Source organism: Hyperolius riggenbachi, chromosome 1, assembly GCF_040937935.1.
Source record: "Hyperolius riggenbachi isolate aHypRig1 chromosome 1, aHypRig1.pri, whole genome shotgun sequence".
Taxonomy (NCBI): domain Eukaryota; kingdom Metazoa; phylum Chordata; class Amphibia; order Anura; family Hyperoliidae; genus Hyperolius; species Hyperolius riggenbachi.
Genome location: NC_090646.1, coordinates 492,542,117 through 492,686,295, shown reverse-complemented (window position 1 = coordinate 492,686,295; position 144,179 = coordinate 492,542,117). Strand labels below are relative to the sequence as shown.

At 45.0% G+C, this 144,179-nt stretch overlaps 1 protein-coding gene across 1 annotated transcript; it reads right to left on the bottom strand.

Moving 5' to 3' along the window:
* Window positions 1-38,941: 38,941 nt before the first annotated feature.
* Window positions 38,942-98,766, bottom strand: PPM1F (protein phosphatase, Mg2+/Mn2+ dependent 1F). Its single transcript, XM_068271570.1, has 7 exons — window positions 98,585-98,766; window positions 75,285-75,421; window positions 71,870-72,069; window positions 62,670-62,858; window positions 51,519-51,662; window positions 47,460-47,553; window positions 38,942-41,718 (listed from the first exon to the last, which is right to left on the bottom strand). The coding sequence occupies exons 1-7, from the start codon at window positions 98,743-98,745 to the stop codon at window positions 41,351-41,353; spliced, it is 1,293 nt and encodes a 430-aa protein (XP_068127671.1). The 5' UTR covers window positions 98,746-98,766; the 3' UTR covers window positions 38,942-41,350.
* Between the last annotated feature and the right edge of the window lie 45,413 nt (window positions 98,767-144,179).

The following is a 144,179-nucleotide window of genomic DNA, read 5'->3' as shown; positions in this document are numbered from 1 at the left end:
CCTCACCACTAGTTGTGCCAGTATTTCTTTGTGTTCCTCTGGTAACTACTTTAAGTGTTTTAGATAGAATACCTGTAGCAGCGATGGCTAACCTTGGCACTCCAGCTGTGACAAAACTACAAATCTTATCATGCCTCTGCCTTCCGAGTTATGCTTAGAGCTGTCAGAGTATTGCAATGCCTCGTGGGACTTGTAGTTCCACCACAGCTGGAGTGCCAAGGTTAGCCATCACTGACCTATAGCAATATATAAACTTGACAGGGACCACTGCAGAAAACAAAATCTATGCATCACAAAGCAAAACAAATAAATAACTGGAGGTTTTCAGGATGATTACAGCATTCAAGTAAGCCGTAATATAATGGGTCGAGATATTAGTTATCTAATGGTAATAAAAGACCTGAATTTTGCAGATCTGCTGAGATTGACCCGAAGTTCCCAGTTTATAAGTGATTCTAATTGCATCACTCCAAAATAAGAACATTTTTTTTCTGTACTTATTTATACACAATAGAAAAGTCATTAATTACAGATCAAAACATCCCTTTTTCAGAAGCCTTATGAAGATGTGAGGAAATATACAAAGGACCATAGCATGCTGGGCACAGCAAATGCATAATTTAGGTCATCAGTATTTGACCTTTTCTACATTATAAAGAAGGCTGAGAGAGATTTTGTATTCAAGAATAAGTATTAAGATAAAGTATTTTTATCTCTAATGTTGCTCCTATCCTTTTTGACACCCCACAAGGCACCCCAATTCCCTGGGTACTTGCTATCACCTGACTGCACCCACAGTACTGCACACCTAGTGACAAGATATATATATATATATATATATATATATATATATATACACTGTACAGCGCTGCGTAATATGTCGGCGCTATATAAATACTAAATAATAATAATAATAATAGAGCTTACCGTAGCCAGGGCACTATTTATTTGACAGCTTTATTTAAAGTGAAACTTTAAGCCAATGGTTACCAATTTAAAAATAAAAAAGTCAGATACTCCCCTAAGGAGAGGGAAGGCTCGGTCCTAATGAGCCTTCCCTCTCTCCTCTCCCGATGCCCTCGGTGCTGCGCTGGCTCCCCCGTTCGCGTCCGCCGGCGCAGGGACTTCGGAGGTCTTCAGGAGCACTCGGGCTTCCGAAGACGGGCCGCTCCATACTACGTACGCGCGAGTGCGTCATAGAGGGCGCTCGCACATGCGTAGTATGGAGCGGCCCGTCTTCGGGAGCTCGAGTGCTCCCGAAGGCTTCCGAAAGCTCCCTTCGGCTGCGGAAGTGGCAGTATTTGACCGAACTGGTCGAATACTGCTACGGGGGATCCTGCGCGGGACCGGGCACCGGGAGAGGAGCGGGAAGGCTCATTAGGACCGAGCCTTCCCTCTCCTTAGGTGAGTATCTGACTTTATTCTTAAATTGGTAAACAGTCACTTTAAGTAAAAAAAAAAAAAGATTTTAAACTTACCTGGGGCTTTGCCCAGCCCCCTGGACTACTACTGTGCCCACAAATTCCTCCTGATCCCCTCCAGCGACGGCAACCCCCGCAAAGTTTCCTTTTAACCACCTGAAGACCAAAGGTTTATAATCCCCCCCCCCCCCCCCCCCCACACAGTAACCAGGCCATTTTTTACAATTCGGCACTTCAAATTTGATTTAACGGTTTATTGCTTGATCATACAACTTTGCACCCAAATCAATTTTACCTCCTTTTCTTCTCACAAATAGAGCTTTCTTTTGGTGGTATTTGATTGCTGCTGCTATTTGTAGTTTTGTTTTTTAATTAAAAAAGACTCAATAAAACAAACAAACACATACAGGTAAGTTAATTGACTTCCAACTAAATTGGCCCTAGACTAAGATACATACACTACACAATCCATACAGTACATACACATATGGTTATGGCAGGGATTAGATTGTAAGCCCCTCCGAGGGACAGTTAAGTGACAAGACTGTACTCTGCAGTGCTGCGTAAGATGTCAGTACTATATAAATGCTTTTTATGTTATACATAAAAAAACCCAGCCTGCCAGCGCCGACCGATGGCAGGCACTGTATAGGGCAAAAATAATGGCTATATAGGACCAAAATAATGGCTTTCAGGCCCCTTTTACTCCTAGACACTTTTTTTTTGCATTGCATTACCCTTTCTGCATGCAGCAAATAAAGTGAATGGAGCCCAGTACACTAATCACGTTGCGTTGCACCGGAAGCTTCCGATTCATCGCCGCCGCAAACTCAACAGCGTGTTATCGTGCGACTTCTGCTGTGGTGCCGGAAGCAATGGATGTCAATGGCTGACGCAAAAAAAAATGTTATTTGTTGGCAGGCGTGGAATGGTGCAAATATGGTGGGGAAGCCAGGAATCCCAGTGACGTAATCTTGTCCACCAGGAAGTATGTACATGAGTGAGGGCGGTGATGGGCAGCAAAGGGGGGGGAGGGGTTGGGGCGGCGCTATGCATATGACCCTGTTTGCACACTCTGCCACAGGGTCATATGAATCTTGTTTTTGGCTTTACAGTGTCATGTGTGGGGGGGGGGGGGGGGGGGGCGAAGCATCCCCAAATGTAAAACCGGCCTCAGATTCACTTCATCCATATTTTTTTGTAAAAAAAACTAAAAGCACAAACGTATCAGAGAAAATAATCACACAGGCAATCAGGGCTGGCCCGCCCATGAGGCGGGGTGAAACGTTTGCCTCAGGCGGCACTTCTGGGGGGGCGGCATCCGCCCGTCCGTGGGTGTGGGGGGCCGCCCGAGCTTGAGGGGATAGCGGGCGGGCAGGAAGGGGGTATTGGGCCTAGAGGCAACGGGCGGGGATCACTCACCTCTTCCTCGGTCTAGCGTGCGCTCCACTGACGTCACTTCCTGCGGCGTAGCAGGAAGTGATGTCAGTGGAGCGCAGGCTGGAACGAGGAAGAGGTGAGTGATCCCCGCCCATTGCCTCTTATAGCTGCAGCCAGCGACGTAACAAGCTGGAGGGGAGCGGAGGACGGGGGACCGAGGTGAGGGAGGGGGGGGGGGGTCTGACCCCCCTCCCCGCCGCTAGGCCCAATACCCCCTTCCTGCCCGCTATCCCCTCCAGCTCGGGCGGCCCCCCACACCCACGGCTTGGGGGGGGGGGCGCGGCGGTTTCTTTAAAGCTTGCCTCAGGTGGCAAAAAGTCTAGGGCCGGGCCTGCAGGCAATAATCAAAATAATAATCTCCATAGCAGTATCCACAATAGTGACAGTCAAGATTGCAAACCTAGGAACAAACACAGCTTGTAAATCTAATGCTGTAGATTGGAGTACTAGTAGTAATGTGGGCAGTACAGAATACCTAGATAGTTCAGGGTGACCCACAACCACTAGGTGTGTATAAGGGGCTAAAAGAGACTGAAAAGCCCTCCTACTATAAAGCAACGTTGAGTGTAATTTGCCTTCTTAAAAGCAGAAGATATTTTTCAGCTTTAAGTGAGCACCGGTGATTTCTCATGAGGCTTATGGGGATGGAGGAAGCCTCGGGTAAGTACCGTATCACATCTTTAATTTGTTTTATCTCTGGTTCACTTTAAAGCTGACTTATCGCAAATTCCTTCTGCTTTAAAAAGGCAAGTTACACTTATTATGGGCAGCGAGATCCAAGCACAACTATCTCACAGCAGCCCTCATACACTGAAAGGGATACAAAAAAGATTGAGATTCTCAGCCAAGGGCACACAATTCCAATTATAGATCAGTTGTTAGGAACATGGCCATTGAGTCTGCAATATCATTTTCAAACAAGTAGTTTGTCAAGATTGTCTAGATTGTAGCAATACACAACAACAATTAATTTGGGCAAATAGATGATAATTAAAAAAAAAAAAACCACCCGGTCTACCAGCACACAGTAATGGAAATCTCCAACACTCCTGTGACTTGATTGGGGTGATGATTAGAGACTCGGGGCACTATTTGAGAGGTCGCAGGTGCCCCAGGGTGATGGTACTCCCATGCAAACCATGTAAGACAAGCAGTGTTTGGTAGGCAACCCTCTCACAGAAGCCCACAGGAAACATGTCCTTATAAGGCATATCAGCACAATTCAATAGAGCATGGTAACTAGATAATAAATGGAAGATACAGTCTCACCATTGCCCATGTGCATGCCTGAGACCAACACATCCACCTGGCGGGGCTGGTACACAGCATCATGTGTAGTTGAACAAAAAAATAAACATTCCTAAATTTCACAGCAAACTGGGGGAGCACAATACTATAAATCTGACACGTTTCACTCCCAAATGTTCTTTATTTACTACCTCATCCTCCTGAACTGTAGATGGTATGCAATGCAGCCTCTCTATTGACATGAATAGAGTAAGTGTGTATTGTTCACCATACAGCTACCGTAAGTTTCATCACACCACCCAAGTGTGCAACCAGGATCTAAACACCACAGCGCATAGGACAAGCACCATCAAAACGTACACAAGGCTTGTAAGTGCCCAATAACAGTCAGTTGTGTGCAGAAAGGCCACTGAGTGCAGTAAACAACAACAAAGACAAAGGATGGCCCTATATAAACCGCACCACAACAATATATGAAAATATAAACAATCCTTTATTCAATCCATAGAAACATTAAAACCATAAAACAATTGCACAGATATGATGGCCCTGAATATATCATAATAAACAATCTCCCTGTAGGAGGTCTGTAATAATAAAACCGCACATCCTTCCGGACGCTTGGAGGAAGTACTAGGAGGCTGGATACGTTTTTTTTTTCACAATGATCGCACTGTTTAGCGGAAAAGCAGAGGATCATTGGGGGGCTTAGATCAACGAACGGGAATGGATTTTTCCGTTCATTGATCTCCGGGCGAGCGGCGTGTTTACCCGCGGGAGTGCGCGCTAGAGTGAGCGGGAGCGCGGGCAGCGGCGGGAGCGCGGAAAGTACGGATTTCTCCGTCCCTGGGAGTTAAAGGATGGAAAAAGGGACGGAGAAATTCGTACGGGCGGGGGTAAACTGGTTAAAGTCTGAAATTCCAGAAGTGAACCGGAGGCGGGGCCGGAGCATCTGTGAGCGGCTGCCTGGGCACAGGACGTCTGCGGGGGACAATTAGAAGCCCCGGATAAGTTCAATTCATTTTAGCCCGACCCCCTACAGTGTTCCTTTAATAAAGGACTGTATACGGAAGGACTTCTGGCCAAGCAAATCATTGAACACCTTTGTACGGTTAACTAGGAGACACACCTGACAATTCCCACATTTTACATGCCATACGAGATGGATTTCCCCAGCCAGGTGAGTGAGGAGCTCCTCCTAAATTCGCTCTGTACCGGCTGTTTTTTTTTTTCACAGTCAGATGTGAGCAATCACCCACAAGGGCCCTTATCTCTGACGAGGCATTAAGAACTGGCCAATGTCATGTTAGAATCTCCCTCAGGGGTTCCTAATGCTGGCCTTAGGGTGTGGGAATTCTCTGTATTTTTTCTTTTGGGGATTTCCCCAAAGGGGCAACTATGTCCTTTTTGTTGCTTATTAGTGCTGTCCACTCAAAGGGACCAAGCCCTTTTAATTGTTCTCCTCAGGATCCTATGGCCTCAATTCACTAAGCTTTATCAAACACTTTATCAAACGTTTGATAATTTACCTCATGGGTAAAATCTAATTTTTAATTCACTAAAGTGTTCTAGATTTATTGAAAGTTTTATCGATAAAACATTCAATAAATATATAACACCTTAGTGAAATCAAAATTAGATTTTACCCATGAGGTAAATTATCAAACGTTTGATAAAGTGTTTGAAAAACTTAGTGAATTGAGGCCTATGTGAGTATCCTCTCTCCCTAAAACGAGAATACATTTCTCTAGATTTCTTTAACCACTTGCCGACCGCCCACTACCTATGGGCGTTGGCAAAGTGGCATGCCCAGGACCATGTAACGCTGATGGGCGTCGGGTCCTGGGACTCGTGGCCGGGGATCGCGCGCTGTGATGCGCGTGCATCCGCCGGCAATAGGCTCCACCCACCCGCGACGTCAACCCGCAGTCTGATTGGAAGCGCCGGCGAGTTGTTAATCCTGCGATCGCTGCTACAAAGTGTATAATACACTTTGTAATGGATACAAAGTGTATTATACAGGCTGCCTCCTGCCCTGGTGGTCCCAGTGGTCGAAGGGACCACCAGGGCAGGCTGCAGCCCTCCCTGTCTGCACCCAAGCACACTGATCTGCCCCCCCTCAGACCCCCCCTGCCCATCCCCCATACCCCTGCTTGCACCCAATCACCCCCCTAATCACCCATCAATCACTCCCTGTCACTATCTGTCAACGCTATTTTTTAGATTAGGTCCTAAACTGTCCCCTGGGGGCTCCTGATTACCCCCCCACACCCTCAGATCCTCCCCAGACACCCCCCCCCCCCTGTGCAGGGTTGCCAACTCATCCCTTTAAATACTGACACATCTAAGTTATACAGGTTCTGGGGCTTCTCACAGAGAATCAGTGCCTAAACTGCATCTAACTAGCCACAAGACATGTATAATTCATAAGCATACGTATTTAAAGGGATGAGTTGGCAACACTGCCCCTGTGTACTGTATACATCTATTCTCCCCTGTAATCACCTGTCAATCACAAATCAATCACCCCCTGTCACTGCCACCCATCAGCTCAGACCCTAACCTGCCCCTTGTGGGCACCTGATCACCCGCCTACACCCTCAGATTGCCCGCAGACCCACCCTCAGATCACCTCCGAAAGTGCATTGTTTACATCTGCTCTTCCCTCTAATCACCCAGTGATCACCCATCAATCACCCATCAAACACCCCATCACCACTACCCATCAGATCAGACCCTAATCTGCCCCTTGCAGGCACTCAATCACCCGCCACACCCTCAAATAGCCCCCCAGACCCGCTCTGATCAACTCACCAGTGCATTGCTTGCATATATTCTCCCTTGTAATCACCTACTGATCACCTATCAATCACCCCGTCACCCCCTGTCACTGCTACCCATCAGATCAGACCCTAAGCTGCCCCTTGAAGGCAACCAATCACCCGCCCACACCCTCAGATAGCCCCCCAGACCCGCTCTGATCAACTCGCCAGTGCATTGCTTGCATATATTCTCCCTTGTAATCACCTACTGATCACCTATCAATCACTCCGTCACCCCGTCACTGCTACCCATCAGATCAGACCCTAATCTGCCCCTTGCGGGCACCCAACCACTTGTCCACACCCTCAGATAGCCCCCCAGACCCCCTCTGATCACCTCCCCAGTGCATTATTTACATCTGTTATCCCCTCTAATCACCCACTGATCACCCATCAATCACCCCCTGTCACTGCTACCCATCAGATTAGACCCTCATCTGCCCCTTGCGGGCACCCAATGACCGGCCCACACCCTTAGATTGCCCTCAGATACCCCCAATCACCTCCCCAGTGCATTGCTTGTATCTATTCCCCCCTCTATTCACACCCTGAGACACCCATTAATCATCTCCTGTCACCCCATAGCACACCTACCCATCAAATCAGGCCCTAATTTGCCCCGTGTGGGCTCCTGATCACTCGGCCAAACCCTCAGATCCCCCTCAGACCTCCTTCCGATCACCTCCCCAGAGCATTGATTGCATCTATTCTCCCCTCTAACCACCCACTGAGACACCAGTCAATCACCTCCTGTCACCCCCTAGCACTCCTATCCATCAGCTCAGGCCCTAATCTGCCCCCCTGGGGGCTTCTGATCACCTGGCCAAACCCTCACCCGCCCCACCGCAGTGACAGAATTTTTTTTTCTGATCACTGCTGGTACGACTTAATTGTGGCTGAGACCAACCGTTTTGCCACACAATACACAACCGCCAATCCAAGAAGCTACTATGCCCAGCCTTTTCGGTGAAAGCCACTCCAAGTTTCCAAATGTAACATTTTTTGGGGCCTTCTCCTTAACATGGGTCTAGTCAAAAAGAATGTATTGCGGTCTTATTGGTCTACGCACCCAATACATCACATGCCCATGTTCTCTGCTGCCATGTCCAGGTTACGATTTGAGAACATCCTGCGCTGCCTGCACTTCAGTGCCAATACAACCTGTCATCTAAGAGGCCACCCTGCTTAAGACTGGTTCCACAAAATTCTGCCCCTCATAGACCACCTGTCATCAAAATTTGCAGATGTTTATACCCCTGAACAGTCATTTGAGGCATTTGATTTCTAGACTACTCCTCACGGTTTTGGGCCCCTAAAATCCCAGGGCCGTATAGGAACCCCACAAGTGACCCCATTTTCGAAAGAAGACTCCCTAAGGTGTTCCGTTAGGTGTATGATGAGTTCATAGAAGATTTTATTTTTTGTCAAAAGTTAGCAGAAATTTATTTTATTTTATTTTTTTTCACATAGTGTCATTTTCCACTAACTTGTGACAAAAAATAAAATCTTCTATGAACCCACCATACACCTAACGGAATACCTTGGGGTGTCTTCTTTCTAAAATGGGGTCACTTGTGGGGTTCCTATACTGCCCTGGCATTTTAGGGCCCCTAAACCGTGAGGAGTAGTCTTGAAACCAAACGCCTCAAAATGACCTGTGAATAGGACGTTGGGCCCCTTAGCGCACCTAGGCTGCAAAAAAAGTGTCACACATGTGGTATTGCCGTACTCAGGAGTAGTAGTATAATGTGTTTTGGGGTGTATTTTTACACATACCCATGCTGGGTGGGAGAAATATCTCTGTAAATGACAATTTTGTTTTTTTTTTTTACACACAATTGTCCATTTACAGAGATATTTCTCCCACCCAGCATGGGTATGTGTAAAAATACACCCCGAAACACATTATACTACTTCTCCTGAGTACGGCGATGCCACATGTGCGACACTTTTTTGCAGCCTAGGTGCGCTAAGGGGCCCAACGTCCAATGAGTACCTTTAGGATTTCACAGGTCATTTTGAAACGTTCGGCTTCAAGACTACTCCTCACGGTTTTGGGCCCCTAAAATGCCAGGGCAGTATAGGAACACCACAAATGACCCCATTATAGAAAGAAGACACCCCAAGGTATTCCGTTAGGAGTATGGTGAGTTCATAGAAGATTTTATTTCTTGTCACAAGTTAGCGGAAATTGATTTTTATTGTTTTTTTTCACAAAGTGTCATTTTTCGCTAACTTGTGACAAAAAATTAATTCTTCTATGAACTCCCCATACTCCTAACTGAATACCTTGGGGTGTCTTTTCTAAAATGGGGTCACTTGTGGGGTTACTATACTGCCAAGTACTCATTGGACTTTGGACCCCTTAGCGCAGTTAGGGTGAAAAAAAGTGCCACATGTGGTATCGCTGTACTCGGGAGAAGTAGTATAATGTGTTTTGGGGTGTATTTTTACACATACCTATGCTGGGTGGGAGAAATATCTCTGTAAATGGACAATTGTGTGTAAAAAAAAAATCAAAAAAAACTTTTACAGAGATATTTCTCCCACCCAGCATGAGTATGTGTAAAAATACACCACAAAACACATTATACTATTTCTCCTGAGTACGGCGATACCACATGTGACACTTTTTTGTAGCCTAGGTGCGCTAAGGGGCCCAAAGTCCTATGAGCACCTTTAGGCTTTACAGGGGTGCTTACAATTTAGCACCCTCCAAAATGCCAGGACAGTGAACACACCTCACAAATGACCCCATTTTGGACATCCCAAAGTATTCAGAGAGGGGCATGGTGAGTCCATGGCAGATTTATTTTTTGTTTGTCACAAGTTAGCAGAAATGGAAACTTTTTTTAATTATTTTTTTTTGTCACAAAGTGTCATTTTCCGCTAATTTGTGATAAAAAATAAAACCTTCTATAAACTCACCATGCCTCTTAGTGAATACTTTGGGATGTCTTCTTTCCAAAATGGGGTCATTTGGGGGGTATTTATACTATCCTGGAATTCTAGCACCTCATGAAACCTGACAGGTGCTCAGAAAAGTCAGAGATGCTTTAAAATTCACTTTTTGCACCATAGTTTCTAAACGCTATAACTTTTACCCAAACCAATAAATATACACTGAATGGATTTTTTTAAAATCAAAAACATGTAGCACAATAAATTTGGACAAAAATGTATACAGAAATTTTTACTTTATTTGACAAATTTTATCACAGAAAGTTTAAAAAAATCATTTTTTTGATAAAATTCATGTATTTTTTGATGAATATAATAAAAACTAAAAATCGCAGCAGCAATCAAATAGCACCAAAAGAAAGCTGTATTAGGGACAAGAAAAGGAGGTAAAATTCATTTAGGTGGTAGGTTGTATGACCGAGCAATAAACTTTTAAAGCTGCAGTGGTCTGAATGGAAAAAAAGTGTCTGGTCCTTAAGGGGTTTTATGACTGCAGTCCTTAAGTGGTTAAGAAGGCTTCATCTAAACCAGGGGTCTCAAACTCAATTTACCTGGGGGGCCGCAGGAGGCAAAGTCAGGATGAGGCTAGGCCGCATAAGGAATTTCACAATCGCGGCGCATCGCTGCCTCTGCCCGCCCCTTTCACTCTTCCTTCACAGAGAGGGGCGGGGAGAGGCGGCGATCCGTGCGGCGATTGATGTCAGGAGGGGCAGAGCTGAAGCTGAAAGCTCTGCCCCTTCCTGGAAATGCCGGCGGATTGCCCCCGGGCGATTTGGGGGCTCTGCTGCCCTCGTTTAGTGGCGGATTACTTGGGAGCACTGAAGCGAACTATAAGGAAGCTTTTGCCGACGAGGGCCACAAAATATTGTATCGAGGGCTGCAAATGGCCTGCGGGCCGCGAGTTTGAGATCCTTGATCTAAACTACAGTTCCTCCTCAACCGCTGAAATTCTCCAATGGGAATCGCCTTTATCTGGCTCGGGATGACAACTGGTGGTGAGCAAGACAGTGTTAACAGACGTGGGTTTTCTATAACTGGAGGTTACTAATCTCCCCTCTATCATTTTTATCTTGGGATCCAAGAGATTTAGACTCGTATCACTCACTTCACTTCAAGTTAAATATTATCATTTAAATCCCCGAGAAAGAGGTGGAGTTCCTCCATAGTACCTGTTCACACCACCAAAATGTCATCTATGTTTCTAATTCACAGGGGGTTGTGCTCCTGCCATAATGAATGCTAATACACAACTCTGCATTCCCATAAACCTGGGTGCAGGTTAGCATAGGCAGAGCACATGCTGCCCCCATGGATGTACCCCATATTTACTGATAAAAATTCCCAAAGAAAAATCAGTTGAAACCAAGGATGAACTCGAGAAGTTCAGCCACGAAATCTATATGGCATTGATAGCCTGGAAAGACATCCTGAAAGGAAAGAAACAGGCTGCCCTGACCCCCTTCTCTTGTGGGATCGACGTGTATAAAGACTCCACATATACGTATATGAAGTGTGGGCAGGTATAAGGGCCCTTCAGGGGTTGTTAAAGAGGCACATAATGACATATAGTAGAATGCAGTAAATTATTCAGTATACCCACTTTTATGGTAATCTGGTTTTAGCTTCAAAGTAAAGTTCCTATATTTTTGTATATAGTATATAATTACACACCCACCCAGTGATGCTTAGCCTAGGCTGATTAGATATTTGATATTCCCACCACCAGTGCATTCTGATAGACTAGATATTCCACAGATATCCCCGGCCAGAATTAAAGATGTTGCCATCTGAGATCAATTTCAGAGTATAAATCAGGGAAAGAAAAGATTTTACACTGGAAAAGCACTCACTAATGTATAAAGTAATGATAGTAAATAAAAAAAAATCTTTTCTCTATAGTTCCTCTGTAATACTCCTTTTCTTCTCTTCATAAGCTTTTCCTACTGATAAAGTGATGATAAATAGAATAAGGTAGACAGTATTGTTCCTTTTTTATTATCACTTCTTGCTACAGATACTGCTTGCTCAGTGCACAGAAATTTATAAAAACATCACATGTCTTTTCAGTGAATTAACTTTACCAACCTGAATGTGGCAATGATGCAGTTGGTGATGCTTTTGATTAAGTTTTACAGAACTCTAATGGCTTTTCTTTTTGCTGTATTCTGATGCTTACTTTCCATTTATTGTCCCTTCATATATGGGATAAACAACAGTGATATGCTGTATAGCAGGGGTGCCCATTAGGTAGATCGCGATCTACCAGTAGTTTGCAAAGGACTTCTGGTAGATCCCGACCCCACTACATTTTCCATTCAGTATATACAAGTGTGCTCCGAAAATTGTACATAGGTAGATCATTTTGACTCGCTAATTTTTTTAAATAGCTCACAAGCCGAAAAAGTGTGGGCACCTCTGCTGTATAGTGATACGCAGAACAATATTGAGGCAGTGTTCACAGACCCAGCACAGATGCCCCTCCTTTTGATAAATGGAAATGCATCCACTGTCTGCTAAAAAAAAAATGGGTGTGGCAGTGTACAACTGAGGTGAGAATGGCCAAGTTTAAGGCTAGGTTTATAGTGGTACATTGTGGCAAAACGGCCGCTTTTTAATGCACCACCTATAGCAATGTTCACAGTGCAGCAGGTGTGTTGGGATATAACGGCATGCGGCATTGTAATGCACTGCATGAAGGGCAGTACCGTGAAACACACGTTAACAGTAAAAGTGAAACACTTTTCCTTGACTGTATGCTTCACTGTGACCAACGCAACATGCAGGAAACTTGTGTTGTCTTTCCCATTCCGTTGCATTCATGCTGTTAAAGACGCAATGACCACTGTGATTGCAGCCTAATGCTAGGGACACACGATACAATTTTCTGGCAGATTTACTTGCCAGATTGATTTTTTCCAACATGTCGTTCAGGAAATTGATCGAAGTTCAGATCGGACATGTTGGAAAAAATCGATATGGCAGGTAAATCTGCCAGAAAATGGTATCGTGTTTACCTAGCAGAAAATAATAATAAGTCTGTTCTGCTGTGGCTTCCATAGTAGTGGTGCTAAACATAGTGGGAAAAGAATATTTAATATTTCAACTATAGGGATAATATATAGTTTTCAGTCAATTGTATTGAACATATTCTTGAATCTTTACTAGTTTATATACTGGTTGGTATATATTTTTGAGTTATGCTAAATCCTTGCGTTAGAAATAACTGAAATAATTTAAATGGTGCAGCAACACTTCTCATTTTGCAAAGATACTTGGGATGTCCATACTATGATGCCAAAAAGACTTTCTTTCAGTTCCAGGAACTTCTGCTAATAGACTTTCCATGGAGTAATGAAAAGCAATGTTCCTTCCAACTACCGGGAAACCTACTGAAAAAACCCTATTCTGACCTGAAAAAAAAGTTCAAAAACACTGAATAAATGGTTCCATTGAACAGCAGTGAAATGTGTGAAGGTCAAAGATGTATTAGGTTGCAGGTATATACAGTATGTGCAATCATGACAAATTCATCCTGAGCAACAGAACAGAGTGGCAACCAGCAAGGGATGCTGGACAACTTGTGGGCAATGCACTCTGTGCTGCCAGTAGCCACCAGCCCCTGTCATTGCTCCACTGGAGACAAGGAGAACAGGTGACATTCTATCGTGAAAATGTCTTTGCAGGGAGCAGAGTCGATAGAGCTCCATTAACAGGTGTAGTTTACATACTGTTTTCCTCAGACAGCACCCCTCACTTGCTTTGGTAGTTCACAGTCTAGTTTGCATGGCTGTCACAGACTTGTAGAATCCAAAAATAGAAGCGACCAGAATAGGCTAATTCAAACTGTCGGTTTATTCACTTTCACAGTGTGAACATCATCAGCCCAGACATCCAGCCACAATTCAGGATATATTACAGCTCTTAGAAGTATGTATAGCTCTTGCTGCATGCCGTAGATAAAAGACATACTCCTTGGATGAAGCTATGTCGACACTGCAGCCAGGTCTGTTCACAACTGTCACAGCTTCGAGTGGTATAACTGCTCTTTGTCAAGTTATAGCATGTCAAACACTGTCCAAACCACCTCTTTACACTGTATATGCCACCTTTCCCCTCAAACAATCAATCGCCTGTAAGGCGGACATGGTGGAGAACTGCAGGCAAATCCACCCACCATACACACCTGTATAAGCAGCCTTAATATGAAAACCCTCAAACATAGTAGATGCCCACATGCTGTCAATCCGCCGCTTCTACGTCCCCCAAATCACTATTTCGCAAGCTTCCAGCGTCTTCCGCCTACAGGTGTACTTTATGTCACATGATGAGGTCAGGGCAGGCAGATGGTATGCAGTGTCAACATCCAAGGCCGACCTCAAGATTGGTGGATAACTGACAATATCAAGATCACAGGCTGAGGTCAGGGCTGACAGACAGTGGGACTATTTCAAGGTCACAAGCTGGGATGACAGCAGGAGTACGGGTAGTTGGACAATCCAAACTGGAAACAGGAGCAACATATCAAGAGTACATGGGTAAGCCAGATCACAACAGATGTGAGACAATTATGGCTCATACACACGGGGCACAACTGTCGCCACAAATACGTGGCACGTGCATGTTGCGGCGACAGTTGCCCCGTGTGTATGAGACGCGCACCCCGAACTATCGCCGGAGACAGCAGTTGCCGTGCGATTGATAAGTTCAATCGCCGGCAACTTCTGTCTCCACAACTGTCGCTAGTCCGCTACGCGTACTGCATGTTTATGTGCGGACTAGCGACAGCAACCCACAGCCAGAAGGAAGCTTCCGGCGGGGGAGGAAACTTTCGGCGACTTTCTGTCCCTCTGTGCAACGTGTGTACAGCTGCCGCACAGAGGGACCTGGCAACGAACTGTCCTTGCTTGCTTTTTTTTTCTTTTGTCTCTTGTCTCCAGCATTTGTGCCTCTTGTGAATGAGGCTTTAGGCACAGCAGACTGGAAACAAGGCAACAAGCACAAGTGTAATGAGTGCCACCAGGAGAGGGTTTACATAAGAAAAAGGAGGGTGTTTTGGCACACAGTATCCTGTGCTGTGCCTTTGTGCATGTCAAACTGATGTAGCAATGGGCAGGCATGTACAGGACCTAGCCAGAGGTTTATGTCCATGTACAATGGCATGGACATGTTAGGGATTATGCACACACCTGGGGATAGGAGTAGAATGAGTGTTAAAGGTTGCATCCTAAAGGTTCCCCTAAACCGTTTTTTCTGTTCAGATGAGACAGTTGCCCATTTGCTGTAAGAAAGATCTTATGTTACCAGACTGAAAAATCTATCTAGGTTGGAAACTTGATCCACTGGTTCACATATTTTTTCATCCAAGCATGGGGCGCTTCATGGCATGCAAGTTGTGTTGAGAATGTTATCAGGTTGAAGAGAGCTTTATATGTAAAAGTTGGATCCTGTAATTGATAGGCAACCAAGGGAGGGACTGGCAAGGAGGTGTAGCATTTGTGTAATTAGAATAGCCCAGTTGCTCTGGAGAGGTGCCACTGGTAGACCAAACAATGTGAGAATGTCAAGCTGAATTTCGCTGCACAGCAACAAGCTTATGGAATGGTAATTATTGGTAGGCTGTCAATGTTAATGTTTACGTCAGGCAGGGAAGCTGATTTGAAATGAGTGAAGATTATAAATATAATTGGAGCAGTTTTCTTAGGAAATCCCTTGTACTACTACATAGATGTGTTAAGACTGCACTCACAGGCATGAGAGCACACCAGCAAAAGGTGGTCTCATATTTGGACACCTTTATTGGAGTCAGCATTTGATTAAAGAAACACGCCAAGAAAGTTTGAGTGGCAAAATTTCAGAGACTGCCATCCTGTTCCATCAGTAAATTGCTGATACTAAGAGGACAGCTTCCAAATGGCTACTGTCAAAATGTTTATCCTATAAACCCACCACACAAAACATGCAGGATCAACATCTAATCTCTTTAGGCTGCATGTCAGATCCTCTGTGCTAATGTTATTATTAAAGGAGGGAGCTGGAAAAATGCCACTGAATCATAGCCGAAGGAAATGGGGAATGGTCAGATTCACTTTTAATGTAAATCACTTATTCAATAAAGCAGAGAGCAGTATGTAGAGTGCAATATCCCATATCAACAATAACTTTTCATTATTTTATACAGTGAACCAGTGAATCAAAAAACAGTGGATACAAAGGCACTTCTTATTCAATTCACTTTTTCTCCTGTTTTCTCTCCTAGGTGATATTTTCACATCTTACCAATAAAATGCCTTTAGAATAAATCAATACATTGCAAAGTGAGAAGAAAAAAAAATACAAGAGAGATCAAGAAATGATTGATATTCGCCATGTAATTTGTTCATATTGTTTGATCCACAATGAGCCTGCACATAATCATCTTTACTACTGGCAGACAAGACGACCAGACAGCACCAACTGCCATTATCTATAACCACAGCCACTAACATGGCTATAGGCTAAAAGGTTATTTTAATATACTGTAGACATACATATGCACAGATGAAGATACTGGTTGCTTGGCAGTTGGAAACAGCGGTTATTTCCCACAATGCAAAACATGGCTCACAGACAGGAAACTGTCAGGACCATGGTCCTGACATCACACTGTGGGAGGGGATTCACCATAATATCAGCCATACATACATTTCTCATAAGAGAAGGGGTATGAGCTACTGATTGGGATGAAGTTCAATCCTTGGTTACAGTTCCTCTTTAAAGAGACTCTGTAACATCAAAAAGATCCCCTGGGGAGTACTCATCTCGGGCGGGGGAAGCCTCCGGATCCTAATGAGGCTTCCCACGCCGTCCTCTGTCACACAGGGGTCTCGCTGCAGCCCTCCGAACAGCCGGCGACAGACCCGACTGTCAGTTCAATATTTACCTTTGCAGGCTCCAGCGGGGGCGCTGTGGCTGCTTTCGGCACGGAAATAGACGGAAATACCCGATCTTCGTCGGGTCCGCTCTACTGCGCAGGCGCCGGAGACTTGCGCCTGCGCAGTAGAGCAGACCCGACGACGATCGGGTATTTCCGCCTACTTCGGAGCCGACAGCCACCAGAGAGCCTGCGCAGGAGCCGGGAAGGTAAATATTTACGTCGCCGCTGTACGGAGGGCTGCAGCGAGACCCCCGAGGGACGGAGGACGGCGTGGGAAGCCTCATTAGGATCCTGAGGCTTCCCCCACCCGAGGTGAGTACCCCCCAGGGGACATTTTGATGTTGAAGTTCCTCTTTAAGCCACTAGCAAGCAAGAAAATACTAATCATTTTGACAAAACCTTTTTTACCAACTTTTTGGTACTTTTTCTAATATAGAGTGCTGAAAAGTTATTTTTAAGGGAAGATGAAAAATTATCTACTAGGAGTAAACATAGGCGAAAAGGTGAATTGGATCGGGCCCAAAGAGTGTAAACATCCCAAAAATAAAAAGTATACAGGTCCTATTACATTGCATCAGTTGCTGTGAGTTGTAAGTGAAAGGACAACTGATGTGCAGTCTAGTGTCCACGTTTCCCTTTGGCCTCTTTCACACTATATGCTGAGAAACTGAGGCATTTACAATCTACTGCCAAGGGGAAAAAAAAAACCCATTAAAACGCATTGCAATGCATTAAAACGCATTGTGTAAAAGGGACCTAAGGGTCCTTTTGCACTGATTTAATAAAGTTTCCTTCCATTTACACTACCGCGATTTTGGGGTGTGTTTGGATTTTCCAAAAGAAGCAAAAAACGTGCTGAGAAAATTGCCGAATTGTGGGGAAAATCACATAGCAGCGCGATTGCTATGTGATTTTCCAGCACTCTTATACAAAGTATAGGAGCGCAAACGCAATAAAAATTATCCAGGCTGGCGATTGCAATTTGGGTCAAAACAGATGCACGAAAAAACAGCACTGCGATTTACATGTTAATGTTTCAATTAACAAAACAGGCACAATCCGATTTTTGGATCCAGTCACCCCTAGTGGAAAAGGGTCCTAAGCTGGCTGCATAAGGCCCGGTTCACATTAGCGTTCCAGGTCCGGCTTCCCCGGACCCGGAACGCTCTGTACACAGCGGATAGTGAATGGATACATTGTTAATCAATGTATCCATTCACACTTGTGCGACCGTCCGGATCCGATCCGGGAACGCAGCTCCGGGACGATCCGGCTTTTTTCCAACTTGCTCCATTTTTGCCGTCCGTCCCCGTGCGGCTGCGGCCCCAGGCCGGATCCTGACCTGAACATGCGACCATGCTGTGCAATGAGAAACAGAGGTTTCTCATCACACTGGCAATAGGACCGGATGCTTCCAGCACCGATCCTATGCCACTTGGGGGGCCCGGACTACACGCCGGTATCCCCCATGCTTGCGGTGCCTTTCTGACACTGCAATGTATCTAGTTCCGGCTACTTTATTGTAGCTGGAACTGATACATTCCGGATCCACAACTTGTGGCCACCGCAGAGACCCGTACGGTCTCTTTGCGGCCCCCGGACCCCCGGACACTTGCGGACTCGAATCGCAAGTGTGAACGGGGCCTAAGTGTTCACACCCTTAAGGTGGCCACACACAATAAAATGATCCGATTTGACAGTAATTTGATAAAAACGATCGTATCTCGAAAAAATCTAAAGCTTTTTTTCATTCAACTGAAAAATCCGATCGAAATCGATCCGGAATGCCAGATATTTCTCTTCAATTTTTACTAAAGATTGTATGGTGTGTATTGGATTGTGAATTCAGCATGGCACATCTTGATTTATTTGTCCCCTCTTCCTTACAAATGCCCTCCAAATTTGTCAAGGGCATCTCTTGTGGACCTCTTCAGATCAGCCCACATCATTTCTACTGTATTTAGGTATGAGCTCTGGCTGGGCCATTCCAAAACTTTTACATTTTCTTCTGGTGAAGCCATCCTTTTGTTGGTTTGGATACTTCAGGCCATTATTATTTTCGAAGAAAGAGATGAAAGTCTGGCACTGCTTGCAAAATTTTATTCTGTGCTCAACAAGTCTGTGTGTCTAGTACCAGGTACAGTAATTGTAAAGTGTGCACATACCAGAGCGGTTGGACAGTGGGCAAGTGCTTACATACAGGAACCCTGATGGCTGTTTCACCACTTCATCATAGGCTTAGAGCGCTTACTTTGCATATGGTCAGGTGAGGAGGGCACTTGGATTAATAAGCAAGCATAAAAATGTGAGCAATTTTGATAAGGGACAGTGGCTAAATAACTGAGCCAAAGCATATCTAAAAGTGGTCCAAAGAAGGTCAACCGGTGACAAGGGATATGAGCATCCAGTGCTCAGTGTAGTGAAGGCTAGTTCATCTGCTCTGATTCCATGGAAGTGCTGCTGTAGCACACAATTGATGAATAAAGTAATGCTGGCCATGAGAGAAAGCTATGAGGTCACACAGTGTATTGCCGCTCTCTGCATGAGTATCTGAAGATCAGCCAGGGATCTCACACTAATATCCTGTACACCACCTGAAATTCATATGTGAGATGAGATCGACACTAGACCATGGAACAATGGAAGAAGGAGGCATGGTCTGATGAATCACACTTGCTTTTAGATCATGTGGGTGTTACTTTGACACACACCACCTACTTAAAGCTCATTGCATACCATATATACTGCTTCACAGCAATGATATTGCATGATACAGAGGACTGAATGGATCTGCTGCTGACATGCTGGTGCCAGATATCACAGGATGCCTCCAATGGTTTTGTGGAGTTCATACCTCAAAGGATCAGAGCTAATTTGTTGGCACCTATACAATATTAGGCAGGCTGCTTTCATTTTTTTTCCATGCTCATCCTGTTTGTATCACATACTAACTACTATCAATAATCTATTATGTACTGTACACATACATTATTGTTTACATGATTTACTAGTGATTGAATAAAAATATATATGCAGCTTTTAGATAAAGCATAAATCAATGAATCAAGAAAACAATATGGTACTGCATATTAATGTTTACTGAAGACAACTGCTGGTGGATGTTGTTGCTGTTTTGCAAGGCTGGCCTCACAAAGGGTGAATCACAGTATTGGTCACCAAGCACCACAATGGACAAGAACAAATCATGAAATGTGAATGCTGGTTGCTATGGAGCAGAGACAAGTATTAGGGAGGAGCAGCTGCTGAGTACAATCAATTCTACAGCATCTCTGAATGGTTTCCATCACTGAGCAGCAGGCGCACATATGCAATTATTTCATTTTCTGGTAACAATAGAGTTAAATTGAGAAACCAAGATCAAGAATTATGGGAGGAGCAGTCCTGTTCAGAAACACAAGCTTTAACAGCAGATGCTTGCTTGTTCTTCCCCTTTTTTGTTGGCACAAGACTGCACTTTAACATGTCTTTCAGTGCTTAATACTGACACACTGGGGCTTTCTGCTAGTGCTCTAGTGGAAGCGTTCTCCGTGCTTGCTGCCAAAGGCATTACACAGGCTGAACTCTGCAAGTCTCTGCTGTTTCTATGTGTCTGGACATGAGTCAGATCCCAGTCATATTTACAGGAAAGGCTGACTATTGTTCTAATACACATGAATTGCCACAGCCCCCTGCGTTTCATTGGAGGACACTCTGTCCTAATGTGTACCTAATACAAACTATTAGCTAGCAATGGCATTACTGAATTTCTAACGTGTGAAATTAAAACTGAAAGTAGATGGTGGGTTTTAGAGTATAGATTTTCGCTCATTTGTCCACAGAATAAGAAGAAATCTTAAATAAGGCTTTGCAACTGCTAATTGAACAATTGCTTATTTTGTTCCTCCCCTTCAAAAAAAATTAAATAAATATGGCAGCAGGCCTTTAATATTGATCCTTTGGTTCCTTCTGGTTCACAGATCCAGGAAAAGTTATGACTGTAAAGGCTAAGCTTGCGGTTTGTGTGCTCTTCCTTGGTCAGGAAAAGGGGGAGCTTGATAAAGATAACAAAGAACACAATTTTTAAGGTTAACAGTAAGCCTACAAATGCCTTGATAGCAGTCTCCACTTCGGACCTCAGTGTTGATTGGTGCTGTACTTCGCTTCAGAGTGTGCTATACTCTATTGATACATCACTGCTCCTAACAGCTTGTTCTTTCATCCCACACATGCTCTATGTGATTGAGAGCTCGCTACTCTCGGTTCCCAGAAAAGCATTGCGTAACAGAGTATCTCAGTGAAAAATCCTGCACAACCATGTGAACAATGCTGTCATTAAACATTAGACTGAGTTCCTCAGTTGCAGCTAAGCTAAAACAGAAGCTTGATGGACAAGTGTTTTGCACGTCTGCCCAATATCACAGGTGTTCTAGACAAATGTTGTGCTTCCTTCCACGGACAGAAATGAAAACATTGCAAGATAAAAACGAACCTGATAGATTATTTGTCCTAATCTAGTGGTGAAGGCAACTACTGAGTTACTCCCAGAAGCAACCCAATATCTATATCAAGTACACCTTTGTGCTTGATGCACACAACAGTTCTTCTTGAGAAGTAGCCTCATATTTAGTAATCATGAAATGGAAGCCACCAGCTTTGCAATTTCTGTCTTCCTTTAACCGTGTTTTTGGCCTCTGACCAGATTGGGAAACAGCCTTGTGTATGTGGGTGTCTGTAAACACCGCCAACAATGTTAATGGTCTACTGACAAGATGGTGCTGGCAGCATCTAGCTGCTCTAACCCCCTCCTCCACTGACACATGTTTTTGTGGCTGGCTAAGTTTGCAAGTTTATGGAGCACTCTTGATTTATTTTTGGTCTTTAGAATGAATCATACCAGCATTTCCAACCACCCTCTAGTCAGTAGGTAGCTTTACAGTTCATGTAAGTATGGTGGCTTTGGATGGTGTAGAGTAAAAGCTTTGTTGCCTAGTTACAGCAGAGAACATGATAGGAGGTTGTAGTTACAGGAACCCAAACTGTCTTGTTACAGATCTACATGATGGTACCTTTAGTATCGCCTTCAGGGGCATTGGTTCTGAAGCATCCCTGGGCATCAATAAAGGGGTGACTGTGTGGCACAGGATTAAGTGAATGTGGTCATGGTAGATTGTGGGTGAGGCCAAATAATGTACATGATCCCCCTCCTTACGAATATTTGGATGAAACTCCCTCCCTTGGAGTATACATAACCAACTACCTTACAAACAGTGGCTGTTTGATCAAGATCAGGTCCCTGCAAGTAGCATAATTGAGATCTGAGATATAACTATGAAGTGTCCCAACAATCAACATAATTAGGCAGTGTGTCCTCAAAACACATTATTAAGCAGCTTGTACAACAACATAGAAATATTATGCAGTTTCCCCTAAAATAATTAGGCACATTGCCACCCTACCCCCACCAACAGCATAATTAGCCAGAGAGCCCTAGCCAAATAATCACATAACATTCCTAAATGAAATAATGCCCATTGTAAATCATTGGTGTTCTATGGTTCCGGCAAAATAAGTCTGTGGCGATATATTGGGGTGCTGATGATGTTAAGGATAATACAGGAACATATTTCATTTTTCTGCCTATGTCATGTGTACGTCTGATCGAAGCCACCTGGCTTCAGGGTAATTGGTCACCTGGCCAGAGGAAACTGAATGCTAATGTGAGTCTGTATGTAGATGTAAATTAACTCTGCATTCATTGTCCAGCAGGGGGAAGCTACCATTGTCTGCTTCTAATTAGGAAACACTTAATCAGACAGTTGCTTTGAAGCCTATACAGGTGGTCGGACCCTTTCGTCTGAATACTGTCTCAGATGTGTCACCTAGACTGGCTGCAGACCACACCAGCCTGAGCCAGGAGTTTACATATGACAGCCTTACTCAAAAAGTCTTTGATGTGTGTGCGAAAATACACTTTTACATGTGAAAGTCAGATCTCTGGGAATTAAATTATGTCTGAAAAGTTAATTAAAACTAGTTCCTCTCCTTCCCAATGAAGTTGCAGCATCCAGGCATATATCTCAGTATAAAAAGCAGGGCCAGATGCCTACAAATTATCTTCCCTTGAGGGTAGCACATCGCCAGAGCTGATCCCGATCGAATCGGTAAATCCGTGTCCCTCCATGGTTGGACATTTGCGCTGGTAAAAGTTCACTTTACATTTATTTCCCTTTTATTTTTGCAACTTGTTTTGTGTGTATCCTTGTAACTTTTATTTTATAACTGTTACTTTGTTTTTGTAAATCTTTTGTATATATTATTTTCTGCATTGTTCCACTTTTTTTCCCTGGAATATTAAATCGTTATTTAATAAGTTTGACTTCTGCTGTACTAAACGAACACTCATAGCCTAGAAGAGACTGAAGTGTAACTGTGTATAAGTCCATGCCTGATTGTATGACTGAGCAACACTATCGTATAAGATTGTAATTGCATTGTGTGTATGGGGCACTTCTGCCATCGACAGCAGAGTGGAAAGTCTTGGAGTGGCTAACAGTATCGTTCGGAACGACTGTTAGTGGTTTTGCTTCACTACAGTGTAAGATTGCAACTGTGTGTGTGTGCGTGGCGTTCTCGTATTTGGCCTAAAGCGCAAAGCTGACCAGAGTACGAAAACGTGGATTGCATGCTGAGCACGCGACAGCAGAGTGGACGTGTCTAGCAATAGCTAGTTGTGGCAGTGAGAAGTGTTTGAGGGGTCCCAGCCTTGTTTTTAGCTTGAATAAGGCTGCTCTCCGCTTGATTTGGTCAAACCCGCAGTCGGGAACCGTATACGCATGCGTGTCGCGTGCCGGTTCCTGACAAAGTCCTTCACCTTCCAGCCTCCCTTTTTTGTAGCAGTGATCCTGTCACACACTGAGCCATTGCTCTACTCTGCAAAGGAAGAGGCATTGTGGGAATCTCTTTGGCTGTGCACTTTATGGAAGGAAGGGAATGGCAGCAGCAATTATTATGGGAAGTGGGGGAGAATGACTGGTGGTAGTCCTTAATATTGTGTAGTTGTGGGTGAGGCACAGAAGAATAGTGTGAGCTTTTTTTTTTTTTTTTTTGAGGGGAGGTTGTTAAACCATAGAAACAATAATCATGATGGGAATAATGGGCACACTTGTTAAAGGGGGGAAATAATGGTGGCTGCCCTTGTTGTATGATAGAGAGGATAGTGGATAGAATGGTGGTAACACTCCGTGTGCATGTGTGTGGGGTCTTTTTATAGGAGAAAAAAAAACAAGAGAGGGGCGCTTTAAGACTCTGAATTGGGGTATCGTAATCCCTGCTAGGGCTGGTCTCACCTGGTTGTGCTGCGGCTGTAAGGAAGTGCCAAGATCTCGCGTCCCTCTTGATGGAGCCCGGGACCGAGCTCTCCGGATCTCCGCTATGGGTCACGTGAGGCAGCCGGCATCACAGGGGGAAGACGTCACCAGCGTGCACGTACTGCTATGGAAACCAGGCCATTGACTTGTCTCAGAAGGAAACTGACACTCGAGCAGCGCCTGGACGTCACGCTGGATGGAAATACTAGAACACCACTGTTGGAAATTGCGGTGATATATAGAAAAGCACAGAGGGCTAGTGAAAGTTAATTTTTTTTTTTAAATAGATAATGCGTTTCACGGAGGTCCACCCTCCGTTTTATCAAATCTATAATAAAAAAAAAAACTTTGGAATTACATGGTTTATTAGAAGGTCTGTTGGTTTACACGGCATATGGAATTAGCCAATAGGCATTGCATAGGAGGGGTTGGTAGATTGTATTACCCCATACAGCAGGGTAAGGGCCGTACTACCCAATGTGATAGATTACAAAAATAGTAAGGAGAAAAAAAAAGGAGAGGAAAAGGATGAGTTATATGGGATAAGACAAAAGGAGAAAGAGGAAAGAAGACGAATTATCCCCCATATATCAGCACCATATAGTACATAGATCAGATCACACTCCAACCAGGTGCGGAGATCAGGAGTGACTAGAGCCAGAGTCACCTCCATCTAGATGGAAACCAGTAGTGGCCACAAAAACAAATTGCATAGTTTTTGGTTTAGCTAAAAAAAAAAAAAAAAGTAATCAAAATTTATATATTACAAATTTTTGTCTCAAATATTTTAGCAACAATGACGATAGACTTTAACAGGGCTGCAACAAACAAACATATGTCAATTATTGCAGATGGTACCTCACATATACATCATAACCTAGGCTGTCCTTGTAATGTAGGCTGTAGGTGACTCATCTCTTCGAGGCACCTGTTTAGTCCTCCTGGTTCCAGGGTTCCCAACTTAAAAGGAACCTTAACTGAGAAGGATATGGATTTTTCCTTTTAAAATAATACCAGTTGCCAGACTGTCCTGCTGATCTTGTGTCTCTAATACTTTTAGCCACAGCCCCTCAACAAGCATACAGATCAGGTGCTCTAACTGAAGTCAGACTGGATTAGCTGCATGCCTATTTCAGCTGTGTGATTCAGCCACTATTGCAGCCACAGAAATCAACAGGACAGACCAGCAACTGGTATCGCTTAAAAGGAAACATCCATCTCCCTCTCAGTTTAGGTTCCCTTTAAGAATCCAGAAGGATTCGCGCCTACATAAGACGCAGAATCTTTCATATTTGTTTGGATGTTGGACCTGCTCGATGATGATGGCCAAGGACATCAAAATTCCTTTTATAGACAGGGTGAAAATGATTTGAAACCCCATGTTTTAATTCCCCCTTACTGATATTCTATCTATGTTTATTTAGTCTACTTTGAAATTTTTGAGTAGTACGACCAACGTAAGCAAGATTACTTCTAAGATATCTACGAGTGAAATATCAGTTTTGAGCAAGGGCCTTTCATTTTGTGCAACAGATAAAGTTAATATCTACCAACTTTTGACAGATCTACATTCCTGTATATGCAAACTCTCCCGCCAGAGATATTTTGCTTTGAAAGCCCCAAAAAATTAAATTCTCAAAAAAAACCCAAGGCAGGGAAGATGTACCTTGGAGGTTGTTGGGACGGTTGAACTTGTGGATTCTACCCAGACTATGGTGGATAATCTTGCAGAAAGTCTTTTAATAAAACCTATAACCACTGATTTGAAAAGTAAATCTAAGTTCAACTCAACCCAATATAAGGGTCCGCAAGTTCAGACCTTTTGTAATATGGTCACAGCTGATATACCTCAAACTTCAAAACCAACCCATTATTAAAAATAATTTGACTAAAATGGAAAAAAGAGCAATAAAATTGCTGAAGACTAATGATTCCATCATCATACGGGATACAGATTAGGGGGGGGTGTTGTGGTACAGGACCATGACACTTATGTAGGAGAAGCTCTACATCTACTTGAGGATTCCCAGTACTATAGGAAACTCACCTATTCTTAAAACTATATCGTGACCATATTGGCCACCCATTACATAATAATGTGTTAAGTAAAGATGAATATAGCTACCTTAATATTGAGGCCCTAGAGTTCCGTTTTTCACCATGTCCATAAAAGGAATTTCGGATGTCCATAGGGCCGCCATCATCATCGAGCAGGTCCAACATCCAAACAAATATAAAAGATTCCACATCTTATGTAGGCACGAATCCTTCTGGATTCTTAAGTTGGGAACCCTGGAACCAGGAGGACTAAACAGGTGCTCGAAGAGATGAGTCACCTACAGCCTACATTACAAGGACAGCCTAGGTCATAATGTATATTTGTGCTACTATCTGCAATAATAATGGACATATATATGTTTGTTTGTTGCAGCCCTGTTAAAGTCTATCGGCATTGTTGCTAAAATAATTTGACACAAAAATTTGTAATACATTCATTTATTTTAGCTAAACCAAAACTATGCAATTTGTTTTTGTGGCCACTGCTGGTGACTCTGGCTCTATTTACTCCTGATCTCCACACCTGGTTGGAGTGTGATCTGAACTATGTACTATATGGTGCTGATAGATGGGGGATAATTCGTCTTCTTTCCTCTTTCTCCTTTTGTCTTATCCCATATAACTCATCCTTTTCCTCTCCTTTTTTTTTCCTCCTTACTATTTTTTCCTCCTTACTATTTATTTAATCTATCACATCAGGTAATATATTTAGTTTGCATAAGATTTGGCATTTTGGCTCCTTATATTTATATATGTACGGCCCTTACCCTGCTATATGGGGTAATGCGATCTACCAACCTCTCCCATGCAATGCCTATTGGCTAATTCCATATGAAGTGCAAACCAACAGACCTTATAATAAACCACGTAATGCCAAAGTTTTTATTATAGACTTGATAAAACGGAGGGCAGACTTCCGTGAAAAGCGTTGTCTGCTATTTTAAATATACATTTTTAACTTACAACAGCCCCCTGTGCTTTTCTATATATCACCGCAATTTCCAACTGTGGTGTTCTAGTATTGCCATCCAGCATGACGTCCAGGCGCTGCTTGAGTGTCAGTTTCCTTCTGAGACAAGTCAACGGCCTGGTTTCCATAGCAGTACGTACACGCTGGTGACGTCTTCCCCCTGTGATGCCGGCTGCCTCACGTGACCCATAGTGGACATCCAGAGAGCTCGGTCCCCGGCTCCATCAAGAGGGACGCAAGCAAGATCTCGGCTGGGCACTTCCTGACAGCCGCACCACTACCAGGTGAGACCAGTCCTGGCAGGGATTCCGATACCCTAATTCAGAGTCTTAGAGCACCCCTCTCCTTGTTTTTTTCTTCAATCCAGTGGATTATCGGGAGCAGCCTAAGTGTTGGTCGGGTGTGGCCAGATCACACCAAGTGGAGTACCCACATCTCCTGTTTTGCATGTATCTTTATAGGAGAGGCGGGCTGGTTGAAGCCGCACTTATTACTACTGGATGGTGATGCCACATGACTAGGGGCATGTAGAAGAGGTGGTCAGCTAGGAATGCTGGCCTTTATATGACCTGTGGTATTCACTCAGCAAAAAACATTAAAAAAGCATACAACCACATGCAAATAATAGGCCAGAGGATGAGGTGGTCGCTGTCTGACTGAAACTCTGAGGCAGGACAGCAGCAAAGATAGAATGGGGGAGAGAATATAAGAGACAGCAAGAAAAAAGACAGGAGAGCACCACAGAGAGTGCTGCACCTGGGCTGATAGCACCTTGAGGCGCACCATGAGTCTGCCTCTGTTATTGTGTCACTTCAGACTCATTTTGCAATGTGTCCAAATCATCCTGGTGACAAAAGGTAAACACAAATCACACATTTTTCTAAATAGATTAGATTTGATAAAATCAAATATAAGGCTATGGCCGCACTATAAATCGCCAGCGCTTTTTCAAGCGCTGAGCAATTTTTTTAGATTTTTAAAAATCGCCTTTACCTACGCTTTCTAAGCGATTTTCTAAGCACTTTTGCAGAGCCATTTTTTTCACTTTCTTCCTTCTTCACTTCCTGGAAATGAATAAATACAATGCACTTATTCATAGAAGCGCTCAGGAAATCGCTATACGAAGCGCTTTGCGATTTCCCTATACCTTTCATTATAGGCAAATCGGCCAAAAATGATGCAGGTAACGCTTTATGGAGCAGATCGCAAGTGAACCGCTCATATGTGAACACTCTCATAGGGAATCATTGCACAAGCGCTTTCAGGGCGATTTTCAAAATAGTTGATGTTTTAAAAAAAAAAGCCGAAAACGCTCTAACAGAGTTCTATAAAAAAAAACTAAAAAAAAAATAATATGAGGCCTTAAATGACCTTTCTGTCGTTCGAACATTGATCAGATAAGGCTGTGATGTGTGAGATCAAACAGGCAGACCGCATAGAGCTACAAACAGGAGCGGCACAACAACAAGGCTCCATAGCTTTGTACTGCACCCAGTGGTACAAAGATTGCAGCTGCAGTAAGGAGAGGACTATCGGATATCTAATAGGGAACTGTGGCAAGGTGGCCAATGATTAAGACCAGGTAGATATTGATCAGTTACAACGCCTTCTAGTGTATGCCCACCACAAGACTGCAACTTTACTTTGATTTACTCTATGTTTCAAGCTTTTTGAGCCAATTGGTCACATGTATCATTTGGACATGCAGAAAAATCTCAGGCCAACATTCTCAGTCGGGAACATAGCGTTAGTGGCGTGTGATAATCACGACTGCCAAACGCGCCCGAAATCCCTGGCTGCTGTCCCCCCTACTGTTTTATGTTGCCCCCCCCCCCCCCCCATGCAGTTGTACTTTAACTGTCCGCTGTCTGCGCTGAGCGTCTATGACCTATTTCCACATTCGGGCCCCCCATGACTACTGGACATATAGGCAGGTGAGCCGTGTGTGTGACATTAGGGGGACAGCGGCCAGGGGAGGAGACAAGGCCAATTCCCAAAAGATTTAATGTTGAAATCAATTGGGAACCAGCATGCGGTTTATGGCAGCCACCAGATCTTGCTCCGATCAGAGAGAGAGATCTGTCTCTTGGTCGATCGACTGACAAAAATCGCTAGATGTATGGCACCTAAAGGCTCGTACACACGCCTGACTGCAGCCAATGACGGGTCCGTCGGCACCTCCCGCTGGGCGGGTTTTCAGCAGACAGTACAGCGTATGTACAGTCTGTCGGCGGACTGATAAGGCTGTTTCTGAACGATCCGCCCGGCAGACTGCACACAGGCTGTACTGTCTGCCGAAAACCCGCCCAGCGGGAGGTGCCGACGGACCTGTCGTTGGCTGCAGTCAGGCGTCTGTACGAGCCTTTAAGACATTTCCAAATCATCTACATTCCACCCATAGGAAATATGAATAACCAGCGTAAAATTGCAATTTGGTGGCAAATGACAGAGAGGATGGGGAGACATTCCATGTCACTACCATGTTTTGTTGTACAGGGAAATGACATACCCATTAAATTCATCAAATTTTAACCTGACTTCATAACTTCATGGATGACTGGATCGCTGGTTGATAAGGGGGCAAATGAAAACAGCTTAGTATAGTATGATGAACATTTACAAAGCACAATAAAAGAACTCACATGTAAGGTTGGCTCAGTACAACTAAAGTGATCCTAAAAAGAGGAATCATATTGTTAGACTGACTGACTGAAGACCATACTTGGGTGTGTTCCAACAGGCACAAGCCGCCTGTTCAAACTTGTTCAGTGGTACTCAAAACAAGCCTAGGAGGGGATGGAAGGGCACAGTCAATAAGAGGTCTTAGTTTCTGTATTCTAGTCTAAATCCTTTATGCTAGGTACACACACACACGATACAATTTTTTAACAGATTTACCTGCCAGATCGATTTATTTCCAGCATGTCCGATCTGAATTTCAATCGATTTTCCGATGGATTTCCATAAAAGTGAACGGAAATCGATCAGAAAAACAATTGCAAAATCCATAAAAATTCAGATCGGACAAGTTGGAAAAAAAATCAGTCATACCTAGCATTAAATTCAGGAAATGCTTTTTGTTCATCCTACATTTACATAGGTGATTTACATTAAATTGACATTTTCTGCATACATGTGAAACCTGTAACTCTGTATGCCCTGAACCCACTAGGATTCCAAAATGAAACTTTGAGAAGGGTAAGAGTACAGTGCAAAGTCATTTTGTGATTTTTTTTCTAAATTTTAAAATTGCTGTTTTTTGAAAACTTTTTTTAGTGAAAATTTGATTCTAAATTTTGTCATGTCATATACCACATCAAAGCCCAAGAAAATAACATATTGCCGAGGTCGGTATCTTATCTGGTTACTAGAATACTTCTGGACACATCGATTTTGAATGAAGATTTAAAATAAATAGTACGTAATACCTTTTGAAGAAAAGGCAGAATGTATTTTTCCCACTTCTATTCCTCACTATGTAAGTGCACCAGATACAGTTTGATCAAAATCAAAGGACATTAGTCAGAATTAGCGTGTTGATGTGTAGGGGGAGGTTTGTTTAAAACGTTTCTCAAGTTGTATTGCTCAGGTCCCTTTTATAGCAGCCAATAGTGGTTGCAACAATTGAAAGAAAAACAAAGCACAAAAAACTGGCAGATTTCAACCAATGAATCACAGAATTCGGTGTAATGCCTATTACGTCAGGGTACTGACATTAGAAGTGGGGAAAGCACAGACAGGCAGGTTTATTTGCAATTTATTTCAACTTTATAAAGCATCCAAAACAGACTACAACTTGTCCACACTGGATGGCAAGCTATAAAATAAATGTAAACACTTTCTAGTTGCTTGTATATGGAGACATTTATTGTGTACAATACTCATGGGTATACAGAGGTTACATAACAGTCTGGATCCTCTTTGGGTTTATTCCCACAATACTGAACAGATTATGAAGCTTTAATAAACACTGACAACACAGTATATGCCTGGCACTGTGTTCCCTTCAACTCACATAAAGCTAGTGAAATCCTTGCACAGATGGCAATACAGAAATTAAGTATAGAAGTATTACAAAATAAAACTATAAAGTTATTACCGGTATAAAACATTAATACTGTAATGGAAGTTATAAAAATTTTAAATAGACACACAGGTAAGCATTATAAAACACAAACTATATAGTAGACAGTGGTATGAGGAGTACGCCACAAAATAAAATAACTAACCAGTGGTTCTTGCTAAAGTGACACATAAATGGTTATTAATACTGTAAAGAAACCGCAGGGGGGGAAATGGAGTTCTCCAAATCTAGCAGTATATGACTACATTTCCACTTCAACCACTACTGAACTGAGAGGCATATGGAGGCTGCCATATTCATTTCCTTTTAAGAAATAGCAATAGTCTTCCGGATCCCTATGCTTCTAATATTCTTAGCCATAGACCCTGAACAAGCATGCAGATCAGATGTTTCTGACTGTCTGACAATCTAATCAGCCTTCAGTAGCAAGCAAGGACAATGTAGATAAATGGAGGAGTGAAATAAAACATTCACAGAAGCTAACCGTATACCAGTCTCTACAGAGAGAATATAAAATGTCCCCATACCTGGAAAATCTCCCAAACTCTCAAGAGAGGCAAATCCTGAGCGTCTACAGACTGCGTGCTTACACAACATTGAGTCTGGGAGACACAGGCATACAAACCCAGGGAGGAGAGACTTATGCCAACACTGTGAGCGGAAGACCCCCAAGGATGAGAATCACTTCTTGCTGCAATGCCACAAATATACTACAACCAGGGAAATCTTCTTTAAAGGGAACCTTAGCTGAGAGGGATATGGATGTTTCCTTTTAAACAAGACAAGTTGCTTGGCAGTCCTGCTGATCTCTTTGGCTGCAGTAGAGGCTGAATCACACACCTGAAACAAGCATGCAGCTAATCCAGTCTGACTTCAGTCAGAGCACCTGATCTGCATGCTTGTTGAGGGGCTGTGGCTAAAAGTATTAGAGACACAGGAACAGCAGGAGAGTCAGGCAATTGGTATTAATTTAAAAGGAAAAATTCATATCCTTCTCGGTTTAGGTTCCTTGATGGAACTATTTCCAGACTTTCACACAGAGGATGAGAGAAACCTCTACATTCTACTAAAGAAGAGGAAACCATAGCGACACTCACGCATGTCACAGCATGCAGCAGAGAGAGGAGCATACATAAACTGTAAACCTAAAAATGTCCACCGACTGCCAAATTATACCCCTACCCCCTTCCATGTCCCCCATTTCCCCCTGCTTTGGCAATGCCTGTATGAATCTTGGTCATGCCAATAAAGCTATTTTTGATTTGATACTACTGCATCTAAAGAGATTAGCAGGGCTGCCAGGCAACTGGCTGTGTTTAAAAGGAAAGGAATATGGTAGCCTCTATATCACTCTCACTTCAGGTGTCCTTTAATATCACATTCGCATTGGCACACTTGTTTTCATGCTCAACGTACATGTGAAGATGCACATTTCTGCATCTGTAGTACAATGCATTTTCATAAAAAACATGCTGCAAGTTTTTCTTCTTTTTATATGTATGAAAAAAAAACAGATGTGAACCAGAGCCGTGATTAACACCAGCAGACAGGTATAATGCATTTCTGTATGTGGAAAAACGCAAAACAAAAACCCTTCACATGTAGTGGAAATAAGCCCTAAATGTTCTTTCTGTAAGGGACACACCAATAATGTGAGATGTGTGTTAAATTAAGGCTAGCGTTGAGAGTAGCTTATAAGGCCTGGAATAACTAACTATCCAGTATATGCAGGAAGAGTAGTTTCAGACTTCAGTGAATACAAGTCTACATGAAGCACTGCAGTTGCTCATCTCACCATTAATTAAATTGCTGCATATGCAACATTTTGGCAGTTGTGTGCCAAAAAGATGCTGAGAATTCCAGCTTGCATGCTAATGTAATGCACCTTGAAACTTGGTTCATTTAAATCAACAGGAAATCCATTAGATTGGCCCAATCCCACGCTTCGCCCAACTTGCATGCAAGCTGATATCGTTTGCACCTCAATGACCATCTCTCATCTACACTCACATTTGCAAAACCTTTAAATCAGCATCAAAGAACACATCTCTGGACTTGTTCTTGCGCCTGTTGAAATAAGACCATGGAAAGGCTATCTAAAAAGACAAAAGGTAATATTTTCAACTTATGTAAATGTGACAATGAAGCCCAATATTTGGATTTAAGGTCATGTTTTCCCAAACTTTCTTACTTAAGCATCCCCAAGACAATATATTATCTTAGCTTCAGTGTACTCCTGTGCCTGAGGGTTCTGTCACACTGATATGAATACAACTCAACACTTGCAAAAAGTCACACTGTGTGTTACACATGCGAAACGACCAAATGCACGCATTACCCAGATAACGCACAGCATGGTGTGCATTACTGGGTTGGAACGACAATCCATGTGAAAGCCCATTAGGAATGTCATTGCATTGCGTTGCTAGGATATGGGGCTATATTCACAAAACTTCTCATAAATGACTTATTTATCTCCTAATTTATAAATATAACCTTTCAGCACATTTACAAGCAACATAATCACTCAAAGCAAGTTGATCCTGATTAATTTCATTTCAATACTACTTTTCTTACCTTAATTATATTTTTGTTATTTAGGAGCTTAAAAATGTAACATCGATAAGGTGAAAACAGAGGAAATCAGGTGAAACGGCTTTGTGAATCATGCCCATTGTCAGTTGCAACGACAGTGTGAAAGGGGCCTAACTTTAACAGAGATCCCTTCCATTCCGCTTATATCCAACCTCTACCTCCAAAAGTTTAACCTCAACCTTTTCTGCCTGATACCTAATGCTATGAACACACAATGCAATTTCTAGTTCGACTGACGAGTAATCGGACAGGAAGTTGTAGCGTGTGTACATGTCCAAACTGCTCCCAATCGATAAAGCGATCGATTTTACAATGATTACTTTGCAAAATTAATCCCTTTTGCAATCAAACGTGTCTGAAAAATATTTGCCCGATTAACGTCAATTGGGTGGGAAATTGCAATGTGTGTTCCCAGCATTAGATTTCTTTTCTCCTATGCCTAATCTTAAATTCCAACCTTTGAGTGGATCCCAATCTAAATCCTGAACTAACTTTAACCCTATCCTAATAATTTACCTTAACCCACCAACCTAGTCTCCTGCTGAGACTATTATTAGAGAATGCTTGCAGTTTCCTGCAAAACATTCACTGTTGGTGGGTCTTGAGGACAGGGTTAGGGACTCGCTTTACTTGGAACAATCAATTCACACTACACTTCTGTCCACATTAAGTTCACAATCTAGTGGCCATTCCCAAATCTAAGGCGAGTTTTCAGAGAGAGGCCTATAAAACTACTAGAATTGTGATTTGTGGGAGAAACCCATGCAAACTGAGAACATGTCCTTCCTTAACAGCAGTGGAACATGACTACCACCAGAGGGAGCAGAAGACAATGCAGAGAATGCTGATTCTGCTAATTGTAAATATGGTTTTCTTCTAGTGGTGAAAATTGGAAAAAAGTAGTATGATGTTGCAGGCTATAAACTCAGAATCTGACAGGAAGAGTTTTCCACTGGCTTGTCCAGAGGTGCAGGGACAAGTGCAAAGAAGTGTACCCAGATAGCAGGAGCCTATCAGTGCAATTATGATACGATACCCACACAAATGAGATGATTATCTTGGCTAACTCACAAAGGTTGGATCAGGAAGCTACAGTGTGTCTATGGGTAGTATTCAGTGTCTCTAAATACTCCATGGCTGACTAAAGCTGGCCACTAACGGTCCAATTTCTAGCAAAAAATCGTTTGAGCGATCAGAAATTCTGATCGGACGAAAAATCGTTCACTACACCATCAACTAACCAATCATTGCTTCCTATCTATCACGACCACCAAGAAAATCCAAATTTTCGTTCGACGAAAATTCATTCAGGCGACATTTTTTTCACTCGTTCATAATCGATTGTGTCCACCAATGGAGATTATTTACAACCAATCCGATCAGAATTTCTGATCGCTCGAACAATTTTTCGCTAGAAATTGGAGCGTTAGTGGCCAGCTTAAGAAATAGATATTTATTCAGTTTCTATTTTAAGGCAACAATGTTTCACAGAAGAACTGTGCAGTGGATGATCTGCTAATCACTGCCTAATGCATGCGCAGAATAACACCACAGCTCCCTGAACAGACAATATGCATTGTTGTCTTAATGCCACAGGAAAGATGAGAGCAGCTGTATGCCAAAAAGCGTTGTTAGTGTACACTACACACATCAATTATTTGTATGCACATAACTACACTTCTCTCTTGAGTTAGTGATCCCGAGCCGAAGCTTAGAATCAAAATCAGAGCCATACCTTAAAAGAGGAAAGCCTCAGGATCCTATTGAGGCCTCCCTCGTTGATTTGTAACCCCCTGTTGCTGAGCACAGACCCCCTCCACATTGGGGCTGAGCAGCTCTTCCTTCTGAAGCGTGGCCGCGCACTAGCCATGCGTGCCTGCAATGCACAGTAGCACGGAGCCCTTAGCTCCAGCTTACTACGCATGCTCGGACGGGCTGGGTCAGCTATTCCGCGGCCACGCTGGAGGAAGAAGAGCTGCGCGGCTTGATATGATTAGCGACAATGCATTATCGCTAATCTTCGGGGGGGGGTCAGGGGTCTGTGCTCAGTGACGGGGGACATCAGAACAGGGAGGAAGAGCCCTCAATAGGATCCTGAGGCTTCCCTCTCTTAAGGCATGTATCTCATTTTGTACCTGAGCTTTCGGCTCAGGTACTCTTTAATCATTTGAATATCTTCATCGAACTGCATCTGCCCTTTTTCATTTGTCTGTGTGAAAATATTCCATGAAGGAATGTATATTGCTATTACTGAAGGCACCTAGAATTTAATGCAATTATTGAAACCATTTCAGTTTAAGTGGAAAATTTGATACACTTCTTTCCCAAAGAGAAGTTTTAAACCACTTTTAAACTAGAGATGGTCAATGAGATGCTAATGATTGCAAGTTTATGCAAATTATATGCACCTCAAAATTGCAGAGCTAGTGCTAAGCTGTTTAGCACTGCCAGCATATATGCTACAGTACTGCCCTTGTAGGAGACAGAGGGTGAAGCTCCCTGTTTTCTGCACTAGCTGCTTTCCCCACCCATGGTGCTCTCAATGGCACAACCTGTTCAGTTTCCTCTTCCAGCAGACCTGACTGCCAGAGACTGTTCTGCACATCGAGCCCAACAATAGTCTATGACAATAAGATGCTGGAAGCTGCATCAAGAGATGGGAAGAGTTGTCAGGTGCTGGGGATCTGAGCTTCACTAACAACCGAAAGGAAATGTTTAAGGTACGAGGCATACCAATTCTAAACAGCTTAACACTGCTTATTTACAGGTTTAGTTGTACTTTAAAATGAACCTGAAGTGAAAACAAAACTGATGAGATGAAAAATATAGGTCTATAGAACTAATTCTAAGTAACACTTTCCTGGAATTCCATATTCTAATCTTGGCTTTAAGGATTTACACCTAGATTTGAAGATTTAACTGCTTCTCTGGCATTTGCTGCTGTTCTGTATGATTACTTAGCTCTCATATAGAGTAAAGATAAACTACTGAACATCCTGTCTCTTGTCTACTCTCAAAAATGCCTGTAGCAGCCAATCAAACGTTTTATAACCCTCTATTAGGTAGGATTGCAATACAGTCAGGCTTCACCAAACGGCAGAGGCCAATATATAGCACTTACATATTGACCCCTACACAATGGGGGGAGGGGGGGGGGGACTAGTTCTAAATAAGACTAGTACTGGATATAGACATTTATGTTATCATGCTGTGAGTCACTTCATGTACATTTTACATTTCTTTAGAATGTATACATCTACATTTCTATCTACCACACATAACAGGAAAACCATGTAGCACCTCTAGAAACTTGTCCTTAGTGAAAAAACCGTACAATTCATATGTACAGAAAGAGGTACAAAGAGCTGTAACCAGGCCTGTGGGATCATGTGGTATTAAACCAGGCACTATATTGGAGAAAACCATAATCCAATAAAATGCTACACTAGTCACCAGCTACAGGAGGAAATCTCCTCCCCCCTCACTACATAACCTGCAGCTTGCAGATGAACTGAATACATTTTATTGCAGGTTTGACACTACTAACAAAAGCCAAACACAACAAGTCAATTTGCATCTCTGCCACAGGCAAACTGAACACTCTTCCTGCCAGCCAATGTCTCCACCCCCTGCGGTGCCTCAGCAACTACACAACACAGGAGGCCAGACACAATCTGCTAACCTGTCCCCAGATGTGCATGCTCTAACAATATGCCAATCAGATGTAAATAGACTCTTTAAAAAACAAAACACCAGGAAAGCAATGGGACCAGACGCTGTGTCTGCGAAATGCTTGAATCTCTGTGCCGACCAATTAGCGCCTGTATTTACAGACATATTCAAAGCATCTCTAGAACTCTCAATTGTTCCTGCCTGTTTTAAATGCGCAACTATTGTACCAATTCAAAAAAAAAAAAAACCTACATGTTTAAATGATTACAGGCCTGTTGCCCTGACATCACTGGTCATGAAAGCATTTGAAAAACTGATAATGACTTATCTGAAATCCATCACAGATCCCCTGCTGGACTCTTTGCAATTTGCCTACAGACCTAACAGATCCGCAGACGATGCCGTGAACATGTGTATGCATTATGTACTACAGCATTTAGATAACCCAGGAACCTACACCAGGATTTTATTTATAGATTTCAGCTCTGCATTTAATACCATAATTCCATCACTGCTGCACAGCAAGCTCTCCCAGCTACACATACCTGAATCCCTCTGCAAATGGATAACCGACTTCTTAACCGACAGAAGACAGCGTGTTAGACTTGGTAAACTCACATCAAGCTCTCTGACAGTCAGTACTGGTGCACCCCAGGGCTGTGTACTTTCCCCACTGCTGTACTCACTTTACACCAATGACTGCATCTCCACAGATCCATTTGTTAAGGTTCTGAAGTTTGCAGACGACACAACAGTTGTTGGTCTCATTCAAAACGGGGATGAGTCTGCATACAGGCATGTGGTGGGACAGCTTTCCTCCTGGTGCAGCAGCAACAACTTAGAACTAAATGCTCTCAAAACCATGGAGATGATAATAGACTTTAGGAGATCTCCCCCCCAGCACCTCCCCTTAACCATAAATGGATCCACAATAACCCAAGTAGAGTCATTCAAGTTTCTTGGGTCCACGATCTCAAACGACTTAAAATGGGACAACAACACTGCCACTATTGTCAAGAAAGCACAACAGAGAATGTACCATCTGCGGCAGCTGAAAAAGTTTGGCCTACCTCAAAAGCTAATGGTGCAGTTCTACACTGCAATCATCGAATCCACCATAACATCATCCATGACTGTATGGTTCAGCTCCTGCTCAGCATTAGAAAAGGGGAGGCTGCAGCGCATCATCCGATCAGCGGAAAGGATAATTGGCTGTAGCTTACCTTCCCTGCAGGATCTTTACACTAGCAGGTGCAGAAAGAGAGCAACCAAAATTGCCTCTGACCCCTCTCACCCAGCTCACTCCATCTTCCAGCGCATGCCTTCAGGAGTAAGATTCCGGTCAATCGCTACCAAAACCTCTAGACACAGGAACAGTTTTTTTCCTCAAGCGGTAGCCATACTTAATGCTGAACCACGTTAGAGCTGCTAGGACTGAAAGTAATCAGCACAGAACTAAACATGAACAATTCTCACATTGCTTACTGCCACTATACTTATAATGTCCTTAACTTGTAATATTCACACTGTCTGTCCTTGTATTGTTTTTTGTTTGTGTTTGTTAAGCAACTGCCAAGACAAATTCCTTGTAGGTGCAAACTTACTTGGCGAAAATAAATTGATTCTGATTCTGATTCCGATTCTGAACTACCCGCTTGCAGGGAAAGAAGAGGAATATGAGCAGTGGTTATCAGGTGTTGTGGTCGAAATAAGTCTGTCTGTATTGCCTAACAGCAATTTATATTCACATCTTCATTCGCAGTGATTGGCTCACAGTGATCACAGGGTCAGGAACCGATGAAATGGGTTCCTGACTGGCTCACAGAGCTCTGCTGTCATAGCGACAGCAGGGCGAGTAGGGTGCAGCGACGGCAGAGCGGTGCGGAGACTGAAATCTACACACCCTGGCAGGGAAAACAGGTCCCAAACAGGGTGTAGATTTCAATCAGCCTGGTCTGGAGATGGTTAAGCTATGGACACACAGACTTCTCACTCAAAACAATGTGTGAGATTGTTTTGGGGGTACCGGCTAGCGCTGATGTTGGCCACCTCCCCTTTGGAGGTCTGCTAAGTTGGATAATCTTCAGCAAGTACAAAAACAAGAGCCTAGATATAATCTTGTATATACTTGTGTATGTTCTCAATTATTATGAGTTTTTGATGATACATATATGCAGACTGTAGAATATACTATTTGCAGTTGCAGTTTTTGCCAAGTCCAGCAGAAGGTAAGTGGTGCCACACCTTCCTTTCTTTCTACTGGATAATAATTGGCTGACTGCTAGTAGTTTCCATTGTGAGCTCCAAGAGTATGCCTTCTGGCTCGTCTACCCATCCCCAAATGTATAGAATGTTCTGCTCAGCAGAGAACCAAGCAGAACATCTGTACACTGATAAAGGGTAAACGGGCACGCCAAACTATCAAATGATCAAAGGCATCATAACAGGTAACAAATGTGGAAAACAATCATCTGAGCAGGAGTTGAGGTTGGAGACTGTAAAATCTCGTTACAACAGACAGAATTAACACATAAAATGGACCAAAACAAGAGAAACAAGGTGAGAAACATCAGCTAAAACATGCTTGATTTCCATGCAAACTTGCACTGGTGGGCTATCAAGGCAGTTACAAGAACGACAACAACAAAAAAACATGAACATTTGTGAAGTTGCCCAGACAGAGCAGTTATGATAATGATAATGAATCAACCCAGATTACTTCCTCTATTACGTAACACAGGAGAATGATCAGCCCCAGATGTTCACCTGATCTTTTCAGAAGAGATGATTGATGATGCTGTCTCCGTACTAGTAATGGTGGATGAGGTGTACATATTCTGGGTTTGCATGCAAACTACGCTGCAGCTTCTGCAATTTTCAAGCCAACCTAGAGTATATTCATCTTGTCCACCATCCCTACTCCTCATTTAAAGGACCACGATCACAAAAAGTAAAAAAAAAAAAGTAAACTTCTCCCAGATTGAAATGCACTTTAAATGATGTTCCTCATATGTTGGTATCACTCACAGTAGGCAGTCATGGGTGATTTTCAGAATCTTCTTTATTCTTTACATAAGTTCTCTCTGGAAAAGATCTATACAAAGATGTTAGCAAGCCTGCTTACACCGCTTGCATGCTGTTTTTGCTGTTGGACTGAGCAACTGCTGTTCAATTAAACGCATTTTAAAAGAAATAAAAATCGGAGCATCCCCTATGAGGAGATGGACTAGTCCAAAACCTGCCATTTCTGTCTGATTTTACTGCATGCCGTGACAGGAACATAAGAAAAAATTAATTTATATTGCATTTCAATCTGGTACAAACGTACGTCTCATAAATGTGTACACACACAGGGACGGATCTGGGGGGGTGGGGGGTATCTTGCCCTAGGCGCAGTTTGTTGAATTCTTAAAAAGGCGGCAAAATTTGAATGGGGAATGGCAGTTTAGGCGCCAAAACCTGACCTTGCCCCAGGCGCAACTTGGTCTAGATCTGTCCCTGTATAACACACACATTTTAAATGTTATATTGTTTGCAATAGTGGCCCTTTAATAAGTCCACCGCCCCTTATAACATTCATTAGCATCTTGAGAAAAGAATCATCCATTTTTGTTTTATACAAGAAAATTGATAAACTTGTCTTAGCTGAGGATACTAAAATTTGGATGACTGCCTGAGGGTCTGTTTGAGATACAATTTACCACATGGTGATCCAGTAAATAACTATTTTCCCTTGCAAAATATCCTGAGAGTTTCACTTCTATATGGCCAATAGAATATGATCTTCAGAAAGACAAAATCAACCTGCATGGTCTGATAAAGCCTCTGCCCCTCCACCTCCAAAATCAAACAATGGTTCCGCCTCCACACTTCCATGTGCCAGAAAATCTTCTAGGACTTTAGCTGGATCTCGTAAGAAGACCACAAGTACTGTGATGTTGTCACTAGAGCCGGCCTCTTTAGCTGCAGACACCAGCCTCTCAGCTACATGCTGTCCATTTCCACCGGTCTCCTGGAGGTGACCTAGAACAAGGCCAGGCACTTCAGAAGATGTCACAGCATCATAAAAACCATCACAAGCCAGAACGAGGAAGTCCTCTGTACCACTGAGGATGTGAGTTGTAACATCACCTTCACCAGAGACATATGGTTTCTGGTCAATGTCACCTAAAAAAACAAAAAACAAGAAAAAAAACATTTACTTAAGAGCACTCAAAAAAAGCACTCAAAAACAAATGTATCTACCAAAATACATTAGAAGAACTTTACTTTACTGAACTACTTCTTGAATTAATCAAATTGCTTATTTTTTACAATATTAATTTACAAATAATTTAGTCAGTGTTTGCCCATTTTAACATCATGATTTACATTCTCACATTTATCACAGTTGGCGACATCTTTACTGCTGGAAGGTGCATCACTGCAGAATGTGTGTTTACTGTGTGTTCCAAAGCCGGCAGACATAGCACCTGGTCTCCCAGAATACTCTGGGAGGGGAGTTCTGCATAATAAACAGCCTAGGCTAAACATCACTGGAAGAGTCAGGCTACAAACCATTATATAGATATAGGAAGTGTGTTTGATGCTGAAACCAAGTTAACTGATATAAAATTGGGTATCCTAAATAATTTACCATATTCTATTATAGGTCACTGGAGTTTATCCTAAGTGTATAGCATCACAATAATGGAACACCATCAACTGTCCACTTAAATATTGTCAGTTCTCCGATAGGGCACTTTTACAGCAGCCGTGTTTCTGGACTGCTCATGATTTGCCCATTGCAACAGCACGGCAATAACAGAATTGTGGTACCCTTTTTCCACCTCGTGGTTTGATTTTTAGCCAATAGCAAATGCGCTGCATTTTTTCAGCAATTGTGATTGGCCTTTAATATGTTTTCAAACTCCTACAGAAAAGAGCAATAGCAAACATGTGCTTGCAATGCTGATCACGATTTTTAGTGGAAAGGTGCTCATAATGAAAGTCTCCCTACTCATATGTCAAATGATAGATTGTAATGTTAATAATCTTTGAATAGATTGTAAAAGTAATAATGTTTGAATACAACCTATACTATGAAATACTACGATGCATGCCACCCAATTGCTAGGATAGCATCCAGCTCTCCAAAATGTACACTGGTACATGTAATAGCATATTCGCTGTAGTATCTGCCACTGGTAGCCAAAGTTGAAGGGTTTAATTTTTTCTTCAATGCTTTTCGGCCCCAAACATCACTGAATATGGCTTTCTTCTACTTCACTAGACATTTTTAGAAGCACAACTGTAGAGGATCTTAGGATTCTGATTACAGCATTTTTTTGTGTTTTCAGAGACATAAAATAGACCATTAAAAATAGTTCAACAATTCTCCCTGAAAGTAAAAAAACTTCTGCAAAATGAAAATCGCAATGCAGCCACCTCCACCCCCTGTTCCTCATGGTAAAAATAGTGACAAATTAAGAAAAAAAAGTGTTTTACTTTTACTGTTCAAACCGTGGACATGTGCTTGGTACTCTGTGTTCACACATGGCTGCCTTGCAGTACCGGAGGTGCAGAGCCATCTCACAATGACGACACAGTATTCTTCACCTACCCACTGTCCCTTAAGGGAGACAGTGGGCATATTCGTGACTACCAGAAGTCTGGACCTGACTTGGTACTGATTGGTACCGTAATTCAGGACTCAGCGGATAAGGAACACATACCAGTAAATCTCATGGCAGGGATTTCAACATTAGAGATGGCCCAGCCTTGGAAAACTCATGGAGAAGCACATGATCAGTTTGATCAGCTGATAGATTTGTAAGCCTCTGATTTGCTGTGATGACTTCCTGGTTTAACACATGATCATGACCAGCAAATCAGAGCCTTACAAATCTATCAGCTGATCAAACTGATCATGTGCTTCTCCAGGAGATCTCCAAGGCTGGGCCATCCCTATTCAACATAAGCATGCTGTCAGCTGTTTTAATGTGCATGCAAAGATACATTACCTGTAGATCAGCTTACTGATTAACATGGATCTCACAATCTCATCCCTACCATAGTGATAGTTTGTGCTGACATTTTTTGAAACATTACAGAAATATAGAGTGAAGTCATTGCTATCCTCAGAAAAACTCCCGATTTAATACCTACCATATTAATGGTCTAATTCCTCCTACCATATGAAATATTTATATATCTTCTGCAACCTTCAAAGAGTACTGTATATATAGTCTTGTCACTAACTGTTCCTCAGAGAAGCTCACAATCTAATCCCTACCCCAGTCATAGTCCACTGCCCACTACCACACTATTATCATATTTATAAAGCATCATTTCTTCTGCAGCACTTTACAGAGTAGAATATAAGTAAAAACTACAGTCAGAATTCAGCTGTGAGCTCATCTGAGAAAGTAAAGTTACAGAACCATGTAGTCTATAAAGTGCTGCAGAAAATGTCAGTGCTATATAAATAACATATAATAATGTTTTAGGGGGACAATGGACTACGACAATGGTAGGTAGCTAACACTCTTATAATTTTTTTATTCTCCATTTAAAAAAAAAAAAAATTGCCCCTTTGTAATTGTGTCATTTATAAATATAGTGTCCTGCTACTCCGCTCACCTAATTTTAGCTTAGTTACCTCCTATGAACAAACACCATTCACTTGAATAGAGTACCTGATTAGAAGTTGTGATCATTACTTCACATCTGAAAAAGCAACAGTATCTCAAGAAAAAGCCCAGTATCTGAAGATCACTACTTAAAGTGCTTAAAGGAATCCTAAAGTCAATGAAAAAAATCCAGTTTACCTTATCTGGGGCTTCTACCACCCCCTTGAAGCAACCCTGTGCCCGTGCAGTGACATATTGATCCTCTGGTCCCCCCAACAGCGACCCAGTTTTGTTTTTCGGCGTCTCAGCCAGTCGATGGCCACTGTGTCTGTGTGGCCCTGCATGTCCTCAATCATGATCCGGTCGCTGGGAGTGTTCTGTGCATGTTGCCGGGGGCGTCCTGGCGACGGGAGCGCAATCCACTGCCCAGGTGCAGTGGCCATTGACTAGCTAAGTCGCCAAAAACTAAACTGGGTCCCTGCAGGGGAATGGAGGATCGGTAGGTCATGGCAAGGGCACAGGGCGGCTGCGGGGGTACGGTAGGAGGCCCACGTAAGGTAAACTGGATTTTTTTTTATTGACTTTAGGTTTCCTTTAAAAAAGAAAGTGTTATGGATGGGTGTTTGACCCAAACTCCACAGAACTCCATTATAGCCCATAGCATTTTCCACTTGTAAAGTAAAGAGGCGACCAGGCTGATTGACTTATTAATAAAGACTCAACTAGCAGAAATGAGCCAATCGTTAATAATTTGCACAAATGTGACAAGTGCTAATCCCTTATGTGACAATCTCTTCAAGTAATCGCAACTTTTATAAATATGAGGATGTGAAACGTGATGTGGTTTCTGCCAAAGGGCACTTCTGCAGCTTTTATAAAGTATAGTAAAAATTAACTTAGTGTGGGGGTGGTAGCAGCTCTGAAATGTTTCCTTCAGCTGCAATACTGCTTTAGATGAGACACAGCTATTCACTATCCTTTACTTACCTGGAGCTTCTTCCAGCCCCTAGAACTCTGTGTGGTGCCTCGCCACAGTTCCACTGACATACAGCGCGCCATTAGCCCCTCTGTAATGAATGCCAACCTGGCCGGGTCAGCGGCTTCTACCTGTGCCTCTCACACTCCCATGACTGTTCTGCACATGCACGGAACACTCCCATCCGCAGGAGCGCTATCACAAGAGGAGCGCCCACACATGCACAGAAGCCGCTGATCATTACTGAGGAGCTGGTGCACCGCTGGATGTCAGTGGAACTGCAGCGAAGAACCACACAGTTTTAGGGGCAAATAGAGGCCCCAGGTAAGTAAAGCATAACAGCTGTGCCTCACCTTGGACTTCCTCTAATCTCAGCCAGTTTTCCCTCCTCACTGACATGAACACCTGGGTCTATGACACAGAGAAAGGAGAACCTGCCCATAGAACAATACAAATAATAATCAATGATAATGATGTAATTCCAAACTGCTCAAATGTCCCAAAATTCTTCTGGTTAGCAGATTCTGCCTGTGTCCACAGGCATTAAAGGACAACTGAAGTGAGAGGGATATGCAGGCTGACATATTTATTTCCCTTTAAGCAATACCAGTTGCCGGGCAGCCCTGCTGATCTATTTGGCTGCAGTAGTGTCTGAATCACACCAGAAAGTACCATGCATCTGATCGTGTCAGATCTGACAATAATGTCAGAAACACCTGAGCTTCTGCATGCTTGTTAAGGGTCTATGGCTAAAAGTATTAGAGGCAGAGGATCAGCAGGATAGCCATGCAACTGGTATTACTTAAAAGGAAATAAATATGGTAGCCTCCATATACCTCTCACTTTAGTTGTCCTTTAAGGGTGTGTAAACAGTCACAGTGAACTACGATATCTGGGTACTGGGGTACATATTAATAGGAAGCAAGATGAATTACACTTTAGGGTTGCCGCAGTATACACCGGTATGATGGTATACCGCGGTTTGATTGTGCATGGTAATCATACCATGCACAATCATGTTTTACCGGTTTTCAGGTGTGGGGCGACGTAGCGGCGGGCTAAATACTCACTTGCTGTCGGGTCCTGCATGCGTGTACTTGCTTCTTCCTTCTTTCCTGTTCTTGCGTACCATTTCCCTGAAACAGCACCCCTGGGTGCTGTTACAAGGAGATGGAGCGCATGAGCAGGAAGAAGAATAAAGCCAGTACACGTGTGCAGGACCTGCCAGCAAATGAGTATTTGTACACCCCCCCGCTGTGCCCGCCCTCCCCCGGCTCTCTACATTGCGGGCACCTATCCTGGCTACACCTATCCCTGGCTACCTATTCTGCGGCCAACTACTACTGGCTACACCTATCCCTGGCTACCTATGCTGCGGCCACCTATTACTGGCTACACCTATCCCTGGCTACCTATGCTGCGGCCACCTATTACTGGCTACACCTATCCCTGGCTACCTATGCTGCGGCCACCGATTACTGGCTACACCTATCCCTGGCTACCTATGCTTCGCCTACCTACTACTGACTAAACACATCCCTGGCTACCTATGCTGCGGCCACCGATTACTGGCTACACCTATCCCTGGCTACCTATTCTGCAGCCAACTACTACTGGCTACACCTATCCCTGGCTACCTATGCTGCGGCCACCTATTACTGGCTACACCTATCCCTGGCTACCTATGCTGCGGCCACCTACTACTGGCTACACCTATCCCTGGCTACCTATGCTGCGGCCACCGATTACTGGCTACACCTATCCCTGGCTACCTATGCTGCGCCTACCTACTACTGACTACATATATCCCTGGCTACCTATGCTGCGGCCACCGATTTCTGGATACACCTATCCCTGGCTACCTATGCTGCGGCCACCTATTACTGACTACACCTATCCCTGGCTACCTATGCTGCGGCCACCGATTACTGGCTACACCTATCCCTGGCTACCAATGCTGCACCCACCTACTACTGACTACACATATCCCTTGCTACCTATGCTGCGGCCACCTATTACTGGCTACACCTATCCCTTGCTACCTATGCTGCGGCCACCTATTACTGGCTACACCTACCTCTACAGCCACCACCAGGACAATTGCAGGAGCAGGGTGAGCCTTTTTACAGTTTTACCCGGTGCCCCAAAACTCCCGGCGGCTTAATCATATGTATACTGATGGAGTGCGCCACATTATTTAATGAGGGGGTTCCAAATAATTGTATAATACCGTATACCGCTGCATTTTTATTTATTTATTTATTTTTCTTTAGACAGTTATACCGTGGAATTTCATACCGTTGCAACCCTATTACACTCACCAATAGCTCTGGACACTGCAAGAGTTCCATTTACTCGCCAGCACCCCATGTAGGTGACACAGCCACCGAGGACTTCAATTCTTTCACGTTCATCCTGTTGAAAAAGTATGCAAATCTGATCATCCTGTCACATAAAATATACGCAATACAAAATATATGTGGCCAAGCATTGTAAGCAATTATTCATTACTGTACAAGAAAATATTCTTGAGAGCAGCTGAGATTTTTAGGACATCACAGAGGGATAAATATAACAATTACTTCAGAACAGAACTGCATTAGTGATAACACCTTCTGAGAAAAGCTCAAAGCTAAAACCATTTACTCAGAGTAGATTTCAGTGGACATGCAGAATGGAGCCATGCTTTCCTATGGGCCCATTTACACTTAAAATCGCTAAATGCTAGCGATTTGCATTTTCCGCGGGTGATTTTTCCGGGATTTAACGTGGAAAAAAAATAAATAATAAAAAAAAAAATCACTGGACAAATTCGCATTTTTGGAGCAATCGCGATTAGCAGTTCTATACATGCTAATTGCGATCGCTCCAGAATTGCAAAACGCTGCAGGTAACGCGTTTGCTATTAGCAATAATCGCAAAACACCCGCAATCAAGGCAGTGAGAAAACTGCCATAGGTTACAATAGCACAAGCATTTTAAAAAAAAAACAATAGCGTTTTGCTATTAGCAGGAATCGTGCGATTCCCGCTTAAGTGTGAATTGGCCCTTAATCTGTTTTAATTCTGCAATGAACAATCCCAACCTACCCAGTTTTTTTTTTTTAGAAAGCATATAATTTGCCGTACATCTAATAGGATACTGGACACGGAAGAATGAAAATGTGCTCGTTTATTGAAACTACATCTGCTACCATAAGGCTAATTTACAGTTTACTTTTTCACCTCTTTATAGGATCACTTTAAAGAGACACTGAAGCGGAAAAAAAATGATGATATTATGATTTGTATGTGTAGTACAGCTAAGAAATAAAACATTAAGATCAGATACATCAGTCTAATTGTTTCCAGTACAGGAAGAGTTAAGAAACTCCAGTTGTTATCTCTATGCAAAAAAGCCATTAAGCTGTACGACTTTCAAAGTCGTGAAGAGGGCTGTCTTCTGACGTTTATTATCTCAACTGTTAGTGAACTATTTACTTTTACTCTGCCAGAGGAGAGGTCATTAGTTTACAGACTGCTCTGAAAGAATCATTTTGAATGCTGAGTGTTGTGTAATCTGCACATATTATAGAATGATGCAATGTTAGAAAAAACACTATATCCCTAAAAATAAAAATATGAGAATATTTTCTTTGGTGCTAATCTTCTAGTAATTATTCATAGTACACAACCAATTCATTATGTCATATATTTTTTTTCGCTTCAGTGTCTCTTTAAAGAGAATCTGTACTCTAATATTCTTACACTAAAAAGCACACCATTCTATTCCTTATTTTCTCCTGTGCCCCTCTGTGCTGTTTCTGCCACTCTCTGCTGCAATCCTGGCTTGTAATTAACAGTTTTAGGCAGTGTTTACAAACAAACTAACCAGCTTGTAATAGGATCACATATACAGAGTGTGTGAGTCATTCAGAGCCTGTAGGGGGCCTGCAGAGGGTGTGTATCGCTTCTATCCAATGACAAGCAGCCCTGCACATTCCACACATTCAAAGCCTTAGCCCGACAGACACGACAGGGGAAAGATACATTGATTTATTACAGAGACAGTGTAATTAGGAAAGGCTGCAGTAAGCCCCAGCACATTAGAACAGGCATAGGAACTTATAGAATAGAAGAACTAAGGCTGAAAAAATTGTTACAGAGTCTCTTTAAGTACAGTATAGTTTTTTTTCTTTTTCTGGAAATGTTCTTTCCACACACAAAACATGTATTAATACACTTTTTAGTTTCATTTTAAACATTTGAACCACTAAAGTGTTACGCTTCTACCAACTGGGCAGAAGCAGAGGGGTTACCTTATTAGAAACGCACAATAGTCAGCCCTTCCGTGCGCATACCGATTACTCAGCAACTGGGAGGTTTGGGCGCAGGATGAAGCCGATAAACGGTTTACCCTGCTGCTGCACAAGTCCCAGTGGTGTTAATCACTATTCCCACTCCAGGCCTCCATGGATAGTGGGGAATTATGTAATTCAGCTTCCAGCTATTGCTGGCGGCCAAATTACAGTGTTTTTAGAGTAATTTGTGCTCAGTCTTACCAGCACCCAAATTACGATACTCATTGAGCGTCGCTGTAGCCGCAATTCCTATTACAGCCTATGGTGGCGCCACCTGCACCCAAATCTCCTGCCCCGTTTTTACAGCGTTCGAATATTCCACCCTCCTGTGCTTGTTGATCAGAGGAAAACGTCACCTATGCCATCACTGGATGAGACTAAATAGAGCAGGATCAGGACTGTCCACTTTCAGCAAAGCTACTAATCCTCTACAAGACAAACCAGCAGAATTTCTGCAAAATGAACACAACTCACTTCAGGCTAACTTGACAGTGATAGTTTTAGAGGTAAACGCAGCATTTTACATACCTCTAAAACACCCAATGGGTTGTGCTGGTACACATGCATGTACTTAGGGAGTTACATGGTTGGGCAGTTAGGAATAATAATAATAATAAAAATGCAACTTGCAGCATTCAGGTTTTCGCAACTTGGTCCACTTCACAGGCAGAGGTGTAAGTATAGGGGACAAACTTCTGCAACTGCCAAGGAGCCAACAGCTAGATATGGAGAGGGAAGGGGGGGCGGGGGGAGCAACTAGTTTATCATTCTCCTTCTGACAGAGGGGTGCATTCTCCAGACAGCGTGTTATTTTAAGCAACACTTATGGGTGGGGTTATCATGATGACCGCACTTGTTACATGACCCTTGACCGATGAGGCTTATCAGTTGCGAGATGGAGAGTAGTGTGTGTGCTGAGGGGGCACATGTCTTATAGGTACGCCCTTCTTTTAGTGTGTGTAGACCTGGGTGGGATTTTCTGCAGTGTAGTTATGAAAGCAGCTAAACATCTGAAAACAAAAAGCTTCATTACTTATGAAGCCCCTAAATCAGATGTTTAGCTGCTTTCATAACTACTACCTTGCCACTTTTTTTTTTACTGGGTTTGTGGAGAACTGCTATAAAAAAAAAAAAAAAAAAAGTAGCAAGGTGTCCTGAAAAAAAGGGTTTTGAAGGTTTACACACACACCCAAAAGGGGTGCTAGCACTTTCCACTTGTATACTCGGCTAACCAGTGGAAAGGCCCACAGGAGGAGAGCGACCACGCTGTTCCAGACGGTTCCGGGACACCGAGCGGGAACAGTTATTTTCCACAGGTTTATACGGTGGTTGCAGGACTGCAACCCATTCTTTTGAGTATAACTTACCCACAATTCCCCATTTATTACCTGTCTTACGATACTGCACCATTGGGCTCCCGGTCTCCCCCTCTCTACAGGCCTAAGAATCTCCACTCCCATTGTGAAGGGACCTCCAGAGACCTGGACCAATACCATGGAAAAAGAGGGCACTGCCATTCGCAGCAATGTTAAAAGCTGCGATCAGCAGCAAAGAACAAACATTTGGACGCCCGAAGGTAGCGGATAAAATAGAAGTCACTGGGATCCCATCAATTAAGGGCCACCACAGGGGTTATTGATTAGGAATCAGTGGAGGGTAGGGCATAGGTAGAGGGAAGGGTTAAGCATTAGGCATCAGTTGAGTGAGGGTTCTGCGTGAAAATGGGGTTAGGTTAAGCCATAGTAAAATATCAGTAAATATTTATGATATTTTACTATGGTAATTCAGTAGAAGAATATCACTAATTCTACTGTCAGTGTGAAGTTAGCACAGGACCTGAACTTATCAATTTCTGTACTAAGAGCTGGGATGCAAGATGTGACAGGCAGCATGGTGTGGTCAATGTTGTAACTCAATGGGACTCTTCCTGTAGAGTACTTGTGTAACAGAGTGTGTAAAGTGGTTAAAACATTGCGATAATCCAAGTAACAGAAGGAAAAAAAATACATGCTCTAATTAAAACACATGCTCAAAGTGTTACCTCTCGCTCAGGCTTATGTGGCTCCATCAGAGTGACTGGAGCACCTTGCTGTACAAGAAGAGCCTGAGAATCTCCTAACCAAGCCACATGTAACCGCTCCCCTTCCAGCAACGCACACACACCAGTGGTGCCACTGCGTAGTCTCTGAAAATAATAAACAGAGTCAAAGGCGCACAATTCTGTGTACCCGATGGCAATTTACAAAAGTCATTCTTCTCTGGTCACTTCTTTTTGCCTAAAAAGAGAGTTCATGGATTTACAATACACAATACTGTGAAAAAGTTTAAATGAAGACTGTTTGCAGAAAAAGAAGTGCTAATAGTTTATTGTTTAACAATGCTAAGTAAATGAACAGAAAATAAAAACAAAGATTTGGTGTGATGATCCTTTGCCTGCAAAACAGCATTCGTTCTGCAAGGTACATCTGCACACAGTTTTAGGAGAAACTCGGCAGGTAAGTTGTTTTAAATATCCTAGATAACTACAGAGTGTGGATATAGTATGCCTCATATCCTTTTGCCTCCTAATGTAATCCAGACACCCTATGTTCACATCAGTGCTCTGTGTAAGATACATGTGTGTTCACTGACCTGCTGTAGGATAAATCTGGGGGGGGGGGGGGGGCGGTGCGTGTAGTAACCAAACACTAGACCAGCAGGTGGAATTTCAAACAAAAGTTTCAGGTTTTCATTTGGCAAAACACTTTTCTTGTTAAAAATTAAAATGTTGTGTTCTGTACTTAAAATAAAGCAGAAACCTTTCCTCCAGGTATGGAAATGGCTTTATACAACCACAAGACAAGCAGGAAGATCACACAAGACAGGACTGAGCAACTACAGTTGCTAGTAAAGTTAGCCAATCCAACCTAGTCACAGTAAATGTGGCCACACATGATACAATGAAATGATCCGATTTTACAGCAATTTGATAAAAAATCTTTTTACTTATTTGAGTGAAAATTGCAATCGGATTTCCAGTTTTTTCTCGATCTGAAGTGGCCGAAATTTCTGAACATTTTTTTTGCAAGATTTCATGGTGTGTGTGGTAGATTGACAGTTTCATAATGTAGAGATGCAAGCAATTTTTTCAGTTTCCAATCTTTTTTTTCATAATTGGGGTAAAAATTGAATACAAATGTCTGGTACATTGGTCAGATTTTTTAAATGTTACGAACAATCAGAAAAATGTATTGTATATCTTGAATTGAAAAGAAATGTAAAAAAAATTGTATGGTGTGTGGCCACCGTAAGAGTAATGTCTAACTGCCTAGACTTGCATTGTTTCTGCTACAGGGTATAGTTGACTGCAAAACAAGTCTGAACCACTACCTGTTGCCGCTAGTGTGATGTAGCGGATGGCAATTTTGATTAACACCACCTATTTGTGACGGCGGTTAAAAGAAAAATCATTTATAGTGCATTACAATTTGAGAAAATGCATAGCTACATGTGAGTGCATTTTTTTGTCATAGTGGTCCTCTCAGTAGGCTAAAACATACACAACTTTGACTAGTATTGAATCTATGTAAATTCCTAGGTGAACAGTTCTGGGCTTGTTGAGCAGCAGATCGATGATGCCCAATCAACCAAATGACAGGACAGCTGTCCAGGCTCTCTGTACAAGGACAGGGGCAGGGAAGGTATATTTTTAGATAATTTAAAGAAATATTAAAAGCAAAACAAATTCCACTTTTAGAGCTGAATTGTGCATCATGCACGAAGCTGATTTCCATGCTATTGAAATGACAGCCAATGAGTCATCTGTATTACGGTAGCTGGATTTGCGAGCAATGTTGCTCAGACATTAGTTGATACCGAGTCAGTGTAGCAAGGAACACCATTCTTATCACAAGTGAGCCCCACTCTGCTTTAATACAAATGCTTGAAGTTTCCACTAGAGCAGCAACCGCCAATATGCCATAGCTCTTAAATAAGGAGAAGTATAAAGATTCCTGCAGTGAGGTGCTTCTCCTGTTACTGCTGCGGAACCACTGAGGATTTATTAATGACTACATTAGTCAGGGTAAGGTATCCCTTGCTCTTTCATTATAAAGGGGAGCATTGCTAGAACAATGAAAAAAGAACAGAGATTGCATTGTAAATGTAAGGGTATGCAGGAGAGGTAACATTTTATCCATGGCAGTGAATGGATTGGATGATTAAAAATAATATGTTGTCAATGTAATATTGCAGGTTTAATCACATTATTTTACAGTGGGATGCGAAAGTTTGGGCAACCTTGTTAATCATGATTTTCTTGTATAAATCGTTGGTTGTTACTGTCAGGAACCGACCCGCGGCACGCCTGCGTATACGGTTCCCGACTGTGGGTTTGACCAGATCAAGCGGGGAGCAAGGCTGTGACCCCTCAGAACACTTCTCACTGCCACCACTAGCAGTTTGCTAGACACGTCCACTCTGCTGTCGAGTGCTCAGCGCAATCCGCGTTTTCATATTCAGGTCAGCTTTGCACTTTAGGCCAAACACGGGAACGCCACGCACACACACACACAGTTGCAATCTTACACTGTAGTGAAGCAAAACCACTAACAGTTGTTCCGAAGGATACTGTTAGCCACTCTGCTGTCGCTACTCGCACTGGCGTTTTCGTACGTTGGGTCAGCTGCGCGCTTTAGGCCAACGTATGACAAACGCCCCACACACAATGCAATTAAAATCTTATACGGTAGTGTCGCTCAATCATACAATCAGGCATGAACTTAGTTACACTTCAGTCTCTTCTAGGCTATGAGTGTTAGTTTAGTACAGCAGAAGTCAAGCTTATTAAATAACAGTTTATTATTTCAGGAAAAAAGTGGACCAATGCAGAAAAAAATATATACAAAAGATTACAAAAAAAAACAAAATAAAAAGTTACAAAATTAAGAGTTTACAAAGATACACACAAAGCGATTTGCTTACCAAAATAACAGGGATCCGGATAGAAGAACCTTGGACTTTTGTGGACGGACACAGTTCTGGTTGGACCAGGAGCCCACTTAGCTTGGGCCGGGAGTCCAGCTGCAGCTACCGTCAGGAGGGGACTGATTTTAGGTATCTGTCCCCTGCTCTTTATAATGGAATATTTGCCTTGAGGCTGCAAGCCTGTTTGGAGGGGGGGGGGGAACTAGTTTTAATTACGTCCTCAGACATAATTTGATTCCCAGAGATCTAACATCCACATCCAAAGTGTATTATGGCAGATCAAAGGCAAGGATACGGCTGCCATTGGCCTGATTAGCCATCTCCTAATTAGGGGCTAGGTAGACAGTCCCTAACTGCAGAGATTTCCCATCTCCCAATAGATGTAATTTACAGGATATAGTTTGCACCTCCACCAATAATTCAATTTCCTCACAATGAAATAGTGTTTAACACACATGTTAAACGTTTGGTGAGGAGGCTCTTCCTGGCTAGTCTAGAGTTCTTCACAATGCTTTAACAGCCTTCATCAACAGAAGGGTAAATGTTTCAATTGTCAATGACTTCAAAGCTTCAGCTCCAGATAAGGTGGAACAAAACCCTTCACTTCTGTCATTGTCTGATTAAGGGTTTCCTAATTAGAAGTAGACAATGATAGCTAATTTACATTATATAAGGATCTCCAGGAAGCTACTGCCAAACCTTCAAAGACAGACTGGCTGACATAACTACACCTCTGACATACTATACAGCAGATAGAAAAATGGAAATCTACTCCTGTATTATCCCAACATCACCAGCACCCCAATATATCACCACAGTTACAATAAAAAATGTCAGTTAAATATATCATATAGGAGACACACACAGTGATATTTGAGAACTGAAATGAAGTTTATTGGATTTACAGAAAGTGCACAATAATTGCTTAAATAAAATTAGGCAGGTGCATAAATTTGAATATATAAAGTCAGCGCAGGTCTATAGTAATACAGCTTTCATCATTTTTTGGTATACAGGATCTTCGAACAAAAGGGTAAAGAAGCAAGGCTTACCAGATTCCAACAACCCACATTATAAGGTTGTAAACGAGTTTGATAGGTGGTCCGCAGAACTTTCAAATGGTGTCGTTTCACCAGCGATGTTGCACACTACAGATTCCTCCGGAATATAGTAGATATCCTGAGATCGCAGAGACTCACCAAAGGGGAGTCCAGTAGGATAGTGACATGAAAGAGATGTACGGCACATCTAAGTGTAAACCGTCTTTATTACATAACAAGTAAAACAATTAAAAACAAGGATAAAAGAAAACTCACATACGGGGCCCGTGCACTGGGAACCCCGAAAAAGTAGCGCGCATAAAATGGTCAATAGAAGACCTCAAATAAAATGGTGCCGCCTGTCGCCTTCTCGACCAGTTTCGCAATCTTGCGTCAGGTCTCTACCACTTCAGCCAATAGGGAAGCTCCCATAAATGTAAACATAGCCGCATGTCTTGCGAACTCGCATGGCATGCGAACCCAAGTTGTGGCCATAACTGTAAGGTTCACCTTGGAGGGGCAAACAGGGGAGATAAACAAGAGGAGAAAGATGTCACATTATGGCTACTAATAATACTCGTAATAGCAGAGCTGGCATATGGGGAAAGAGGGGAAAACAAACAGCCTAGAGAATCTAGTACCCATATAGTACAGCCAATTGCTGTCACTCAGAGAGGCATGATGGACGCACAGAGATAAACTAAATAAAAGGCAATAAATCAAGCTCTCGATTTAAACCTCGAGGCTCCATAGTGTCAAGTTTTTTAATCCAAAATGCCTCTCTGTATAGCAGCCTCTTAACCCTATCACCTCCTCTACTCAGAGGTGCAACATGTTCAATAATCATATATCTCAACTGACTAACCTGATGGTTAGCCTGTTTAAAATGAAAGGCCACAGCCTGGTCAGTCAACAATTCTCTAATCGCATGTTTATGCGATGATAACCTTTTCTTAATTTTTTGTGTGGTCTGCCCTATGTATAAAAGGCCACATGGGCACTTCAATGCATACACGACAAAAGAAGAATCGCATGTGAAACAATCACGTATTTTAAACTTCACACCAGAGTGTGGATGCTGAACATATTGACCCTTAATGACCGAACTACAATGGACGCAATTCATACATGGAAATGTGCCCATGCGATTAGATTTTGACTGACCTTTCCCTTTGTGACCCACATCAGCGCGGACCAATTGGTCTCGCAAATTTGGCGCTCTTTTGTAGGAAACAATGGGAGGGTGGCGGAATTGCTGAATATCGGGAAAACTATCTGAAAGTAGGTACCAGTGACGTTTAATGATCTTGGCTATATTTTCACTTTGCGTATTGTATTTAGTCACAAAAGGTAATCTCTGACTTTCCCCACCGTGTCTAACCCTGCCTTCTCCACCCCTCACTGCTCTATTACGTGCAGTCTGCACAATGTCTTCGGGGTAGCCTCTCTGTATAAATTTAGTCTGCATCTCATCAAGTCTCTGCGTCCTGACCCCATCCTCCTCAACTATCCTACACACTCTTGTAAATTGACCAACCGGGACAGACCTCCGAGTAGCCCACGGATGAAAACTCCCAAAATGCAATAGGGAGTTCACATCCGTGGGCTTAGTATAGAGGTCTGTAACCAGCTTCCCATCCCTGACACTAACTAAAGTGTCAAGGAAATTCACATGTTCCTTTGAAGTATGTAACGTAAGTTTGATGTCTCTACACTTAGACATCAATTCCTCAGTAAACTCGATAAGGGTCGAATGTGGCCCCGCCCACACGCAGAAAATGTCGTCTATATAGCGAAACCACTGTAGCGCATACTGTCTAAATAAAGAACTGGAGTAAACAAACATCTCTTCATACACTGCCATATAGATATTTGCGTAGGACGGGGCCACATTCGACCCCATAGCCGTGCCCCTAATTTGCATATAAAATTGGTCTTCGAACCTGAAATAATTACATTTCAATACTATCTCCAACAATCTACCAATAAAACCAATCTGTTGTCTAGACATATCTGAAGCTGTCTCTAAGGTATACTGCACCGCCTCCATCCCACCATCATGTGGGATGGAGGTGTACAGACTCTCCACATCCATTGTTACCAAGATACATTCACTATTGATAGTAGGCATGCTCTTAAGGATGGATAGAAACATTTGAGTGTCCCTCAGGTATGATTTCATGGACACCACATAAGGTCTAAGGACTTGATCTAAATATTTTGCAAGTGGGGCCAGTACCGAGTCCACCCCTGCCACTATGGGCCGACCCGGTGGATTGTCCAATCTCTTATGGATTTTGGGGCACACATAGATGACAGGGGTCATAGGGTACGACTGTATCAAATACTGGACAAGTTTATAAACTGGCCCCACTTGCAAAATATTTAGATCAAGTCCTTAGACCTTATGTGGTGTCCATGAAATCATACCTGAGGGACACTCAAATGTTTCTATCCATCCTTAAGAGCATGCCTACTATCAATAGTGAATGTATCTTGGTAACAATGGATGTGGAGAGTCTGTACACCTCCATCCCACATGATGGTGGGATGGAGGCGGTGCAGTATACCTTAGAGACAGCTTCAGATATGTCTAGACAACAGATTGGTTTTATTGGTAGATTGTTGGAGATAGTATTGAAATGTAATTATTTCAGGTTCGAAGACCAATTTTATATGCAAATTAGGGGCACGGCTATGGGGTCGAATGTGGCCCCGTCCTACGCAAATATCTATATGGCAGTGTATGAAGAGATGTTTGTTTACTCCAGTTCTTTATTTAGACAGTATGCGCTACAGTGGTTTCGCTATATAGACGACATTTTCTGCGTGTGGGCGGGGCCACATTCGACCCTTATCGAGTTTACTGAGGAATTGATGTCTAAGTGTAGAGACATCAAACTTACGTTACATACTTCAAAGGAACATGTGAATTTCCTTGACACTTTAGTTAGTGTCAGGGATGGGAAGCTGGTTACAGACCTCTATACTAAGCCCACGGATGTGAACTCCCTATTGCATTTTGGGAGTTTTCATCCGTGGGCTACTCGGAGGTCTGTCCCGGTTGGTCAATTTACAAGAGTGTGTAGGATAGTTGAGGAGGATGGGGTCAGGACGCAGAGACTTGATGAGATGCAGACTAAATTTATACAGAGAGGCTACCCCGAAGACATTGTGCAGACTGCACGTAATAGAGCAGTGAGGGGTGGAGAAGGCAGGGTTAGACACGGTGGGGAAAGTCAGAGATTACCTTTTGTGACTAAATACAATACGCAAAGTGAAAATATAGCCAAGATCATTAAACGTCACTGGTACCTACTTTCAGATAGTTTTCCCGATATTCAGCAATTCCGCCACCCTCCCATTGTTTCCTACAAAAGAGCGCCAAATTTGCGAGACCAATTGGTCCGCGCTGATGTGGGTCACAAAGGGAAAGGTCAGTCAAAATCTAATCGCATGGGCACATTTCCATGTATGAATTGCGTCCATTGTAGTTCGGTCATTAAGGGTCAATATGTTCAGCATCCACACTCTGGTGTGAAGTTTAAAATACGTGATTGTTTCACATGCGATTCTTCTTTTGTCGTGTATGCATTGAAGTGCCCATGTGGCCTTTTATACATAGGGCAGACCACACAAAAAATTAAGAAAAGGTTATCATCGCATAAACATGCGATTAGAGAATCGTTGACTGACCAGGCTGTGGCCTTTCATTGTGGCCCATCAGGTTAGTCAGTTGAGATATATGATTATTGAACATGTTGCACCTCTGAGTAGAGGAGGTGATAGGGTTAAGAGGCTGCTATACAGAGAGGCATTTTGGATTAAAAAACTTGACACTATGGAGCCTCGAGGTTTAAATCGAGAGCTTGATTTATTGCCTTTTATTTAGTTTATCTCTGTGCGTCCATCATGCCTCTCTGAGTGACAGCAATTGGCTGTACTATATGGGTACTAGATTCTCTAGGCTGTTTGTTTTCCCCTCTTTCCCCATATGCCAGCTCTGCTATTACGAGTATTATTAGTAGCCATAATGTGACATCTTTCTCCTCTTGTTTATCTCCCCTGTTTGCCCCTCCAAGGTGAACCTTACAGTTATGGCCACAACTTGGGTTCGCATGCCATGCGAGTTCGCAAGACATGCGGCTATGTTTACATTTATGGGAGCTTCCCTATTGGCTGAAGTGGTAGAGACCTGCCCCCCTTTCCATCCGCAGTGGTGAACGGCGGGCTCCCGCCGCTCCCACTAGCGTAGTCAGGGCAACGTGGGAGGCGGCGCGATTGCTCCGCCTACCCAACGTCACGCAGGCGAGTTCCCCATCAGGTCCGCCAGGACGGCGGCCGGCTGGGTGTAACGGCCAGGCGTGCCCTGACCATGAGGCATGTCTCTGCCCTGCTGCAATGGGTGAGTGTGGGAGGCGGGGAGGGAACATGTTTTAAATGTACCTATGAATGGTGACCAGGATAGTTCCCCATTAGGTCCGCTCTGAGGACGGACTGCAGGATTGGTTGTAGCAATAGGGATATTGTGATTGGTTACCTGCTTGCCATGCTCTGTATATAAGATGGTTTGTATGTCATTTTGAATTTGATGGCTCACAGCTTAGCTTGACAAAGGGGCGGTTGCCCTGAAACGTTGCTATGACAGCTGTTTTTTGCCAATAAAAGAGCATATACTTTATTGATGGTGCCGGATATATCCTTACTACTGGAATAAGGTGCTGTGGAATGATGAAAATAAAATTGAGTTCTTTGGGTTAAACAAGGGGCATTTTGCATGGAGGAAAAACACCACAGCATTCCAGGACAAACACCTACCTACAGTAAAATGTGGTGGTTCCATCATGCTGTGGGGCTGTGTGGCCAGTGCAGGGACTGGGAATCTTGTCAAAGTTGAGGGATGTATGGATTCCACTCAGTATCAGCAGATTCTGGAAACCAATGTCCAGGAATCGGTGACAAAGCTGAAGCTGCGCCAGAGCTGGATCTTTCAACAAGACAACAACCCTAAACACTGCTCAAAATCCACTAAGGCATTCATGCAGAGTAACAAGTACAACGTTCTGGAATGGCCATCTCAGTCCCCAGACCTGAATATAATTGAAAATCTGTGGTAAGTTAAAGAGAGCTGTCCATGTTTGGAAACCATCAAATCTGAATGAACTAGAGAAGTTTTGTAAAGAGGAATGGTCCAAAATACCTTCAACCAGAATCCAGACTCTCATTGGAACCTACGGGAAGCGTTAAGAGGCTGTAATTTCTGCAAAAGGAGGAACTACTAAATATTGATTTCATTTCTTTTTTGTCATGCTCAAATTTATGCACCTGCCTAATTTTGTTTAATCAATTATTGCACACTTTCTGTAAATCCAGTAAACTTCATTTCTCTTCTCAAATATCACGGTGTGTATCTCCTATATGATATATTTAAAGAGAAACTCCAACCTAGAATTGAACTTTATCCCAATCAGTAGCTGATACCCCCTTTTACATGAGAAATATGATTTTCACAAACAGACCATCAGGGGGCGCTATATGACTGATTTTGTGCTGAAACCCCTCCCACGAGAAGCTCTGAGTACCGCGGTACTCTGGGCAAACTGCCACAATGTAACAATGTTCACAGACAGGAATTAGCTGTTTACAGCTGTCTCTAACAACCAAAACAGCTAGGAGCAGCTACATAACCTGCCCACAGTAAAAATGTCACCATGTAATAAATGTCAGAATGTAAATCGGGGAGAGGAAAGATTTTACAATGAGCAAACACTGACTAAATCATTTATACATAATTATGGTAAAAAATGAAGAACTTTTTTTTACTACATTATTTTCACTGGAGTTCCTCTTTAACTGACATTTTTTATTGTAACAACCAACAGCAAAATCATGACGATTAACAAAGTTGCCCAAACTTTCGCTTTCCCACTGTGTATCTGCAGCTTTATTTGGCTTTTCATATACGGTTACTGAGGATGACTCTGGAGCTGTGAATCCACCAAGTCAGATAGATAGCTGCAGCCCTGTCAAATGGCTGACCTCAAGTTGATAATACACAAGGAGTGGATTTTATCAAGATGGGTTTAAAGTAATCAAGTGTTCAATTACAATTCTTCTTATTAGCTGAGCCAAGTGTTCTTTACATGTCTTGATAAACCTGCCTCAGCGCCCCCTGGTTCATAAGCATGTTCAATAGTGCTCTCACAAGAAAATCTGACATTAAATTGTCCAGTAAATGTGATAATTTGACTGAAAATTTAAAGCTTCAGTTTAATCTTTTCTGTTTGAAACTGCCTGACAAAACAGACAACATCAAGGAGACCATGACAGCATTAAATAAAGCTCCACATGTAAGAGGAACATTCACGGTGCTTCGTTATTAAAGGGATCCTGAGGTGAGAGGGATATGGAGGCTGCCATATTTATTTCCTTGTAAACAATGCCAGTTGCCTGGCAGTCCTGTTGATCTTCTGGCATAAGTAGTGTCTGATTCAAAAGTATATGGCTAATCCAGTAAAACCTAAAGCTCAACACACACCATACAATCTTGGTTGTACAGAATTACCAAATCTATGTAGTATAAGGGCCAACAGATTGAAAATACCTGGAATGATTGAATGGATAAGCTCTTATACTACATGAAAGTGGTAAGATTGAACAATCAAGATTGTATGGTGTGTGTTGAGCCTAAGTCATAGTACCTGATCTGCTGCATGCTTGTTCAGGGTCTTTAGCTAAAAGTATTAGAGACACAGAAACTGGAGGACTGCCAGGCATCTGGTATGGTTTAAAAGAAATTAAAAATGGTAGCCTCCATATCCCTCTCACTTTGGGTTCCCTTTAAATACTGTTAAAATACTGTATAAAGTAGTATGGTGAACGTGGAGGCCATAAGGTTGGACTGAAGATGCATTCATACAAAGACCAGACTGGCACTGATGTGCAACAGACAATGTCAGTTTTTCTCCAAACTTATATGTGAGTTTGACACCAGTGCATTACAGTGATTGAGGGATTTGTTTGGCAGATGGAGATTCCTGCAGTCGCAGTGCATGGACAGATAGCCTGATCTGTCCAGATATGTAACCATATCAGAAACGAAAACCAAAAGGCAGGACAATAAGAATGCTTGCTAACTGATGCAAAGAACTTAGAATATGATGATAAATAGTGATGCCATTATTTACCTCTCTCTTTGCTTTCTTCAGAAACATGACATCTGTACGCTGGAAGGCTTCTTTCAGGGCTCGAGCCGGATCTAGCACCAATGCCTCATGATGAGCCACCACAGAATGGACATGGCTGGCTGCATAATTGGCAGCATCCACCCCACCATGCCCATCAAACACGGCAAAGTATGATCGCTGAATGCCATCCTAAAGGTAGAGAAAGTTGGTAATACAATTCATTTTCTTTATAGGATTCAATTTTTTTTTAAATAAAGTTCTACATCAGGTTGAACAGTGCAATTATAAAACAAAAATGACATTGCAAAAACATTTTAAAAATATATATATAAACTTACTGCTACAATCGCTCGTGAGCAGGTCCTGACCATAAACAGCCTACGGTCCTTCCCCCAATCTCCTCTGCTCCATCCCTGGCAGACCAACCCGGCCCATATCATGAGCAGCAGGGCCTCAGGTGTCTCCCTCTTACCACGCCTCCATAGTGACCAATAGCCAATCCATGGCGGTGTGGCAGAAGTTGCTATCAGTCCTCCCTCCTTCCCATGACGTTACTATGAGAACATGTGACTACGGGGACTGTGTGGAAGCTGTAGGACCTGGCAACCACTAACAGCTTGCAGGAGCAACTTTCCAGTGACAAAATGAAAGCTTTTTTTCTTTTTTGCAGTAGAATTTTAAATTGCATTGTGCTTGATTTTTTAGTACTATTTTTTTTTACAATTACAATACAATTATAAAATAAGAACTTGTGCTAAAGTTTTAACCACTTGAGGATCGTGGGCTTTACCCCCCTTAAGGACCGGCCACTTTTTTTCCATTCAGACCACTGCAGCTTTCACGGTTTATTGCTCGCTCATACAACCTACCACCTAAATGAATTTTGGCTCCTTTTCTTGTCACTAATAAAGCTTTCTTTTGGTGCTATTTGATTGCTCCTGCGATTTTTACTTTTTATTATATTCATCAAAAAAGACATGAATTTTGGCAAAAAAATGATTTTAACTTTCTGTGCTGACATTTTTCAAATAAAGTAAAATTTCTGTATACATGCAGCGCGAAAAATGTTGACAAACATGTTTTTGATTAAAAAAAACCCATTCAGTGTATATTTATTGGTTTGGGTAAAAGTTATAGCGTTTACAAACTATGGTGCAAAAAGTGAATTTTCCCATTTTCAAGCATCTATGACTTTTCTGACCACCTGACATGTTTCATGAGGGGCTAGAATTCCAGGATAGTATAAATACCCCCCAAATGACCCCATTTTGGAAAGAAGACATCCCAAAGTATTCACTGAGAGGCATAGTGAGTTCATAGAAGATATTAATTTTTGTCACAAGTAAGCGGAAAATGACACTGTGACAAAAAAAAAAAGTTTCCATTTCTTCTAACTTGCGACAAAAAAAAATTAAATCTGCCACGGACTCACCATGCCCCTCTCTGAATACCTTGAAGTGTCTACTTTCCAAAATGGGGTCATTTGTGGGGTGTGTTTACTGTCCTCGCATTTTGGGGGGTGCTAATTTGTAAGCACCCCTGTAAAGCCTAAAGGTGCTCATTGGACTTTGGGCCCCTTAGCGCAGTTAGGCCGCAAAAAAGTGCCACACATGTGGTATTGCCGTACTCAGGAGAAGTAGTATAATGTGTTTTGGGGTGTATTTTTACACATACCGATGCTGGGTGGGAGAAATATCTCTGTAAATGAAAATTTTTTAATTTTTTTTACACACAATTGTCCATTTACAGAGAGATTTCTCACACTCAGCATGGGTATGTGTAAAAATACACCCCAAAACACATTATACTACTTCTCCTGAGTACGGCGATACCACATGTGTGGCACTTTTTTGCACCCTAACTGCGCTAAGGGGCCCAAAGTCCAATGAGTACCTTTAGGATTTCACAGGTCATTTTGAGAAATTTTGTTTCAAGACTACTCCTCACGGTTTAGGGCCCCTAAAATGCCAGGACAGTATAGGAACCCCACAAATGACTCCATTTTAGAAAGAAGACACCCCAAGGTATTCTGTTAGTAGTACGGTGAGTTCATAGAAGATTTTATTTTTTGTCACAAGTTAGCGGAAAATGACACTTTGTGAAAAAAAAACAATAAAAATCAATTTCCGCTAACTTGTGACAAAAAATAAAATCTTCTATGAACTCACCGTACTACTAACAGAATACCTTGGGGTGTCTTCTTTCTAAAATGGAGTCATTTGTGGGGTTCCTATACTGTCCTGGCATTTTAGGGGCCCTAAACCGTGAGGAGTAGTCTTGAAACAAAATTTCTCAAAATGACCTGTGAAATCCTAAAGGTACTCATTGGACTTTGGGCCCCTTAGCGCAGCTAGGGTGCAAAAAAGTGCCACACATGTGGTATCGCCGTACTCGGGAGAAGTAGTACAATGTGTTTTGGGGTGTATTTTTACACATACCCATGCTGGGTGGGAGAAATAACTCTGTAAATGGACAATTGTGTGTAAAAAAAAATCAAAAGATTGTCATTTACAGAGGTATTTCTCCCACCCAGCATGGGTATGTGTAAAAATACACCCCAAAACACATTATACTACTTCTCCCGAGTACGGCGATACCACATGTGTGGCACTTTTTTGCAGCCTAACTGCGCTAAGGGGCCCAAAGTCCAATGAGTACCTTTAGGATTTCACAGGTCATTTTGCGACATTGTTGGTTTTCAGACTACTCCTCACGGTTTAGGGCCCCTAAAATGCCAGGGCAGTATAGGAACCCCACTAATGACCCCATTTTAGAAAGAAGACACCCCAAGGTATTCCGTTAGGAGTATGGTGAGTTCATAGAAGTTTTTATTTTTTTGTCACAAGTTAGCGGAAATTGATTTTAATTGTTTTTTTTTCACAAAGTGTCATTTTCCGCTAACTTGTGACACAAAATAAAATCTTCTATGAACTCACCATACTCCTAACGGAATACCTTTGGGTGTCTTCTTTCTAGAATGGGGTCATTTGTGGGGTTCCTATACTGCCCTGGCATTTTAGGGGCCCTAAACCGTGAGGAGTAGTCTTGAAACCAACAATGTCGCAAAATGACCTGTGAAATCCTAAAGGTACTCACTGGACTTTGGGCCCCTTAGCGTACTTAGGGTGTAAAAAAGTGCCACATATGTGGTACCGCCGTACTCAGGAGAAGTAGTATAATGTGTTTTGGGGTGTATTTTTACACATACCCATGCTGGGTGGGAGAAATATCTCTGTAAATGACAATTGTTTGATTTTTTTTACACACAATTGTCCATTTAGAGAGATTTCTCTCACCCAGCATGGGTATGTGTAAAAATACACCCCAAAACACATTATACTACTTCTCCTGAGTACGGCGATACCACATGTGTGACACTTTTTAGCAGCCTAGGTGCGCTAAGGGGCCCAACGTCCTAATCACAGGTCATTTTGAGGCATTTGTTTTCTAGACCACTCCTCACGGTTTAGGGCCCCTAAAATGCCAGGGCAGTATAGGAACCCCACAAGTGACCCCATTTTAGAAAGGAGACACCCCAAGGTATTCCGTTCGGTGTATGGTGAGTTCATAGAAGATTTTATTTTTTGTCACAAGTTAGTGAAAAATGACACTTTGTGAAAAAAAAACCCAATAAAAATCAATTTCCGCTAACTTTTGACAAAAAATAAAATCTTCTATGAACTCGTCATACACCTAACAGAATACATTGGGGTGTCTTTTTTCTAAAATGGGGTCAGTTTGTGGGGTTCCTATACCGCTCTGGCATTTTACGGGCCCAAAACCGTGAGTAGTCTGGAAACCAAATGTCTCAAAATGACTGTTCAGGGGTATAAGCATCTGAAAATTTTGATGACAGGTGGTCTATGAGGGGGCGAATTTTGTGGAACCGGTCATAAGCAGGGTGGTCTTTTAGATGACAGGTTGTATTGGGCCTGATCTGATGGATAGGAGTGCTAGGGGGTGACAGGAGGTGATTGATGGGTGTCTCAAGGTGTGATTAGAGGGGGGAATAGATGCAAGCAATGCACTGGCGAGGTGATCAGGGCTGGGGTCTGAGGGCGTTCTGAGGGTATGGGCGGGTGATTGAGTGCCCTAGGGGCAGATAGGGGTCTAATCTGATGGGTAGCAGTGACAGGGGGTGATTGATGGGTAATTAGTGGGTGTTTGGAGGAGAGAACAGATGTAAACACTGCACTTGGGAGGTGATCTGATGTCGGATCTGCGGGCGATCTATTGGTGTGGGTGGGTGATCAGATTGCCCGCAAGGGGCAGGTTAGGGGCTGATTGATGGGTGGCAGTGACAGGGGGTGATTGATGGGTGGCAGTGACAGGGGGTGATTGATGGGTGATTGACAGGTGATTGACAGGTGATCAGTGGGTTATTACAGGGAAGCACAGATGTAAATATTGCACTGGCGAATTGAAAGGGGGGGGGGTCTGAGGGCAATCTGAGCGTGTAGGCGGGTGATTGGGTGCCCGCAAGGGGCAGATTAGGGTCTGATCTGATGGGTAACAGTGACAGGTGGTGATAGGGGGTGATTGATGGGTAATTAGTGGGTGTTTAGAGGAGACAATAGATGTAAACAATGCGCTTGGGTGGTGATCTGATGTCGGATTTGCGGGCGATCTATTGGTGTGGGTGGGTGATCAGATTGCCCGCAAGGGGCAGGTTAGGGGCTGATTGATGGGTGGCAGTGACAGGGGGTGATTGACGGGTGATTGACAGGTGATCAGGGGGGATAGATGCATACAGTACACAGGGGGGGGGGGGGGTCTGGGGAGAATCTGAGGGGTGGGGGGGGTGATCAGGAGGGGGCAGGGGGGGGGGGGGTAAAAAAAAATAGCGTTGACAGATAGTGACTGATGGGTGATTAGGGGGGTGATTGGGTGCAAACAGGGGTCTGGGGGGTGGGCAGGGGGGGTGGGTCTGAGGGGTGCTGTGGGCGATCTGGGGCAGGGGGGGGGGGAGAAATCAGTGTGCTTGGGTGTGACATAGGGTGGCTGCAGCCTGCCCTGGTGGTCCCTCGGACCACCAGGGCAGGAGGCAGCCTGTATAATACACTTTGTAAACATTACAAAGTGTATTATACACTTTGTATGCAGCGATCGTCGGGTTAACATCCCGCCGGCGCTTCCGTATGGCCGGCGGGATGTTGCGGCGGGTGAGCGGAGACAGGCGCCGGCGGAGGTTCGCGTCACGGATGACGCGATCGCTCCGCCCATGCCCCTACAAGGACCGCCGCCATTTGTCTATACGGTGGTCCCTGCGGGGTCCACTTCCCGGCCGCCAATTGTCAATACGGCGGTCGGGAAGTGGTTAAGACACACAGCAGGCTTCTTAATTAAACCGGTATCATTGTAATAAGTTGTAGGATCTAGGACTACTCCAGATGTAAGCAATTCAGTTAGTATTGAATGAACACTGCACCTCCCCACTCATGCAAATATGGTCAACTTTGGAAGTCAGATAAATGAACAGTTTAGTATATAGGACTAATTGACAATCAGTAATAAATAGCCAGGTATATAGCATAGTGCTCCTTCAGACTCTGTATCCAGCAGTGTCTTGCCACTGTCTATTTATTCTTATGTACACATTAGGGAATGATACGCAGAAACTATTGTAGATAGGATGGGTCATATTGTATTTGTAGGTGCAAGTGTATTCTATTTGAGGAGGAGTACATATTTGAGTGTATGTAATATGCAGCAGAGCACTAAGACTAATAGAGGAGTGAATAACAGAATAATGAGTGAATAACAGAATAATGAGTGTACTGTGTTATATTGAGACATATAATGTGGGGTTTAGAAGATTTGAGGTTTATAGGTCTGGGATGTGCAATATTAGGAATGCCCAGGTCACAGATCGGGGGTTAGATTTAATATGTGGGGGTGTATTATAGGGCAATAGGTGTACTAATAACTGTATCGGGGTTATGCTATATGTAAAACTATGACACAGTACTTAATAATATTGCAGTTGCTTGTAATATGGGACAACTGAAGCTGTGTGCGGGACATATCTTAGCCGGAGACAGGCAGGGACCCCTGCTAGTATTTAGAATATTGATGCACACTGAGATTACATTCGCTGGAAACCATGAAGTAAGGATGGATGATGCATCAAATAAGACTGTTGGAGTGCTTGCTAAGAAATTCACAAAATTGACATTTATTACATTTTTTTATTATGGTTCATCTATAGTCTGATGGCAATGTATCGGGGATCAAATGTAAAATGTTTTAAAGTGTAACAGCATAAAATAACAAATCAATTCTTTATTTTATCTAGTGAACAAATAATAAGGATGCTAACCAGGCAATCCAAGAGTTAAAAAACACTCTTACTTTTCTTGTCAATAAAGCATCATTCCTTAGTTTCCCTGCCTCTTATTTGGTACATCCGTGGCACAAAGACATGCTGGGTTTTCTCTTTTATTCTTCCTTACTTTCCTCCCATTTTCCCCTCAGACATAACCAATGCAGCCTGATTGGCTGATGCCCCTTTCCCTCCTATTTTCCCCTCCCACACCTCTGTTCCTCTCTGATTGGCCAATATTTCTCCTGCTGAGAAGCTGAGAAAATCACTCAGAGCTGGGTGGGAATTCCTGAAGACTGGGAGGAGGGTGGGCAATGCTTACAAAGTCAGGCAGAGGAGAGTAAGGGAGGAAATGACATCAGGATTGGCTTCAAAATAGACACAGTTAAAAAGTAAGATCCAAAGAAGGATTTTTTTTTACTATAGAAAAATCACTAAAATCAAAATGTAGACAGTACAATGCATATGTTATGTGAGTAGAGCAAGTATTTATGTTGTTTTTTTCGGAGATAGTATGGCTGACAGCTCCTCTAAGTAATTTATTCCGAAGAAGGATTTTTTTTTACTATAGAAAAATCACTAAAATCAAAATGTGGACAGTACAATGCATATGTTATGTGAGTAGAGCAAGTATTTATGTTGTTTTTTTTGGAGATAGTATGGCTGACAGCTCCTCTAAGTAATTTATTGTTGATGTTGTTGGGAGGATTAATGTAGGGGGTGGGGAAGGAGGGGATAATGTTTGAGATGGGAAACTATAAAACAATGCTTTAGGTGTGCTCTCCAGCCCCTCATGAGTCCTTGGAGGAAATGCTTGGGCGGAGCAAGAGACTGGTCAGAGTCAGTGTGAGGGCTGCTGACAGCATCCTGTCATGGGGGTGAGGATGTAGCAAAGGAGAGCCGGCTGAAGGCAGAAACGGCGCAGCAGAATTAATGCATGCTGAAGAGTCCTAGAACAGACAGTATAGCCATAAGGTGATAGGCTGGAGAGAACTAGCGCTGACATGCTGGACAGATGTGTGGTGAGCGGAAAGAGGACACATGGGCATTGGAGAGAGTTAATAAATCTTGTGTTGCTGTCTCACTGTGGAAGCAGATTTGTGGTCACAGAGTGCAGTGTGGGGACGGTCAAATTGTTAATACAGAGAGGCACATCAAGTTTTTTTTCCCCCCATGGCTATTTTGAGGAAACCTTGTTTTGGAGGAGAAGTGGAAAGTGGAAGACACTGTACTGAGCTGAGAAATGGGGCCGTACACTACCTGTGCCTGTGGGAGCACAGCATTTATCAGATACAGAATTGGAACATTGCGGTTTTGTGTTTAACCTCTTCAGTGCTCGGAGGATCCAAAACAAGATGGTATAATGGGACCAAGCCATATATAGTAGATCAATATTATGATTGGTGACAAGGTGGTGATTAATGGTGACAGGAGTGCAGTTTAATTCCATTTATTAGTTTAGAATATTCAAAGCTCTCTTTGCCTAAAACAGCTCAAAAACCATACAACAAACAAAAAAGCACAAGAAAAGTGCACACCAAAGACTTAACCTTTTTTTTTTTTTTTTTTTTTTATCTGGCACTTTGCATGTAGACTAATGGCCACATTACTTCACTGAAATTTCTCAAACTTACAACTACAGTACAAAACAAATGTTAACATCTATCTTGTACTTTGAGGACCCTTTTACACTTAATGCGTTGGTACGGTTAGTATGCATTTTTTCCATAGCAGTGCATTGTGAAAAGGCTTTCAGTTAAAATGCGTATAGTGTGAACTGAGCCATAGGAAAACATGGACATTTTTTGAAAATCAGTTTGTTTGTTTTTTCCGTTATAACAGAGCAGGTCTCTTACACAAACAGCTGCTCTCAGTTAAAACTCAAAGAAAACGATTTTCAAAGTAATGTCAGTCTTGCTATGGCTCAGTTCCCACTATACGCGTTTAACTGAAAGCTTCTTCACAATGCACTGCTATGGAAAAACGCATACCAACGAGTACTAATGCATACCAACGCATTAAGTGTAAAAGGACCCTTATCCTGTAGCACTTGAAACCTGCGACTAATGAAGGCAAATCCAGTAGGTCACCTTGGAGTGTTATGGAGTCTTGCCCAGGAGACTCCTTACTGGATAGGTACTGGTTCCAGCCAAAATTTAAACCCTGGTCTCCTGTGTCAAAGGTGGTGCTTTTCCCCCATTTCTCACAATGCCAATTTGATTGTCAAACCTTTCACATAAAAGGGAAATTACACATAACTAGTATTTGAAGCAAATCTTTAGCAAGGAGGGGGAGGTTTGCTACTTACCTCAGCAGTTGAAACCCTCTGGATAATCCAGACTTCCTGGACCCTCAGAGCCCATCGTTCTAGCACTGGGTCCGTCTATCTTCTGGCCATGGATGAGGGCATCCAAACTGGTCATGCATGAATGAGTAAGGTCCGCCACTCACACAAGGTTTTTTTCTACATGCATGAACATGTTCTACTGGGCATGATTGGACCTTGCTGGCACATGTCCAGCCTGGATGTGCTCATTCATGTTAAAGGTGCAACAGAGAAACCCATTCGACAAGATCTTGCATTTACATTAATTTTCTCTTTAATCCTTAACATAGACTTACTAAAAACCAACAGTGATGAAAAGCACGTTCGATGTTTGTAGGTTCCAATTATAGTTCTGGTTTAATATTCACACGTTCCAGTTTTGTAAGCTATACCTGACCAGTCATCTTTCTCATGAATATCAACCCATGTAGAGGGCACCAGAAATCCCTCTCTAAAAGCAGTGTTTGATGGTCAACAGAATTATTATTGAGGATGAAAAGGTGCCCTGAACACAAACACACCTTACAAAGAAGTCAGCCAGTACAGATTTACCGTAAAGCCAAAAAGCTGATTGAAATCTAAGATTGTCACATGACGATCCTCCATTTTCCTCCTTGTATTGCGGATTGCATGGGCAAAGACATATAATGGGGTCCCAGAAGCTGGTGGAGAAGGCAACTGCTTTTGCCACTGATTGCAGACATCTTGCAGGCAGGTAAGGCAATGTTTGAATAAGGCATCAGAGTTGAGAACTACAAAGATAGAACAAGCCAAACAATAACTTTAAGCAAGGCATTTTGCAATATGAATGCACAAAAATGTGATAATTAGCCATGAACTTTAAAAAGTATATACTCTAGGTAGAACCTTTATTTAACATTTCACTAAAAAGGATTAATGCATCGGCTCCTGCTGCCCATCTCTGCAAAGAGGGGTGGGGCACTACACTACCAGGGAATACATAAGCCAGGGATGTCAAACAGGTCCTTCGAGGGCCATGATCCTCAGATTTTAGGTACAGCTCAAATCAATTGATGGGTCTGAATCAGGAAAGGTGTGGTCCATCAGGTAGACCACATTCCTCTCTTCCTCAGTCCATCCTAAACACTGGCATGGGTCTGGCCCTCTAGGCCTGGAGTTCGGATACCTGTGCCATAAGCAAAGAAGGGGGGAGATCACAAGGCTATTAGGGAAAGTGATGGGGCGGGGCACTAGGCTACAAGGGAAAGCTATAAGGGGGTGGGAGGACTATCAACACTGAGCATTGCATGAATATTCATTAATAATGACCCAACAGTCAATAGATAGCTTAAAAACAGAAAAAGGTTAAATCATAACTAAAAATCCAGTCCAAACTTTATTTTATAATTTTTATTTGTTTTCTGGTTAGACTTGATGGACGGATGTCTTTTTTCAACTAAACTATGTAACTGATGATTGCTGAAACGCCTAAAAGCCATTTTGACATTAATCACTCACTTCCTCTTCGCCTTATTAGACTGGTGAAAATGTTGAAAAATAAACCATTTCACCACAATATTCACAAAGACTACTAAAAACTTTGAAGATCTGAGCCCACTGACGCTGTTGTGTCCATTTTTCAGTTACACATCAATGTTACAGATGCTGAAAAGCTGACAACTGCGTCAGTGGGCTCAAGCCCTTACTGAACATAGATAAAACATATCCCAAAAAAACAAACACCAAAAATACAAGCCAATTCTAATCCCTTGCCATTAAAACATTTTTTCTCGGTCTGCAATAATCTCCCATTCATAGCAGATCAAAAATATGCTCCCTTGCAACCAACAAACTGGTTAACTTTGGACCAAATTTATTTGTATGAAGACACTTAACATGCACAGGAGGTGATTTTAAATTGACTGATACATATACATTTCATTGACCTAAAAATAACAGCAACTCTGGCAAAATAAACTCAATGCTGGTATTGTTACCATAAACTGAAACAGAGAATATATGCTGTAAACAATGTAAAATCTCAAACTTGCTGTACTTCAAGGAATGTGACCAATGTCAGAGACGCAGCATGCACAAGTGTCCCACGCTTCAGGGACTGCACGCTCCAGCTGTTTAAAGAGACTAACAAAATTTTCAGCCTTAGTTCTTCTATCCTGTAAGTTCCTTTGCCTGTTCTAATGTGCTCTGGCTTACTGCAGCCTTTCCTAATTGCACAGTGGCTGTGTTATCTCTGTTATATGATCTAATCTGTTTTCTTCAGTCGGCACAGTCAGGCTAAAGGCCCATACACACGTCTGATTTTTGCGAACGATGGGTCGTTTGAACGTCCCGTCGTTCAGTCGTTCGCACGCCAAATCTGGCGTGTGTACAGACTATCGTTCGGGTGATCAGACTGGTTTTGAGCGATCCGCCCGGCGCATCGCTCAGGACCAGTCTTATCACACGAACGACAGTCTGTACACACGCCAGATTTGGCATGCGAACGTCTGGACGTTCAAACGACCAGTCGTTCGCAAAAATCAGACGTGTGTATGGGCCTTAAGGCTGGAATGTGTGGAATGTGCAGGGCTGCTTGTGGTTGGTAGAAGCTATACACACCCCCTCCAGGCCCCCTGCAGGCTCTGTATGACTCACACACTCTGCTTATGTGAGCCTATCACAAGCTGGTTAGTTTGTTTGTAAACACTGCCTAAAACTGGAAATTACAAGCCAGGTTTGCAGCAGAGAGTGGCAGAAACAGCACAGAGGTGCCCAGGAGAACATAATGAATAGAATGGTATGCTTTTTGCTGTAAAAATTTTAGAGTACAGATTCTCTTTAACAAGTCTCTGAATTTACAAAACAATCTTATAGAGCGATCTCTCTGTGTGTGCTGCTTTAAAAGAAATGATATTCTTACTAGCGGACCTAAGGCCGTTTAAAAATGGGCTCTAGGTCTGTTTCTGGGCACCACTCGCCCAAGCATGCACCCGCCGCACACCTGGCTGCCCGCTGACCTGCCACACACCCGGCCGCCCGCACAAACACCACACACCCGGCCGCCCGCTCGGCTCCCTGGCCCCGTCCTCCTGTCTCTGTGAGGCTGGGTCCGTGCTGCGCACATGCGCAGTAGCAAAAAGCACGGACAACACTACACAGACAGCATGACGCTGGGACACAGGGGTTTTATTATAGAGGATGACAGTATTCAGTGCCATATCAACGTCTTTTCCATTAGAAAAAGTTTTTGATGCATTTACCAGTTTGTGTTTGGAGTCTGATGAATGTGTGCTCATGCAGTCACTGAACACGCCAGTGCTGCGCCAGGCGAGAAGGGATCTCACAGGTAAGAGGAGGAGAACCAGGGACAAGACAGCCTCCCTGGGCAGGAGATTATTGGGTTTCCTTTACACCATTTTTTAAAAATAACTCTCTGGAGAGGACACCAGGGGCGTAACTAGGGGAGAGCAGCACCTGAAACTAAAATGCCTTATGCTAGGTACATGTTTTTTTCTGGAAAATAGACGGTTTGATAGATAAATTCCGTCATGTCCGATATTTCCGATCGTTTTTCTGGTCGATTTCTCATAGAAGTGAATGGAAATAGATAAGAAAACCTAAGAGAATTGAACGAAAAATCGAAGTGTGTACCTAGCAGTATACTCACCCAAATCTGTTTCCAAAATTTGACAGTAATGTGGCTGCTAATTAGAACAGCCCCCCCCCCACACACACACACACACACAGAAGTGGTCAGCTTTCTTCCCTTGCTGCTCTAGAGTCCAAGGTTCAAATCCCACCTAGAACTTTTTAGTGCAAAATGTGTACACCCCACTTACGTATGTTTCTTCCTGGTGCTCCACCAAAATCCGTACTGGTAAGTTAACTGCTCCATTCCACATCTTAGTAATAATTTTAATGAAAACTAGAAATATCAACTGCTGTATAAACGTGTAAAGCAAATCAATGCGGTGCCATGTTTTGTGTGTAAATAAGCTATACTCACGATCTTCAGTTTTGCTGTCTTCTTGCGATTCCTCCACATCATCTCCTTTCCTTTCTACAAATGCAGTCAAGTCACTCTGCAGCACCTGGTCAACAGCTGCCCTTGTCAGGCTGGCAACAAGCCACGATGGACCACCCCTGTGAAAAAAATATTTAAAAAAATATAACAATGGTAAGACAGACGGGAGTCATTTATGCACCATTTATTATTGCAACAAAATTATACGCTAAACAAAGAGGGTCCTTCAGAGACCTGTAGCTTAACAGGCAAAACAAAAAGTTTAAATCGTAACAATGTCTTAACAGCTTCCAGGCCGGGCATAAATACAATAGAACTAAGGTGAAAAGGAGAGAAGAGGGGGCATTTAACTTTTTGTCTTAAGGCCGGTGCACGCTAGATAAAGTTGTGCCAAGGTGGCCCATAACGACCACCTGTTCCGAAAATCCAGTGTGTGTACAGCAGCCCCTAACGGCCAGCAATCCACCTAGCAGATTGTTTCAGCCAGGAGATGGCCAAGAGCTCTGTCCTCCCCACACACTCCTCTCCCTTCATCGAGTATGGTCACAACCACGCCGCTCTGTTGGCCCACCCTCCCGTATTGCAACAGATCATGTCACTAGCCTTCAGGCTACTTATGTGTTTGTACCAGTGTCAGCCCTGCAATGACGCCTGAGGGACAGAGTCCTGATACCTGCTGGAGCATATGTATGGGCCTTTTAGGCGGTTTCTCTTCAGAGGAAAGAGACCGTTAACTCTTAGTGAATGATTAGAGAAATGTTAATCACTCCCCTGGCATGGGTATGACACATAGGAGTGCCAAAATGCCTGATCTGCATTTATTCCTGATCAGTGACTCAGAATGTATTATCACCAGATGATCATCGTTAAAGGAGCACTGCAGCAAAAATGTATCTTCTGCTGCCCTCCCCCAACAGAAGCTGCACTGTAACCAGGGCTGTAGAGTTGGGACTCGGAACAATTTTTAGGTACCTGGAGTAGGCGTCGTACAAAAATGCACTGACTTCGGTGAACAGGTTTACTATAAACAGAAGTTTAATTATATTCAGGTTTACTATACCAGGCGATGCTCCCATAGACTTATAATGGAGATTGGCCAGGACCTGGAAAGGTAGTTTACTATACTTAAATGTTTACGATATCAGTTTACTATAACGAGAGACTGTATACATCTGATTGTGACTGTATAACTGATGTGTACTTGCACTCAGGAATCTTTTATATATAATTACAGCTCTACTGTAAGAATAAAGCCCAGTGAGTAGTTGTGTCCCTGGTAGGGATGGTCAATGAGATGCAAATAATTCTGTGTTGATGCAGGTTTATAATTCCACCATTGCAGGAGTGGATTGGTCCATTTTCAAGGTGGATACGTTTTCATACAAAATGTGTATAATCCTGTATCAACTATGAATTATTTGTATATCATTGGCCTTCCCTAGTCATACTGTGACATCCAGCTGAGCTGTTTTGCAAACAGACATTCGTTTATCATTTCATTATTGATTGTATTACATTAGAAAAAAGTAACTTTTATATGAGCTGTAATTTGATTAACCGGTACTTGATCCTTGCCACAAATAGCTACACCCTTGAAAGCTTCACTTGCGGACCAGGACCAGTGTAGATATGTGTGACTGTTGTGCTCCCCACACACGCCCTCCCCCCCCCTCCCCACCAGTCCGTGATGGATGAATGGGAACATGTGCTCTTAACTACTTAAGGACCGAGGTGATTGAACTCTATGCCGTTTTGGTGGTTACCTGGCTGGCAGGGTGTAGATTTTAATCACTGCCGCAGCGCGCATCCACCGTTTTTGTCGCTGAATCCCCACCGTGTCCAGTCGCAGCTCACTTGCTCTGCCTGTTTCTATGACGTCAAGGCCCTGTGAGCCGGTCAGGAGCCGATTTCATTGGCTCCTGGCCGTGTCCATCAGTGTAAGCAACTCCCATTGGCTTACATTGATAGACACAGTCAGGAGCTAATGAAAGCGGCTCCTGACCGGCTCACATGACTCTGCCGTCATAGAGACGGCAGAGTGGATGTGAGGAGGATCCCGGCATGCGGCGGTTGTGGTGGGTATTTGCGGCGATTCGTCGAGATTCCGCCGGTATTGTACCAGCAGTCTCTGGTCCGGGAGCAGAGACCGCTGGTACTTAAGTGGATAAAGTCGATCAAAGTTCCTGTACTGAATGATCAACACCAGCAAGATGCCTGTGGCATTCACAAAATGAAGGTCTAAACATACACATTACTTCCAGCGTACTATTCAGTGCACAGTATACAGCATGAGGACATCTAGCAGCCAAAAATTAAAACAGCATGTAAAATACATTAAAATAAAAAAAAATATTAACCCTACCACCATAGTTAGTAAAACACAGCATAGTATTAAAAATAACAAAAAAAACGAATAACTAATAAAAAAAGCTAAAACAAAGTGACAGCAGGAATTTTAAATGGATGGCTCAATTGTATAGTTGGTCAATGTCACTTGATTGAATGTTTCCAAAGACCTCAGATTTGTGTTGGCACTGCTAGTTAGCCAGTCTTTTAAACTAGGTTAGAAAAAAAAGGGAAAATAGATCTTTAATAATCGATAACTGGGGGGGGGGGGGGATACTTTTCTTTAATGGATACTAAAGTTTTCACTACTTCCATCCATTAAACCAGGATGCAGAACTAGAATGTTAAATCATTCTTGATGAGTATTCACCCTGCAGGATTTATGCCAGGAAATGCCATTGGTAGAAGGAAGTTTGGAAGGAAATGTCATGGCAGGAAGCCCACTGACACAGATGTACCGTAATTGTACTGTAGCAGAAACCTGCCAGTAACGAAGCAGTGCCTAAGATAATTCATTTCAACTGTATCTATTTAGATGGATCAGTTTTTGATCCTGCAGTGTGAACAGGCTCCTAGAGGTAAAAATTAATTTTGCATGTTTAAGTGCAGAAACTGCAACTTCCCGAGATGTGACAAGACACTTTGATAGCTACAAATCACATTTCTTCTATAGAGTACCTTCACTTTTTCAATGGGGGCTTCAAGGGAGCATGCGCTACTCTCCCACTGTGGTCTGATCATTGCTGGACCCTGGCCCTGAAACACAGGTTCTATATTCAGAGGGAATATTCTCCTGCTCTCATTGGTGATTTATACAGATATACAACCTACTGGGATCAGTTAGGCCTAGTGCACACCAGAGCGGTTCTGCTGCGGTTTGCGATCCGCTTGCGGGTGCAGATCCGCTTAAATAATGTATTTCAATGGGCTGGTGCACACCAGAGCGGAAGGCGTTTTGCAGAAACGCATACTCCCGGGCTGCTGCAGATTTTGGATTGCGGATGCGTTTCTGCCTCAATGTTAAGTATAGGAAAAACGTAAACCGCTCTGAAAAACGGCACTTCAAAGCGGTTTGCCAGCCGTTTTTTGTTACAGTAGCTGTTCAGTAACAGCTTTAAGGTGGCCATACACTGGTCGATTTGCCATTAGATCGACCAGCTGACAGATCCCTATCTGATCGAATCTGATCAGAGAGGGATCGTATGGCTGCCTTTACTGCAAACAGATTGTGAATCGATTTCAGCCTGAAACCGATCACAATCTGTGGAGCCGCCGCTGCCGCCTGTCCCCCCCCCCCCCCCCATACATTACCTGACGCTGGCTCCCGGGCATCGTCTCCGCATCTTCTCCACGCTGCACCCGCTCCATCCCGGAGCTTCCTGTGTCACTCCGTGACCAGGAAGTTCAAATAGAGCGCCCTCTATTTGAACTTCCTGGTCACTGCAGTGACAGGAAGCGCCGGCATGGAGCAGGTGCAGCGCGGAGAAGACGCCCGGGAGCCAGCGTCAGGTAATGTATACCTGATCGGATCGGCCGCCGCTAGCGACGCGCTCCCTACCTGCGGGCGATCGAGGGTAATTTCCTGCACGGCGCGATCAACGGACCGATCCGATTTCGGGAGGAAATCGGATCGGCGGGTGCGTTTAGCGCGAACGATTGGCAGCAGATTCGATCCCAGGATCGAATCTGCTGTCGAAACGGATGCGAATCGGGCCAGTGTATGGCCACCTTTACTGTAACAATACATGAAATCTACTACACCAAAAACGCTTCACAAAACGGCAAAACGCTAGCTGAAACGCTACAGAAAAATAAGAAAAAGCGTTTCAAAATCTGCTAGCATTTTGCGGATCTGCTAGCGGTTTTTGGTGTGCACCAGGCCTAACAGAAGAAAGACAATTGTTTGCATGCTCATCACAGAAACCTTGGCCGAAGATTGGAAAATACAAGGACCAGTACGGTTTTCTCCTGAAAAAGCAGATACTCCACACGATTAAGAACCAGAAATATGAACATATTCTGGCATGTGAACAAAAGTAGAGATGGCACGAATCTCCAATTTTCGGTTCTCGATCCTCGAACACTGTTTCTGGCCACAAAAATGATGGAGAAGAGGTTTCAAGGGGTATAACACCTGGAGGGGGGCATGGCAGAATGGGATACATGCCAAAAGTCCCGGGGAAAATTACAGATTTGACGCACAGCAGGGTTATAATCCCTAAAGGGCAGAAATCACATTGCATTCCTAAATTGCAAGCCTAAAGTGCTTTAAAACATCTTGTGTGTATATACATGGATCAGCAGTTAGTGTAAGTAGTATATTGCTTCACAATGACAGACCAAACTCACTGTGTAACGCACCGTAAACAGCTGTTTGTGTAGTGATGGTCGTGCTGGACTGGTGTGCACAATGGCGAGAGTGCAAGCGATGGCGGTTTTCAAGCCCATATGGTCAGGCTGAGGTTGCTCAATGACAGAACTGTCCACAATGAAGCAATGACCTTATTATCTTGGGTCAGGTGTGCCCCCCAACACACTCATATAGCCGGTCATTGCTTCATTGTGATTTGCAAGCCCCTTCACCGCGTCAAGGTAACGATCACGAAGGGGAATTGACACTTGTACATGCCTTTTGTTTTGTTGTTGCAGCCAGAAAAATTAGGCATGTACACGCACCAGAAAAATTATTATTATGTTTGGTAGCACCCGCTGCGGCCATAAAAATTCAGGAAACCACCTGGAGTCCTGGACCCTGTTGGTGGTGGTGGAGAAGGCAGTCAAGTGGCCTGCAGGCAGAGATGCTGTGTGTGGACTGATTTAGTCTTGGGGCAGGCAGCAGCGGCTGCTGGTGGTATAATACAATTGTGCAGTCACACAGGTGCAGGGAAAAGATATGCACTGACTGCTGCTATAATACAATTGTGCAGTCACACAGGTGCAGGGAAAAGGTAGGCACTGACTGGTGGTGGTATTGTATAATACAAAGTGCAGTCACACAGAGGCAGTGAAAGTTATGCACTGAATGTGCTGGGCCTGGCACAGTACAGTCAATTAGCAAGGGCCAGCTGCAACAGACAGGGCTGTATATGCAGTGTTAGTGGCACACACACATCAGAAGAACATTAGCTCTCAAAAGAGCTGTTTTGGGGGGGCTTTTCATAAACAAATATCAGCAAAGAGCAAGCTAACAGTCCTCCTAACTATCGCTTTCCCTATCTCTCCAATGTCTCTCCCTTCTCTCACTAATACAGCAGCACACAGAGAGAACATGGCCGGCGCTGCTGCCATTTATAAGGGGGGCTCCAGGAGGGAGAGCAGCCCGATTAACTGCCATGTGTCTGCTACCTGTGATGTAGAGGGTCAAAGTTTAGCCCAATGATAGTATAGGGGGCGGGTCGATCTCGCTAAGTGTTCACGGTTCACCGCGAACTCGAACCAGCTAAGTTCACACGAACAAGTTCTCCGGGCTCCGGCGAACCGTTTGGACCATCTCTAAACAAAAGTCCCAACCATGTCCTCAAGTACCAACAACAGTGCATGTTTTGTGGAAATCCACAGAGGTAATTATCAGTCAGCTCTGCTGAGACACTAATTTCCTCACCTGTGAAAGTTTGTGGTTTTCCGCAAATCATGCACTGTTGGAGATACTTGCTGACAGGGATGGGAAGCCCTGGTGTAGAAGAATGGGACCCACATCCTCAAGCCCACCAAACCTCTTGTTCTTCTGGCCATGGTCCCAGCCTTATACCAATGTGTTCTTATTGGACATTCACAGGTACAGTCCGCGAATGCCCAGTACAGCAAAGCCACTTGTGTAGAGGAAAACAGCCACAAGAAACATAATTTAACAAGCTCTAGACAAAATATGTTAAGAGGGAGCCAGCACTGGAACCATGGGCTGTAAAAGGACTGGAGAAGCCTCTGGACTATCCAGAGGCATCCTATTATTGAGGTAAGCTTCTAATTTTATCCTTAAAATTTGCTTCAGGTATGTTTTAAGCCTGGACAGCAGCTTTAGCGCTGACAAACTGAAGATTACATTGTATATATTCAAGCTGACATTCATCTCAAGCATAGGCTGACCACCTAACCTCTGACCATTTCAGCTTTGAAAATAAGTTCTCAAGTACATTGAAAATCAACCTATAACTATTGCTATGCTCCCAGCAACAAATATTTCCATTCTCCCACAAGTATTTCCAGTCTTAACAAGTGGGTTCTGCATACCGTATGTAAGGTGGCCTAAAGAGACAGGTGCTCTTAGTCAGCAGGTGAACAGCGCCACCCACTTTAGTGATACACAAAGTTAATGTTCAGGCAAGCATACCAACACAACATGGCAGTTTGGAATTCTAAAGGTGCCCATACACTCGTCAGATTGGCAGCAGATAGATAAGAAATGCATCTGATGATCTATCTGATGCGTTTTTAGAACATTTTTTACCAGGATAGAATTCCAATAGATTTCAGTTTAAAATCTATTGAAATTCGATCTGATGGCATTTTTTTGCCATCAGATTTCCATTAAGGCCAATGCAAACTGATAAGCAATCTCATCAGATCGACCTAAATTTTCCACCCTGCCAGTTCGATGGAAATCCATCGAAATCGATCGAAATCGGCCATCGATCGGCGATTGGCCGACCGATTTGCAAACGATCAATCGATCGATCGATCGGGATCGATCGGTCGGCCAGAAAATCGGCTGAGTGTATGGGCCCCTTTAATATTTATTGTAGATGCCAAATGAAGTCGTATCCTCTGTAAAGGTATAAAAGCAAGCAAACTTCTGGCACAAAATGAAGCCAGGAATGCTTACCAAATGGTCACAAATACCTCCAAGCTACTCACAGTAGGGGAAGGTAAACCCTCTGTTATGTTATTGCTGTAGCTCACTTTTTTCCTTGCTGCCATTTTGGACTCCTATTGGAGCATTTGGTGTCATATAAATAGGAAGGGAGTTGGTTTCCTATGTATTGTTGCTGCAGACAGCAGTACTAAGCTTGCCCTTTATCCAAAATTTAAAAATAGACAAAATTTGGCTTGCCAATTCTGAAGACATGCATCTCAGTATTAGATTACAGCCTTGAGCCATAAACGAGTTATGTTTCAGGTCATTGTCAGATCTGACTACCTTCCTCAAGTCACCTGGTAATAAAGAAAGGTAAGAATAATGCATATTGTGCAACTTTACCTCATCAAAACTACTCAACTATCACCTCTTCTCAAATTACAGCTGCCTGGTTGCTGAGGCCTAGCTTGGTCAGGCCCTGTTCACACTGCACGCGTTTCCAGCCGCGTTTTGGAAACGCGTGCAGGTGGCCGACACGCACGACATCAGACATTGCATAGAGTGCAATGTCTGATGTTCACACTGCATGCGTTCCGGACCTGTGCGGTCCGGGAACGCATGCTGCACGCATTTTTTGCAAAAACGCATGGCTGTCCCATTCACTTTTCAGTGATGGGATCAGCCACGCAACGCACACAAACGCGGATGGCGTGCGTTCGCATGCGTTGCGTTCCGCATGCGTGGCCATCCGCGTTTGAGATGTGAACGGGGCCTCAGGAGAGAAGGGCACAGCTAGGGGCAAGTAGAGGCGTGGCTGGACTTCTAAACCAGAAAGTCCAGCAAAATTCCAAAAGCAGGTAGAGCTCTGTACAACACCATTCATGATTGCAGACAGCACTGAGGTGTTAGGTAAGGCTGTATAGCATGCAGTCTTATCTCTAGTTCCCTGCCACGCTCCTGGAAGATTCTGCGTCTGCACAGTATTACTGCATGCACTGAAGAGTGCGGCCTGCCTGATTACGGGGCCAGATAGCGGCAGAGCAAAGCGGCTGAGGAGTATGGCGAGGGACTCCACTGACCACATGGGGCTGGAGGAAGCCCCAGGTGAGTATAAACACAGGCTATTAGTACATCTTAGGTTCCCAGTTGCCTGGCAGCCCTGCTGATATATTTGGCTGCAGTAGTGTCTAAATAACACCAGAAACAAGCATGCAGCTAATCCAGTCAGATCTGAAAATGTAAAAAAAAAAAAAACACCTGATCTGCTGCATGCTTGTTCAGGGGCTATGACTAAAAGTATTAGAGGCAGAGGATCAGCATGGAAGCCAGGCAACCGGTGTAACTTAAAATGAAATAAATATGGCAGCCTCCATAGCCCTCTTGCTACAGTTGTCCTTTAAGAATTCTCTAGCACAGTGATGAATTCATGGTTCCTGTAACAATGACAAGCTCTACACATCCTGAGGAAGCGGAGCACCATCACACTGCCAGCTTTATGTGTGGCTGCTGGTATGCGGTTCTTACTCTGTAATGCTGTGTTTCCTTTCCACAAGACATAATGGAATCTATGTTTTCATCACAGTGCCACTATTGAGTCATCTGTCCATAGTACATCTTCTCAAAAATAAAGCATGTTATTGCCAGTTTAAAATGCATCTATTTTCTTCTTTCAAATGTGCCATTTCTGATTAGCCTGGAGTTGTGCTTTAAGCAAACAGTGCATGTTTGGTATGTGAGGAATGAAGGCTGGGCCTGCTGGGACATCTCCTGACTGCTCACTCAACAGAGTTATATAAAGTATGTCTCCCCAGCTGACTGCTCTACCTCCATGATTTATTGTCTCTATGCAGGCTTCCAAAACCAATAACAAAAGGTTGGCTTACCTACATTTACAGTATCTAGTTATTTGTTGAATACAATCATGAACATAAATAAATCTATAAAAGAGTTTGGAAAAATAATTCATACATTTGTTTTTAGCACAAAACAAAAAACATCACAGAAACACACACAGTAAGGTACAATGCACAAATCTGTGGCAGCCTTGCATGCTTATTATATGAGAGGTTTTTCATCACAGTTGTGCTTAAAGGGAAGGTCCAAGCAAAATAAAAAAATGAGTTTCACTTACCTGGTGCTTCTACCAGCCCCCTGCAGCCATCCTGTGCCCTCGCAGTCACTCACTGCTGCTCCAGTCCCCCGCTGGCAGCTTGCCGACCTCGGAGGTCGGCAGGCCGCATTGCGTACATTTTTACGCATTCCCGCTAGTGCAGCAACATTAACACATACATTTTTACGCATTACTGGTTCAATGAGTAAAAATGTACGCATTGAACCAGTAATGCGTAAAAATGTATGTGTTAACGTTTCTGCACTAGCGGGAATGCGTAAAAATGTACGCAATGCGGCCCGCCGACCTCCGAGGTCGGCAAGCTGCCAGCGGGGGACTGGAGCAGCAGTGAATGAGTACGAGGGCACAGGATGGCTGCATGGGGCTGGTAGAAGCCCCAAGTAAGTGAAACTCATTTTTTTATTTTGCTTGAACCTTCCCTTTAAAGAGAACCCAGGCGGAGATGCTAAGAGGCTGACTGACAGCCTTACATAAATAAAGCCAGCTAGCGACAAGCAGATGGTCGCTAGCCTGGCGATCTTTTAAGGGGGTGCAGTGCGGCACAAAGGGGGAGGGGGGACTGGCAGCGACGGTACAATGACCCAGAGGCATGTCATTGTGCACATGACATGCCTCTGGGTCCTATTAGGATTGTCATATGCCACCTCGAGTTCTCTTTAAAGATTACTTTCAGTGTAAAATAGAGAACCTGCAATGAAAGGCTCTCCATCATTGCTGCAAGGATCAGCGGGTGGAAGGGTTAATTACTCACCTGCAATTCTTTAATGACAGTAACTCTACCACCCCCATTAATCTGTAAGGCAGTTCGTGGCCATGTTTCCTGAAGTCTTCCAAACCTCTGTGGCCGACGCCACCTCCTTGCCGCGGCCCACTCCCAAATGAGCAGATACCACTCACGCTGCAGTTGCGGAGCTAGAGCAGCAAGCAGGTGGGGGTGGCCACAGAGCTTCGGAAGACTTTAGACCACCACGGCGGCTTTGCCAAGGAGGGTGGTGGAGTTTCTGTCATTAATTACGGGCCAGCAGGTGAGCATTTAATTAACCATACCACCAGCTGATCCTTGCAGCAATAATAAGAGAACCTTACATTGCAGGCTCTCTATTTTCCGCTGGATGTACTCTTTAACCTGTTGCGAAGGCAGCCTGTTGAAATGTACGTTCTGTTTATAGCCTCTTTTTGTTGCCAGGATGCAAAATTTCAGCAGACTGGCTGCGTGTGCTCCCACCTCTCACGTCAGTTGTCTAGTGACAGCTGCGTTCCATGCACCCATCCCTGAGAGCCACATTGATCACAGAACAACAACTAAGGCTGCACCTGAAATGACCACCAGCTCAGTGTGTAGCACCTGAATAGATTTTCTGCACACTTTGCATTCAACTCAGATGCAAATCATATGCAAATCTGCTACTACTTATTATGCAAACAGGAAACTCAGGAGGAGGGGCTAGGAGCAGCTAACCTGAGTTACAAAGTTAAGAAAAGGTGGGGGGAGGGGCTGAGCATCCCTAAACACATGTTGCAATTGAATGGTTAATCGCACAGGCCTCTGCCAGTGCATACCGTTCTCTTCGCTGTTCAACAAAATGTAAGTTACACTTTTTCTTTTTGCTTAGCTTCTCCCAAGGTTTTAAATTTAGGTTAGGTCACTTGCCCGGAGGTTTGCCTCACCGTGGCGCAAGTGTCTAGTATAATATACTTTGCATGCAAACCATATTGGAAGCTAAAGTTCCTCCTAGTTTAATAAATGTTAGCACTTGTCTTGGATGCAGGGCATGCATTTTTCAGTGTGGCAGAGGCGGTGTATGCCTGTGCGATTAACCATTCAATTGCAACATGTGTTTAGGGATGCGCAGCCTCTCCCCCCACAGAATAACAACTGTATAAAGAGGCAATGGTCCAGAACAGAACAGGAGCCAGAACTGTGCCATCCACAAGGCAGATGGAGGAGAAAAAGATACTTGCCTAGGAGAAGAGAGGCCTCTGGACCCTGCAGAGGCTTCCCATATCCTCCTCACCTCCACCATTGCTGGACACGGAACCCTGTAACATATCAGATAAGAGCTTGGCAGAAGTTATTGTGGCCATGCTCCCCGCATGTATGTGCCTGACCAGATAGAGCACAGGTGCGGGAGTACTCACATGAGTGCAGGATGGCCGAGTTTGTGCAGAAAGAGGAGCATGGCCACAAACATTTAGGGTGCAAGTGGTAGCGGGGGGGGGGCGGGGGGAGGGGGCAAGAATAACACGGAGGAACTAGAGGCTTCCCTCTTCCTAGGCAGGCAGGTATCTTGTGTTGTTCCATTAGACCTTGGGTTCTCTTTAAGCATCAACCTTATTAATGTACCTCTGTGTTCTTTATGAACACCAGAGCTGCGTAATAAATGATGTAATATGTTCTGTGTTGTGCATTTACGGTTGCTTTGGCCTAATTTTAAGACCGGCTGCTTATGTCCAATGCTTCCTTCTTTCAGCTGTAAATAAGGAAGTATTAGAGAGCTGAACTTGATGTTTAGCACAGCGGCTAGAGGCGGTGACAAGGGTGAGTTAACAGCCCCTGCCACGGTGTGCATGTGTAAAGATTCAGGTTCAGATCAGAAGAATTCAAACAAAAGAGACTATTGTCTGTAGTCTTCCTGGGAAATTATGTTACTGTATTTCCAACAGGCATCTATTCTTTAGCAATGCCCAGAGTTCTGTGTTATTAATGCAACTTCAGCACCCTGCATTCAAAACACATAATATTATATCATAGGTTTCACACTTTTTTTTGTTTGAAGACAACATGGCACGTTTGAATGCAATTAACACACAACAACAGTTTACCAATATTATCATTAGTGGAAGCTGAAAACTGGGGGTGAAGGTTTCTGAATGAACAGTCAGTCCTGTGTATTCCACAGACTTAGGGCCGGTTCACACTTGTTTTATAAACGTATCAGTGTTAAAAAAATAGGACCCACTTCCACTCGTGCAGAAACACTGATTGCACACGGATCCGTGTTGCACGGAAAGAAAACGTAACGGAGAGTCCAGATTTGACACTGGATGAGAAAATGTGGCTGGATAGTGTAATGGCTAAGGGCTTTGCCTCTGACACAGTAGACCTGGGTTCGAATCTTGGCTCTGCCTGTTCAGTAAACCTGCACCTATTCAGTAGGAGACCTTAGGCAAGTCTCCCTAACACTGCTACTGCCTATAGAGCGTGTCCTAGTGGCTGCAGCTCTGGCGCTTTGAGTCCGCCAGGAGAAAAGCGCGATATAAATGTTTTGTGTGAAAATGTGTCCAACACAAGCCTATGAGAACGGACGCTGTCCGCTCTCACTAGGCTATTCGCCGCATCTGCGTCACCCGTTCGTCAGCAACATCGTACTCGAGCGCCCCACTGTCCATCACTGCTGCTCGTTCCATTCTGAAGAGCCCAGAGGCCGAGAGAAGCATGGAGATTCTCCATTGGGCTGCAATAGACCAATAAGAATCTTTAGCAAAAGCGAGAATTCTCATTGATTTATATTAAACCAATGAAAATTCTTCCTGTTGCTAGGCAGAATTGGCCTGTTGCAGCCTATGGAGAGCCATGCTTCTGCTGGCCTCCAGGCTGCGGAAGGGACAGAGCGGCAGGAAAAGTGAAACAGGTGAGCAGCCGATGTGTACGTACCAATGCGATCGACGTGCGGACACGGAACGTGCCCTATATCCAGATCAGATCTGTGTCAAACGGATGAGTTTTTCAGAAAAACAGATCCGTTTGACACAGATCCAATCTGGAACCGGACAAGTGTGGACCGAGCCTACAACGGATTATAACTAAAATGGATCTGCCACAATAGACCATTCTACATGGATGATAATCATGGTCTACTGGTGTCTTTTGAGGTTGACCAGTGCTTGCTATCTGAACTATTTATCAGGGCTGAGGAGTCCAGGTACCCAAACATTGCTCCAATTCCTGGACTAATGCCTCAGCTCTGCTATTTCTCATTCCTTGCTTGTTTCAAACTATCTTTACCTATCATGTTACGTAGCTTAAAGAGAAGCTGAGGCATCAAAAAGATATTACGTAAGGAGAGGAGGTAATATCCTAAGGATATTACCAAAGGAGAGAGATCCTCCAGAGGCTTTCCACACTGTCCTCCTCCTCTGCCTGGGACCTTCCATATCAGAGGCTGCACTCCTCTTCTGGCACAAGCAGCTCTAGCTTACTGCACAGATGTGGCCGTATTTGTGCAGGCGCATTACAGCCATACTAGTGCCTGAAGAGGAGCATGGGCCCAATGTTCCTACCAACAAGGCTTTGTCCCTAATCTTCAGAGAGTCTGCACTCAGCAATGAGGGACCAGAGGAAGGCGTAGGAAGCCTCTACAGGATCCACAGGCTTACCTCTTCTTAAAGGACCTCTGTAACAAAAAGGATATGGAGGCTGTCCTATTTAGCTTACTGATCCTCTGCCTCGAATACCTTTAGCCATAGACCCTGAACAAGCGTGCCGCAGATCAGGTGACATTGTCAGATCTGACCAGATTAGCTGCATGCTTGTTTCTGGTGTGATTCAGACACTACTGCAGTAAAATAGATCAGCAGGACTGCCAGGCAAGTGGTATTGTTTAAAAAAAAATACATATGGCAGCCTCTATATTCTTTGTATTTATGTAGATTAGGAGACCAGAAGAAAACGTATCCTTGTCTGACTGTAAAGTGTCAGCTTCCTGGCCAGGAGATTTGTGTTCCCAAAGCAGATGCCATCTTAATGTAGCTTTAAAGAGTAACTGTTAGCCCCAAAACTGAAAATTAAATCTCTCTTGCAATGTTTTATTTACTATTTAAATGAGCCAAAAAGGAATTGTAGAAGTTAAAAATCAATATAATTTTTTTACTATGTATCCTTTTACCCAAGATGCACGTGCATCTCTCACATGTGACTCGGCGGCGGCTGCTCTGCGGTGGCGGCGCTGGAAGTGCTCCCGCTCTCTCTCCGTGTCAGAGCGGCCAGCTGTTTGGGGTGAGCATATATCGGCACCTGGTCCTGGGGGGGAGAGGGGGGTCGGGCAGAGCTAGGCATGCAATGCATGCTCAGCAGTATCTGATATGCGGCTTTGCGTCCGGAGCTTGGGTAAAAGGATACATAGTAAAAAAAAATTATATTGATTTTTAACTTCTACAATGCCTTTTTGGCTCATTTAAATAGTAAATAAAACATTGCAAGAGAGATTTAATTTTCAGTTTTGGGGCTAACAGTTACTCTTTAAAGGACAACTCAGGTGAGAATAATATGGAGGCTGCCATATTTATTTCCCTTTAAACAATACCAGTTACCTGGCAGCCCTGCTGATCATCTGCCTCTTATACTTTCAGCCATAGACCCTGAACAAGCATATGCAGATCAGGTGTTTGATATTATTGCCAGATCTGACAAGATTAGCTGCATGCTTGTTTCTATTGTGATTCAGACACTACCACAGCCAAATAGATTAGCAGGGCTGCCAGGCAACTGGTATTGTTTAACCACCCTGGCGTTCTATTAAGATCGCCAGGGCGGCTGCGGGAGGTTTTTTTTTAAATAAAAAAAAAACTATTTCATGCAGCCAACTGAAAGTTGGCTGCATGAAAGCCCACTAGAGGGCGCTCCGGAGGCGTTCTTCCGATCGCCTCCGGCGCCCAGAATAAACAAGGAAGGCCGCAATGAGCGGCCTTCCTTGTTTTGCTTAGATCGTCGCCATAGCGACGAGCGGAGTGACGTCCTGGACGTCAGCCGACGTCCTGACGTCAGCCGCCTCCGATCCAGCCCTTAGCGCTGGCCGGAACTTTTTGTTCCGGCTACGCTGGGCTCAGGCGGCTGGGGGGACCCTCTTTCGCCGCTGCTTGCGGCGGATCGCCGCAGAGCGGCGGCGATCGGGCAGCACACGCGGCTGGCAAAGTGCCGGCTGCGTGTGCTGCTCTTTATTTGAACAAAATCGGCCCAGCAGGGCCTGAGCGGCAGCCATCGGCGGTGATGGACGAGCTGAGCTCGTCCATACCGCTAAGATGGTTAAAAGAAAATAAATATTGCAGCCTCCATATTCTTCTCACCTGAGTTGTCCTTTAATGCTATATTAAGATAGCATCTGTTTTGGAAATTCAAGCATACTTAAATTCTAACAGCCCCCCTGAAAAGGCTTGATCTACAGATCCCTTCTTCTGGTTCAGACAGTACCCATGATTCTTTCCTTTATGTTTCACTTTTCGATGCTCGTGCTCACACACTTTCTCTGCTCTAGGTGGTTATCCCTGGGAGAGAGAGCAAGACCTCTTGGCCTCCTTTTAACCAGGCTCTCTTGGGATGCCCTATTTCTAAGGTCCCTATTGACCAAACTCAACATTTGCGTCACATGCGTATCCCTTACAAACTTGCATGTTCATGGAAAAGTGAAACTTGTTTGTCTGTTAGGCAACGGAACAGTGCCAGGTGTCTTCTAAAAAAAAAAAAAAAACACCTTTAAACAATCAGCTCCATCATCATAGGTACTGCTGAAAGCTATACACCTTATCTTGTATGTTGCTTAGCTTGGAAATATTGGCTTATGAAATTGTTTATCTGACACCAATCTCTTAACCATGTTGATTTGTTTGCGTAATTTCACACACAAACTCACCTGTGTAATGATGCCCAAGATTGTAATCCCCATCATTACGACCAGTGGGTGTAGAAAGAAGTTTTGAACTGAAGAGGCCCAGTCCGAGTGTCCCTGGAACATTGACAGAAACCTTTTCCACCAGGTCAGACTGGAACTCACCTGATTATATTTGTGTTCAACCTCTTTAAGATCCCCTTGATCATAGTGAAATATCACCTCTAGTTTAGTGTTTTGTTTGTTTAACCGTTGTAACAAAGTGTGGTCTTGTGTCAAAACCTGTACCCATTTGTCACATGGCGTGTTATCCCTCAGGATGGGCACTTCCTGTGGAGCTTTGAACTTTAGAGTTCTCTTAACAATTTGAGAAATAACGTAGTCAAACCTTGATGACTGGATCCATATGGGATCTCCGCTCACACAATAAGTTCCTCTTGGGAGATCAACCTTGTCGGAACAATTATGAAAATGTACACTGAATGTGTCCGTAGACATGTTTTAAAAAAAACTTTTCTTTCAACCACCGGAGATATTGGTTTGGCTTTAGGATGGATATTTTGAATGGCAGCTGCACATTCTGTGTTATTGAGCCAGCATGCTTCCTCACTCCATCTGACTTGCCCCGGCAAACACAGGTACTTCTCTGAGAATTGCCGGCATGACGACAAGTCTACTTGTTTCACCTCTCCGTCTAGCACCAAAAAATGTTGACCTCTCAGGTCATGGTGTAAGACATGTGTGGAGGAAACAGGTGTCCCCAGTGATACTACTGGAAATACAACCTGGGTTTTTCCATCGGTAGGAACTAAGGAAGTAGCGGTGCATAAATAATTGTTGCACCCTTTCCACCTGTTTACCCAGACATCTCGGTGCCTCCATGCAAAAGATCCTTCCCCAAGAAAATCGATAAATCTCTCCTTGTCAAGTCTCAGTTGTAAAGGAGTTTTACCTTCTGATAAGGCTTGAGCCATTATCTTAAAGAGACACTGAAGCGAAAAAAAAAATGATATTAAGGTAGCCATACACTGGTCGATTTGCCATTAGATCGACCAGCTGACAGATCCCTATCTGATCGAATCTGATCAGAGAGGGATTGTATGGCTGCCTTTACTGCAAACAGATTGTGAATCGATTTCAGCCTGAAACCGATCACAATCTGTTGAGCTGCTCCTGCCGCCTGTGCCCCCTCCCCTATACATTACCTGACGCTGGCTCCCGGGCGTCTTCTCCGCGCTGCACCGCACCGCTCTGTTCTTGCTCCATCCCGGCGCTTCCTGTGTCACTCCGTGACCAGGAAGTTCAAATAGAGCGCCCTCTATTTGAACTTCCTGGTCACTGCAGTGACACAGGAAGCGCCGGGATGGAGCCGTAACAGAGCAGTGCAGCGCTGAGAAGACGCCCGGGAGCCAGCGTCAGGTAATGTATACCTGATCGGATGCCGCTAGCGACGCGCACCCTACCCGCGGGCGATCGAGGGTAATTTCCCGCACGGCGCGATCGACGGACCGATCCGATTTCGGGAGGAAATCGGATCGGCGGGTGCGTTTAGTGCGAACGATTGGCAGCAGATTCGATCCCGGGATCGAATCTGCTGTCGAAACGGCCGCGAATCGGGCCAGTGTATGGCCACCTTTATGATTTGTATGTGTAGCACAGCTAAGAAATAAAACATTAAGATCAGATACATCAGTCTAATTGTTTCCAGTACAGGAAGAGTTGAGAAACTCCAGTTGTTATCTCTATGCAAACAAGCCATTAAGCTCTCCAACTAAGTTAGTCGTGGAGAGGGCTGTTATCTGACTTTTATTATCTCAACTGTTCCTGGACTATTTACTTTTCCTCTGCTAGAGGAGAGGTCATTACTTCACAGACTGCTCTGAAAGACTCATTTTGAATGTTGAGTGTTGTGTAATCTGCACATATTATAGAATGATGCAATGTTAGAAAAAACACTATATACCTGAAAATAAAAGTATGAGAATATTTTCTTTGCTGCTAATCTTCTAGTAATTATTCATAGTACACAACCAATTCACTATATCATATTTTTTTTCGCTTCAGTGTCTCTTTAAAATCCACTGTTAACTCGGTCTGCATAGACAGGCATGCTGTCTCCCATGCAGTATCCTTATCATGTGCAACCATCTTCTGAAGAATTATTTGAATGTGCCTTTGAGTGTACCCCTGAACTTTACATGTGTTGTGCGTTAACTGTTCCAAAACCAAGTTCAGATGATGTTGGGTACTACCCACATTCTGTTGTCCCAATGTGCCTTAATTGTTGAATGACCTCTGTCATCCCTTCTATGTCTACACTGTTTGCTACCCCCATTCCAGCGCCCATGCCTCCCAAGATTGTATCTGCTAAATCCTGGGATCTTCTTCTGGCTACACTATTCCCTGTGGAATGTGCCCATGACATAAAAGCCTGTACCAGGGTGGCAGTGCCAGTGCTGCAGTTAGGGTAGATATTACCAACTCTTCTAAGTTAATCTGCCAAGTGATCAATTGAACCTGGGCCTCCATAACTGGAGTCGCCTCAGTTGATTTAGCTGAAAAGGGCCACTTTTTACAACTTGATGTGTCCCACATGATGGTAGGTTGGGTTCCTGGGTAGTCACTGGCAGGGTGACTACCTGAGCTTTAGGAGTCGTAGGAACCCCCACTTTTACCATCACGGTTTACCTTCTTATTATACAAGATATATTTGAACCTTTAAACTCTAGGGACTATGGGATGCAAAAACCGTGTGTCCATGGTCCTTCATCCTCCCGGACTAAGGGCGCTATTTTTAAACTCCCTTGTTTTAGTCCCATCACCCTTCCATCATAGAGAGTCCCCGGGGTGCTACCTGATGTATCCCATGATTCTACCTCTCTACTCCAAAAAGTCCCCTGATCCATTAAACTCACGTCCCATGCTAACCCTTCTGGCCCTCCCCAGAAGAATACTGTTGGTACTCTTCTGGGAAATTGATTAGCATCTCAATGACAAAAGATGTTCCCAACTGTCCTGATTGGACCTTTGCCCCCCTTATGTCCTGAGGCAAAATGCGTACTTTAGGTCGGGAAGAATGTACTCTCTGCAATCTTTCAATTAAGAGTCCCTCCTCACTTACCTATCTAGAATGAGGATAAGTGGCTCAATATGGATTGTGTGAGATTGTCTCATATTGTGACCCGTGTAGTGAGGATGATGTTACCTGTGTTGGCTCACCCTTTACTGGGACTCTCCCCACCCTCTTTGTCACCTGAAAATGTGGCTGGAAAGCAGAAGGGTTTTGATTCTCGAAATGAGAAGTAAAAAATCGAGATCCGGACACATTTTCAGGTGACAAAAAGGGTGGGGAGAGCGATCCCAGTAAAGGGTGAGCCAACACAGGTAACATCATTCTCACTACACGGGTCACAATATTAGACAATCTCACACAATCCATATTCAGCCACTTATCCTCATTCTAGATGGGTAAGTGAGGAGAGACTCTTAATTGAAAGATTGCAGAGAGTACATTCTTCCCGACCTAAAGTACTCATTTTGCCTTAGGACATAGAGGGGGGGGGGGGGGGCAAATGTCCAATCAGGACAGTTGGGAACATCTTTTGTCATTGAGATGCTAATCAATTTCCCAGAAGAAAGAGTACCAACAGTATTCTTCTGGGGAGGGCCACAAGGGTTAGCATGGGAGGTGAGTTTAATGGATCAGGGGACTTTTTAGAGCTGTTAAAATTTAAGTATGCTTTAATTCCTAGGCCTCAGTTACTTTAACTGAGGTTAGTTAAAAGACTTGATTTGCAGAGTCTCCCTTTTAGAAGCATTTCTAGGAGCACTGAAGAACAGTGTGATTCGGACTGCACAAGGCCAGAGAGCTTTATCAACTACGATGTACAGACATCAAGGCAGTCTTTTTTGTAAACATCGAGTGTTTTCATATTCCCTAAAGGTAAACAATAGCCAAGTACATTAAACAAATGTTCTTCTCAGAAGAAGGGACAGGTCAACGGAAAATGGAATTTTCCAGGGCATGCGCAGTAAAGACTGTGCTTGTCATGATATCACGGATTGTTATCAGCCAATAACAGGCGATGAGTTATTGATCCATCTCTGCTCAGATGATGTCACATTTAACTCTTCAGAGGTCAGTATAAGAGCCAACATGGGCTCCTGGTGGGTACTTCTGACTGATGACTTTATTCACTCCTGTTTCTACTTTCATACTACATTATTTGTATGCTGTGTATAGGCTAAGTGCAATTAGCATAGATGTAACAAAGAGAAGCCTGGGAGCTAGCTATTAGGGATAGATCAAGTATGCAAGGAACGCATAAGAGTCTACAGATCATTTTGCTTTGCCAAGGTTAACCTGTATCGAAGATATTGCTACTGAACACATCTGTATATTTGTTTTACAAATAAACTCTTGAAGCTTTGACAACGTCTAAGAAGTTCTATCGCCTATGCTGTTTGCTGTGATGAGTGTCAAGTTATCAAACTTCCTGTGATATGGTGCCGAACAAAGGTTTAGTGTTGTTGCCAATAGCAACCAACAAACATTTATTACAGACGCACTGCACATAATGTGCGGTTTACATGGTAACATGAAAATCCACAGACTTCCATTTTATCATACAAACTACAACAGTGAGTTGCTGAGCAGTGCATTTCAACTCAATGGGAGTGATTAAATCTCATAGAAATGCATGGAAATGCACAAAAACCCACTGACCCATTCATGAGTTTTATTCATGCATTTTGATACATTTTTAAACACTTACTAGTGTGAATAAGCCCTAATACTTGACAGTAAACAATTTCTTTACATGCGGACAGACAGAAATTGAATAGCATGTTATTAGAAACTGATTTCATTATATCATTAATTAAATGCACAGATTAATGTACAGGTGCCCTTTTCTCCTTCTTCGTACTCTAGTAAGTCACATGAAGTACTATAAAGTCCGCTAACTCCCTCTCCCTCATACAGAAGCACCTGGCCCTGAGCATTACCTGCCTCTCTATTTGCAATGTCCTCCTCATCCCCCTGCACAGAGCAGGATATCTGTGAGCCTTACCCAACAACCATGTCTTTATGCCCACTGTACAGACAGCAGGGCTGTGGAGTCTGTACAAAAATCACCTGACCACTCAGTTTAAAAAAACACAGACTCCAATTACCTAAAATTGTTCCGACTCCAACTCCACTTGCCTGGTACAGAGGAATCTCTCTTGTATGCAAATATAATGTGAATTGGATACAGCTTGGAACTGGGCAGGTCATATGCACTTCCTGCTGCATTTGATTGACAATTCCAAGCTCTGCACCCAATTGGTTTTAAATTTGCATGCAAACTGGGATTCTTTGCATCTTAGGCTACGTTCACACCAAATCCGTGATGTGCTACAGCCGCATTTCAAAATGAGTGTCTTCTGGGAAAATGTTGCCAGTCATTTGTGATGCGGGTGTAATGTGCACAATGTCCATTAGTGCGCAGCTCGGCTCATGTTCTTACAACAGAATCCATACCCAGGGCCTGCCGCTGGGCCCTTCTGCGGGGCACAGGCATCGGCAGCACAGTGCACCAACGTGGTCCACTCTGCGGACCGGTGCTCTTCCACCAGTCCACTCAGTTCACCTCCAACAGAGCTAGGGTTTATCCAACAGACCACAGTATTTTTGGCTCCCAGGAGCACCAGGGCCCCCTCTTTCTGCAACCACCATCTAACGGATTTGGGGCCTCCTGACCAATCACGGTCTGGGTAGCAAGTCGGGCTATAGCCCCCCTCAGGAAGCCACACACGTGGAATGGCCATTACAGCAAACGGACTAACAAACTGTACGCAGGGGTGCTTCGACCTGTAGCCCCAGGGGAACTCATTTTTTCTTTCTCTGCCTATCCTCTCTCTTCTTCTCTCTATCTATTCTCTTCCGGGACAACTGCGGGCATCTGGAATTAGCTGCAGAGCTGTTGAGCGCCACAGGTAGATGTGGTCGCTCCACTCACATAGCACTCCAGACTTCCCCACGAGTCCTCCATTATAGTTATGTGATATATATATATATATATATATATATATTCTATAATTTCGGGTACAACCCCTGTTGTACTTGGCGAAATAAATGATTCTGATTCTGATACACGTATGAACGCACCCATTGTCTGATCATCGCAGCATGTCTCTGAAATTTCGTGTGAACTTTTTGCCCTGCCCTCCCAAATATGGAAGGCGCTGCTCCTCGGCCTCACCTACTCTGCAATAATTGCAAGTTGTATACAACCTGCATTACATATGCTTGCAAGACAAAATTATTTGTATCTTATTGACCATCTCTACTCCTGATCCAACCCATACAGAAGGAACTGCCCCTCATCATCAACTACTTCCCAGTGCAATGTCCTCATCCACCCTGTACAGGACCCGCTGCTCCCAGTACAATGTCCCCCACATCCCCCTGTACAGGAACAGCTGCCTCCCCCGTACAACATCCCCCTGTACAGGACCAGCTGCCTCCCCCATAAAAAAATCCTCCTCATCCCCCTGTACAGGACCAGCTGCCTCCCAGTACAATGTCCCCCACATCCCCCTGTACAGGAACAGCTGCCTCCCAGTACAATGTCCCCCACATCCCCCTGTACAGGAACAGCTGCCTCCCCCGTACAACATCCCCCTGTACAGGACCAGCTGCCTCCCCCGTAAAACATCCTCCTCATCCCCCTGTACAAGACCAGCTGCCTCCGAGTACAATGTCCCCCACATCCCCCTGTACAGGAACAGCTGCCTCCCGTGTACAGGACCAGCTGTCTCCCCTGTACAACGTCCCCCTCATCCCCCTGTACAGGATCAGCTGCCTCCCCTGTACAACGTCCCCCTCATCACCATGTATAGGACCAGCTGCCTCCACTGTACAACGTCCCCCTCATCCCCCTGTACAGGACCAGCTGTCTCCCTGTACATAGTCCCCCTCATTCCCCTGTACAGGACCAGCTGCCTCTCCTGTACAACATCCCCCTCATCCCCATGTACAGGACCAGCTGCCTCCCTTGTACATCCCCCTCATCCCCCTGTACAGGACCAGCTGCCTCCCTGTACAACATCCCCCTATACAGGACCAGCTGGCTTTCAGTACAACGTCCCCATCATCTCCCTGTACAAGACCACCAGCTACCTCCTCTGTACAACGTCCCCCTCATCCCCCTGTACAGGACCAGTTGCCTCCCAGTAGGATGGTCCCCTTATTGCCCCTGAACCTCACCTGCCTCCAACACAATGTCCTATCCCACTGCACAGAAAAAACGTCCCGATCAAAAATAATAATTGCCTAGAGCAACACCTTCACTTTTGCACATTTTACCTCAATTCGCATTGATGTGCTGCTGCAACATACTCATTATAAGCTGTACCCGTGCCTCACCTGCCCCCCAGCAGCCGCAACAACGCCTCACACAGCTCCCCCTCCACCTCTGCGCGGCTCAGGCTCCGGTTCTGCGGCCTCGGGTGTCCCTCAGGAGCGGACAACTCTCGCAGCACCGCTGCAACCAGCTCCCTGGCCGCGGCTTCCTCCTCTGCCGCCATACCGAGGTCTCGCTCTGCGGGAACCCGGAAGCAGCGATGGGCTGCACGTGTAAGAGGCTAGGTTGCTTCAGGGGCGGCAGGGAGGGGCCGGAGGCACGACTCGGAGAACTACCAGCATATAAAACACAATACAGAAGCAAGAGGAAGTATGTGAGAGCTAATCTGGATAGCAACGAGATTATCTCACGTTTTGACTCATGTAATTTCTTCACTAAGTGGCTTGATATGCTGGACACCCCTCGGTAGTGGTACAGTCCTTTGACAGCCCACCATACGAGAGATCCTGTATCCTGTTACAATGGGAGTTGCAGAGTGACAGCTGTCACCATAGCGTCTACCATCATTGTGAGCAGCTGATGGTTATTTCTGTCTAAAGTGCTAAATTCCAATCTAGATACGGAGCAGATTTTTCCCTTTTCTAAGGTGTAAAATGTGAACCTATAATGGGCTCTATACATAAAATTTTTGCGGTAAAAAAAAATCTTGGCGGGAAAATACCGCATCAGTATTTTAGGCCTCGTTCACATCTGCTGCGCTGAGAAATGTGTGAAAGCGCAAGGCAAAAAACGTTTGCGCTTGTGTGCACTTTAGTGTGCATTTCTGTGCGTTGCACTTCTTTAAGGCACGTTTTGCTTAATGTAGCAGTAGCAGTTGTCAATAAAGCTTTCAAAGAAGATAAAAGAGATGGCACACCACTGGCTGCAATGCAATTTTGCTGTGTATTCAAGGAACAAGACACTACATGTTACAGATATACTCCTTCATCAGATGTCAAACAGCAATTGAATGCAGTAACACAGATATATATACCTCCCCAGGCGCTCCACCCGAGTAACCACAAACTCCACCCACATACCAAATTAACCCTAAAAGTCCATGTTTTCCACTTAGTGTCTGTGTTACATAGTGCATAAAAGTCCAACGGTCGTTTGGCACTCCTGATAGGCTACCAAACATAAAAACCTCATGTAACTGACCGTAATTCTGGGCACTTCCATCGCGGACTGCCACTTAACCACCTGCAGAAAAAACATGATATTAAAATACAGTACAGATAAAATACTTATCTATTACAAAAAAACATTTGAGAGGCAACCTCTCATTCATTCCTCTAGGAGATACAACATCTAATAAATATATCCATTGTGCTTCTCTTTGTTTTAATAATTTCTCGAAATCACCCCCGCTTTTTGGAGGACTGACCGCCTCCAGCACACACCATCTCAACTGGTCAGCATTGTGCCCTGCATCCTTGAAATGCCTGGCCACAGAAGTGTCATCATTTTTCTCTCCCTCTGCATGTTTTGTAATTGCCCTTTTGTGTTCTTGTATGCGTGCATGAACGGGTCTCGTGGTTTCCCCTACATACATTGAACCACAGGGGCATTTGAGCCCATACTACTCCTGTTGTAGAACAATAGTGTCTCCTCTTTATTTTGATCTTTTGACCTGTATGCGGATGGCCAATTAGAGATGAGCGTAATGACTTAACCCCCTTGGCGGTATGAAAAATACCGCCAGGGGGCAGCGCAGCAGTTTTTTTAAAAACATTTTTTTTTAAAATCATGTAGCGAGCCCAGGGCTCGCTACATGATAGCCGCTGCTCAGCGGCATCCCCCCCCGCCCCGCCGATCGCCTCTGGCGACAGGCGATCAGGAAATCCCGTTCAAAGAACGGGATTTCCTAGAGGGCTTTCCCCGTCTCCATGGCGACGGGGCGGGATGACGTCACCGACGTCGGGACGTCATTGGGAGACCCGATCCACCCCTTGGCGCTGCCTGGCACTGATTGGCCAGGCAGCGCAGGGGTCTGGGGGGGGCCGCGCGCCGCACCGGATAGCGGCGATCGGGCGCGCGGCGGCGGCGATCGGGGTGCTGGCGCAGCTAGCAAAGTGCTAGCTGCGTCCAGCAAAAAAAAAATTATTTAAATCGGCCCAGCAGGGCCTGAGCGGCACCCTCCGGCGGCTTACCCCGTGTCACACACGGGGTTACCGCTAAGGAGGTTAATTACGATTTCGCGAAATTTCGTGTAATAAGTGTAATTACGATTATGGCCGTAAGTACATAATCGTAATGAAGAAGGATTTCGCGAAATTCCGCGTAAGCGTAATTTTCGCGAAATTTTTGCATTACAGTGGGTATCGCGAAATTACGTTTGCCTTGCATGCAACCGTTTGTAAGCGTAGTTACATAACGTAATTTCGCGATAGTTCATATTACTGTAAGCGTTAATTTTTGCATCGTTTTCGCGTTACGGAATGCTATTTCGCATATAAAATTCGCCATGTAGTGATATTTCGCATCAAAATTCGCCATGCTGACGAAATTGCCTTTGGCGAAAATTCGCGAGCAACCCTGCGAACAAGTAATTACGAAATTCGCGAAATTACGAAGAAATGCGAAATTACGTTATGGTTTAACGCGAAATTACGTTATGGTTTAACGCGAAATTACGTTATGAACGAAACGCGAAATTACGCGTTGAAAATTACGCTTACGGTATTTTCAATTACGATTTTAATGGCAATTACTCTTCCATAATTTCGCTTCGTAATAGCAAATTTCGCATGCGTAATTATAGTAACGCGAAATTTCGAAAATTTCGGCTCAACACTATGGCCAATGGTGTCACCTTTAATTATTCCATTGCATACGTTACAATTCAGGCATGGTACCGTTCCTGCCCTACCCGTGCTGGACTCCATTGGGCTTGGTGATGTGTCTATGTGCCTCACTCTATCTTGTATCGTTTTGCCTCTTCTGACAGAAAAAAATGGGCTCATCTTGGAACAATAGCCCCAATTCTCTGTCGGCACTTAGTAAAGGCCAAATCTTCCGCATCACCCCCCTGATCATCTGGGTATTCTTGCCTAGACTAGTGACAAGAGGTATGCCCTTGGATCTGGCAATAGTTTCCCTCCTGTCTAATAGGGTGGACCGGTCTATGGACCCGAGTATACCAGCACTCTCAAATAGTTCAAAAATCACGCTCTTTATTGAGCTGACATATTATCAGCTCAATAAAGAGCGTGATTTTTGAACTATTTGAGAGTGCTGGTATACTCGAATACAAACTTTGCTTAGTGGTTTGCCTATACCACAATACCAAGCACCCAACCTTTCATGGTGTGCCCAACCACTGTTTATGGACCCCACTTCATCTTTAATTATCTCTATCCTGCGGGCACTATATCCCTTATGCACAAATTTGGTTTTTAGTTGCCTACTGGCCTTTTCATATGCCTGATTCATAAGCTCCTCCCATTGGGCCGCCGCTACAGTACTATACCATGCAAAACCACAAGACGGAAGAACATCTTCCCCCAAGCAGTTCGGCTGCTGAACTCCAACCTCCCCCTGTCAGGCCCGCCTACTGGTAGGCCCTAGCGGGGTATCCCAGTTGCCCACCCTCGTTCTCACTGCCCCGGGTCAGTTCGGGGGGCCGCCACCATCATCATCATTATTAGCATCATTATTTGGACTGTTCCTGCAGACCCGGGTCTGTCACCTGTGAAGATCAGACCCACACCGTTACTGTAGTAGCTAAAATTGTTGTGCTTGATATGATTGTTGTGTGGTGTGTTTTGTCTTCCATACTATGTCTATGCCATGTGTACCACAAATAATTCCGAGTATAGCTCTTGCTGTATTTGGCGAAATAAATACGATTCTGATTTTGATTCTGATCCTCAGTGCAAATAGTCTGGCCCTCAGGAACTGCCTCCTCGGAATAACTTTAACTACATGGTTGGCGTGGTAACTATCCGAGCGCAATAAGTTATTGCGGTCGGTAGACTTGCAAAATAAATGGTTAACGAATCGACGTTCGTTGCGCTTAATCAACACGTCGAGGAATTTCACTTTTTCTCAAGACAGCTTGCACGTAAATTTGAAGGTGGAATGGGCTATATTTGCCTGTTCCACCATTTCCAGGAGCAGTTCATCAGGGCCATCCCACAACAACAGCACATCATCCACAAACCGGAAATACCGGGACACATGCCCCTTGTATCTCGGATTGTTCAAAAAGAAGGTTCTCTCTAATGATTCCACGAATATGTTGGCTATTGATGGAGCAGCAGGTGACCCCATGCTAGCTCCTTGTCGTTGGATATAAATATCATTATGAAACCCAAAGTGGTTCGATTTCAGTATCAGTTCTAAACTGTCTAGCAGAAAATAAACCAGGCCATTGGATAAACTTGTCTCTAATAATCGGTCCTCGATGACAGTAATGGCCTCATCCTGTGGTATAGCTGTAAATAAGCTCTGTATATCTAGGCTGCAAAAAATGATGTTATCAGGTATATCTTGCACTGCCTCCAGTCTGTTCAACAGATCTGTTGTATCTTTGAGACACAGTGTTGGAATGTAGCCACAATGTCCTGAAGATACCTGTCAAGAAAACCAGCCAATGGATATAATGCTGATCCCCTGCTGGATACAATGGGTCATCCAGGGGTGTCTATAAGCTGCTTATGTACCTTTGGATCAGATACAGCAGAGGCACCTTAGGATGATCCACTTTAAAGAGACTCTGTAACAAAATTTTATCCTTATTTATTCTATCCTATAAGTTCCTATACCTGTTCTAATGTGCTCTGTCTAACTGCAGCCTTTCCTATTTGCACAGTGGCTGTATTATCTCTGTTATATGATCTAATCTTCTCTCCTCTGTCGGCTCTGTCGGGCTGAGGCTGGAATGTGTGGAATGTGCTGTGCTGCTTTTGATTGGCTAGAAGCTATACACACCCTCTCCAGGCCCCCTGCACACTCTGTATGACTCACACACTCAGCTCTTCTCAGCATATCACTTGCTATGTCTTTTGTTTGCAAGCACTGGATACAAATGGCAATTACAAGCCAGGATTGCAGCAGGGAGAGGCAGACACAGGACAAAGGGGCCCAGGAGAACATAATGAATAGAATGGTATGCTTTTTATTGTAAAAAATTTTAGAGTCCAAATTCTCTTTGAGTCCCCTTGCTGTTTTGCTGTCACTGACACCATTTTTTTTACTGCTCCAGAAAACAACCAATTTACCAATCTATCTTCTTTTTTACTTCCTGAGTTGGATCTTCATCACATTTAATATAGTGTGCTGTATTTTGGACCTGCCAGAACTCCTCTTTAAGATACCCTTCAACGTATTTAATAACTGTGGCCCCCTCTTTGTCAGCTTTCGTTATAACTATGTTGGGGTTGTCACTTAGACGTTTTAAGGCATGTTTTTGGGCTGCTGTTAAATTGAAATGAGCATGTCTGCTTCTGTTCCATTTTTGCAATACCTCATGTCTCACTGCCTTTTCAAATAGATCTATGGCTGGAAATTTATCATCTGGCACCCAGTCTGATTTCTGCAGATTCCTGGACTTTCTGGGGTCGCTGACCATTTCATCCCTATCTTTAAAGAAGGCTCTCAGTCTGAGTCTCCGGGTGAATTTACATAAGTCCACACCCCAATCAAAGTCAGAGTCACTGTGGGTTGGCACAAATCCAAGACCCTTTTCCAGTACTGACATTTCTGCAGCATCAGGTGTATAATGAGATATGTTGATAACATTGCACACCTCCATTATGGCCTCTTCCTCAGATAGTAATCGTCCCTCTCAGGGGCGTAACTAGAAATCACTGGGCCCCCCTGCGAATATTTGGATGGGGCCCCCCCATAGGTGCCAAATAATCGTAATGGGGCAGCGTTTCACTGTAAATTAATTGTAAAGTGGGCAGCATTTTACCAGACAATCGTAATGTGGGCCAGAAAATCGTAATGTGGGCAGAGTTCACCAGAAAATCGTAATGTGGGCCTTTAGAAAATCATAATGTGGGCAGAGTTCACCAGAAAATCGTAATGTGGGCACCAGTCACCAGAAAATAGTAACGTGAGCAGCAGTCACCAGAAAATTGTAACGTGGGCAGCATTCACCAGACAATCGTAATGTGGGCAACATTCACCAGAATATCGTAATGTGGGACAGAAAATCGTAATGTGGGCAGAGTTCACCAGAAAATTGTAACATGGACAGCATTCACCAGACAATCGTAACTTGGGCAGTGTTCACCAGAAAATCGTAATGTGGGCCAGAAAATCGTAATGTGGGCAGCAGTCACCAGAAAATCGCCATGTGGGCAGCAGTCACCAGAAAATTGCAATGTGGGCATCAGTCACCAGAAAATCCTAATGTGGGCAGCAGTCACCAGAATATCGTAATGTGGGCAGCCAGAGCCGGGACAAGGTCCTCCAGCACCCAAGGCTGAGACACCAAAGTGCGCCCCCCACATCCCTCCCACCCCAGCTGTCACACACTGATTGCTGTTAGACTAAGAGGGCCACAGGGCCCACAACCTCCCCAACACCTTAATCTCTAGTTATCTGGCTTGCAGTCACTGCTATGTATCCCCTTTTCTTATATCTTTTTGTTTCATACACAATTAGGAATGACAGCTGAATGAATTGTGCGCCCCCTCCTACACTGCGCCCTGAGGCTGCAGCCTCTCCAGCCTATGCCTCGGCCCGGCCCTGTGGGCAGCAGTCACCAGAAAATCCTAATGTGGGCAGCAGTCACCAGAAAATCCTAATGTGGGCAGCAGTCAGTCACCAGAATGTCGTAATGTGGGCAGCAGACACCAGAAAGTCGTAATGTGGGCAGCAGACACCAGAAAATCCTAATGTGGGCAGCAGTCACCAGAAAATCGCAATGTGGGCAGCAGTCACCAGAAAATCGCAATGTGGGCAGCAGTCACCAGAAAATCGCAATGTGGGCAGCAGTCACCAGAAAATCCTAATGTGGGCAGCATACACCAGAAAATCGTAATGTGGGCAGCAGACACCAGAAAATCGTAATGTGGGCAGCAGACACCTGAAAATCGTAATGTGGGCAGCAGACACCTGAAAATCGTAATGAGGGCAGCAGACACCTGAAAATCGCAACGTGGGCAGCAGTGACCAGAAAATCGCAATGTGGGCAGCAGTGACCAGAAAATCGTAATGTGGGCAGCAGACACCTGAAAATCGCAATGTGGGCAGCAGACACCTGAAAATCGCAATGTGGGCAGCAGACACCTGAAAATCGTAATGTGGGCAGCAGACACCAGAAAATCGCAATGTGGGCAGCAGACACCAGAAAATCATAATGTGGGCAGCAGACACCTGAAAATCGTAATGTGGGCAGCAGACACCTGAAAATCGTAATGTGGGCAGCAGACACCTGAAAATCGTAATGTGGGCAGCAGACACCAGAAAATCATAATGTGGGCAGCAGACACCAGAAAATCGCAATGTGGGCAGCAGTGACCAGAAAATCGCAATGTGGGCAGCAGTGACCAGAAAATCGTAATGTGGGCAGCAGACACCAGAAAATCGCAATGTGGGCAGCAGTGACCAGAAAATCGTAATGTGGGCAGCAGACACCTGAAAATCATAATGTGGGCAGCAGACACCTGAAAATCACAATGTGGGCAGCAGTGACCAGAAAATCATAATGTGGGCAGCAGGCACCAGAAAATCGTAATGTGGGCAGCAGACACCAGAAAATCGCAATGTGGGCAGCAGTGACCAGAAAATCATAATATGGGCAGCAGACACCTGAAAATCGTAATGTGGGCAGCAGACACCAGAAAATCGCAATGTGGGCAGCAGTGACCAGAAAATCATAATATGGGCAGCAGACACCTGAAAATCGTAATGTGGGCAGCAGACACCAGAAAATCGCAATGTGGGCAGCAGTGACCAGAAAATCATAATGTGGGCAGCAGACACCTGAAAATCACAATGTGGGCAGCAGTGACCAGAAAATCACAATGTAGGCAGCAGACACTAGAAAAAAAAATGCACCTGTGAAAAAAAAACAATTCACTTACCTGACAGAAGTCTTCTCCTCTCCCGGCATCTGGCTCGCAGCTCCCCGAGTCCTCCTGCAGCACATCTCCCGCGCTGACAGGCAGAGTGCAGGGCTACGGCAAGATGGCTGCCGAAGCCCTGTACTAGAGACACAAATAGTCTCCAGTGCAGGGCTTCTTCGGCGGCCATCTTGCCGTAGCCCTGCTCTGCCTGCCGGAGAGACTATGCAGGCTGCTGGAGCGGGGCTGCGGGGAATGAACTGGCGCAGCGTCTATTAGACGCTGCGGCCAGTTGAGCACCTTGCTGGGGGGTCCAGAGCAGCGCTCCCCCCACGGAGAGTGAGCGGGCCCCAGAGCAGCCCCGGGCCCCCCTGCGGCTGAGAGAGTCGCATCCCCGGTAGGTACGCCGGTGGTGACAGCCTTTCCTCCTCCGGGCCCCTGACTTGCTATGGGCCCCCCTGCAACTGCAGGGGCTGCAGGGTCTATTCCTACGCCCCTGGTCCCTCTGCTGCTAGGCCTGTTTGCTGCTGCCGCCAGTGCCCCCTCGTTTGCCTGCCCCTTCTAACGCGCTCCTTTCGCCTGGAGCGCGGGCCTTTTGAAAATCCTGCTGGGAGTCGGAGTCCTCAGTCATTGAGTCAGTGGTTCCCCACTCATAGCGCTGCAGAGCTCCGCCACCTCTATGTGGCTTTCCTCTGGATCTCCCCGCTCTGCGCCTTCCACCTCGTCTGCCCGCCGGAACCGGAAGTGCGCCCGCACCTCTTCCGTGTGGATACCAGGAACCTTCATGACGGTTCCCTTCACTTCCTCCGCGGTTGCCTCCTCATTCCTTGCTCGGCGGTGTTCATCCTTCCAGGTATAAACTCGATCTAGGCTGTAGTCCTCTGCATCTCTTTTTAACTTAAGCTGTTTTCTGGTGGCGATAGTGCGCCATTCTGTGCTAATGCTGTCGTCAATTTCCTCCATAATATCTTGATATTCGTCTGAATCCACAGTTGCTCTCAAGCTTTCTTCTGCTGCACTGATGTCACTTCGCAATTTGGTCAAATGTACTTGCAGTCTCTCTATAGTGAGTACCATGACATCTATACTGCATTTGTTGAGTACTTCAAAAAAACATTGAATGAACAACTGGTCATGATTAAGCAAGGTGGATCGCAGGCTCACTCGATAACCTCTGGGTATTTGCCTGTTTTTGACATAATCGACCAAGCTTTGTTTTTCTATGTAAATGTATTTTTTTTTCCAAATAGGGGTAAAAAACGCATGTGCTTCTATGCGCTTGTACGCGCTAGCCAAAATCAATTGGAATTTGAATGGTCGAGCATAGTGCTACAACAGACTATCAGCAGATTTGATCAGAGACAAAGTGACTAAAGGATACCCGAGGTGAGAGGGATATGGAGGCTGCCATATTTATTTCCTTGTAAACAATGCCTGTTGCCCGGCAGCTCTGTTGATCTTCTGGTATAAGTAGAGTCAAAACCCTGGAACAAGCATATGGCTAACCCAGTAAAACCTAAGTCAGCCAAGTCAGAGTACCTGATCTGCTGCATGCTTGTTCGGGGTCTATGGCTAAAAGTATTAGAGACACAAAATCAGGCAAGCTGCCAGGCAACTGGTATTTTTTAAAGGAAATAAAGAAGGCAGCCTCCTTATACCTCTCACCTCAGGTTCCCTTTAAATCTGCTGGGAATCAAATGGGAAAATCAATGCATGTATGGCTTGCTTTAACTAAATCCCCTCTCCTGATGCCAGCCCTTAACCTTACTACTGAATGTTAACCCCTAACTGATACCTGACCTTAGCCTCCCTTTCTGGACACCTAACTTCCCCCAATGTTAATGACTTCTTGATGCCAACCAATAAAACTAATCTCTCCCTACTTTATCCCCAAATAAACAAGCAGTGTGTCACCTTAATATATAGAAATAGGTTAAAGAGATCCTGAGCAGTGCAATAAAGGAAATCCAGACTGACCTGGGGCTTCCTCCAGCCCCCCATAGCCTGCAAAGTCCCCTGGCGTCCTCTTGGTCCCTTCCGTGGTCCCGCAGGCGGCTCCGGTATTCCAGCGACTTCGGCTGAGCAGCTCACAATCTAATCCCTACCATAGTCCATCGTAGTCTAGGAGCAATTTAGAGGGAAGCCAGTTAACTTATTTGTGTTTTTGGGATGTGGGAGGAAACCAGAGTGCACAGAGGAAACCCAAGTAGACACGGGGAGAAGTAACAAACTCCATGCAGATAGTGCCCTGGCTGGGAATAAAACCAGGTACCCAGCACTATAAGGCAAGAATGCTATCCTCTATCTACATCACCATGCTGCCCACCTTGCAGATCTGATGCAGACCTTTACATTGAAAGTGTTTTAAATTACAACTTTCATTCTCTTTAAAGTGTACCAGAGATCATTCATACTTATGGTTTATACATACCTGGGGCTTCCTCCTGCCCCATGGTCACGGATCGTTCTCCACGCCGCCATACTCCGCTGCCTCCAGCTCCAGTACTGGGTCCTGTTAGTTCGGCCAGTCATAGGGCTGGAGGAAGCCCCAGGTATGTAAAAAACCATAAGTATAAATAATCTCTGGTTTCCTTTAAGCAGCATTAGTTGTACTCTTTTGTTTGTCTCTGCAAAAAAAAAAAAAAAAAAGCTGTTTACATTGTAGTCTCATTTTTGTTGCTAGAAATACATAACTATGTGTAACCACTAGAGGGGGACAGTGAATTGAAAAAGAAATCGGAGCTCAGTTCACTGCACTGTGAGCAGAGAAAAGGAATGTTTTTTTTTGTGTGTGTTTTTTTTAAATAAGAACACCTATTAAAAACACATATAATGGTTATCATTGCAACTACAGCACCAGTAAGAAACGAATGCAACAACTGAAATAGGGCCTTATGTGTGGTCTCTAAGGTCCAAGGACCCCAGTGCGTTTGCAACCTCTACATTTTTATTGTTGATTTATATAGCACCAGCTCCTTCCATGGCGCTGTAAAACAGCATACAGGGTATAACAATACAAAATAAACAAATACAACAGTTAATAGAAGACAAAAGTGGATTACAGCTGATGTAGTGAACAAATTAATTACATATTTTTACACAGGGGTGGGAGGTATGTACACCCATTACACAGCATTGTGAGGCAAAAGGAGAAGAGAGTCCTGGCCAAAAGGCCTTACAGTCTAAGGGTTAAGGGATAGGACAATAGGTAAAGGGAAGCGGTGTATGAAGTAGTAGAAATGGTGGTCAGTGGCTGACGTGTCTAATGGTACGTACACAAGGGGAACTTTTGTGGCTGGTCGCCAGCGCACAGGGGACGCGCACGCGACAGCTCGGCAACAGCTACACGTCTCAGAGACGCGGCAGAAGCTGTCGCCGAAGGTTCCTCCCCCCCCGCCGGAAGCTTCATACATTGTGTATGGAGTTGCTGTCGCTAGTCCGCATACACACGGCGGACTAGCGACAGTTGCGTCGGGGTTGCGGCGACAGCTGTCGGCGGCGATTGACCAAGTCAATCGCTGGGCGACAGCTCTTACTAGCGACGGTTCGCGGCGCGCGCGTTGTACACACGGGGGGCCTGTCGCCGCAACACACGCGTGCCACGTGGTTGCGGCGACAGTTGTAACCCGTGTGTATGCAGGTAGAAGAGAATGCTTGCCTGAAGAGGTGAGTTTTCAGATTGCGCCTAAAAAGAGTAAGTGTGTGTGAGTGGCATTTGACAAGATGAGATAGATATGTGTATGTACAGTGCCTAAGCACACAAATAACTATGCTGTGTTCCTTTTTTTCTTTCTCTGCCTGAAAGAGTTAAATATCAGGTATGTAAGTGGCTGACTCAGTCCTGACTTAGACAGGAAGTGACTACAGTGTGACCCTCACTAATAAGAAATTCCAACTATAAAACACTTTCCTTGCAGAAAATTTCTTATCAGTGAGGGTCACACTGTAGTCACTTACTGTCTGAGTCAGGACTAAGTCAGCCACTTGCATACCGGATATTTAACTCTTTCATGCAGAGAAAGAAAAAAGGAACACAGCATAGTTATTTGTGTGCTAAGCACTGTACATACTCATGTCTATCTCATTTTGTCACATGTCACTTTGGGTATCCTTTAAGGGAGGGTGTTCCAGATGAGGGGAGAGGATCAAGAGAAGTCTTGTAAGCAGGAGTGAGCGGAGGTGACCAGAGAAGAAGATAGGAGAATATTGTTAGTAGAGCGGAGATTGCGTGTAGGATGGTATCTGGAAATAAGTTCATTTAGATAGGAAGGAGCTATTTTGTGGAGAGCTTTGTAAGCGAGAGTAAGGATTATAAATTGTATCCTTTGTGTAACTGGCAGCCAGTGAAGGGACTGACAGAGGGGGATTGGGCTGGAGAAGCGGGAGGAGAGGTGGATGAGTAGTGCAGCAGAGTTTATGATGGACTATAGTGGGGTTAAACAGTTTGCGGGGAGGCTGCAGAGCAGAGAGTTGCAATAGTCTAGTCTTGAAATAATCAGAGCATGCACCAAGAAGTTTGGTAGTGTCTTGTGTGAGAAAAGGGCGGATGCGGAGATGTTTTTTAGGTGGAGATGACAAGAGGAGGCTAATTTGTCCAATGTATACTTTGAATGAGAGTCTTGAGTCCAGTATTACGCCTAGGCAGTGAGCCTGGGGGGCAGGTATTATAGAAGTGCCATCAACAGAAATAGTGATGTAGGCAGGGGCATGGAATTGTGAGGTGGGAATACTACTATTTCAGTCTTGTCCATGTTGAGTTTTAGAAAACGGGAGGACATGAAGGAGGCGATTGCACTGAGACAGTCAGGGACACAAGCTGTTAAAGTATCTAAGCCAGGTGCTGAAATGTAGATTTGAGTATTATCAGGGTATAGGTGATATTGGAAGCCAAAGGAACTGATGAGCTGACCAAGACCATATGTGTACACAGTTCCCCTATTGTACATCCCCAATTTCTATGTCACTGACTACATGTCTTATTACTTGGGGTCAGGAATATAACAAGTTTAGCACTCATATGCCCCCATTTTTTACATTAAACACCTACATCTAAAATCAATGGATCAGGAACAAGAAATACCAGGATAGGCAAAGGACACTTACACTTATTATCATACATTTTTTAGACAATTTTTGTTGGCCGCCGTTTTGTGAATTTAAATTATGTGAATTGTTGTAACTTATGTGAATTGTAAATTATGTGCATTGTTGTATCAGGCCGTGTATCTGTTACCAACAACTGTGGCTTGCATAGAATGTGGGTAGTAAAGCAGTGAATCTTTATTGACTGCAGCAGTAACTCAGATGAAGCCATTGAACAAACATCAATGACAATAAATAAAACAGATTGTTTGTTATCTTTCAAACAAACCCAGAAAATTTATATTGCGCTTTTCTCCTGGCAGACTCAAAGCGCCAGAGCTGCAGCCACTAGGTAGCGTTCTATAGGCGGCAGCAGCAGTGTTAGGGAGACTTGCCCAAGGTCTCCTAATGAATAGGTGCTGGCTTACTGAACAGAGTCTCCTGTGTCAGAGGCAGAGTCCTTAACCATTACACTACAAGCCAACGCTGGATAGAGGTGGCTGGATAGTGTACTGGTTAGGGGCCCTGCCTTTGACATGGGAGACCAGGGTTCGAATCCTGGTTAGGGTCAGTACCTATTCAGTAAGGAGTTCAAGGCAAGGATTTCAAGCCTAACACTGCAGGGTGGCCTCTTGAGCGCGTCCCGGTGGCTGCAACTCTTGAGCGCTTTGAGTCCGTCAGGAGAAAAGCGCTATACAAATGTTCAGATTATTATTATTGTTATCTTTAGTCTTGAGTTTTTTTGTGTGACCAACAACCTCTGTTATATAGGAGGCGTGTATCTGCTGGCTTCATAGGAGTCAGAATTCAATTCACTTTATTGTCGTTGTGTTACACAATGATAATAAAGTGAATTGAATCCCTTTAATGTTTGCTCTGTGTCTGCCCTTCCCTTCAAGCTATTCACATGGTTGTTATTATTTTGATTAAGTGACCAACTACTTCTTTTTTTTCATATCACTTTTTAACACAAAAACATATTCAGGCAAAAAGCATACCCACTACAGCTCTGAGCACAATGAAGAATTCACCTAAAAAATTAAAAATTTCATACCTCCAAAGATCCCTACAGAGGTCACATAACCACTGTTTCACTATTTAGCAATACTGTTAATTATGTAATTATGAAACTTTATTTATTGAGCACTAACATATTATGCAGTGCTGCACACTAGATAAGGTAGACATTAAAACATTAGGCCAATCTACACGATACGATTCTTTATACAATTCGATTACGATTCTATTTACGATCCGATTAAATCCAACATGTCCGATCAGGATTCTATTCGCCTCAATTCGATTCAATTGCAAAACAATGGCAAATCGAATTGAATCGAATCGAATCCTGATCGGACATGTTGGATTTAATCGGATCGTAAACAGAATCGTAATCGAATTGTATAAAGAATCGTATCGTGTAGATGTGGCTTTAAACTATGGTCCACAGAATAGTGATGTAACGATAAACAATGGTGCGCAGATTGCTAGGTAGGGATAAATAGAGAAGACAAGTCACTGAGTTCATATGGTGGCAGAGTAGAGCACGCAGGGAAGAGGGCCTGGCAAATAGGCTTACTACTCTATTGTGTGACATATACAATGTTTTGCAATGTAAATACATCTTTGTAATATTTATTTCCTGTCTTGCAGTGTTTACAAGCCATATTCCTGTTTTAAAGAACAACTATCAGCCATACTATGCCAGAGAAAAAAAAACACATATTTAAGCAGTTACTTACTTGCTGTACTTGCTTTAGAGATGTATTTCCCTGTACAAGTTTTGATTGCTGTGTATTTTATATTGGGAAATGGACAGAATTCTGTCCATGGCAGGGGCCATCATGAGTCCCACAGGCTTCGGCATCCACCCTCACCATGCATCTCCTCTCCTACCCGCACTATTACTCAGCGAACCGAGGAGGAATAAAAGCAGTGTGCACAGACTCACCTCCATATGGATCCACGCGCTGGAGTTTCCATCTATACGCTCTGCAGTACCGCCGGCGGTAGTGCAGAGTGGATACGGTACTGCAGAGTGGATAGAGGGGAACTCCAGCATGTGGAACCATATGGAGGTGAGTCTGTGTGCACTGCTTTTATTTCTCCCCGCTTCGCTGAGCTTTAGTGCGGGGAGGAGAGGAGATGTCAGGAGGGATGCAGGGCGAGGGGGGGGGGGGATGCGGGGCGAAGGGGGATGCTGCAGGAGTGCAGAGAGAGGCACACAGCAGGAGGGGGGGGGGGGGGGGGGGTGAGATCAGTGATGGAGGACAGCTTCTGGCCCCCCTCTCTGCATCCTAGCAGCTGCAAGCAGCTAAACAACAGGCAGCCAATCAGAGAAGAGCAGAGGTGAGGGACAGTGGCTTCAGCCTATCAGGCTGAATTAGCATGCATTACAACTTCTCTTTTGCGGCCAGCCTACAACAAAAGAGCCTGGGGACTAAAAAATCTATTGGGGAAAAAAAGTGAGTTGATTTTAAACTTTAGAATTGCCTTGCTAGCATCTTTTTTACTTACTTAACAGTTTTTAATAGAGCATTGATTATGAATTTTATGGCTAACAGTTACTCTTTAATGTCAGATATAGATTGGTTAGACTGATTAGCAGTTTGTAAACTGTCCAAACACCTTGATCATCCTATCATCAGAGCTGGCACTTCCCTAGAGGCAACCCACACAATTGTTCACTAGAGATGGCCCAAACCTCCGATTTTTGGTTCGCGAACCGCGAACACGAACTTCTGCAAAAGTCTGCGAACATGCGAACTTCCACAAACCCCAATAGACTTCAAGGGGGAGGCGAACTAGAAACATTTATGCTGGCTACAAAAGTGATGGAAAACATGTTTCAAGGGGTCAAACACCTGGAGGGGGGCATGGCAGAGTGGGATAAACGCCAAAACTCCCCGGGAAAAATCAGGATTTGACGCACAGCAGCGTTTTAAAGAGACACTGAAGTCTCTTAGAAATCATCTTTTTATAAAATCCTGTGTAATATGATGGCCCTACCTAAACCGCCGCATCCCCGCGGCTGAAATCTATGTAAATCCCCCCATCTCCCCCCTAACTCTCCCCCGCAAGATCCACGACTTTCTTGGTCGTGGATTTTTCTGCTGCTGGAGGCAGAGCTTGCAGCCGCAGCTCTGACTCCTTACGCGTCAATCAGCCGCGTATCTCCGCCTCTCTCAGTGAAGGAAGACTGAGAGGGGCGGGGGAAAGGCGGCGATCCGGGCAGACAGATGCGCTGAGAGGTAGAGCTGATGCTCATAGCTCTGCCTCTCACGTAAGCGCTGCCCGGATTGTCCCCGGGGAGTTTGGGGGGATTTAGTTAGATTAGAGCGGCGGGGATGCGGTGGTTTAGGTAGGGCTGTCATATTACACAGGATTTTATTATAAAAAGATGATTTTTCAGAGACTTCAGAGTGTCTTTAATATTGCTAAATTAATTTAAAGTGCTTTAAAACATCTTGTATGTGTATACATCAATCAGGGAGTGTAATTAGTGTACTGCTTCACACTGACAGACCAAACTCACTGTGTAACGCACCGCAAACAGCTGTTTGTGTAGTGACGGCCGTGCTGGACTGGTGTGCACCATGGCCAGAGTGCAGGCGATGACGGTTTTAAAGCCCATATGGTCGGGCTGTGGTAGCTGAATGACAGAACAACAGTGACAGTGTCCAGCTGATCAAATTTGGTCTGTCCACAATGAAGCAACAACCTTATTATCTATCTTCTTGGGTCAGGTGTGCCCCTCAACACACTCATATTAGCCGGCGGTCATTGCTTCATTGTGATACGCAAGCCCCTTCACCGCGGCAAGGTAACGATCACGAAGGGGAATTGACACATGTACATGCCTTTTGCACCAGAAAAATTATTATAGCGGCCGCTGCTAGCGGTTCCAGGCGAACTTTGGTGGTTCGAACTTTTGCGGAAGTTCGATTCGCCCTATAATGCACTATGAGGGTCAACTTTGACCCTCTGCATCACAGTCAGCAGGCACATTGTAGCCATTCAGGCTACACTAAGCCCTGGAGCCCCACCCCCCCCTTATATAAGGCAGCCTCCGGCGGCCATTACAGTCACTCGTCTGCCTGCTATTAGACAGACTAGGGCGAGCTGATGCAGATTGTTCTCCTAGGGACAGATTAGTTAGGTTCTTGGCTGCTTAGCTTGCTCCTGGCTGATTATTATTGCTTTTATAGCACCCCTCAACAGCTCTTTTCAGAGCTAATCCTGTACTTTTTTTTTCTGTGTGTCAAACTGACACTTTTGTTGCATGCACAGCCTTGCTAACTCATAGTGTGTGTGCCACTGCCAGTAGCCCAGCACATTCAGTGACTACCTGTGTGTGTGACAGGGAGCTGCACATTATACTACAGAGTACTGCATATACCCAGTACCTGTTGTGTTTACTTAACCCACCTCATCACTGCATATACCTAGCTTTGTGTTGAGTGAACCCAGCTCACTGCATCTAACTACCTGTTGTGTTGAGTGAACCCAGCTCACTGCATCTAACTACCTGTTGTGTTGAGTGAACCCAGCTCACTGCATCTAACTACCTGTTGTGCTGAGTGAACCCAGCTCACTGCATCTAACTACCTGTTGTGTTCAGTGAACCCACCTCACTGCATATAACTACCTGTTGTGTTCAGTGAACCCATCTCACTGCATATAACTACCTTTACTGTTCAGTGAACCCACCTCACTGCATCTAACTACCTGTTGTGTTGAGTGAACCCAGCTCACTGCATCTAACTACCTGTTGTGTTGAGTAAACCCAGCTCACTGCATCTAACTACCTTTACTGTTCAGTGAACCCAGCTCACTGCATCTAACTACCTGTTGTCTTGAGTGAACCCAGCTCACTGCATCTAACTACCTGTTGTGTTCAGTGAATCCACCTCACTGCATCTAACTACCTGTTGTGTTGAGTGAACCCAGCTCACTGCATCTAACTACCTGTTGTGTTGAGTGAACCCACCTCACTGCATATAACTACCTTTACTGTTCAGTGAAGTCGCCTAAATCACGACAGTGATCAGTACCTGACCTTTATCAAAATGAATGAGGCATGGATCACGGAGGGCTACTACTAAGTCAGTCCCCACATACAGCATCTCTGCCTGCAGGCCACTTGCCTTCTCCGCCACCACCAACAGGGTCCAGGACTCTAGGCGGATTCCTGAATTTTTAAGGCCGCTGCTAGCAGCGGCTGCTACACTAATTTTTCTGGTGCATGTACATGCCTGCCTAATTTTTCTGGCTGCACTGCGGGCATCTGCAACAAAAAAACAAAAGGCATGTACATGTGCCCATCCCCCTTCGTGATCATTACCTTGCCGCGGTGAAGGGGCTTGCATATCACAATGAAGCAATGACCGCCGGCTATTTGAGTGTCTCAAGTGGGGGTGGGACACAAAAGATAATAAGGTCGTTGCTTCATTGTGGTCAGACCAAATTTGATCAGCTGGACAGTCACTGTTGTTCTATCATTGAGCTACCATAGCCCGGCGACCATATGGGCTTGAAAACCACCACGGCCTACACTCTCGCCACGGTGCACACCAGTCCAGCACGGCCGTCACTACGCAAACAGCTGTTTGCGGTGCGTTACACAGTGAGTTTGGTGTGTCAGTGTGAAGCAGAACTCTAATTACACTCCCTGATTGATGTATACACATGCAAGATGTTTTAAAGCACTTTAGGCCTGCAATTTAGCATTCAATGTGATTTCTGCCCTTAAAACACTGCTTTGCGTCACATCCAGATTTTTCCCCGGGACTTTGGGCATGTATTCCACTCCGCTATGCCCCCCTCTAGGTGTTAGACCCCTTGAAACATTTTTTCCATTACTTTTGTGGCCAGCATAATTTTTTCTATTTTTCAAAGTTCGCCTCCCCATTGAAGTCTCTTGCGGTTCGCAAAATTTTCCGCGAACCGAACCTTCCGCGAAGGTTCGCGAACGGGGTTCGCGAACTGAAAATCGGAGGTTCGCGACATCACTAGCACCAAGTAGTCCAGGGGTTCATCGCTGCTCACAGTGTCTACATCCACACTTAAGGCCAGGTAGTTGACTACCTGCCGGTCGAGGCGTTGGTGGTGGGTGGATCTGGAAGCGCTAAGGCGAGGCGTTGGACTAAAGAATGTCCGCATGTCCGACATCAGAATCAGAATCAATTTTATTTCGCCAAGTAAGTTTGCACCTACAAGGAATTTGTCTTGGCAGTTGCTTAACAAACGCAAACAAAAACAATACAAGGACAGACAGTGTGTATATTACAAGTCAAGGACATTTATGCAAGTATAGTGGCAGTAAGCAATGTGAGAATTGTTCATTTACAGTTCTGTGCTGATTACTATCAAGTCCTAACAGCTCTAACGTGGTTCAGCATTAAGTATGGCTACCGCTTGAGGAAAAAAGCTGTTCCTGTGTCTGGAGGTTTTGGTAGCGATTGACCGGAATCTTACTCCTGAAGGCATGCACTGGAAGATGGAGTGAGCTGGGTGAGAGGGGTCAGAGGCAATTTTGGTTGCTCTCTTTCTGCACCTGCTAGCGTAAAGATCCTGCAGGGAAGGTAAGCTACAGCCTATTATCCTTTCCGCTGCTCGGATGATGCGCTGTAGCCTCCCCTTTTCTAATGCTGAGCAGGAGCTGAACCATACAGTCATAGATGATGTTATGTAGAGCTGTGCAGAGGCGCCGATAGGATAAAATGCACTAAAACCAGGGCCGGCCCTGGACTTTTTGCCGCCTGAGGCAAATTTTGAAAAAATTGCCCCCCCACCCGTGGGGGGCCGCCGAGCTGGAGGGGTAGCGGGCAGGACGGGGGTATTGGGCCTAGCGGGCGGGGGATCACTCACCTCTTCCTCGTTCCAACGTGCGCTCCACTGACGTCACTTCCTGCAACGCCGGCCACGTACAATACAGTGGGCGGCATTGCAGGAAGTGATGTCAGTGGAGCACATGCTGGAACGAGGAAGAGGTGAGTGATCCCCCGCCCGTGCCTCTTACTGTCGGCTGCTTACTCACTATTTAAAGCTGGAGGGGAGCGCAGATCGGGGGACCCAGGCGAAGGAGGGGGGGGGTCCGACCCCCCTCCCCACCGCTAGGCCCAATACCCCCATCCTGCACGCTACCCATCCAGCTCGGCGGCCGGCCCCCCACCCACGGACGGGCGGATGCCGCCCCTAGAAGTTTGCCGCCTGAGGCAAAAGTTTCACCCCGCCTCATGAGCAGGCCGGCCCTGACTAAAACGTTTAAAATATTTGGGATGCGGTGGTGGACCAGCCAACCCCAAAGCAGACAATGGTACTGTCGATTATGGTCAAAACAGCAATTTATTCACATACTCCTAGCACAAGTTGCAACGCGTTTCACAGGCAAAATCCTGCTTCATCAGGCAATAAATAACCGGAGCAAACAACAGTACGGAGTCCAAACGGAGCTTGGCACCTCTGCATTTCCAGTGCATACTACACTATATTGGGCTCTCGGTTTTTTCCTTTTTTACATGTTTACATAGATGATGTTATGGTGGATTCAATAATTGCAGTGTAGAACTGCACCATTAAATTTTGAGGTAGGCAAAACTTTTTCAGCTGCCGTAGATGGTACATCCTCTGTTGCGCTTTCTTGACAATAGTGGCAATATTGTTGTGTGAGATCGTGGACCCAAGAAACTTGAACGACTCTACCTGGGTTATTGTGGATCCATTTATGGTTAAGGGGAGGTGCTGGGGGGGAGATCTCCTAAAGTCTATTATCATCTCCATGGTTTTGAGAGCATTTAGTTCCAAGTTGTTGCTGCTGCACCAGGAGGAAAGCTGTCCCACCACATGCCTGTATGCAGACCATGGGCGTCCGCAGAAAATTTTCCAGGGGGGGGGGCAAAAAGGGGGGGGGGGGAAAGCGGGGCCCGAAAATTTGGGTGGTGTTGTGTGGCCAAAAAATGGGGCTACGCTGAAAAATTGGTGTGGTCATGAACCAGAATGTGGGTGTGGTCGTGGGTCGAGACAAGTTTACATGAACTAAGCAATGGTGGGACATTAGATTAGGACAGTGGTGGCGAACCTTTTGGAGGTCGAGTGTCCAAACTGCAAAGTCACTTTACTATCACAAAATGCCAACAGCAATTTAAACTAAATACAAACGTTTTAACTCATACATAAACATTATGGACAATCCAAGTTAAAAAATAAACTGTGAAGATAAACAATTTCATCCATCCTACTCCTGAAAAATTTATTCATTTTTTTTAGAACCTCCCAGTTTCATTTTCTGTTTTAAAAAGCGGAAAAAGTAGGTTTAATGCTATTGTCTCATATGATGATGAGTCAGCTTTTTCCATAGTCTCGCAGTTAGCAATCATGTGACCCCCAACAAGACAAATTCAGCAATCATAAGGCCCCCCCATCAAGACAAATTCAGCAATCATGAGGTCCCCAAAATGACCAACTCAGCAATCATGAGGCACCCAACAAGACAAATTCAGCAATCATGAGGCCCCCAACAAGACAAATTCAGCAATCATGAGGCCTCCAACAAGACAAATTCAGCAATCTTGAGGCCCCCAACAAATAATGAGGCTCCCAACAAGACAAAGTCAGTAACCATGAGGCCCCCAACAAGACAAATTCAGCAGTCATGAGGCACATAAATAGACAGCATTTCACATAAATAGGCAGAATGCCCCCTTAATATGGTAGACACCTCTCACCTGGCAGCAGTTCCCCAAAATACACTCAATCTGACAGCAGTGGTTCCCCAAAAATAGGTAGCCCCAGGTCTATAGGTGTCCCCAGAATAGGTGGCCAGTGGTATAGTTGTCCCCAGAACTGGTAGCCAGGGGTAGAGATGTCCCCAGAACAGGTAGCCAGGGGTTTATGTGCCCAGTATATGTAGGCAGGGGTATATGTGCCCAGTATATGTAGGCAGGGGTATATGTGCCCAGTATATGTAGCCAGAGGTATATGTGCCCAGTATATGTAGGCAGAGGTATATGTGCCCAGTATATGTAGTCAGGGGTATATGTGCCCAGTATATGTAGTCAGGGGTATATGTGCCCAGTATATGTAGTCAGGGGTATATGTGCCCAGTATATGTAGTCAAGGGTATATGTGCCCAGTATATGTAGTCAGGGGGATATGTGCCCAGTATATGTAAGCAGGTGTATATGTCCCAGTATATATAGCCAGGTGTATAGGTAGGCAGGTGTATACGTCCTAGTATATATAGCCAGGGGTATATGTCCCCAGTATATGTAGCCAGGGGTATATGTCCCAGTATATGTAGCCAGGGGTATATGTCCCAGTATATGTAGCCAGGGGTATATGTCCCAGTATATGTAGCCAGGGGTATATGTCCCAGTATATGTAGCCAGGGGTATAAATAAATGAAGAAAACTCACGGGGTGAATCTCATCACCATGAGATCACTAGAGCGTCCTGTCCTCGCCTGCTTAGACAGGCTTACTTGCGTTGTGCTGTGACATCACCCTGAAATGCACTGTAAAGCATAGTTGCCAGCTTGTTCTGCATGTGCAGCATCCTTTCTGCCTTCAGGTGAGTTGGTAACATGTCCGCCAATTTGTGCCTATACCGAGGGTCTATTAGCGTGGCCACCCAGTACAGCTCATTCCCCTGGAGTTTTTTCATACAGGGGTCCCTCAACAGGCTGGACAGCATAAAAGACGCCATCTGCACAAAGTTGGATCCAGACGTACTATCCAACTCCTCTTTCTCTACCTCAGTGATGTCAGGTAAGTTCTCCTACTCCTCCCAGCCACGAACAATACCACGGGAGCATTGAGCAGCTGTTAGGCTGAGTGGCTGAGATGGAGAAAGTCCAGAGACCAGTTGACCCTTCCACTAGGGATGAGGTGTTACCCAGATGCGGAATCTAAGTGACCACGGGTCTTCGCCAGTAACGACCCGAGGGGGTCGCCCTGGATTTCGCAGCCTAGTGCCCACCAGGTCGCAAACTGGGATAGCCTCACTAGTGGTTGAGAGAACTGATACCACACTGTGGAGATGATGAGGTAGTCCGGTAAACAGAGTAATCAGGCCGAGGTCGAGGCAGGCAGCAGACAGAGTAATCCGGGGTACAGGCCGAGGTCGAGGCAGGCAGCAGACAGAGTAATCCGGGGTACAGGCCGAGGTCGAGGCAGGCAGCAGACAGAGTAATCCGGGGTACAGGCCGAGGTCGAGGCAGGCAGCAGACAGAGTAATCCGGGGTACAGGCCGAGGTCGAGGCAGGCAGCAGACAGAGTAATCCGGGACAAGCAGGGTCAAGCCAAGGGAGTGGAGATCAAGAGGAGTCAAACAAGCCGGGTCGTCAACAGGAAACAGGATCAAGAGCAAGTACTTCCAGAGAAGGCGTTCACACTAGCTGTAAGAACAAACAGCACTGGACGTTGGCTGGGGGAGGTCTTTTATACCCGAAATTGGCGCCAGAATTTCCGCGCCTGCGCATACGCGTTCGGATGCGTCCATTTTGACGCATGCGCGCTCGCGCTCCCATGCGTCATTTCCGGCGCACGCGTGTGACCTTACACGCGGTCTGCATCGCGTCCCGCGCATGCGTGCGCGACACACAACGCAACCGCGCACGACCTCACGCACACCCCCAGCCATAGGCAACAACCCATAGCCGGAAGTGCGCGCGCGTGCGGGTACCGAAGGACACCGGGACAACAGAGCAACGTGAGTATTACATTGCCCCCCCCTTAGAGGCAGTCTCCGAATGCCTACAGGAGACGGTTTTTCAGGATGAGCCTTGTGGAACGCCTTCACTAATCTTGGTGCATTGATGTTACAAGCTGGTTCCCAAGAATTTTCTTCTAGCCCAAAGCCAAGCCATTTAATCAAGTATTGTATAGATCTTCCTTTTTTCCTAGAGTCAAGGATCTTTTCTACCTCAAATTCCTCTCTCCCATCCACAAGGATTGGTTCAGGAAAATTGACACTCCTACCAGGAACAGAATCTGAGACCACCTTCTTGAGGCATGACACATGGAATACTGGATGTACTCGTAACGTATCAGGTAACGAAAGTTTAAATGCCACCTCATTGATCTTCCTCAAGATAGAGAATGGACCGATATACTTAGGACCTAGTTTTCTGGAGGGGCAGCGGAGTTTCAGATTGGTTGTGGATAACCATACTTGGTCCCCAGGCTCCAGTCTTGGACATTCCTTCCTTTTTTTATCGGCAAAGTGTTTAGCCCTTTCCTGCGCCTGTTGAAGGTTCTTCTGAAGTGCTTTAAAGTTTTCAGAGAGCCAAACTATTCTTTCTTGAACCTTAGGTACCGTTGACTCCGTAGTAACTAGAGGAAAAACTGTTGGATGAAAACCAAAATTTGCCAGGAAAGGTGATTGCTTAGTGGCTGAGTGTTGAGCGTTGTTATAGGCAAATTCAGCTAAAGGTAATAGTGAGGACCAATCGTCTTGTGTAGATGAAGTAAAACAGCGAAGGTACTGCTCGAGTGTCTGATTTGTCCTCTCGGTCTGTCCATTTGATTGCGGGTGATAACCAGAAGACATGGAGGACTGGATTCCCAACTGCCTGCATGATTCCTGCCAAAACTTGGAGGTGAACTGTACCCCTCTATCAGACACCACGTCGGAGGGCAGGCCATGTAATCTTACAATCTCTCTGATAAAGACTTCAGCTGTAGTGACTGCGGAAGGAACTTTTTTGAGTGCGATGAAATGAGACATCTTTGTCAGGCGATCCACCACCACAAGGATGACAGTATTGCCAGCAGAAGGGGGTAACTCCACAATAAAGTCCATTGCAATCATCTCCCAGGGACGGTTTGGAATAGGCAATGGAGAAAGTAACCCCCAAGGTTTAGATCGCAGGGCCTTTGATCTAGCACAAGTAGGACATGCAGATACATAGTTAAAGCAATCAGCTTTGATTTCTGGCCACCAAAAGCTCCTCCGCAGCATTTCCAGAGTTTTAGCGCACCCAAAGTGTCCGGCCAGCTTGTGATCATGGAACATTTGTAAAACTTCCAGTCTCAGATCTTGTGGGACGAAAATCCTGTCTTCATGCACAAATATTCCTTCTTGATAGTGACACTCTTGAGTCTGATCAGATTGGAGAGAACTTGAAGCCTGTTTGATCCGGGAAAGGAGGTCTGACTGGATAAGCAAGAAATTCTTATGTGCCAGGATAGTATTGGGAATTGGCACTGTTTCTTCTTCAAAGAACATGCGAGATAAGGCGTCGGCCTTGCTATTCTTGGAACCAGGGCGATAAGTAATATGGAACTCGAACCGGGAGAAGAACAGTGCCCACCGGGCTTGTCGAGGGCGGAGTCTCTTGGCAGTACGTAGGTATTCTAAGTTTTTATGATCTGTGTAGACCAAGATCGGATGCAAGGCTCCTTCCAGAAGATACCTCCACTCTTCCAGGGCCAGCTTAATTGCTAGAAGTTCTTTGTCCCCTATATCATAATTCTTCTCAGCTGGACTTAACTTCCTGGAAAAGAACGCAATCGGGTGAAGCAAGGCTTTGGGGCCAAACCGCTGAGAAAGTACTGCTCCAGCAGCGGTTTCAGACGCGTCCACTTCTAGGATATAGGGTTGGGTATGATCGGCATGTTTCAAGACAGGAGCGGAGATAAAGAGTCTCTTGAGTCTTTCAAAAGCAATTTGAGCTTCCTGTGTCCAGGAAAAGGTACAATGAGCTTTAGTTAGCCGGGTGATGGGTCCCACAATGGCAGAGAAGTTCTTGATGAATCTGCGATAAAAATTAGCGAATCCGATGAATCGCTGAACCCCTTTCTTATCTGAGGGGGCTGGCCATTCCAAGATGGCAGACACTTTCTGAGGATCCATAGAGACTCCTTCCGAAGAGATGAAGAGACCTAGAAATTGAATATTTGCCTTTTCAAACTCACATTTCTCAGCTTTGGCAAAGAGTCCATGCACCCGTAGTCTGTTGAGGACCTTTCGGACATGCTTCCTATGTTCTTCAAGACAGGAGGAGAAGATCAAGATGTCGTCCAAGTACACAATCATGAAAGAATCAATGAAATCTCTGAAAATGTCGTTGACCAGATGTTGAAAGGTGGCAGGGGCATTGCACAGCCCAAATGGCATGACGGTATATTCAAAATGGCCGAATCTGGAGCGAAAGGCCGTCTTCCATTCATCTCCCTCCCGTATTCTTACTAAATTATAGGCACCACGGAGATCCAGTTTAGTAAACACCTTGGCTGAACGGAACTGTTGGAACAGATCAGGGATAAGCGGCAGAGGATAACGGTTCTTGATTGTGATTTTATTAAGGTCTCTATAATCTATGCAGGGACGGAGAGATCCATCCTTTTTCTCCACAAAGAAGATGCCTGCGCCTGCGGGAGAAGTTGACGGACGGATAAAGCCCTTCTGTAGATTATCGTTGATATAGTTCTTGAGTACCTCAGTTTCAGGATCAGACAAAGGGTAGATACGACCAAATGGAATCTCAGCTCCAGGAAGAAGTTCAATAGGGCAATCATAGATGCGGTGTGGCGGAAGCGAGTCTGCCGCCTTTTCATCAAACACATCCAGGAAGTCTAGATATACAGTAGGAATCAGGTCTTTTTTGATGTGTTTAAGGGATAAGAGATGACCAATGTTAGGTAGACAGAAGCGTTGACAGTATTTGGAGGTAAACTGCACCACACCTGAAGTCCAGTCTATCTCGGGGTTGTGAGCCCGCAACCAGGGTATGCCAAGGATGATGGGGAATAATGGAGATGGAAGTAAATCAAAGGTCAAGTACTCTTGATGTTCGGAAGAAGTTGAGATCAGCAGAGGTAAGGTTTCTTGTGTGATAGGTCCGGAGCAGATGGAGGACCCGTCAGCAAGTTGTATAGGAAGGGCCTGACTCTTGTTCCGGATGGGGAGATTAAGTAGGTGGGCTAACTCAGAGTCAATAAAGCAAGAACAGGCCCCGGAGTCCAGGATGGCTTTAATTCTTGTCACTCCTCTTGGGCCCTGTAAAGATAAAAACAAGGGGACATGAGAGGAAATCCCAACGGCTTTCTTAGAGAAGGATCTAGTAGATTCAGATTCCTTACTTGATGGCCTCACCGGGCAGGCGTTGAGGAAGTGACCTGAAGCTCCACAATATAAGCACAGATTGGAGATACGGCGGCGCTGCCGTTCTTCAGATGACAGTGAAGGTCTGGCTAACCCGATTTGCATCGGCTCTGGTTCCTCAGGATCTGGGGACTCAGAGGACACATTATGAGTTGGAGGGAGAGACGGTACGCCAGAGGATGTACCCCAGGAAGGACGGACGATTCCCATCTTCTCTTGTCGTCTTTCTCTGAAACGTCTGTCAATGGGTATGACCAGTTTAATTAAGTCTTTAAGCGTAGCCGGCATTCCTACTCGAGCCACTTCGTCCTTCAATTGACTACTGAGTCCTAGTCTGAATTGACTTTTAAGAGCAGCGTCATCCCACTGCGTATCCCCACACCATCGCCGAAAGTCAGTGACGTATTCTTCCACCGGCCTTCTACCTTGCTGAAGAGCGCGCAAGGCAGCCTCAGCAGATTCTGCCCGACCAGGGTCGTCATACAATTCGGCCAAAGCCGTAAAGAAACTGGTAACAGTGTTAACGGCAGGATCCTGATTTTCCCGTAACTGCAAGGCCCAGGCCAGAGGTTCCCCCTGGAGCAGGGATATGATGGTGCCAACCTTAATCGTCTCAGAAGAATAGGTGCGGGGTTGAAGAGAGAAAAAGAGGAGGCAGGCACCTTTAAACACTCTAAATTGTTGGCGGTCTCCTGAGAATCTTGCTGGCAAAGGGATCTTAGGTTCCCGTTCCGGAACAGGCAGGGTTACAACCGGTGCAGGTGCAGGAGTTGCGGCTAAGTCCCTCACCTGGGTCTGGAGCTGAAAACAGTCCTGCTGAATCCCTTGAACTGAAATGCTTAGTTCAGCAATTTGCCGACAGAGTTGGTCCATCGTGGAGTCATCTCCAGTGGTATTCATTGTTTAGGCTGTTTGTATCTGTTAGGCTGAGTGGCTGAGATGGAGAAAGTCCAGAGACCAGTTGACCCTTCCACTAGGGATGAGGTGTTACCCAGATGCGGAATCTAAGTGACCACGGGTCTTCGCCAGTAACGACCCGAGGGGGTCGCCCTGGATTTCGCAGCCTAGTGCCCACCAGGTCGCAAACTGGGATAGCCTCACTAGTGGTTGAGAGAACTGATACCACACTGTGGAGATGATGAGGTAGTCCGGTAAACAGAGTAATCAGGCCGAGGTCGAGGCAGGCAGCAGACAGAGTAATCCGGGGTACAGGCCGAGGTCGAGGCAGGCAGCAGACAGAGTAATCCGGGGTACAGGCCGAGGTCGAGGCAGGCAGCAGACAGAGTAATCCGGGGTACAGGCCGAGGTCGAGGCAGGCAGCAGACAGAGTAATCCGGGGTACAGGCCGAGGTCGAGGCAGGCAGCAGACAGAGTAATCCGGGACAAGCAGGGTCAAGCCAAGGGAGTGGAGATCAAGAGGAGTCAAACAAGCCGGGTCGTCAACAGGAAACAGGATCAAGAGCAAGTACTTCCAGAGAAGGCGTTCACACTAGCTGTAAGAACAAACAGCACTGGACGTTGGCTGGGGGAGGTCTTTTATACCCGAAATTGGCGCCAGAATTTCCGCGCCTGCGCATACGCGTTCGGATGCGTCCATTTTGACGCATGCGCGCTCGCGCTCCCATGCGTCATTTCCGGCGCACGCGTGTGACCTTACACGCGGTCTGCATCGCGTCCCGCGCATGCGTGCGCGACACACAACGCAACCGCGCACGACCTCACGCACACCCCCAGCCATAGGCAACAACCCATAGCCGGAAGTGCGCGCGCGTGCGGGTACCGAAGGACACCGGGACAACAGAGCAACGTGAGTATTACAGCAGCACAGGCCCCCTGCGACGCCTGCTGCGGTTGTTCTTCTGCTGCCTCCTCCTCCTCAAAAAAAAAAAACACCTTCCTCATCATCTGACTCTTCTTCCCCACACGACTCTTCCTCCTCCTCCCCCCTCTGTGCTGCTGCAGGTGTTGAGGAAACATCTGGTTGTGATGAGAATTGATCCCACAACTCTTCCTCCTGTAACTGTTCCTGTTCACACTCATCCACAGCTTGATTCACCACTCTACGCACGGCACGCTCCAGGAAGAAAGCATATGGGATCAAGTCGCTGATGGCGCCTTCACTGCGACTCACCATGTTTGTCACCTTCTCAAACGGCCGCATGAGCCTGCAGGCATTTCGCATGAGTGTCCAGTGTTTCGGCCAGAACATCCCCATCTCCCCAGAGCCTGTCCTTCTACTGTAGTTGTAGAGATACTGGGTGATGGCTTTCTCCTGTCGTAGCAGGCGGTCGAACATCAGGAGAGTCGAATTCCAGCGAGTCGGGCTATCGCAAATCAAGTGCCTCACCGGCAAGTTGTTTCTCTGGTGAATATCGTCCAAGCATGCCATGGCCGTGTAAGACCGCCTGAAATGCCCACACAACTTCCTGGCCTGCTTCAGGACGTCCTGTAAGCCTGGGAATTTACATACAAATCTCTGGATTACGAGATTGAGCACGTGCCATGCAGGGTACATGTATCAACTTTCCAAAATTCAAAGCCGAAATGAGATTGCTGCCATTGTCACACACCACATTGCCGATCTCCAGTTAGTGCGGGGTCAGCCACTGATCCACCTTTTTGTTTAGAACAGCCAGGAGAGCTGCTCCAGTGTGACTCTCCGCTTTGAGGCAAGACATGTCTAAAATGGCGTGACACCGTCGCACCTGGCATGCAGCATAGGCCTTGGGGAGCTGGGGCTGTGTAGCTGGAGAGGAGATCGCAGCACCAGTAGAGTTGCACTGCCACTCAGCCAAGGAGGAGGAGGAGGAGGAGGACGACGACAGCGAAGAGGATGTAGCAGGAGGAGTAGGAGGAGAAGGAGAAGAGGTGGCAGCAGGCCTGCCTGCAAGCCGTGGAGGTGTCACAACTAGGTCCGCTGCAGAGCCACGTACTCCCTGCTTGCCATTGGTCACCAGGTTGACCCAATGGGCTGTGTAAGTAATGTACCTGCCCTGACCGTGCTTGGCAGACCAGGCATCCGTGGTCAGATGGACCCTTGACCCAACGCTGTGTGCTAGAGATGACACCACTTGCCTTTCTACTTCACGGTACAGTTTGGATATCACCTTTTTTGAGAAATAATTGCAGCCTGGTATCTTCCACTGTGGTGTCCCAATGGCCACAAATTTTCGGAAGGCCTCAGAGTCCACCAGCTGGTATGGTAACAGCTGGCGGGATAACAGTTCTGCCAAGCCAGCTGTCAGATGCTGGGCAAGGGGGTGACTGGCAGACATTGGCTTCTTCCGCTCAAAGATTACCCTCGTGGACACCTGGCTGCTGCTGTGGGCAGAGGAGCAGGAACCGCTCAAGGTGAGAGGCGGAGTGGAGGAGGTTGGCTGTGATTGTGAAGGTGCAAGGGAGAAGGCGGCTGAAGATGATGCACCTGAAGAAGGAAGAGGAGAAGGAGGGTGGCTTTGCTTTTGTGTGCTGCTTTTGCTCAGGTGGTCTTCTAATTGCAGTTTGTGCCTTTTCTACATGTGCCTTCATAAGGCAGTTGTCCCTACGTGGGTGTTGGCCTTTCCACAGCTCAATTTTTGGGGGCAGAGAGTACAGATAGCATTGCTCTGATCTTTGGCATACACACTAAAAAATTTCCACACTGCTGAGCCACCCAGGAGTGTGGGTACTATGGTGGCGTCAGCAGCTGTTGTTGAAAGGCATGTTGGCTGGCTGTCCATAGGTGGCGATACACTGCCACCAGCTATTTCTGACGATGAGCTCCCTCTGCTTTTTTCAGGAACTCATCTCCTCCTACTCCTCTCTGACTCCCCCTCTGAACTGTCCCCCTGTTCATCTCCTCTATTGGGAACCCACGTGGCATCCGTATCATCATAATCATCCTCCCCCCCAGCTCTGCTTGTATCAAACACCTCCAAAACTCCACCAACAGCAGGTACTTCATCATTCTCCTCCTCCTCACACGTTACGCCCATAGTGTTGCCTAACTCAGACATATGAGGTGGTGTAACTTGCTTAGCGCTTTCATCTTGTTGTAACAATAATGGCTGTGAATCAGTGATTTCCCCACCAAATAACTCCTGCGCAGTGTCAAATGTAGCGGATGTGGTACTTGGAGTAGCGCTGGTGGCTGCGGAAGATGAGGTGTTCTGTGTTAAATAGTCAACCACGTCCTGACAATCTTGGGAGTTGATGGGACGTGCCTTCTTCTGAGCACTGTACTTTGGTCTAAGGCTGCACAAAATCACGTCAGCACGACCTCGAACAGACCTGCCGGGTGGCCTGCATCTGGGTCTGCCTCTGCCTGTTGTTTTGTCCATATCTGGGGGGGGGATTGAAGTGAAAGGTATGCACTGACTTGACTAATACAATGTACAGTCACACAGGTGCAGTGAAAGGTATGCAGTGACTGGTATTACAATACAATGTGCAGCTGTCACACAGGGGCAGTTAACAGGTATGCACGGACTGGTGTACTAAACAGCGTGCGGTCACACAGTTGCAATGAACAGGTATGCAGGGATTGGTATTACAAAATGTGCAGCTGTCACACACAGGTACCGTGAACAGGTGCAGTGACTGGTGGTATATTACACTGCTTGTGGTCACGTAGGTGCACTGAACAGGTTACAGGTATGCACTGCAGCGATTGGTATTACAAATGTGCAGCTGTCACACAGATACCGTGAACAGGTGCAGTGACTGGTGGAATATTACACTGCTTGCGCTCACGTAAGTGCACTGAACAGGTTACAGGTATGCACTGCAGTGATTGGTATTACAAATGTGCAGCTGTCACACACAGGTACCATGAACAGGTGCAGTGACTAGTGGTATATTACACTGCTCGCGGTCACGCAGGTGCACTGAACAGGTTTCAAGTATACACTGCAGTGATTGGTATTACAAATGTGCAGCGGTCACACACAGGTACCATGAACAGGTGCAGTGACTGGTGGTATATTACACTGCTTGTGCTCACGTAGGTGCACTGAACAGGTTACAGGTAAGCACTGCAGTGATTGGTATTACAAATGTGCAGCTGTCACACACAAGTACCATGAACAGGTGCAGTGACTGGTTGTATATTACACTGTGTCACAGGAGCCCTGGTGGCTGACTGCAAATGGCCTTCCAAACGGTGCCAGCGCACGGATCGTGCGAACTCTGGTCGCAGTCAATGCGCAGGAACCGTTGGGAATTAGCCGCAGACAAACCAGAAGGGAGCCTGTAAGATACGGGTAATTACAACTCACACACGATTCAGGGTATAACTGCCACCATTCGCATGTGATCCACCGGTAGGGGGCTGTACAGACTCGCTGTACAGTCTCCCACCTTCCCAGTACACCTTGAAAGCGGCCCCGTCTGCAAGGGACTCAGAGGCTTGCTGCCTGAGCACCTCCAGGCTTGGGTCACTTTGTAGTGCTGCTGTGAGGACGCTGTCAGTTTCAGCCAACTTGCTCATGTCACACGAGGCCAGCGGCTGAAAGGTCTCATCCCTGCGGTCAGAGGAGGGGGAGGAGGCCGGAACCCCCTCCACCTGTTCTGAGCTCGGGTTCTGAGCAGTACAGCTGCGCGGTACTGCTAGCACAGGTACACCTTCAGAAGGGCACAGACGGGCATTACTCAAATCATTGTTGCATGCATTAATGACATTGACAGGTATAGACATTTTTTCATTACAGACAGGTTGTACAGTAAACTCAGGTACAGTTACATCATCATCACAACAGACAGTCTGTACATCAAACTCAGGTGCCTTTGAAGCAGGCACTATTGAACCGGGTACCCTTGAACAGGGCACATTCAACCCACCTCCCCCTGGTGCTCCCCCAAGTGTATAAAGTACCTGGTGGTGGGTGGAGAGTCCGTCTCCTTCCGTGAGCGACAAGGCGGTCGTGGCAGGTTCGTAGTAGGACACAAGCTTGCCCAAATCAGTCCCCAGCAACACAGGTACTGGGAGATCCTTCATAAACCCAACAACCCTTTCTTGGATTCCCACCCCCCAATCCATCTTCACTCTCGCGTGGGCTATGTGAAAAAGGGTGCCCTCTACTCCAGTAAGGGCAAGAGATCGGCTGGAGCTGATGCTCTCCTTTGGCACAAGGTGTGAGGGAACTAACGTGATGTCAGCTCCGGTGTCTCGGAATCCGGTGACAACTTTGCCGTTCACTCTAAAAAGTTGCTGCTGGTCGGTTCGGTCGCGGATTTCCTTTCCGCGGGCAAACAGAACAAAGTCCGGGGATCCAGGCTGTGGTTCGCTGGCGGGTTGCCTCTGCTGTGGGTGAGGTACAGGTGAAACAGGTGCTGCAGGTGCTGGTGGTGTCTGTCTCCGCTCCGGACAGTCAAATTTCATGTGTCCGGGCTGGCGGCAGTAGTGACAGGTGACCTCTCCAGGGGCTGCAGACCTGGATGCAGCAGCTGCGCTGAGTAGCCTCTGTGGCTGACGGCTCACAGGGGCAGGAGAGTCTGCCGGGGTATTGGGCTGACCTCCTCTCCAGCTGGATGGGGCAGTCCTGCGTGCATCAGGCACCTGGGTAGTCGCAAAAGTCTCGGCAAGGTCTGCAGCGACAGTTGCTGACGCCGGCTTGCGCTCCAACACAAACTGTCGTACATCAGCAGGGCAAAGGTTCAGAAATTGTTCCAGAACTTTTAAGTCCTCAAGGACACCATAAGACCCTTTGGTGAGGCCTAGAGTCCACTGGCGGAGTGTGGTGAGCAAGCTGCTGACCACATCTCGGTACGAATCAGAAGACTTTTTCTGCCAGGCCCTGAACTTTTTGCGATAGGCTTCTGGCGTCAGCTGGTACTTAGTAATGATAGCGTCTTTTATAGCGGCATAATCATTATCTTTCTCCGCAGGCAATTCTGCGAAAGCATCAAGCGCTTTGTAGCGCAGCAAAGGTGTCAAATGTCTGGCCCACTGGTCTTGGGACAGACGATACTGACAACATGCTTTTTCAAAAGATCGCAAAAACAAGTCAATGTCTGTGTCTTTTTCAATGTTAGCAAATTTAAATTTTGCACTTACGGGTGGTGCAGCTCCTTCAGCAGGGAGGCTGGGCGAAGAACTCCGGCTGGCCTGTTGCACTTTTGCCATGTTTAGCTCATGCTGTCGTTGGCGCTCCCGTTCTCGCTCAGCGGCATCCCTCTCCGCGTGGCGTTCTGCAGCAGCAGCAGCAGCCTTGCGTTCTGCAGATTGGCGTTCCCGCTCTTCACGGGCTTCCATGTACTGCATGTACTTTTCCAGGTCAGTCTCCATCAGCTTTCGTAATGCCTGCTGCATTACCGGGTCAGTACCCATGGACAGTCCCGTACTGGCCAGTTCCGGGCGAGTACTTTCAGAAACTCTGGGATTGGGGACCACACTGACAGCCTCCTGTGTAACTGTTAATGCAGGGCCCTCAGGATGCACAACCTCTGTACGGTCAGGATTCTCAGTCTCTGGTTCCCCTCGATTTGGGTCAGATGGGCTGGTATCCACTTCAGCAGACACTCCCGGCTCCCGCAGTTGCTGGGCATCCCATTGAAACAATTCCGTTACCAGGTCCCGTTGTTTCTTGCGGCCGACATCAATGCCTCTCTCTTGGCAAAGATTTTACAGGTCCGCTAGGCACATTTTCTTTTAGTTCCCGGACATTTCCACCCCAAATAAAATAAAACTTTTTTGGGGAGGGGTACTGGCTACACAGTCTCTCTGTATATATAAAAAATATATTGCCTTCCAGCTACACCAACGAATTAGTTCGTTTCTGGATAGCACTAGCGCTATCTTAGATACTTTTCAGCACAACACAGATCCCAACCGCTGCCTAACACTGTTACAGGAGCCCTCGTGGCTGACTGCAAATGGCCTTCCAAACGGTGCCAGTGCACGGATCGTGCGAACTCTGGTCGCAGTCAATGCGCAGGAACCGTTGGGAATTAGCCGCAGACAAACCAGAAGGGAGCCTGTGAGATACGGGTAATTACAACTCACACACGATTCAGGGTATAACTGCCACCATCTCGGTTACCATGGGCCAGAGGAGCCCGCTGACTGACTAGTCCTGCGAATAAAAACGGTTAAACACACTCTATTCTGTCTAGCCAACAACAAACAATAGTAGTAGCGTCTCTCCAGAGGTCTGGTTCAGTGGTGCGGCTGATAAGCAGGGTAGCAGACAGTGAATGACTTTGATAAAGTCGTTTATTCACGGCAATATAAATAAATAATATATACAGGCAATTATTAAAATCAACAATTATTAAAACAGTAATAGCCAGTATAAAATAAAAAGGGAGAAAATACTTAGGGTTTGTGGAAATATGTCCTTTTGTGGGAAGAATCATAAAGTCCAAGCAAAACGGTTTCAAGTTCTGCAAAGTTCTTTGTTCCAGAGATAAATTCAAAGTTCAGCAAGTTTTAAAATCCAAACAAAATGGAGGATGTCTTTTGTTTCAATTTCAGACAAGATGGCCGCCAACCATGTGTCCTCTGGCTGGCAGCATGCTCTCAGGAAGATCGGATCTGGAGGACTGCCTGAGTGGTTCCTTCCAAACACTTTTGAACAATGCCCACCTTTGGGTGGAGCCTCAAGTACAGCCCAGGGGTTGGACAGGGACGGTGAGCCCCCTGGCTGGGTGCTCTCTGCCCACCAAATATGACATTTGTCATATCTCGGCTTACGCTTTCCTCACACACATGACCATCATATATTCATATTTCTCAGACTAGGCCAGTTCATATGATACCAAACTTGGGCATGTTTGCATGCCCGGTTAAAAAACAGTGGAATCCCCCGAATTCTGGTTATGCCAGTGGCCCCGATTTAATATCAAAATACTCACAAGATCCGGACCAGCAGAATGATATAACTTTCACATTCCTCACCTGAACGGTATTCCTTAAATATGCACAGAACCATATACAACATTCATTTCTTCCTGCTTTTGGCTGCAGCCAGGATGTCTATCTCCAAGCTGTGACTAGCTTCCTGGGATGCCCTGTATGAAAGGGACCTTATGGTTCCTGTAATTAGCATCTGAATGTGAAATCAGCTGGGACAAGCTTTCTGAACTCAAGGGTTTGTCCCTGCTCATTAGCATATCAAAAGAGCCATCCTGCAGTTAAGGTGATGCTATCTCTCTGCTGAGAAAAGACTGCAGACTCTCCTACACAATTAATCCAGATTCTATTGATCTGAAGCGCAATCGATGCAGAGAATCGAGTGCGATCGCTTTTTCTTCACGGGCGGTTCCAGGACGCGGCTGCGGCCCCGCAACCGTCCGTGACACACTGCATGTTCTCACGTAGGTGCACTAAACAGGGTACAGGTATGCACTGCAGTGATTGGTATTACAAATGTGCAGCTGTCACACACAGGTACCGTGAACAGGTGCAGTGACTGGTGGTATAAGACACTGCTTGCGCTCACGTAGATGCACTGAACAGGTTACAGGTATGCACTGCAGTGATTGGTATTACAAGATGTGCAGCTGTCACACACAGGTACCGTGAACAGGTGCAGCGACTGGTGGTATATTACACTGCTTGCGCTTACGTAGGTGCACTGAACAGGTTACAGGTACACACACACACACACACACACACACACACACACACACACACACACACACGGTATTAACAAACCGTGCGCTCACGTAGGTAGGTAGGTGCACTGAACAGTGAACAGGTGCAGTGATTGGGATTACAAATGTGCAGCTGCCTGTCACACACACAGGTAGTCACTGAATGTGCTGGGCCTGGCAGTAGCACAGTAGGAATTACCACCAAGGGGCCAAAGGCCAGCTGCGACTGACTGACAGCGCTGTATATAATGCAAGTGGGCCACACACAAAAAAAAAAAAGATCACAAGAACAAAATTAGTTCTCCAAAGAGCTGTTGAGGGGTGCTTTTTTAGCAATAAGAATCAGCAAGGAGCAAGCTAACAAGCCTACAAGAGCCTAACTAAGCTTTCCCTATAGCTCTCTCTGCAGCAGCTCTCCCTTCTCTAATTACTGCATGCACACGAGTGAGTGAAATGCCTGACGCTGCCTGCCTTTTATAAGGGGGGGGGGGGCGGCCTCCAGGAGGGAGTGTAGCCTTATTGGATACAATGTGCCTGCTGACTGTGATGTAGAGGGACCCTAATGATGTAGTGTAGGGGCGAACCGAACTTCCGAAAAAGTTTGCGGTTCTCCGCAATCGCGAACCACGGACGTTTGCTGGTTTCCGTTCGCGGGTGAACCATTTGGACCATCTCTATTGCTCACTCCCAGCTAAAGCAATATCCTATGTTTATTTGATCAGCAGGCGCCAGTCAGCCAATCAGGTGTACTGTTATACACCCTTTGCCTGCCGTACCAAATCTAGCAGGAATTGCATAAATTAGGTAGCATTCAGGTGGGAGGCTTTGGTTGGACGTAATCGTAGATTGCATCGCTAGCAGGGACACCCCATGCAGACAGGTCTCCCACACAGTCCCCTCCCTAACCACTCACCTGTCAACCACACCCTGGAAGCTGAAAAAAAAAATTTAAAATCACTAACACTGGTTCGCACGACAGCCGGGGTCCCCGAACTCCCACACCACCATAAAAAACAAGGAACACCAAGAGCCCCAATAGTGTAATATGTACTGGTAAATGGTTACTAGATAGAGTAAATATTAATACTCACAAACCAGGGTTACCATTAGGCAACCACTGTAAAGGCAGGTGGGGAGATTTTCCTGACCCCACTCAGGAATAAGAAGTCGCTCTCTGTAGATGAGAAAAAAGGGGGTTCAACCCTCCACCCAGGGTGGACTCAATATTATGCAGGAGAACAGAGGCGCCAAAAGGATAAAAGGAAGCTAAATGAGCTTAACCACTTGAGGACCCACCCTTTACCCCCCCTTAAGGACCAGCGCTGTTTTAGCTGATCTGTGCTGGGTGGGCTCTGCAGCCCCCAGCACAGATCAGCGTGCAGGCAGAGCGACCAGATCGCCCCCCTTTTTTCCCCACTAGGGGGATGATGTGCTGGAGGGGTCTGATCGCTCCTGCCTGCCGGGTGTTGCGGGGGGGGGCACCTCAAAGCCCCCCTCCGCGGCGAAATCCTCCCCCTCCCTCTCCTACCTGGCCCCCCCTGGTAAACCGGGCTGCACAGGACGCTATCCGTCCTGTGCAGCCAGTGACAGGCTGTCTCCTGTCACATGGCGGCGATCCCCGGCCGCTGATTGGCCGGGGATCGCCGATCTGCCTTACGGCGCTGCTGCGCAGCAGCGCCGTACAATGTAAACAAAGCGGATTATTTCCGCTTGTGTTTACATTTAGCCTGCGAGCCGCCATCGGCGGCCCGCAGGCTATTCACGGAGCCCCCCGTCGTGAATTGACAGGAAGCAGCCGCTCGCACGAGCGGCTGCTTCCTGATTAATCAGCCTGCAGCTGGCGACGCGTCCTGCAGCTGCCACTTTGCCGACGCACGGTATAAGCGTGCGGTCGGCAAGTGGTTAAAACCCAAATTCTTGGTAAATAGAGGAGGTAGTGGTGGACTTACCTCCTCCAAGTAGACATACAACGACTGTAGTAAACACAGTCAATATATTTTATTTATGAACTCCAAATATGCAGCGCGTTTCGCAGGTTTGATCCCGCTTCATCAGGCAATAACAACGGAGCAATAGCATATGTGGTCAGTAGAAGACAGAGGCAGAGGTCATCAGAGGTGCCTGGCTCTTCTGGTGCCTGATGAAGCGGGATCAAACCTGCGAAACGCGTTGCATATTTGGAGTTCATAAATAAAATATATTGACTGTGTTTACTACAGTCGTTGTGTGCCTACTTGGAGGAGGTAAGTCCACCACTACCTCCTCTATTTACCAAGAATTTGTTTTTTAAGCTCATTTAGCTTCCTTTTATCCTTTTGGCGCCTCTGTTCTCCTGCATAATCCCACACCACCATGCGATACCCAGGGGAAAGTGCAGGTGGGCCCTGGACCTCTCACCACCAGGGAATTCAACCTCACTGCCTCTGAACCTGAACTGAATGCTAACTGCAACACACACAAATGCTCATTCCCAGCTAATGCAATTTCCTACCTTTATTTGGTCAGCCAATCAGGTGTACTTTATACACCCTTCATCTGCCGTACCAAATCTAGCAGGAATTGCATAAATTAGGTAGCATTCAGGTGAGAGGATTCGGTTGGACGTAATCGTAAGATCACATCGCTAGCAGGGACGCCCCATGCAGACAGATCTCCCGCATGGTCCTCTCCCTAACCACTCACCTGTCAACCTCATCCTGGATCCTGCAAAAAAGAAATTTAAAATCACTGGTTCGCACGACAGCCGGGGGCCCCGGACTCTCTCACTGGCCGGGGCCCCCACACCACCATGCGATACCCAGAGGAAAGTACTTGCGAGCCCTGAACCTCTTACCACCATTTTGTGTGAGGGCCCCATTGGAATTATAGGAAAAACTACTTAAAGGGAAGGTCCGAGCTGTTTAAAAAACAAAAAATCTACTTACCCGGGGCTTCCTCCAGCCTGTGGCAGCCGTCCTGTGCACTCGCCGCAGCTCCGCATCTAGCCTATGGCTGGGGTCCCCTCCGGTGCAGATGCCGACCTTGCCAGGTCGGCATCTACTGCGCCTGCGCAAGATCCGCTCGTCATCTGCACAACTCCAAGAGCCTCTTGCGCAGGTGCAGTAGATGCCAACCTGGCAAGGTCGGCATCTGCACCGGAGGGGACTGGGAGCTACTGGAGCTGCAGCGAGGGCGCAGTACGGCTGCTAGGGACTGGAGGAAGCCCCAGGTAGGTTGAAGAGCGAAGACAAGACTAAATAAAGTGAAAACTGTTGAGGCACCGGGCCAAGATATAATACATCTTTGGATGCCAAGTGAATTAAGTTCAGTTATTGATAAACTACTTTTTCTCAGAATCGACATGGGTTTTCTAAGAACAGGTCTTGTTTGACTAACATGCTCAGCATTAATAGACAGGTCTGAGGAAACAAAAATTAAGAAAAAACATTAAACGGAGCTTTGTCCAGCCCCTGGCAATCAAAATGTCCCTCGCCACAGCTCCGGTATCCTGGGATCACCTCCGCTGGAGATGCCAACCTCGCCTGGCCGGCATCTTCTGCACAAGCACGTGACCGCACCACTCGAGATCGCACTTACGTGGCCTGTAGAACTACTTAATAGAAGGATTTTAAGGGGTTTTTGCCTTCATCTGGATAAACTGAGACATGTAAGGGTGCTGGCTAGTGCTGCACCATATTTTCTGGTGGACATAACTAAATGGACATAAGTCTTTTCCCAACCCAACTATGTAACAGTGGAGAAGCACGCATTACGCTATTACCACAACCCACTTTACCAGGGTAATGTACGCGTTGCTATGGGAACATGCATTGTATCGTGCATTACCGTTACCCAGGTCACAGTAATAGCGTAACAAGTGCTACTCTCCTGGCATTGGTACCAATAAAATTGCCATGAGCTCCCTGTGCATGGCAGTTTTGCCAGACCTACTTAAATCAGGCCCCATGTCTCCTAGCTACCTGTCTGCGAAAGTTAGAAGTCCTGTGAGTTTACAGAAAAAAACAAAAACACAGAAAAAGGCCGGTCATTCAAAGTACAATCCCACTCATATATATTCTGAGACCCTTTCATTGAGATTTAGGGCACATTTTGGAGCACAAATTAGAACCCAGCTCTGTTGTAATCCAAATATCCAGTTTGCATGAGGAGAAAACATATTCTGTTCTTACACTGTAATGAGCTGTGGATCCACACTTGCCTATCAGTTTTCTGCACGAGTTGTCTGACAGTATTGCATTGCTGTCAATTGTTTTTCTGCAAGTTAAAAATACATTCAAGTGTGAACTAGCCCATTGATTACCATTGGTTCTCAGTTTTCCTATGCAGAAAATGCACAGAAAAACTGTGTGGACAGGCCCTTAGGCCTTGTTCACATTATGAATCACCCAGCGCATTTTCAAGCGCTAAGCAATTGTTTGCGATTTTTAAAATCGCCTTTCCCTGCGCTTTCTAAGCACTTAGAAAGCGGGACTTTTTTCACTTCCTGACGTCAGTCAGAACTCTTGTACCCGGAAATGAATAAATACAATGTATTTATGCATCAAAGTGCTTGGGAAATCGCTATACAAAGCACTTTGCGATTTCTCTATACCTTCCATTACAGGCAAGTCCCCTGAAAATGATACAGGCAGCGCTTTGGTAAGTGGATTGTAATCGAACCGCTCATATGTGAACACTCTCATAGGGAATCATTGCACTTGTAGGGCAATTTCGGAAATCGTTCAAAAAACACCCGCAAACACCCTAGGGCTTGATTCACTAAACCGTGACAACTTAAATATCACACCTTATCAAAGATATCACACCTTATGAAAATATATTACACCTTATCAAAGACATCACACCTCATCAAAGATATCACACCTTATCAAAGTTAACACGCCTTATCAGAGTAGCATAGTGAGCGCTACGAGCCCTCAGGGGCTCAGAGCAGGATGAGTGCCATTGCCAATTAGCAGGCATAAGTTTGTAGCGCTCGCTATGCTACTCTGATAAGGCGTGTTAACTTTGATAAGGTGTGATATTTTTGATAAGGTGTGATATCTTTTCATAAGGTGTGATCTTTGATAAGGTGTAATATTTGAGTTATCACAGTTTAGTAAATCAAGCCCTTAGTGTGAACAAGCCCTAAGAATCCTTTTCCACTTTTATATCAGTTGCTTACAGTTGTAAATGAAAGGGCAACTGATGTGCAAAGTAATGTCCATGTTTCCCTATGCCCTCTTTCACACTATACGCTGAAAAACTGAAGCTTTTTTTACAATGTACTGCTATGGAAAGTTAAAATGCAATGCATTACAACGCATTAAGTGAAAAGGGCCATTAAAGGACTCATGAAGTGGCTGGATAGTGTAATGGTTAAGGGCTCTGCCTCTGACACAGGAGACCTGGGTTCAAATCTCGGCTCTGCCTGTTCAGTGAGCCAGCACCTATTTCAGTAAGGAGTTTCTTGGGCAAGTCTCCTTAACACTGCTACTGCCTACTGAGTGCGCTCTAGTGGCTGCCTCGCAAGCGCTTTGAGTCCGACAGGAGAAAGGCGCTATACAAATACTGCAATTATTTTTATGAAGTGAAAAATAAATGTAATTGGTGCGTACTGTGCCACGCCCATACTACGTATCTAATGAGGCAGGTGCATTCCCACGCGGATGGACGCACGTGTCCATGCATGGACAGAAGCGTCAACCCTTTGCGGGTGGCCAGCAGGACACCAGGATCCACAAGAGCTGCGAGGGGCTCACTGGACTTCTAGGCAGGGCTGTGGAGTCGGAGCAATTTTTGGGTACCTGGAGTCGGAGTCGGGAAAAAATTCATCGACTCCGACTCCTAATGGATTTAAACTGTAATTAATATAGAAAATATGATAAAATTTTCTATTTCTCAGATAATAGTCATCATAAATAATTTATATATACAGTAATCGCTCTGCTTAATCCACAAAAATGAAATAAACCAATCAAAAAATAGTTACTTGTGCTGCTTCAATAAAACAGTCCCCATAGTTTTAAAGTCAGATATACATATCTGATTGTGACTGTACAGTATATATGATGTGTACACAGGAATCGCTTATATATACTAAATAACATCTATGCTGTAAGAATAAAGATGTGTAGCTGTGTCACTAATAGAGATGGTCAATGAGATGGAAATAATTATGCGCTGATGCTGGTTTATGCAAATTTATGCACTCTCTTTGCTCATGAAATCAACCAATTTGATATGTTGTTAAAATTAGGTTTGGTGACTACAAATTAAAGGGTACCCGAGACGGATGAAAAGAAAGGTTTTATACATACCTGGGGCATCCTCCAGCCCCCTTCAGGCTAATCAGTCCCTCACTGTCGTCCTCCGCCACCTGGATCTTCTGCTATGAGTCCCGGTAATTTAGCCATTCAGTGCAGTCCGGTCGCGTGCCGCTCCCACAGCCAGGAGCATTCTGCACCAGCGCAATAGTGCTGCGCAGGTGTAGTATGTTCCCGGCGGCGGAGTGTGTGCATACCACTATGCCCGACTGGCTCAAGTACCTGGACCCATAGCAGAAGATCTAGGTGGCGAAGGAGGACAGCGAGGGACTGATTAGCATGAAGGGGGCTGGAGGAAGCCCCAGCAGGGCCGGGCCGAGGCATAGGCTGGAGAGGCTCCAGCCTCAGGGCGCAGTGTAGGAGGGGGCGCACAATTCATTCAGCTGTCATTCCTAATTGTGTATGAAGCAGCAAGAAATAAGAAAAGGGGATACATAGCAGTGACTGCAGGCCAGAGAACTAGATATTAAGGTGTTGGGGAGGTTGTGGGCCCTGTGGCCCTCTTAGTCTAATAGCAATCAGTGTGTGACAGCTGGGGTGGGAGGGATGGAGGGGCGCAATTTGGTGTCTTAGCCTTGGGTGCTAGAGGACCTTGTCCCTGCTCTGAGCCCCAGGTATGTATAAAACTTTAATCTATCTCAGGTTTACTTTGTTACACAGTATTACTATACTCTACATATGCACTCCCCACAGAGCTGCAGGGAATCCACTGAGAATGTTGTGCACATTGAACACAGAGGTGTTGTCTATCACCCATAAACCTGGTTCAGATTGTACATGAAGAATGTGTAATAGATGAAGAATCCCCTCATTCTCCTGCAGAGTACCTGCACATCACTCTTACATGTACCCAGTTACATTGCCTAGGGCCTGATAGATGCTCTTTGTTCCGGTCTGTACTTTCTACAAGTACTCTTACCAAGGACTAGTTTTAGTCTATGGCCTCAATTCACTAAGATCATGCTGGAGATAATAAGGCAAGAGAAAACTTACCTCCACATAAGAGAGAGTTATCTTATCTCTTCATTCCTTAAGTTACCTCCTCTGTAGTTAATTTACCTCCTCTGTAGTTATTTTCACATGCAGTTAATAAACAGCCTGTCTTTAACTCTGGAGTTATTTTAAGGATTGAAGAGTTAACTTAAAGACAGAAGAGTTAACTTTAGGTTTGCCCTGAGGTAAAATGTTTCCTGAATACTACATGCCTTATCACCATGGTAACAACTCTAGAAGAGTTATTAAAGACAGGAGATAAGCTTAGTGAATTGAGGCCCTTGACTAAAAGTATTAGAGGCAGAAGATCCGCCGGATATCCAGGTAACTGGTATTGTTTAAGAGGGAATAAATATGGCAGCCTCCATATCCCTCTCCCTTCAGTTGTCTTTTAAAATCCCTAAGTGTTGGCAGTTAAGAGATGCATTTCATGTTGCATACTTTCAATCAACAAGATTGTAATATGCAAATTAGAGGAGTCGGAGTTGGTGGAATCCTAACCTGAGCATTCGGAGTCGGTGGATTTTTGTACCGACTCCACAACCCTGCTTCTAGGGGCTGGAAGGAGCCCCAGGTAAGTAAAAATGATGTTTATTTTTCACCTCGCGAGTCCTTTAAGGCCTCCTTTCCATCTGTGCGATTCGCTTTGGGGCCCATTTCCACTAGACTCGAATCGAGAGTATTTTCTGCATGCAATTTCAGATGCAGAAATTCAGCCTATTGGAATCAATAGGCTGCATGCAAATTGTATGCGGCCCTAAAATATAGTGGGGCCTACATTTTTTTCAGAATGTATCCAAATCCCTATAGCTGTGCCATCAAATAAGATTTCACATCAGCATGGGTGCACATCTGATTCAGAAATGGACACGGCACCCAATGGAAACTCGGCCTTTGGAAACGCAACACGAGCTACAGGAACATCAGAAAGTGCATAGTTTGCACTGTCTGATGTTTCCATGCATGCATTGTGGTTCACTGTTGAACTGCAGCACATTGTAAGGCTTCGGACACACGAGTGCTTTTTTGAGCAATTTTGGAGTTTTGAGAACCGGCAGCTCTTTTAAAAACGCTTTGCTTATGTAAGTGTATGGAGGTGAGCTCACTAGAGCTATTGCAATTTTGAAAAACGCAAACACAGGATATGCAGCATTTTGTGAATGTTTAAGCTCCACAGCATAGTACATGAGATACCTCAAAGTAAACCTGAGATGGCACTATAAAAAAAGATTTTATACTTACCCGGGGCTTCCTCCAGCCCCATGAACAGTGTGATGTGTCCCTTGCCGTCCTCCCGAGTGCCTCCGTTTGGCCGCAAGCAGCCCCGGTAACTGGTTCAGCAGCACCAGTTGGACTCTTCTGTGCATGCTCGGAGGGGCTGCACATGCTCAGAAGAGCCGACTGGCGCAACTGAGCCAGATTCATGGGCCTGATTGCAGCTGAACGGAGGCACTCGCACAGACGGCGAGGAACGCATCAGTACTCATGGGGCTGGATTAAGCCCCAGATAAGTATAAAATCTTTTTATAGTGCCATCT

What these genes read in the sequence shown, in the direction of transcription:
- PPM1F (XM_068271570.1), bottom strand. Translation starts at nt 98,745, where the DNA reads ATGGCGGCAGAGGAGGAAGCCGCGGCCAGGGAGCTGGTTGCAGCGGTG. An exon ending in AGACAGCAAAACTGAAGATC is followed by an intron (nt 72,070 to 75,284) that starts GTGAGTATAGCT and finishes CTATCTTTGTAG; the next exon opens with TTCTCAACTCTGATGCCTTA. An exon ending in TGAAGAAAGCAAAGAGAGAG is followed by an intron (nt 51,663 to 62,669) that starts GTAAATAATGGC and finishes TATTATTTTCAG; the next exon opens with AGACTACGCAGTGGCACCAC.